The 122,303-nt window shown below is 48.0% G+C and overlaps 6 protein-coding genes and 1 pseudogene across 7 annotated transcripts; 1 reads left to right on the top strand and 6 right to left on the bottom strand.

Annotated features, from left to right (window-relative positions):
• Window positions 1-9,070: 9,070 nt before the first annotated feature.
• Window positions 9,071-14,482, bottom strand: LOC129149791 (keratin, type II cytoskeletal 6A-like). Its single transcript, XM_054719056.1, has 9 exons — window positions 13,856-14,482; window positions 12,761-12,975; window positions 12,383-12,443; window positions 12,130-12,225; window positions 11,841-12,005; window positions 11,230-11,355; window positions 10,210-10,430; window positions 9,957-9,991; window positions 9,071-9,844 (listed from the first exon to the last, which is right to left on the bottom strand). Exons 1-9 carry the CDS (start codon window positions 14,393-14,395, stop codon window positions 9,609-9,611), a joined length of 1,695 nt encoding a protein of 564 aa, XP_054575031.1. The 5' UTR covers window positions 14,396-14,482; the 3' UTR covers window positions 9,071-9,608.
• Window positions 14,483-25,647: 11,165 nt separating this feature from the next.
• On the bottom strand, window positions 25,648-30,964 carry LOC103285318 (keratin, type II cytoskeletal 6A). The gene is made up of 9 exons (XM_054719055.1): window positions 30,340-30,964; window positions 29,207-29,421; window positions 28,813-28,873; window positions 28,560-28,655; window positions 28,271-28,435; window positions 27,660-27,785; window positions 26,640-26,860; window positions 26,388-26,422; window positions 25,648-26,275 (listed from the first exon to the last, which is right to left on the bottom strand). The coding sequence occupies exons 1-9, from the start codon at window positions 30,877-30,879 to the stop codon at window positions 26,040-26,042; spliced, it is 1,695 nt and encodes a 564-aa protein (XP_054575030.1). The 5' UTR covers window positions 30,880-30,964; the 3' UTR covers window positions 25,648-26,039.
• A 10,566-nt stretch (window positions 30,965-41,530) lies between these two features.
• Window positions 41,531-47,819, bottom strand: KRT5 (keratin 5). The gene is made up of 9 exons (XM_008140712.3): window positions 47,132-47,819; window positions 46,342-46,556; window positions 45,527-45,587; window positions 45,321-45,416; window positions 44,580-44,744; window positions 44,080-44,205; window positions 43,556-43,776; window positions 42,703-42,737; window positions 41,531-42,228 (listed from the first exon to the last, which is right to left on the bottom strand). Exons 1-9 carry the CDS (start codon window positions 47,708-47,710, stop codon window positions 41,879-41,881), a joined length of 1,848 nt encoding a protein of 615 aa, XP_008138934.2. The 5' UTR covers window positions 47,711-47,819; the 3' UTR covers window positions 41,531-41,878.
• A 22,196-nt stretch (window positions 47,820-70,015) lies between these two features.
• Window positions 70,016-78,562, bottom strand: LOC129147030 (keratin, type II cytoskeletal 71). Its single transcript, XM_054718449.1, has 9 exons — window positions 78,116-78,562; window positions 75,583-75,797; window positions 74,814-74,874; window positions 73,990-74,085; window positions 73,467-73,631; window positions 73,153-73,278; window positions 71,691-71,911; window positions 71,004-71,038; window positions 70,016-70,227 (listed from the first exon to the last, which is right to left on the bottom strand). Exons 1-9 carry the CDS (start codon window positions 78,560-78,562, stop codon window positions 70,016-70,018), a joined length of 1,578 nt encoding a protein of 525 aa, XP_054574424.1.
• Window positions 78,563-89,465: 10,903 nt separating this feature from the next.
• Window positions 89,466-98,076, bottom strand: LOC103285321 (keratin, type II cytoskeletal 74). Its single transcript, XM_008140716.3, has 9 exons — window positions 97,606-98,076; window positions 96,776-96,990; window positions 95,883-95,943; window positions 95,289-95,384; window positions 94,611-94,775; window positions 92,272-92,397; window positions 90,553-90,773; window positions 90,132-90,166; window positions 89,466-89,662 (listed from the first exon to the last, which is right to left on the bottom strand). The coding sequence occupies exons 1-9, from the start codon at window positions 98,074-98,076 to the stop codon at window positions 89,466-89,468; spliced, it is 1,587 nt and encodes a 528-aa protein (XP_008138938.2).
• LOC103285396 (40S ribosomal protein S3a-like) lies at window positions 92,990-94,096 on the top strand (annotated as a pseudogene).
• A 10,887-nt stretch (window positions 98,077-108,963) lies between the features above and the next one.
• Window positions 108,964-120,389, bottom strand: LOC103285322 (keratin, type II cytoskeletal 72). 2 transcript variants are annotated; one of them, XM_008140717.3, is made up of 9 exons: window positions 119,931-120,389; window positions 118,117-118,331; window positions 114,164-114,224; window positions 113,701-113,796; window positions 112,979-113,143; window positions 112,045-112,170; window positions 110,433-110,653; window positions 109,785-109,819; window positions 108,964-109,154 (listed from the first exon to the last, which is right to left on the bottom strand). In XM_008140717.3, exons 1-9 carry the CDS (start codon window positions 120,387-120,389, stop codon window positions 108,964-108,966), a joined length of 1,569 nt encoding a protein of 522 aa, XP_008138939.2. The 2 variants fall into 2 exon arrangements, with proteins under 2 accessions (XP_008138939.2, XP_054574423.1); XM_054718448.1 differs by lacking the exon at window positions 112,045-112,170.
• Between the last annotated feature and the right edge of the window lie 1,914 nt (window positions 120,390-122,303).

Here is a 122,303-nt window from a genome sequence, read left to right as displayed (position 1 = left end):
ACTGAGTTTTGATTGCCCTTTATTTTATTCTTAAGCTTCCATCTCTATTGTTCAGGTCACAGGATATTCTGGAGCACCTGAAGTGGGAAAGCGCACCTGGAGTGGGAAAGAAGAATGTGCACGTGCATGTATGTCCTGTCTATTCCAATGCAACGTGACTAAAGACCAGGCCCTCTGTGCCGTGGAGAGAAGCCATGAGAGTAGACAGACAGGGTTGAATCCCACGCCTGCCCTGTACTCGTTGTGAGACCTTTGGCCATTCACAAATGTCTCTGAGCCTCAGTCTGGGTGTCTATAAAGATGGTTTTCTGATGAGTATTCATGTGTGAAAACAACTTTTGCAATGCCTTGACCATGTGAGTAAATGTTCAGTCTTCTCTCCTTCTGACACTATCAAGCCAGTATGAATGAAGTGCCAGTCTATTCTGTGGCGAGTTTGAAAGAAACACAATACACATTATTTTTCTTTTATAGGAAACTCGTGGTCCTGTTGGGAAGATGACTGTGAAGCCCACTAGGTAATTTATGAAAAGGTGGTAGACAGCAAAGCACTCCCTCCCTGCTGGTTGAGGCTGCTTAATTCCAGAAGTCTCCCAGACTGGCCACTCCTCCTACTGAAGGCCAGGGTCCTCACCCTTCAATCCTTCATCAAAGAGCTCCAGTGGTTGCACCAAGTAGAGGATTTTTCCTTTTTCCCTGGTAGTCTTATTGACTGTGCCCGCTTTCCTCTATCTGGCTAAAACTGAAGAATCTACAAGGCTCCTTGTTCCCCTTTTATCTGCCTCTCATCCCCCTGTCTCTACCCTGCGGGAGTCAGGCAGAGACATTGTTAGATCCCTTTCATCTTGCCGACTTCTTGCTCCTTGCAGTGGTTTTGGAGAGTGGCAGAGTGAGAGAGGACCTGAAATGCATTTAGTCTCCTTTTTGTGGATGAGGAAGCTGCATCCCTGAATGGAAAAATTAAACAGAAGGACATTGCCTAGCTAGAAGTAGAGCAAGATCCCATGGTCTTGCCACACAGGTGCCCTTCCAGAAGCACACCGTAACTGATGGGCTGGCAGACGCTTGGCACCTGGAATGGCAGCTTGGCACTTAGAGGTGCGGATCTCTGTTGTCTGAGCTATTTCCTCCTTGGAGCCGAGGCCAGGGGGTGGGCCTCTCCTCCATCAAGAGATTGTTTGAGAGTCTCAGTTTCCACAGGGAACCTATGAATCATAGCTTTTGTTGATATAGGCCAAGAGGAGCACAGGAGTTCTCACCTGGTGGCCAGTGCTTCCAGGTCCTAGCTGGGGTGGTGCATGCGTCTGGGGTGGAAAGAATAATTGTCTTTGTTTTCTGTACTCCTTGCACGATAATCTTTCTCCCAGAAGAAGGATGCTTGTTTTCTGAGCCGTGCTGACTAAACCCTTCAGAGCTTCCTGTGAAACAAAGGGTCAAGGCCTGGGGAGTGCCTTAGTGTGCATGCCTATGGGAGTGGGAACTGCCACAGCTTTCTCCCATCAAGCCTCCCGAGCGGAAGCTGGCTCCCTCTTCCTTTCCTCCTGGGTCATTCATTTATTTCCCGAACCCCTCCCCCCCCCGACCTGCCCCCAGGTGCACCCAGCCTGCCTCTCATCCTTTTCCATTCTTGTTTCTCTTAGCCATCACTTTTTGTCTGGAGTGGCCCAATTCCTTCCTTCTTTGCCTCCTCTTTCTAATTTTTTCACCTGGATTGGTGTTTCCAAAGCTGGATTGTCTTACTCCCTGACTTCTGTAAGATAGATGGAAATAGATAAGTCTTTTACTTCCCTTTCTTCCTCACTCCCTCTCCTGTGACCTTTGACCTTCATTGTCATCTTTACCCTGGTGAACAATGTCTACCTAAACACCTAGACCTTGTAGCCAGTGTCACTACCCCCTTTAAAACCTCGAAACTTAGAGACTAGGAACACTTTCTTTTATTTTATTTTAACCTCCAGTTTTATTCTACTTTGAACTCACCCCCAGAAGCCTTCTCAGATAAACTGTGCACAGGCACTAACCTCTTTACATTGCTCCCTGAGAACACCCATGTGTGGCTTTCACATCAGTGTATTTTTCCACCTGCACTGGTTTTCTGGTGGTCTGGATGTGAGTTTACCTCTGAGGTTAAGGGTGTTTCACAGAGAGAATTGTGGCAGAAGTTCAGTTGACACAGGTTGTCTAACTAAAGAACAGCTATGCATTCCTGTCTGTTCTCCAGATCTCCTGAGTCTCCAACTTTGTATTATTGGGTCTTTCTTGGAGGAGTTTCCTTGAGGTTTTGGGGAGTGGTGGATTCAAGAGTGATGGTATTGGCTCTGGTGCCCAAGGCTGGGAGTGCCAAACTCTGATGTCCTTGCTCCCTGCCTGTTCTTCTCAGGGTGGTCTCTCCCATCCTCAGAGGGACCCTGAGGCCATTGATTGTGGTGGATTTCAAGGAGACTGGGCCACTAGGGCTGTGGAGGTCAGTGGAGGTATGCCTGCCCAGGCGAGGGAGTGGAGGGTGCACCAAGGAAGTTTGGCTTCCAACCAGGTCAGGGCCAGAGGAGGGCAGGCTGGATGGGGACAGCAGGTATTAGGTAAACTCCTAGAGCAGGCTGACCTGCTGCACAGAGCCAGGGTCCCTAGGCACAATGTTTAAGGATTCAGGCCCCTGCCATCCAATCCCTCAAAAGCTAGATCCCTCCCAGACGGCGCTCTCCTACTATCTTGGAGAGCCCTGTCTGCAGTTAATAAATGTTTATTAGCAATTACTTAGTGCCAGGTGTTCGATGTTCTAAGCACAGGCAACAGAGCCGTGAAAAGACAGACAAAGCCCTTCCTCCTGGAGCTCACAATGAAAGGGAAAGGGCAGCAGAGGCCATTTGGAGGTGCAGTCATAACCTGGGTCTCCCAATTCACAGCTCCTAGAGTGTAGAGAAGATAGTTCCATGTGGTGACACCTGAGACTCCCAATCAGAAACACTTTTCACGTTAACTATTCATGTCAGGGCAGCAGACTTCCTCAATATTTGGTATCTCTAAGGTGCACCCAGCCTCTCTATGGGGGTCAGACCCTCCACCTCATGGACCCCTTTGTTCCCGCATTCAGTGGCAATATTGTTCCCCAAAGGGACTAAATGTGCCAATTGACCTCAAGAAACCACCAAGATTCAGGACTTGGGACATGTACTTGCACATGGCCAGACCTCACCTGATCTGCTCCCTTTACCACCCACATAACCAGGCATTTCACTTGGGCCCACATTTGATGGGCAGGTGGGTGCAGAGCTTTGTGCAGGTGAGCAGGCAACCCTCAAGTTCCCTTCAGTCAATTTTAGCAGCAAAATTGGGTGCTTTTTTCCATTCAAACATGTGTTTAGGAGAAACAAGATGGAGCAGCCCCTTCCCTCCATGGTCAAATCCTTTAGACACATCCAACAGGTGTGCACATGCAAAGCATGGACACACATGTCTTAGGAACATCCACAAAACAATAATCCACACACGAACATGTTGCTGACTGGGTGCATAGGACAAAGAAGTAAAGCAAAGGTACAGAGTCAGTCTTTTAAAATCTGAAGGAGACCTTAGAGATGAGGACACCAAGGACAAGAACATACAGCCATTTGGTAGCCGAGGCAGAGCTCCTGATTCCTCCTGATGCCCACACCCCAAGCTTCCCTCACATCATAGAGCTCAGGGAGAAAAGCTCCCCATTGCCTGGGAAGCACAGTTGGAGCCCTTCCTATAGTGAGAAGGTCAGTGCAATGCTAGCATCTTAAGGGCCTCACACTATACCCTCACAGAAAGCACCTGAAGGGATTTAGACAAGATTATTCCAGGTGCATCTTGGCCATTCCCCTCTGACCACTCTAATGGCCTAATTTTTCCCAGGACAGGAGCATTTCACCAAGTCTCTCTGGTTGGTGCTCAGGGGCTGCCATATAGGGACATTGCTGGAGAGGAAAGTGGGGGTGAAATGGGGTGCCCCTGCAGCTTTTCCTGGAAGGGAGTGGCATGACCAATCATAGGATGGAAGTTGAGGGCTTCAGATGACCCTTGCTCTCCCTGTTGGCTCCGAGGGTCACATTTCGGGCACACACAAGAGGACGTAGCCTCCTGAGCATGGGAGGAGAGGCTGGGGAGCTGGCTTGGTTTAACATTTCTCATGGATAAATCACAGAGTGAAGCCATCCAAGAATACTTAACATGGGATTGTGTTTATCTGCTGAACGTACACTTACCTTGTCTGTAAAGCTGTGTTTCGGTCTGAGGCGTCTTGGTGATGCATCATTCACCTGGGTGTTTCCATAGGCAGAAGCTTCTGGGTGTGGGGTCGTGTTTTCCACCATCTCCCAGAGGGTTGGGCCCATGGGACAACCAGCCTTGGCCTAGGAACCCTTGCTCATTCTGGGCAGTCTGATGCCCACCTGACCTGTGGGCACCAAGTGAGCACACTGATAATAAGGATGGTGACAGTGACAATGGTGCGGAGACCACAAATCGTTAAGCTGGGGGAGATTGACTCAAGGTAGCTGGAGAAGGGTACCTCTCAATTGCCCGATTTAAGAGGGGTAAACAATCAAAAGTCCAGACACAGCGGGATGAAAAATTACAGCCCATGACTCACTATTACAAAAGAATTTGTTTCTTTGAAGGACTCAACAGAGGACTCAATGAGCCGGCTCTGTTTGTTTGCACTCTACGTGCAATTGATGTGCAGCTTTGCAGAAGGCTCCTCGGGTGGGAAATCAGACAAATTTCTGGAATCTGATGGGATGAAATAGTTTCCACTGAACAGACCAGCACCATGTCTGTGATGCAGGTTACATCTGAGTGACCAGGACACTGCTCTCACTCCCTCTCTGGAAAGAGGATACAATGCTATATGACCCCACCGGCAGAGATGGCCTAGCACCCTCTGTGTGACTCCCTCCCAGGGGAAATTCTGGATGTGCTCCCATCAGGCCAATGAGAGACACCAATCCTTTTAAAGGAATACTTCAAAGTGCTTTTCATTTGCCCCAAGCACTGGCTTATTAAGCAAGAGTTGGCCAACCTGGAGTGAGCCCAGAGACTAATGAAAATGACAAGTGAATTGGGAAATAGGAAGTGTGAGGAAAGGGGAAAGGCATTGTGGTAGGAGACCAACCTGTTTGTTGTTGTTGTAGTGACCAGGGAAAACACTTGAACTTTGGCACGAAAAATTCAATTTAGTATCAAAGGGCTTCTGTGGTCTAATTGTAAACAGGGATACCCTTTCTCCAGAGCAGTTGTGACATTTCTTTCTTTCTGTAATGATGTAGAGGGTGTGATTCTGCAATGAATGGAATTCTTTTTTATTTGTTTGTTTTCTTTTCTTGGAGCATTTAATGTCTCTCTGAGATAAGCAACCTGTACTCTCTATTTTGATAAGGTTGTTTAGGCATCATGATATTTTGTGGATTTAGTTTTAAAATATGATTTTCCTATTTCTTTAAAAATTTCCCCTTGAAAGAACTGACATCCACTTAACCTCTCTGAAGTTGGACCTGCCATTGATCACATGCTTTTATTCTTTGCACACGTTGCCCTTGCCTTATGTGGTGTGTGTGTGTGTGTGTGTGTGTGTGTGTGTGTGTGTGTGTATAGTTTTGGCTCTGCCAGGAGAGAGAGATTTTTTTCTAGGGTAGTCACATAATTCAGTTGAATCTAACATGTACCTAATATGTACCTATCTTCCTGTAAATTATCTGTAGGGTCCAGAACCCAGCTATGCCACAGGTAATCTTACACTGTATTGCTGAATGACTTTGCTGGATTGCTGAGTGACATTGAGTATGCATGAGCAAATAATGAGGTTTGGAAGACAGTTTTTGAGACAAGGATAACACAGGCTAGAGACAATCACATTCTACTCACCACTCCCTCATTACCAAAGATAAATAACAAGTCAGAGTAGGGAAAATAAGGCTTCAGAGACCAGTAAGGCCTCTCAGAAAGAGAAAAGACAAAATAAAGCTTGGATCGAGTCCAGAGCTGGAGGAGGAGAGAGCAGTAAGCTGTGCCAGCTGGGGCAAAAGCATCATCCCTCTTCCGCCCAGTGAGGGCTGGGATTCTCAAGCTCAAGGGCAACATGGCTTGGTGTTTGCCCTCAGTGTGTTAATATGGCACCAACTGATGTCATCATCCAGCAGATGCCCCGTTTAGTGAGCACCCTACTCCTTTGCCTGCTCTTTTCTTTCCAGGGGAATGGCATCTCCACCAGAGGGCATGCAAAGCAAGAAAAGGCTAAAGTGCTAGGGGAAGGCCAGGTCAGTCCCTCCTTGTTCTTACCTGCACCTCTCCCCAGGGCCAGAAGGTGAACTGATGGAGCCAGAGTCTGGATGAGACCACACCTCCCTCCCACGGGGGAAGAGCACAGGTTCTGAAAGGAGTCAGGTTGATTCTTGGATCTTGGCTCTGATTCGTCTTTTATCATTCTAACCGGGATAAAGTTCAGCAAGGTGAGTGGATACAGAAATCAATAATTCTCATGCACTACCTTTTAGTGACTATAAAATATGATAGGAAAAAAAGGGTTCTAATTCACAATGCAAAACCTCTTAAGATACCTAGGGATACCTAATAGTAGCGATAACAACAACAAAAAAAATGCACAAAAATAGCCAGGAAATACTGAAAAACAAACCAACAATGAGTAGGAATTGCTGTATAAGAAATCAACATGGAATAGAAAGCTCTAGTAATTACAATGGTGTAATCACACAGAAATCAATGGGACAGAAGAGAAAATCAGCATGTAACAAGAGTGATATATCAATGGGAAAAATGAAAATGTTTACCTTTATGTAGAGAAAAGTACAAAAAAGAAAAAAAAACCAATTACCCAAGTTCCCACTCCTTAGAATTAGTCACTATTAATATTTTGACTTATTTGCTTTCACCCTTATTTCCATGTTAACAACTTTTAATAGGTCACATACATAATAAATAAACACAATGTCCTTTAAAAAAAAGTCCATGGCTCAAATTCCAGCTAAGATGGCCAACCAGCTGGTCATGCTGTCTCCCTCCCCCAGAGTCAATCCTGAGAAACTGTAGAACACATGGAAGACATGAATAGGCCTGGTGTAGAAGAGAGGGGATGGTTAGAGGAAAGGGTCTTAAGTTTGGTCCTTGCCTATTGTCTGCCCCTTTAAAGTAGAGATCACAAGCAGCTGTGCCCTGTCTGTAGTGCAGTCCAAGAGCAGATCTACTTCATAGGTAGAGTTGCCAGCGTTAGCAAATAAAAATACAAGATGCACAGTTCAATTCGAATTTTAGGTAAAAAACAAATAATTGCTTAGTGTAAGTATGTTCCATGCAATATTTGGGACATACTTATGTGAATTTATTTTAATTGTTTATGTGAAATTCAAATTTAAGCAGGCATTCTCTATTTTGTGTGGGTGGCCCTATTTATAGGTGATTGAGATAGGTGTCTGCTCTGAGTATCAAGCTTGCTGGCAGGTAGTTGGGCTCTGCAGAACTGAGTACTCAGCTGGTCTTCACTCTAGGGTGGTGAGGGAGGCCCTAGAGTAACCTACTCTCATGGAGCTTCTCATGTGGAGAGAGATAACCAGAGTCTGAGACTGTATCATCGGGAAGTTTCCCTATTAGCTTCTAGGATTTATATAGCACGGCAGTTCCTAAGCTCTGCTTCCACCATGCCCTTGATCTCGATCTCAAACCCTGTGTCTATATAATAGAAGGGTAGGGAGGTCACTAATTATCAAAAGTCTCTTTGTGCCCCAAATTTCTGCTTAGTGACCAACTCAAGCAGCAAGACTCTTGCCAACCTGCAGGCAACCATGGAACAAGGCTAGACCGTAACTTGACTCATGACCTGGGGCACAGGATTTTGCCATGGTTTCAGATTATCAAAATATTATTTTAACTGAGTTGATTATTGTTGTTATTAGAAGTTTTCCTTGCCTATTTATTTATTTATTTATTTATTTATTTATCTTTGCCTATAGATAAGATTGGGTATAAAATACCTGATTAGCCAAATTCTAGAATAAGCTTGTACAAACATGGCCTGAAAGATAGAGTCCATTTCTGTCTAAAAGTCAAAATATAACCCTGACACTGATATCTGGGAAGATTTTAATGAACCTCCAAAATCTATTTTTGCTTATCAAAATTTGCATGCATCTTTACACTGAAAATGGTTTTTGGATATCTGATCACAAAAGGAGATTGTTTTCAGCCAGAACCACCTCCTGCCTGTCCACATGGACCATCGTTCAATCTTATCTTTTTGCCAATAGCTTTTCAGAACAAAGCTCTGAAAAGAGCTTTTATTAATATATTTTATTGACTTATTTTATTTCAAAGTTATGGAGATGTAATTAACAGACCATCAAATTTACAGGTCTATAAATTTTAACCAGCATTTGTCAAGAGAACTTCTTCAGTGAATCCAACTATCTTTGGATGCAAAGGAAATCTTTCCCAACTCATTTAGCACTATGTGGCTTTATTAATCCATCTACCATGATCTGGGGATATTTCTCTTCTGTACCAACTGGTTTGATACATCTCAAGATGGTATATACTAGTAAGGGCAACAGCTTTGTGGCAAAAGTCTTCATTATCATAGAGAGGAATCAAGCATTTTGCCTTCCTACCAACTGGCCTCTGTTTTGCTGGGTCAATACCGTGTTTGCTTGTTTCTGTGTGGGAGTAGTGAGGAGTATCTCTGAGCGTCTCAGAGATCTGGTTGGGGACCAAGCCATCAAATGATGGAGCTTGAAAAAAAACAACCCTCACTTATGAGGTTATGCTGATTTAGGTTCCAGGACCCTGGCTTCCTTTTCTCTAACACACTTCATTCTGAGAAAGAGACTTGAGTAGCAGAGGACTGAATAGTTGTTGGTAGTCATCGACTCACAGGATAGCTGAATATCACACAATGCTGACTGATGGGAGTTGGGCATGAAGCAAGGTAAATTGTCAGTGGGGCTGAGAAATTGTTCTCTGAACATGAGGATCATTGTGTGGTATGAGAAAGTTTCAGAACCAATACACAATCAGAGATACAGTCTAACACAGAATCTTTGTATTAGAAATATGCTTTATTGAACACAACAAAAGAAAGCAAAGAGCAGAGAAAAATATTACAGGGATATAACTCTGTACATGAGAGTGTTGTGTCAATACCATCTAGGGACACTGATGGGAAGATAAATTATTTGTCCTAAGGACAACTCCTGTGTGGAGTTATAATGAGCAGGGCAGTCAGACATCAAAGGGAAGATTTCCCATTCTGTAGATGATGTAGATCAAGTTTCAATTTTCATGGGGCATAGGTCATTTTCTTACCAGAATTATGGCAGACTGATATAACTGATAATAATATGGTACCATCAAAAAGATGTCTACATGTCTGCATGACACTGATAGTTGACCTTCTTAGGGTGAGTAATGAAAGCTCAGATCTAACAGGAATAGATTAAGGAAATGAGGATTAGGCAACTTCAGCTTAACCCAGAGGCCAAGAGAAATCTGAGACAGGAGAAAAGAAGCAACCTGAAGAAAGGGCCATGCAGCTGCATAGGAGGACTTGAGACAATGTGGGGCCAAGAGCCAACGGGAGGCCTTCAGTGCTTGTAGCCCTTCCTGCTGGAGGATGTTGTGGTGCTGTATTTGATGGTGGAACTGCTGCCCCCAGCAGAGCTGAGGCCACCCCCAAAGCCTCTGCCACTGCCAGAACTGAAGCCACCTCCAAGGCTGTGACCACTGCCATAGGAGTAACCGCTGCCTCCGCCCAGGCCAAAGCCACTGCCGACACCACCGGCACTGCCATAACCACTGGAGACGGTGGACTGCACCACAGCTGTGGAGGGGAGGGGGACAAGGACACACAGACACGGTGAGCTCATTCTGCCAGGCTGAGTCAAGTCAGAAGAACTCAAGGGTCAGGGAGGGAGGCAAGCAAAGATACTTACAGATGTTGACTGGTCCAACACCTTCCCCACTCAGCCTAGGAAGGAGAAAACACAGAGACCATGAGACCTCAGACAACCACCACCGGACCAGTGTGTGAAGCCTGCATGTGAGGACCATCCAGGGAAAACTGCCTTTTCCATGGTTCTCTGAGAGTAGTAACTATGGCCATCACTAGGTGCTTTAAGTTTGTGCTCACTGGCTGCACATCATGGAGAAGCACCCAGATGGTAGAGGAGGTTGTGAGTTGCCCACCTGCACTCCTCGCCTTCCAGCAGCTTCCTGTACGTGGCAATCTCCACATCCAGGGCCAGCTTGACATTCATCAGCTCCTGGTACTCCTTCAGGAGCCGGGCCATGTCCTGCTTGGCTTTCTGCAGGGCGTCTTCCAGCTCAACCAGCTTATTCTTGGCATCCTTGAGGGCCAGCTCCCCACGCTGCTCAGCATCAGCAATGGCAGCCTGCAGGTTGGCGCACTAGAGGGGGAGATGAGCAAAATGAACTTGCCATCTAGTCCTCCAGAGGAGACTAGCTGTGCTTCCTATTTCCTAGTGAGGAAGAGAGCCAGAGCCCAGATGGCATGGAAATGCAGCTCAGACCCTTTCTATCCAGTCTTTGTCCATTCTGCAAACCTTATCTAACTTATGACTCATCTGAAAAAACCTGTGCCCCTTTGTATTAACCACCCTGCATGAGGATGTGGGGGCTGACTGGTGGAAGGTACTACAGCAGATATAGATCAGGGACAAAGGAAGAAATGTACCCATCAGCTTGTTTTGAATATTGACAGCTTTTGTTAATCTCATATAGTAGCCACACTAACTTGTAGACAATCACAAACATTCTCATGGAGGTGATGCGTTTCTTCCACCTCACAATTTTAGATGACACTGGTCTTTGTCAGGTGTCTTTGCTTGACTATCATTTTTTTTTACCTTGAATCTTGAGCAGATTTGCACCAATCTTCCTCACTTCCTGGCCTGCCTTTTCTTTCCCAGTTTCCTCCATTCCCAAACCAACTGTTCTCATGTCATCTCTGTTCAATGCTTCTAGACTATATTTTACAGCTCTGACAGGGGAAACTGGTTTTGTCCACCTGTTTATATCATGCTCTTGGGTTCCCACCTACCTGTGGGAACTCACTCAGGGTAGACACTGCATGGTGTCCTCTCCCTATTGTCTCCCAAATTCCCAGGAATCACAAATGATGGTTGATGACCACATGATGGTCTAGCAAGGAAAGGATGCTTTTATTTTCCTTAGTCCCCACCATACCTGTTTCTTGACGTGGTCTATCTCAGATCTCAGCCTCTGGATCATGCGGTTGATCTCAGCAATCTCCTGCTTGGTGTTGCGCAGGTCATCCCCGTGTCTGCCAGCTGTGACCTGAAGCTCCTCATACTGTAGCAAAGAGGGAGAGAAGCTGATGTATATGGGTGTTCACATGTTAAAACAGTGACTGTCACACTGTGTCAGGCTTTTAATAAATTAAACCTAATGGCTTCTCCAGAAGTGATTTTGGGAAATGCTGATGTTACTAGGTCATTGGATACTCTGCACTAATCTCAGACCAACCTTGTCATGAAACCACTGCCTTTCTAGTTCTCTTCAGAACCAGCAATGTCCTGCACTGGTTTTCTGAGAGCCAGCCTCAGTGTGAAGCTAAAGCAACGATCACTAGGTTCTTATCTACATTAGCTTTCCTCTTGCTTGGGTTTCTTTGACTCACCAGAATTGCACATAAATAATGTAAGCATATACTCTATCAGTGCAAGGTACACATTCAGTGTCCTAGAAGTGCATTTTCCCTGTGAAGGCTGGTAGCCTTGTTGGTGTTTAGGGAGTGAGCACAGGAACTCCTCAGCAGCTGTCCACTCACTGCTCACCTTGGTCTGGTACCAGGACTCAGCCTCAGTCCGACTCCTCTGAGCAATCTCCTCATATTGGGCCTTGACTTCAGCAATGATGCTGTCCAGGTCCAGGTCACGGTTGTTGTCCATGGAAAGGACCACAGAAGTGTCTGAGATGTGGGTCTGCATCTGAGCCAGTTCCTGCAGAACATAAGATGGTGAGATCATTTTCTCCTGTAAAGTTTACAGGCTTCCCAACCCCAAGATCTTCTACCCTTTTGCAGAGCCCCATTAGAGTAACTCAAATGAAGTTGGAGATGCTTACGGCTTCATAGAAGGCTCTGGTGAAGTTGATCTCATCCATGAGAGCATCTACCTTGGCTTGTAGTTCAACCTTATTCATGTAGGCAGCATCCACATCCTGGGGAATAAGCCAACACCATGGAGTCAGCTGAGCCCTCCTTCCCCATCTGCCCATCCTTTAGCCTCCCCACCTCTTGTCTTCTCAGAAGTGGGTAAGAATCCAGATTTTCCTCCTTCTGCAAAGAGACATGAACCCCTGGTTGTAATCAGCTCACCTTCTTCAGAGTCACAAATTCATTCTCTGCGACGGTGCGCTTGTTGATTTCATCTTCATATCTAGAATGAGAAAGGCCTACGTCAGTGGTGAGAAAGACAGCCTGGGGTCAGAACTTTCCATAATGGATATATCCAAGGGCAGCTTTCTTGACAGTACGCCTCAAAGATTATTTCTGTGGTCCCTAAATTCTTTCCTTTTTTATTCTCCCTATGCACTTATACGGCCTTTTGCTTCATTTCTTTCAGGTTTGTTTTTAAGCAACATTTGTGATTTTCATTTTTATGGACATGTTTTGCTACAAAATCATGACCACACGTCAACCTTGTCTTGAAGTGTGCAGTTCTGAAAATTGACTCCATATCTCTCCTTAACTCACTTGCTCTTGAAGTCCTCCACCATGTCCTGCATGCCTCTGAGCTCTGAGTCCAGGCGGCCTCTCTCCCCAACGATACTGTCCAGCTGTCTCCTGAGGTTGTTGATGTACTGCTCGAACAAAGGCTCCAGGTTCTGCCTCACGGTCTTGGTGCCCTGCTCCTGCAGCAGGGTCCACTTGGTGTCCAGGACCTTGTTCTGCTGCTCCAGGAAGCGCACCTGGAGGAACAAGTGGTTATTTGCCAGACAAAGGAAGGAAGAAAGTCATGTGAGTTGTCAGGTCCCCAAGCAGGCCTGTGTGGTCACAGCATTAGACTGCTAGACATTGTACAGAGGCTCAAGCTGACAGTTCTGCTCCCTCAAACTGTTTCCATTCACACCCCACTGATCTCCGTGAAGTTCCCCCATGGACACAGAGGTGCTCTCATCCTCTAAGTAACGGAGCCTACCAAAGATTTTCAACGTTTCTCCTGTCAAGTGCAATCACACATCTAGTTTAAAGTAGCGTTTCCCTGATATAAAGCACAACATTTTTATTTAGTTGTGACATAGCTAAATGTTCAGAATCTAATCATTAAAATTTAAATCTAATAAATGGATTCCATTCTAACTGCCCATTCAGTGCATGAGTGTCCTATAAAACATCCTCGTTGAATGGTCATTCTCTGTTTCTAAAACCAATTAGTGTTTCTATGAGACATGTAAATGTTTCTGTCTTTTTTTCTAATCCAGCTAGAATATCCTTTTCTTTTCTTTTTTCTCCACTATCCAAGATCTAAAGCAGTTTTCACTGGAATTTTATTTTTAATGTCTTAGATTTTCCTCTGAAGGTAAAGTTAATTCATTCCATTTTCTCATTGCTTTATCTTTGCTATAGGGTTATCAAAAGTTGAGAATTCTTTCTAGCCTGGAATGAGGGACATTTAAGATATTCAACAGCTCTAAATGATTTCCACCAGCTTCTGTCTATTGGATCCCAGGAGGGAGCCAGTCTGAGTCCCTTTTTCCCTCTACCCTATTCTCCCCCTGAGAGGACATGTGTTGGTCCTCTACTTTGGGGACTCTGAGTCCCCACTGGAGGACAGGTCCTCTGGCTTACCTTGTCAATGAAGGAGGCGAACTTGTTGTTGAGGGTCTTGATCTGCTCCCGCTCCTCAGTCCTCACCCGCTGGATGGTGGGGTCGATTTGCAGGTTCAGAGGAGTGAGGAGATTCTGGTTGATTGTGACCTCTTGGATGCCTCCAGGGGGGCACACAGGGAAGCCAGCGCCCCCATAACCACCAGCAAAGCCAGCTCCACCACCGAGCCCAATGCCACCACCATATCCACCGCCATAACCAAATCCACTCCCGGCTCCACCTCCAAAGCCAAAGCCACCTCCAACTCTGCCACCATATCCTCCACTGATGGCACAGCTGCCACCTCCGATGGAAATCCTCTTGGAGCCCCCCAGGCCATAGAGGCTCCTGCTGCCAAAGCCAGCTCCTCCACACACTCCACCGAGGCCTCCACTGCCCCTGGAGCGGGACACAGAGACACTGCTGAAGCCAGAGCGGCTGACCCCAGGGACTCTGGCTGAGCTGGCACTGAAGCCACGGTGGCTGCTGCTTTGGGTCCTGATGGTGGATTTGCTCGACATGGTTCCTGAAGATGAGAAGGCTGGAGGAGGCGTGAGAGGCTGGAGGGTAGAGCTGAGAGCAGCAGGTGTGTGATGCGTTTGCAGGCAGCAGTTTATATATAGTGGAAATGGGCTGGGCTCAGTCCTGGAAGGTGAGCTTGCAGATTGGGGAGGGTTGGGCTTTACAAGCAGTGAGATCACAGCTGGATTATTAGAAAAGTTATGAAATACGAAGATTGCACATTGGCTTCCTATAGTCAGGGGAAATTTTCTTGCCTTCTAGCTTTGACTTGATCTGAGTACAATAAGACTATTCTCAATTCACTGAGCTAGGTGTTAGTCACTGAATCAAACAAGGCTCTGCATTTTATGCTTGTGTATCAGAATGTACTGAGTGCTCTCCTCTGCAAAGTGCTATTTCAGTCAGCAGAGATACTGCAGCTCAATACAGGCTGCTGGATATGCCTAATAGGAAGATTCCTGTTCTTTTTTGTTGATTACAAAGTTGAAAGGTAAAATTTCACACAGGTAGGTAAGTAGAATAACACCACGATGGGCCCTTGTGTACTTATCACCCGCTTTATAAAATGTATCATATCATGGCCAGACTTATTTCTTCTACACTCCCACATACATTCTCTTTTCCAATTGTGTTGTACTTATTTTATCTCCCACCTCTTGATTCTCTTTTAATACTTAATATTGTTTTTTCATATCTGCTGGCTTTTCTCCACCTTCACCTGTTTGTCTCTTATTGTGCATTCAGCAATGTCTTTTTTTCTTTGTGCTGCTTTCAGTTTGGCCTTCATTTCTATTGTGGCTTTTTAAAAAACAACAACTCTTTTTTTATTCATTTCATAGAGGAAGGGAAAGGGAGAGAGGAGAGAGAAAGAAGAGAGAGAGAGAGAGAGAGAGAGAGAGAGAGAGAGAGAGAGAGAGAGAAACATCAATGTTGAGAATCATTCATTGATCGGCTGCCTCCTGCACACCCACACTGGGAATCAAGCCCACAACCTGGGCCTGTGCCCTGACTAGGAATTGAACCATGACCTCCTGGTTCATAGGTTGATGGTCAACCACTGAGCCATGCCAGCCAGGTGACTATAGTTTTTTTTCCCCCCCCCCCTCTGCTTCTTTTCTGAGCTCTACAGGCTAATGTTTTAATCTTTTCTTATCTCACTAGGGGCCCAGTGCATGAATTAGTGCACCTTGAAAGGAACTGTGGGCCACGAGGCTGCGGTGGGCACAGGGGTGGGTCTCAGCCCATCCTCCATGCCCCTGCCCGGCCCCTTCCACCAAGGCCCCTGGTCCCCTGTCTGCTGGCAGCCCCGCTCCCACTCCCGCTGCAGCCACCCAGCTCTCACACACTGGTGGTGCTACCCCGCTCGTACCCTCTGATGGTGCAGAGCGATTGGGGCCAGTGCCAGCAGCGGGTGAGAGCAGGGCCGGTGCTGTCAGTGGGTGTGAGTGGCAGCTGCTGCCCAGATTGCCCCTCAGGAGCAGGGGGAGGTGGAGAAGCCCTCAGGGGCAATTGGGGCCAGCAGCTGCTGCTCACACCTGCTGACAGTGGGGAGTGATGGGACTGGTGCTGGGCGCTGGCAGTAGGTGCGAGTGGTGGCTCTAGTGCCAGCAGCGGGTGCGAGTGGCGACTTCTGGCCCTGATCACCCCTCAGGAGCTGGGGGATGTGGAGAAGTCCTGAGGGGCGATCGGGCCGACAGCAGCCACTCCCACCCATTGATGGTGCCGAGCGACTGGGGCTAGCAGTGGGAGCTAGTGGCAGCTCTGGCACCGGCAGCAGGTGCGAGTGGGGCCAGCGCCAGCCACAGTTGCAAGCGCCGGGCAGGACCACAGTGCACGGGAGCAAAGAATTTTCAGTAACCACCAGAGGCTCGCTCTGATGACAGCTACGGGTGCCCTGCCTTGGTCTGGCACCCCTGCTCACCTGCTCCACCATCCCACCACAGCCGATGCCCACCATGTTCCACACTCTGCCACCTGCTGCCACCGCCTGCCTTGTACTGCGTATGTCCCCTGGTGGTCAGCGCATGTCATAGCGACCGGTTGTTTGTTCTGCCATTTGGTCTATTTGCATATTAGGGTTTTTTATATATAGATCATGTTGCCCCTTTGTTTTTTTATTTTATCATGGTGTTTATTTCATTGAATTTCAAAGTCAATATAATGTTACTTTATTGCAACTTTTCCTGTTGAGTGTTTTTTGTTTTTTCTAGTCCCTGAATTTTTTAAAAAGTAAAGTATCTTCTGGTGGTCCTGGAATGGTTTCTTTCTGACTAGTGCTCATCTCTGAATGAGGTGAGCTACTTTTGGACCTGAATTTGCAGAAAGGATTCTGGGAGAAGGGACCAAGGCCATGTCCAGGTTAACAGGAATTCCCATTATGACACAAGGCTGGGGTAAATAATTATTTTAATATTTATTTCAGCAAACCAACAAAGATCGCTACAGAGTGGCTCACAATTCACAGTCTTTCTTTGCTTCACCAACACAATGTTGCCAGCAGGCCTTGACTGATTCCTTGTTCAACGCTGCCTTCAGAGTTTCTTGAAACTTCATAATATATGGGGACCTGCCTCCAGCCCACACACCCAGTTCTGACGGCTGCAACATGAGCTTCTTGGACTTGCACCTGAGGAAGTGTCCTTTTCATCGGCTTAGTAGGAGTTTCATGAGTCAATAGTGCCTGGCAAGTAGGAAAACCTCAGCATTTGCTTTGTCTGGCGTTCCTTTGTGGTTTTCCTGTTGCTTGGTTTGGATTTGTTTGTTTGTGAGAGTGTTTCCACTGGCTTTTTCTCAGATCTTCAGCTCTGGGCAGCTACTCTCTCTGTTTTCCTAACAATTGTGTGTCGATTCTTTATCTTTGTGGTATATATATATATATATATTTTTTTTTAATTTAGGGATTTTAAGATGTTTTGTGTGATTGAGGGTGGAAATAACCTTTATGTTTCTTGTTCTTCTTATTGTTTTTAGGTAATTCCTGAGAAGCGGGAAATGCCTCCCTTTCCTCTGCTCGGTTATATTCAGAAGTCTCCCATCCACATATTTACATTTAACATACTAACTAAAATGTTAATTTAATCATTTTAAGTTAGAAATACTAACTTTCCTCTTTCATAATTCATGGAAATAATTTTATTCAATGTAGATATCACTGACCTCAGGGCTTCTCTCTTTTCTAGAACCATGTTGTGGATCATCTGAAATGTTCCTACAGGACATCGTATTTCCCATCACTAGAAATTTAATTCCAAACATATCTGTGCTCTTCTCAGTATAACAGACTACTTTATGACTTAAATAAAATTTGTATTATTGAAAATTTCAAACAGATACAATTAAAGAGAATAGCATTCAACCAACATACACCAATTACCCAGATTAAATGATTATCCATATTTTATCATTATTGTTTAATCTAATTCCCCTACTTTTTATATCTGTATTTTCTATTTATTTTGTTGAAGCATCTTATAGGAAATCCAGATATCAGGTCATTTCACTTACAAATATGTCCATGCATGTCTAAGTAATAATTATCTTTTCATCTAAATCTGAATGTAAATAGGTATTAGATTTCATTAAGGAAGGACTAGATTATGATATAATAACTGTTATGCAGTTAGATTAAAAAATGTAGTCAGTGACAAGAATGCTCTGAGTTCAATCAGTCTGTAGTCTGACAGTGAGGTGTATTGACTCTTTATGATTAGGGGGACCACAAATAGAGGAAGACAGAGTAAATGCCATTCCCACCTCATCAGATCAAGGGCACACACTGTCAGCGTGACATCACTGTTGATATTAACCTTGATCACTTGGTTGAGGAAATGTTCATTAGATTTCTCTACTGTAAAGTTACTCTTTTACCCCTTATTCCTTTGGAAGGAAGTCAGTGTGCACAGCCCACACTTAGAGGGAAAGAGTTATTCTCTTCCTTTCTGAGGTGGGAACACCTATATAAATGATTTGGAGTTCCTCTGCATGAGAGTATCTATCATCCCTTATTAATTATTATCCAGTCATTTATTCATATCAGCATGAGCCATGAATATTTATTTTATACTTTGGATTATAACCAAATACTGTATTTTCTGTTTTTAATTAATTAACTTCTGGCTCAGATAGTTCCAATTTGACTTTTAGGAGCTCTTTCAGTGGGCTTTTTGATTACTTCCTTACTTTATGGCACTGAAAGATGCTCCTGTGTAATCATATATTTCCCACCCCATTCCTAGAAACAATAGTTTCTCCTTCATTCCTAATAAAGGAGCCTTTATTTCCAATGGTATTAGCCAGGTTTCTCCAGAGAAACACACCAATAGAAGATATATATCTTATAATATATACTAGAGGCCTGGTGTGCAAAATTCATGCAATGGTAGGGTCCCTAGGTCTGGCCTGCAATCAGGGCCGATCTTCCCCGGCTGCCGGCAGCTGACACCCCCCCCCCCCGCTATCCCCCCCCGCCCCCCCCGCCGCTGCCGCTCATCCTCTGTGTGTGGGGCAACCGGCGGGGTGATCCTGGCCCTGTTCACTCACACCTGCCTTGGCTTGGCGCCACATGCATCTGCTGCCACCACCCTCGTTTCCCTGTTCCCCATCAGGCGATTGGGGCCTGTGGGCTGAGGGCAGCTCCTGCTTTGAGTATCTGCCCTCTGGTGGTCAGTGAAGATCATAGCAACTGGTCATTCTGACGTCCAGTTGATTTGCATATATATATAAACATGTATACACACATATTATAAGAAATTGATTCATGTGGTTTCGGGAGGTTGGCAAGTCTAATATCTGCAGAACTGATGTCCCAGTCCAAGTCCTGAGGCAGACAGGTTGTTGCCGAACTAGAAAGCACCAGTGCCCTAGTAGGAAAATAATTTGGCAAGAAAATTCTCCCTTATTTAGTGGAGGGTCAGCCTTTTGTTTTATTTCAACCTTCAACTGATTGGGTGAGGCCCACTTATGTTATGGTGGGCAAGCTACTTTATTCAGTCTATTAATCTAGATGTTAATTTTATCTAAATACACACTCACATGATAGAAGAAATCATAGGCACCAAAATCTCGGACATCTCTTGTAGCAATATGTTTACTGATACATCTCTTAGGATAATGGAAACTAAGGAGAAAATAAACAAATGGGACTACATCAAAATAAAAAGCTTCTGCACTGCAAAGGAAACCATCAACAAAACCACAAGAAAGCCCACTGCATGGGAGAATATATTTGCCAGTGATACATCTGATAAGGGGTTAATCTCCAAAATATGTAGGGAACTCATACAACTTAACAAAAGGAAGACAAACAATCCAATTAAAAAATGGGCAAAGAACCTAAATAGACACTTCTCCAAAGTGGACATACAGAAAGCCAAGAGACATGAAAAAATGCTCAAAGTCACTAATCATCTGAGTTTGGAGTTCCTTTGCATGAGAGATGCAAATCAAAATGACAATGAGGTATCACCTCACACATGTCAGAATGGCTATCATCAACAAGTCAACAAACGACAAGCACTGGCGAGGATGTGGAGAAAAGGGAACCCTCGTGCCCTGCTGGTGGGAATGCAGACTGGTACAGCCACTGTGGAACACAGTATGGAGTGTCCTCAAAAAATTAAAAATGAAACTCCCATTTGACCCAGTGATTCACTTCTAGAAATATATCCTAAGAAACCTGAAACAATCATCAGAAAAAATATAAGCACCCCTATGTTCATAGCAGCGCAATTTACAATAGCTAAGATTTGGAAACAACCTACCCATCAGCAGATGGGTGAATAAAAAAATTATGGTACATTTACACAATGGAATACTACATGGCAAAAAAAAGGAAAGAACGCTTACCATTTGCAACAGCATGAATGGACCTGGAAAATATTATGCTGAACAAACTATGCCAGTCAGAGAAAGATAACTATCACATGATCTCACTCATACATGGAATCTGATGAACCAAATAAACTGAAGATCAAAAATAGACCCAGAGACATAGAAGCATGAACAGACTGTTGATCCTCAGAGGAAAGGCATGGGAGGGTGGGAAAAGATCAACCAATGAACTTGTATGCATATATGCATAACCTGTGGACACAGACAATGGAATGGTGAGGGCCTGGCTTTGGGGGAGGAGGGTGCGAGTGGGCTGGAAGAGGTTAATGCGGGGGGCGGGGGAGGAGGACCCATGTAATACTTCAACAATAAAGATTTAAAAAATAATAAAATAAATACATCCTCACAGAAACCCCCAGAATAATTTTTGACCAAATACCTGGACACCTTGTAGCCCAGCCAAGAAGACATAAAATTAACCATCACATTAATACTGGGTAATAGTTTTAGAAGCCAAGATCTGGGAGCTAGATGTGCTCATTGCTATTGGGGTGTCATTGTTTCTAGGCACCATTAGGTGATAGAAAAATATGTGTATATAGTCTAGCCCCTGTATGTGTACATTTCTATAAATATTACTATATCTAACCACCTGTCTATATTAAACTAAACATAACTTCATGCTGATGTCACCAACTCTAGTTCATTACTATATGGATCATTTTAGCCTTCTTTTTTGTTTATCTGTAACCTCAAACACAGTGATAAACCTTGCTCCAACCTTCTGCCATTTACTTACTTAATTTTTTAATCCAGTATATATGAATAGCGGTTTCAGAATTATTAAGCCATATCCCCAGTGGAAAAAACCTTATTAACTAGAGCTCAGTTTATGTACAGCCTTTAGTCTTGCAGATTTCACTTATTCCCAAAATTACTTAGGTCAGCCTTTTTAGTCCCCACACCTTTCAATGAGGTTGTTTTACACATTTGTAATACAGAGAGATTCATTTCAATCATGCATTCCATCCTAGGATTTCTTAACCTCATAGGTTATTCTTTGTAAAAATTTCTAACATTCAGGTTCACGATGTGCTGCAAAATTCTGTAAGTTTTTACAAATGCATAGCGTTGTGAATTCGCCATTACAGTATCATACAAAAGAGAACCATCCCCTAACCCCCCTTCCCTGTGCTTCATCAATTTCACCTTGCCTTTCCATATAGACTTTAGAATCAACTTGAATCTTTAGAATCTACAAAAGAGATTGCTGGAATTTCAATTGAGATTGTGTTGAATCTGTATACCAAATTGGGAAGAATTGATATTTTAATGATATTGAGTCTTTTAATCCATGAAGGAATATCTCTTCATATGTTTATACCTGTGATTTTCTTCATCAGTATTTTATAATTTTCCACATATAGATTGTCTACATAGTTTGTTATATTTATACCTAAGTATTTAATCTTTTATAAAAAATTTATAATTTCATTGTCAGTTCTTCATTACTGACATAATACAAAAATGACTTTTATATACAGTAGTTCTCCCTTATCCATCCATGGTTTCAGTTATCCACGGTGAACCATGGTCCTAACTATTAAATGAAAATTTCCAAAAATAAACAATTCATAAGTTTCAAATTGCATTCTGTTCTGAGTAGGCTGATAAAATATCGTGCTGTTCCACTCTGTCCCACCTGGCATGTGAATCATCCCTTTGTTCAGTGTATCTACACTGAACATACTACTGGCCCATTAGTAGTCACTTGGTATCTATCTCAATTATTAGATCAACTGTCACAATATCACAGTGTTTGTGCTCAAGTAACTCTTATTTATAATGGCCTCAAAACCCCAAAACAGTGATGCTGGCAATTCAGATATGCCAAAGAGAAGTCATAAAGTACTTCTTTTAAGTGAAGAGGCATATACTGGTATGCATAGGAATAATATATATATATACACACACACACACACACACACACACACACACACACACACACACACACATATACATACATAGTTTGGTACTATCTATGGTTTCAAACATCCACTGAAGGTCTTAGAATTTATCCCTGTGGATAAGGGGGACTACAGTACTGGCTTATTAGTTCCAGGCAGTTTTTGATAATGTTTTCTAGATTTTCTCCACAGGCTATCATATCATTTGATAATAAAGACACGTTTATTTCTTCATTTTTAATCTGTATGATATTTATTTATTTCTCTCATATTATTGTACTAGTTAGAACATCCAGTACAATCTATATATATAAAAGGCTAATATGCAAAGTGTCCCCTCACGAGTTTGACTGGGAGACCGGGAGTTCGATTGCTCACTATGATGTGTGCTGACCACCAGCGGGGTGGCACGGAATGAAGGAAGGCCCCAGCCAGCACCCGGAAGGCCCCTATCGGCCCTGATTGCTGGCCAGGCCTGGACCCTACCTGTGCCCAAATTTCATGCACTGGGCCTCTAGTGTTGAATAAAAGTGGATAGAGAACATATACCTGCCTTGTTCTCAATCTCAGAAGGAAAGGAGGAAGTCCTCACTAGAAAGTGTGTGTTCTTTATTAAGATGAGAAAGTTGCCCTCTATTTCATGTTTGCTGAGATTTTTAAAAATCATTAACGATGTTGGATTTTGTCATATACCTTTCCTGAATTTATTAATACAATCGGATGATTTTTCTTCTTTAGCCTTTTGCTATGGTGGATTATACTGGTTGATTTGAATGTTGAACCAGCCTTGCATATCTGAAATAAACCTCACTTGGTTGTGGTGTATACTTCTTTTTATGCATTGTAGGATTTAATTGATAATACATATTTTGTTGGGCATTTTCATGTCTACTGGTATGTCCATAGAGGTATTGGGCTATAGTTTTCCTTTCTTTAAATCTTTTTATCTGGCCGAAACCGGTGTGGATCAGTGGATAGAGCGTCGGCCTGCGGACTGAAAGGTCCCAGGTTCGATTCCGGTCAAGGGCATGTACCTTGGTTGCGGGCACATCCCCAGTAGGGGGTGTGTAAGAGGCAGCTAATCGATGTTTCTCTCTCATCGATGTTTCTAACTCTCTATCCCTCTCTCTTCCTCTCTGTAAAAAATCAATAAAATATATTTTTTTTTAAAAAGAAAGAAATCTCTTTATCTGGTTTTGGTATTAAAGTAATGCTGGCCTCATAGAATGAGTTAGAAAGTGTTCCTTCTGCTTCTCTTTCCCAGAAGAGATTGTCAAATATTGGGACCACTTCTTTTTTAAATGTTTGGTATAATTAACCAATGAAAATATCTGGGCTTGTTGCTTTCTTTTATGGAAGGTTATATATTATTTATTCAATTTCTCTAATAGATATAGGACTATTCTTATAATCGATTTCTCCTTGTGTAAGTTTTGTATCTTTCAAAAATATGGCCTATTTTATATAAATTATCGATTTGTCATATAGTTGTTTATAATTTTCCTTTATTATAGTTTTAATATCCATACACCATAAGATATATATACTGTATTTTCTGGCGTATAAGACGACTGGGCGTATAAGATTTTCCTGGGTTAAAAAGTCGTTTTATACGCCAGAAAATATGGTAGTCCAATATATCTAATCCATTATATCTAATCCCATCAATATAGTCCAATATACCGTATTTTCCAGCGTATAAAACGACTTTTTAACCCAGGAAAATCTTATACGCCCAGTCGTCTTATGCGCCGGAAAATACAGTATATATATCTTATGGTGTATATATATATTTACACACACACACACACACACACACACACACACACACTCTGTTTTTAAGCCTCTTCTTTGTGTATTTCTATATGCTAGATAATTTGCCTTATTATTTATTTCCATTACTAGAGGCCCGGTGCACAAAATTCGTGCATGGGGGGGGGTGTCCCCCTCAGCCCAGCCTGCACCCTCTCCAATCCAGGACTCCTCCAGGGATGTCTGACTGCCGGTTTAGACCCAGCAGTCGGACATCCCTCTCTCACTCTGGGACCACTGGCTCCTAACTGCTCACCTGCCTGCCTGCCTGATCACCCCTAACTGCCCCCCGATGGCCTGGTCGCCCCCAACTGCCCCCCTTTGCTGGCCTGGTCACCCCATGCAGCCTGCTGTTCGGTTGTTTGGTTGCCCCTCACTGCCCCCCCTGCTGGCCTGGTCGCCCCATGCAGCCTGTTGGGTCATCCATTTGGTTGTTTCGGTTGCCACGGTCGCTTAGGCTTTTATATATATAGTTTCTTTGTGGATATGCAATAAAAAGTGTGGTGAGTGGGCTTAGACTTTGGAAGCCAGTCATCACACATCTGCTGTTGGGGAAATTCTGGGCAGAAACTGAAGAGGTATCAAAATGAGAGGCTCTCCATGTTGCTGGAGGAATGGTTAGAGGTGAACACAGCAAGGTTCTGACAGAGCAGGATCCAGAAACACCCTCTACAAATTAGCTAAGTCAAGAAAATTTCTTTTGTGGTGTGAGAACCTGGGGATTAGGGATGGATCAAACAAACAAACAAACACCACAACGAACTGGAAACAGTGACTGCCCTCAGGAAGCAAAAGCTGACAGACCACTGTTGAGCTGTGTCTGAGTTTTCCCTATTTATTCACAGAAGTCAAAGCAGGTCAGGGAATACCTGAGAGAATGTGGGACCCTCTTTGGAGCAACAAAGACATCTACTTCCTTAAGTCTCTGTGACAGATTTACAGTATAAGCAGGTGAGAATTATCATTCTTGTTTTGCCTTTATACTTCAAGAAATCAGCATCTGAGTTGCGAGTCTGAATCATGGGAACCTTAATTAGATCAGCTCTAGTGTTTACACTTTTTTCTGTTATGAAGATTATTGGGATTCACATCTATGGTGTACAGCTTCCTGAATTTGCACTACTTTCTCAGGATACATCTCCAGACATGTAATACCAGTCAGGAGTGGGCAACCTACTTTACTCAAGCTTAATTTTTCTTGATTATTAGTATATCTTATAAGATACATTGATTGGTCATAAAGGCAATTGTAAGTATAAATTAAATATCTTATTCTATTGTCAATGTTCTTTTGCTCTAATTGGACAGTAATATGTTTCTCTGGGCATATGAGCAAATACTGGGGCAGAAATAGGTGGAGGCTTAGACACCAAGTCAGAGAAGTGAAGCTGCTAGTATCTGAAAGGTGCAGTAAAAATAGACTTAACAATGATGATCCCTAAAACTCCACCTGCCAAACATTACATGGAATCTAATTTGGGAGGAATTTTGAACATGAGGGTGCCAAAGTGCTATTTATTGAAGTTCTCTAAAGAAGGGGAGTGAGGCACATGGGGATTGGGAGTCTCCTCATTCATGAAAAGGAATTTGTCAGATGAAACAGCTCAAAATCCATTGGTGACAAATAAAGACAGCATAAAACATGCATTATAATACACATCTGCTTTATTTAGCAATACAAGTGAGCAATACCAGAGGAAACGTAGCAGGGATACAGACTGTACATTATAGAACTAGTAACGTGTGCTTTCATGGCCACTGTGTGAAATATGGGGAATTCCTGGGCCAGTAGAAAGCAAGAAGTTGCTCTGTTCTAGAGTCCGACCCAACCAGTGACCTTCTGATGGTGAGCAAATGAAGTTCAGATGGAACAGGTATGAGAAGAGAGGAGAAATGAGGGAACTTAGCAACTTCAGTTCTAACTCAAGGACTAAGAGAATTAAGTAGCAGGAAAAAAGAAGCAAACTGAAGAGGAGGCCATGCAGCTGGAGAGGGGGGCTAAGACAATGTGGGACCAAGAGCCAACGGGAGGCCTTCAGTGCTTGTAGCCCTTCCTGCTGGAGGATGTGGTGGTGCTGTATTTGATGGTGGAACTGCTGCCCCCAGCAGAGCTGAGGCCACCCCCAAAGCCTCTGCCACTGCCAGAACTGAAGCCACCTCCAAGGCTGTGACCACTGCCATAGGAGTAGCCGCTGCCTCCGCCCAGGCCAAAGCCACTGCCGACACCACCGGCACTGCCATAACCACTGGAGACGGTGGACTGCACCACAGCTGTGGAGGGGAGGGGGACAAGGACACACAGACATGGTGAGCTCATTCTGCCAGGCTGAGTCAAGTCAGAAGAACTCAAGGGTCAGGGAGGGAGGCAAGCAAAGATACTTACAGATGTTGACTGGTCCAACACCTTCCCCACTCAGCCTAGGAAGGAGGAAACACAGAGACCATGAGACCTCAGACAACCACCACCGGACCAGTGTGTGAAGCCTGCATGTGAGGACCATCCAGGGAAAACTGCCTTTTCCATGGTTCTCTGAGAGTATAATTATGGCCATCACTAGGTGCTTTAAGTTTGTGCTCACTGGCTGCACATCATGGAGAAGCACCCAGATGGTAGAGGAGGTTGTGAGTTGCCCACCTGCACTCCTCGCCTTCCAGCAGCTTCCTGTACGTGGCAATCTCCACATCCAGGGCCAGCTTGACATTCATCAGCTCCTGGTACTCCTTCAGGAGCCGGGCCATGTCCTGCTTGGCTTTCTGCAGGGCGTCTTCCAGCTCAACCAGCTTATTCTTGGCATCCTTGAGGGCCAGCTCCCCACGCTGCTCAGCATCAGCAATGGCAGCCTGCAGGTTGGCGCACTAGAGGGGGAGATGAGCAGAATGAACTTGCCATCTAGTCCTCCAGAGGAGACTAGCTGTGCTTCCTATTTCCCAGTGAGGAAGAGAGCCAGAGCCCAGATGGCATGGAAATGCAGCTCAGACCCTTTCTATCCAGTCTTTGTCCATTCTGCAAACCTTATCTAACTTATGACTCATCTGAAAGAACTTGTGCCCCTTTTTATTAACCACCCTGCATGAGGATGTGGGGGCTGACTGGTGGAAGGTACTACAGCAGATATAGATCAGGGACAAAGGAAGAAATGTACCCATCAGCTTGTTTTGAATATTGACAGCTTTTGTTAATCTCATATAGCAGCCACACTAACTTGTAGACAATCACAAACATTCTCATGGAGGTGATGCGTTTCTTCCACTTCACAATTTTAGATGACACTGGTCTTTGTCAGGTGTCTTTGCTTGACTATCATTTTTTTTTACCTTGAATCTTGAGCAGATTTGCACCAATCTTCCTCACTTCCTGGCCTGCCTTTTCTTTCCCAGTTTCCTCCATTCCCAAACCAACTGTTCTCATGTCATCTCTGTTCAATGCTTCTAGACTATATTTTACAGCTCTGACAGGGGAAACTGGTTTTGTCCACCTGTTTATATCATGCTCTTGGGTTCCCACCTACCTGTGGGAACTCACTCAGGGTAGACACTGCATGGTGTCCTCTCCCTATTGTCTCCCAAATTCCCAGGAATCACAAATGATGGTTGATGACCACGTGGTGGTCTAGCAAGGAAAGGATGCTTTTATTTTCCTTAGTCCCCACCATACCTGTTTCTTGACGTGGTCTATCTCAGATCTCAGCCTCTGGATCATGCGGTTGATCTCAGCAATCTCCTGCTTGGTGTTGCGCAGGTCATCCCCGTGTCTGCCAGCTGTGACCTGAAGCTCCTCATACTGTAGCAAAGAGGGAGAGAAGCTGATGTATATGGGTGTTCACATGTTAAAACAGTGACTGTCACACTGTGTCAGGCTTTTAATAAATTAAACCTAATGGCTTCTGCAAAAGTGATTTTGGGAAATGCTGATGTTACTAGGTCATTGGATACTGTACACTAATCTCAGACCAACCTTGTCATGAAACCACTGCCTTTCTAGTTCTCTTCAGAACCGGCAATGTCCTGCACTGGTTTTCTGAGAGCCAGCATCAGTGTGAAGCTAAAGCAACGATCACTAGGTTCTTATCTACATTAGCTTTCCTCTTGCTTGGGTTTCTTTGACTCACCAGAATTGCACATAAGTAATGTAAGCATATACTCTATCAGTGCAAGGTACACATTCAGTGTCCTAGAAGTGCATTTTCCCTGTGAAGGCTGGTAGCCTTGTTGGTGTTTAGGGAGTGAGCACAGGAACTCCTCAGCAGCTGCCCACTCACTGCTCACCTTGGTCTGGTACCAGGACTCAGCCTCAGTCCGACTCCTCTGAGCAATCTCCTCATATTGGGCCTTGACTTCAGCAATGATGCTGTCCAGGTCCAGGTCACGGTTGTTGTCCATGGAAAGGACCACAGAAGTGTCTGAGATGTGGGTCTGCATCTGAGCCAGTTCCTGCAGAACATAAGATGGTGAGATCATTTTCTCCTGTAAAGTTTACAGGCTTCCCAACTCCAAGATCTTCCACCCTTTTGCAGAGCCCCATTAGAGTAACTCAAATGAAGTTGGAGATGCTTACGGCTTCATAGAAGGCTCTGGTGAAGTTGATCTCATCCATGAGAGCATCTACCTTGGCTTGTAGTTCAACCTTATTCATGTAGGCAGCATCCACATCCTGGGGAATAAGCCAACACCATGGAGTCAGCTGAGCCCTCCTTCCCCATCTGCCCATCTTTTAGCCTCCCCACCTCTTGTCTTCTCAGAAGTGGGTAGGAATCCAGATTTTCCTCCTTCTGCAAAGAAACATGAACCCCTGGTTGTAATCAGCTCACCTTCTTCAGAGTCACAAATTCATTCTCTGCGGCGGTGCGCTTGTTGATTTCATCTTCATATCTAGAATGAGAAAGGCCTACGTCAGTGGTGACATTTATACAGAAAAGGCAGCCTGGGGTCAGAACTTTCTATAATGGATATGTCAAAGTTCAGATTTCTTAACAATAATCCTCAAAGATGTTTTTTGTGGTCCCTAAATTATTTCCTTTTTTACCTTCCCTATCCACCCCTATAGCCCTTTTTTTCTTTCAGGTTTGTTTTTAAGCAACAATTATGATTTTCATTTTCGTGGACATGTTTTGCGATAGATCATGACCACATCTGGACCTGGACACCCAATGGTCTTAAAGTGTGTGCTTTAGACAACTGAACCCATATGTCTCCTTAACTCACTTGCTCTTGAAGTCCTCCACCATGTCCTGCATGCCCCTGAGCTCGGAGTCCAGGCGACCTCTCTCCCCAACGATACTGTCCAGCTGTCTCCTGAGGTTGTTGATGTACTGCTCGAACAAAGGCTCCAGGTTCTGCCTCACGGTCTTGGTGCCCTGCTCCTGCAGCAGGGTCCACTTGGTGTCCAGGACCTTGTTCTGCTGCTCCAGGAAGCGCACCTGGAGGAACACAAGTTGTTTATTTGCCTTATGAATGATGGAAGAAAGAGATTTGTGCTTGGGTCCCCAAGTATACCCGTGTGCTGAGCTAGTACAGAGTGCCTACAGGTGTATGTGACAGTCCTGCTTTTCTCTCTCCCCCTCTTTCCCCACCCATCAATCTCACCATTGAAAATTTCCCATGGGCACTGAGGTGCTCTCACACCCTAATTTATGGAAACTTATCAGTGACTTCCAACATTACTTCTCTTTCTCTTGACAAGTACAATCACTCATCTAGTTTAAAATGATATATTGCACAAAGCTTTTTAAAAAGATAATACCTCAGTTAAAAGGAATGTTAAGTTTTAGAATCTGATTACTAAATTTTAATCTTATTGTGATTATATTACAATCTAAGTTTCATTTAGTACACAAGTCTTTTCTTAAACAAGCTTCCTCAATGGTCACTACTTAGTCCTACAAGTTTAATATTTCAATGGATATGTAAGTGTTTCTGTGTCTTTTTTTCTAAATCATGCAGAAATATATTTATTTTTATTTTCCTGTCACACTTTTTCCTCTTGCCCAGAGCCCTGGAGCAGTTTTCCACTGGAATTTTATTTTTAATGTCTTAGATTCTTCAGAAGGTAAAGCTAACTCTTTCCATTTTCTCATTGTTTTCCCTTTGTTCCATGGGTATCAAAAGTTGAGAATTCTTCCTGGACAGGAATGAGAGACATTTAAGAAATTCAGCAGTTCTAAATGGTTTCCATTTCCTTTTGCCTGTGGTCAACAAGGAACTAATCTGGCATCCCAGGAGGGAGCCAGTCTGAGTCCCTTTTTCCCTCTATCCTATTCTCCCCCTGAGAGGACATGTGTTGGTCCTCTACTTTGGGGACTCTGAGTCCCCACTGGAGGACAGGTCCTCTGGCTTACCTTGTCAATGAAGGAGGCGAACTTGTTGTTGAGGGTCTTGATCTGCTCCCGCTCCTCAGTCCTCACCCGCTGGATGGTGGGGTCGATTTGCAGGTTCAGAGGAGTGAGGAGATTCTGGTTGATTGTGACCTCTTGGATGCCTCCAGGGGGGCACACAGGGAAGCCAGCGCCCCCATAACCACCAGCAAAGCCAGCTCCACCACCGAGCCCAATGCCACCACCATATCCACCGCCATAACCAAATCCACTCCCGGCTCCACCTCCAAAGCCAAAGCCACCTCCAACTCTGCCACCATATCCTCCACTGATGGCACAGCTGCCACCTCCGATGGAAATCCTCTTGGAGCCCCCCAGGCCATAGAGGCTCCTGCTGCCAAAGCCAGCTCCTCCACACACTCCACCGAGGCCTCCACTGCCCCTGGAGCGGGACACAGAGACACTGCTGAAGCCAGAGCGGCTGACCCCAGGGACTCTGGCTGAGCTGGCACTGAAGCCACGGTGGCTGCTGCTTTGGGTCCTGATGGTGGATTTGCTCGACATGGTTCCTGAAGATGAGAAGGCTGGAGGAGGCACGAGAGGCTGGAGGGTAGAGCTGAGAGCAGCAGGTGTGTGATGCGTTTGCAGGCAGCAGTTTATATATAGTGGAAATGGGCTGGGCTCAGTCCTGGAAGGTGAGCTTGCAGATTGGGGAGGGTTGGGCTTTACAAATAGTGAGGTCACCCCCAGCACCTAGAAAGGTATGAAATATGAAGATTTTATATTTGGCTTCCTTGATTCATGGAGAAATTCTCCTGCCCTCCAGCCTTGTCTTGATCCCCACACAATAAGGCTGGATATAAATTCACTGAAGTCATGAGTTAGTCATGATCTCAAACAAAGGAGACAAGGCACTGATTTGTGTAATTGTCTCTTCCTTCTGCTTACTCAGCCACTCCTCTGTGTGTCCCCTTCCCACACAGGTTTTCTGCTCTACCAGCACCACCCTTCTCATCAGGGTGGGACTGTCTCTGAGGGCTCACAGGTATTTACTCAATGCCCTGAGCAAGAAGTGGCCTGCAGTGTTTTTTTTCCATCTCGTTTGAACCTGCCCTTCTTTTGGGAGCTGCTGCATGTTGTTCCTAGTGACCTTGTCATGGGATGGGGAATCCTTTGGGGTTAAAACTTTTCTTTGCAAGGCAAGAAGGACAAAAGGGTTGAGCTCTTACATTATAATTGCTCTCTGTCCTATTCCATAAGCTTCCAATTGCTACTTTGCTGAGAGGGTAAGAACCTTCACCCAAGGCCACTGTGCCCAGAGACAGAGACATTTCTGCACAGGGTTTCTCTCCATGCCTGTACCTCCTTCCCAAAGTGTGCTTTTCCATTGAAATGATGATCATGTCAACTTGTTTTTCCAACTGGAATTCATGGGACACCATTTCTCTGCTGTTTGGGAATGTTCACTTAGAGCTTAACTTAAAGAATCTAAAATGAGTAGGACAAAAATCATTTAGAAATTCACTAAATTTTTATTCCCAGTGATTTTGATATTTTTTAGGGCTCAAGGATCAGACATCTTAAAGGGTGTGGAGAGAAAGTTGAGGGGAATATAGAAGCAGTGAATCATAAAAATGTGCCCTTACATGTGTGATGCTGTCACAAGTAAATTTCAAGTGTATATTTCTAATCTCAGCTCTTAAAATCTTAAATCTCTACACATCTTCTTAGAGGAGAGAAGGCTGTCAAATGAGTGTTGTGTTTTGTTTAGAGGAGGATGATGTTCATTTTTTTTTTCAGTCCAGACATTAAAAACTGAGTGCAATGAGCATTGAGAGCAATTGTAGGCATGTTGTTCTATGAAAACATATAGTTAAATGGGAAGCCAGGGGAAGAAAGACAAACTCCCACATTGGGTTGACCTGGGGACAGGACCTGGTACTATTTTATAAGCAGTCCCATCTTTCCAATGTTTTCAGGGACACAGCATCCAGGAGGACAGGGCATTTCCTACTCAAAGGAGGTGCTAACTCAGCGTCTGGCTGGAAAGAAATACCTTCTCAAGAAACGGAAGAAGCTCCCCTCCCTCCACCCTGGTTGCACAATGGTTGACCAAGAAATGTGTTGTCACCAAGTTCTGGGAAAGAAGCGTTCCTTCCCATGGCACTGAGCTCTGATACATGCTACTTTTCTTGGGCCTGAGGCTTTAGGTTTGGCACAGATGATATCAGGTGGGGTAGAAAGCGTTGGCAAGTCAGGTGGGAGCAGCATGCATTTGCTCAGTGTTTTATGTCCATGTCAATGCCCATGGCTACTTTCACACTATGATGGCAAAGTTGGGTAGTTGTAACAGAGAATGTATGACTCGCAAAGCCTAAAGTGCAAAGCCTAAAGTATTTACTATTTGGCCCTTTCAAGAAAAAGTTTGCCTCCCAGTCAGTGTGGTTCAGTGTTTGAGTGTTGACCTCTAGACCAGGAGATCATAGTTTGATTCTGGTCAGGGCACATGCCCCAGGGGGTTGCAGGTTCGATCCTCAGTAGGGGATATGCAGGAGGTAGCCAATCAATGATTCTCTCTCATCATTGATGTTTCTATCTCTCCCTCTCCCTACCTCGCTGAAATCAATAAAAATATATTTTTAAAAAAGAAAAAGTTTGCCAAACCCTGGTTAAGAGCATGGGCTCTGGAGACCTAGTCTTCAGACTCTCATGTGTCTGTATGCAAATTACTCATTTTTACAGATGTCAACTGGGGGTGAGAATTGTACCTATCTCTCATTGTTGTGAGGATTACAGGAAATAATTAATGTAAAGGCCTTAACAGTGCCTGCACATAAGTTCTCAATAAAGATGAGCTAATATCATTATTATAATGGAAGAATGGAAAGGACGTGGTGTATCCAGGCACCCACCAGAAGCTTCAAGAACTAGCACACAGGTGCAGCTTGTGTGTGTGATATGAGGGGGTGGGGTGAAAGAAAATGAAAGCAGCGTTAGTAAGCACCTAGAAGTCACACATAGGCAGATGCCTAGGCAACACCTTGCCCAAGTTGCTGGAAAGTAGCAGTAGTAGGAAGTCAGAGGGAGGATCAGAATCATTAGCGGGAACCCAGCAGGCTGCTCCTTCCCTCCTCTGGAGTCAGCTTCCTTATCTGTCCTCTGGGCTGTGCACACAGGAGCAGGCTGCCATCAACCAGCACAGGTGACCAGATCAGTTCCACCTTTAGTACTGACTTTATCTATTTCCAGGATGGGGTGGACTCATCTCTGAATGAAGTATATAATTTAATTGCAAGCAGGAACCTCACATTCAACCATTTAGCATATCAGAGGATGGTTTAACTTCAACATATTACTCAATCCCAAGTTTGACATGCACACCAGACAGCACCAGCAATATAAAGTATCATTCAATTTCCCGATACAAGTATTTCACCTATTGGTAGATTTATAAGACATTCTCTAATATACATATTATGTAGTATATTATATATAACGAAATACTTTTTTTCCCCCCAAAATTCCCATTACCACCTGCCAGAGAATGATGCCCTGGGGTCCAATTCCAGTGACCCTGAGCATGAGTAAGTTCAGTTGAGAGGGCTCATGGGAGATGGCGAGGGCTCCTGAGACAGTAAAGGAGGAGGTGGAGAGAAGCGACCCTGTGGCAGACCCATTTCTGATTCCACTCTTTTCTAGTCCCATCACCGTTAAGGTCAACTTTGTACTTGGTTCATTTGCCCTTGATTTTCTATATCTTTCTTTGGATCTGGGGAGATGCTCTGTGTTTCCTAATTCACTTTTAGACAGGCCTCCCCCCATTAAGCTAAGCAGTGCTTCTTTCCTCCTCTGGAGTCCAGCCCTCTGCTTTGGCATCCAGGAGTGAGTTGTGTTCATAGGTGGTGGGGGCATACTGCATGGCTAGAGAATTGACTTTTTAGATAAAATCTCACCACTGATCCTGAATCATGTTCCATAGTAGAGCCCAGAGGAGTTATATCTTCCCAGAGTAACAGGGTGTGGAAGGCCAGATCTTCCTAACAAGATTAGAGCAAAGAGTGATAGTTCAGACAACTATGTGAGAGAAACTGAAGCAAGCAGTGTGAGTAAGTCCAATGACAGCTGGCCTCCTCCCCAGCAGCTTGCTGAGCCCAGCCTCTACTCTCTTCCAGGAGAGCCTCTTTGCAGTCCGGTGCTGTCTCTTATTGCCAGGGAATGAGGAAGGCCTGTGGTCTAAGGCCAGGGGTTAATCTGTACTGCATTTGCCCCAGCATAGCTGAAAGCAGGAGGGAACCCCTGATGCCTGAGCTCATGGAAAATCTACCTCAGAAGGATTTGTCTTGTCTTTCTGCCTCCCTGGGTGGAGCTGACAGATGAGAATGAGGGATATAGGCTTTTGTCATCACCTATCAAAAGCTTAAGACTAAGTGCCTACTCCTGCAGGATGATGCTGTTCAGAGGAAATCCCACAGACCCAGTCCTGTCTCTAGGGAGCACCCGTTGAAAGAGAAACATGCAGCCACACGTTTATAAAGAAATAGACAGTAGCACCAACGTTGGAGTAGAAAAGGCAGCCTTCTGTGATATATAGAGTGGTTCAGAAAGTATAGAAACTTCCATTACTTAGTAACTAGGCTGTTTATGAACATGCATTATGCACTAAACTGCAGCATTTTCCTATATTTCTCGCATGGCCCACCCACTTTTTGCATAGAACACAGTGATGGGGGTCACATCTCTGGACATGATACCTGAGTGGGCTTTGTCCACAGCTGTTGGAGGTTTCTGACAGCTCCATTTTCAAGCAGGATGGGGCTCTACTTTAGGTCAATCGTGGGGTCCAGGGGCCATTGAAAGAACACCTTCCACAGTGCTCGATGAATGATCCGTTCAAAGCACTGACTTGCCTCTGGAACTGCAGTCCCAAATTTCCAAATGTCATTCCATGTGGCTTCTAGTGGGGATAAGTCAAGAACCTCATATTTGACCTGGCAGGCATGGCTCAGTGGTTGACCAGGAGGTCATAGTTTGGTTCATGGTCAGGGCACATACCCAGGTGTGGGCTCGACCCCCAGTAGGGGGCCTGCAGGAGGCAGTTCCTATATCTCTCTTCCTTTCCCTTCATCTCTCTGAAATCAATAAAAACATTAAAAAAAAAAGAACCTCATATTTGCCCCACCTGGTCCTCATGGACTGGAGGAGATGTGGGAAGCATTGTGGCTGCCATTTCAACAACAACAACCACATGCAACACAGGGTCTGGGATGAACTGAGGTACAATTATTAGCCTACAGGATTAAAGTGTGTCATGTGCCTTGAGTATTTATACAATTATGGAAAAAACTATGAATTCAACTAATTTTGGTAGATATTCCTAGAAAACCTAGTTCCTGAGTAATACCTTTCTAAAAGTGTTCATTTCCTTTTGACTTGCCATGTACATACTGATACTGGGTAGGGGGTACACTTGAATGCTTAAGTAACTGGTAAGTGCATAATTGGACTGGGGACTGAAGGACATATTCAGACAAAGGGGGCCACCCTTGGCTTTCCTAACTAATGAGGGGGAACTAGTTGGAGGAGGAAGAGCAATGTGTAAATATAAGAGAGGCATTTAGATGCTCAGAGGCAAGTGCTGTTAGCAGTGAAGAGAAGTGCTTTAGAGCAGATGCGAGGGTGGAAAGAGAGTGAGCTGAAAAGCAGGGCTAGTGTAGATCATGCCTGGGATGAGCAGGGCAAAAAGGCATGGATGAGGGAACGAGGAGCCAGAGTCTCCTTCTGTCTGTATTTGAGGTCTTTGACAAGAACAGGGGTTTCATGCCATGCCAGAGCTCCAGGGGGGCCAATAAAAATTCTGAGAAGAATAACAGGTGGAATGGTATCTTTTTCTCTCCACTGCATCCCTCATGTTCCCTGCTTCCCTTCTTACTCCTGCCTTCATTCTGACCTTCTGGTTTCTACCTCCTCACCACCGAAGGTCCGCCTCACTGTACTATGTCATTTTAGAAAGTGTAGTTGTGTAAAACATATTCCAAAAATTCTCTAGTGAGATACACAAGTACTTGACTTAAATAATGTAAATGATTGAATGGGGTGCAGCCTTATGGAACAATGCCTCACTACATTTGCCTTCTGGTGAAACTCTCTTTATTTCAGGAAAGGGATACATCTGGTTAATTGTGAATGTACTGCACGATTCCCTCAAATCCAGGATGACTTGGAGTAAGTTATCTCAACATCATCTTATTCTTAGAGCATGAATATCCTAGAGAGCAAATGTGCCTCAGACAGTTTTCTCTGAGATTCCTTCACATCGAGTGGCTACTTCCATCTGTTAATCCTTTATAATCTCACTTTTAGCCTAGGGTTGGAATTAGTAACAGGTCATTGATAACCTGGCACGAGTCTGTGAAATTAAAGTTGCAAAGGAGGCCTCAGGGGGATCTAATAAAGTTAACTTCCTTCCGATTTCCCTCCGGCCCTCCCTCAGCTGCTTCTGGGGAATAGTCTGGGCTTTTTGAAGAGACAGAAGAATACCCGATATGGCTAGGGAAGTTTGTACTCTGTGGTACAATCTAGATTCCATTCCCAATTCACTTCTTTCTTCCCCGTTTCTGCTATAGAAACTTGAAAAGTGAAATATTCTTTCTTTTAGAAAAATTTGGTTTCTAGATCTATAATGTACACACAGTGAAATGCACAGATCTACAGATCTTAAGCGCAGAGTTTAATCCATTTTGACAAATTTATGCACTTCTATAACTCACACAATATCAGGATATAGAACACTTCCATTACTCTAGGGAATTCTTTTGTGTCCTTTCCCTTTAATCTCATTGCCCCAAGTAATCATTGTTTTGATTTTTTTCCCTCTTGGATTAATTTACTTTAGAACTTTATGTAAGTGGAATCATATAGCATATACTTTAATTGTGTGTGTGTGTGTGTGTGTGTGTGTGTCAGCAAAATGTTTTTGAGATTCATACAGATTGTTGTGATACTTGACAGTTCATTTTTTTTTTTATTGCTGAGTGATGTGCCATTGTATGACTATACCACAGTTTCTTTACCCATTCAGACTGGTGGATTCCTAAGATATTTTCAGTTTGGGGTTACCTTATATGAAGCAGTTCTGAATATACTTGTGAATCTTTGTGTGAATGCATGTTTTCATTTTGTGCAAGTAAATACCTAGGAATAGAATTGTTGCATCAAGAGTAAATGTATGGTCAGCCCAGCCACAGGCACATACCACACACACACACACACACACACACACACACACACACACACGTAAATGTTTATTAGTGTTTCAAATGGTTGTACTATTTTTAATAATAGAGTTTAATTTTTAGAGCTGTGTAGGTTCACAGCAAAATTGAGCAGAAAGTATAGAGAACAGAGAGTTCCCATATACCCACTCCCCACTCACACACTAGCCTCCCCCACTATCTGCATCCCATAGCAGTGTACATTTGTAACAATTGATGAATCCATCCTATATAATAAAAGCCTAATATGCTAAGTGTCTGGTCATCCAGTCAGTGTTCAACCAATCAAAGCATAATATGCTAATGATATGCTAAGGCCACTCAACCACTCGCTATGATGTGTACTGACCACCAGGGGGCAGACACTCCAACCAGTAGGTTACCTTGCTGCTGGGGTCTGACTGATCAGGACTGAGTGAGACAAGCCGGACACACCCTGGGGCCCACCTGCGGTCCCTCCCTGGCTAGCCAACCTCCCGCATCCCTCCCTGGCCCCAATCGTGCACCATTGGGGTCCCTTAGCCTGGCCTGCACCCTCTCGCAATTCAGGACCCCTCGGGGAATGTCAGAGAGCCAGTTTTGGCCTGATCCCACAGGCCAGGCCAAGGAACCCTACTGGTGCATGAATTTGTGCACCGGGCCTCTAGTGCTGCTATAAACATCATGTGTAGTTTTTTGTGTATATACTAGAGGCCTGGTGCACAAAATTAATGCACTGGGGGGGGGGTCCCTCAGACCAGGACCTCTGGTCTGGCAGCCTAGGACCCCTCTGGCAGTCCAGGACCCCTCGGGGGATATCCACCTGCCAGCTTAGGCCCGCTCTTCGGGGGATCAGGCCTAAGCTGGCAGTCAGACACCCCTCTGGCAGCCCGGGAGCCCTTGGGGGATGTCCGAATAATGGCTAGCGCTGCCACCACTGCTGCTGCACTGGCCAGCCATGAGCTGGCTTCTGGCTGAGCGGTGCTCCCCCTATGGAAGCACACTGACCACCAGGGGGCAGCTCCTGCGTTGAGCATCTGCCCCCTGGTCAGTGCACATCATAGCGACCGGTTGTTCCCGGTCACTTCACGGTTAGGGTCAATTTGCATATTACCCTTTTATTATATAAGATAAGTTTTCTGCTCATTTGGGTAAATATTAAGAAGCATAATTGTTGGATTGTATGGTCAGAGTATGTTTAGGTTTGTAAGAAACAGCCAAATTGTCTTCAGCGTGGCTGTACCATTTTGCATTCCCACCAGCAATGAATGAGAGCTCTTGCTTGACATCCTTGTCAGCATTTACTGTTGTCAGTTTGGGGTCTTCAGCTTTCTAATAGGTATGTAGTGCTCTCTTGCTGTTTTAACCTGCATGTCCCTGATGACTTACGATGTGGATCATCTTTTCATGTGCTTACTTGTCATCTGTGTATCTTCTTTGGACAAGTGTCTATAGTGTTCGGCCTATTTTCTAATTGGGTTGCTAAGTTTTCTTATTGTTGAGTTTTAAATATTCTTTATATTTCATGTAACAGCCTTTTTATTGCATCTGTCATTTGCAATTATTTTCTCCCAGTCTGTAGCCTGACTTCTTATTCTTTGGACAGTGTCTTTTGCAGGGAAGATTCCATATATTGTTTCATTGGCCCATTTTTCAGTCATTTCCTCAATACCACACTTTCTTAATTATTATATCTTTATAAGAAGTCTCAGTATCTGGAACTAAAAGAACTTTGTTCTTCTTTTTCAAGATGTCTGTTTTAGATATTTTTATTTCCATGTAAATTTTAAAATAGGCATATCAATTTTTATAAAATACTGGCTGAAATTTGATTGAAATTGCTTTGAGTCCATAGTTCAATTGGGGGAAACTGACATGTTTACAAATTAAGTTTTCCAATTCATACAGGTGGCATATACCTCTGTTTTTGTGTATGTGTTTTTAAGTTTTCTTTAGTCATTTCCAATAAGCTTTTGTGGTTTTCTATATATGTCTTTGGCTATACATTTATTTCTAGGTATACGATTTTTAAAAATATTTTTTTATTGATTTTAAAGAGGAAGGGAGAAGGGGAGAGAGAGAGAGGGAGAGAGAGAGAGAGAGAGAGAGAGAGAGAGAGAGAGAGAGAGAGAGAGAGGGAATTTAAAACTCAACAATAAGAAAACTTAACAACCCAATTAGAAAATAGGCCGAACACTACAGACACTTGTCCAAAGAAGATACACAGAAGAAACATTAATGTGAGAAAGAAACATTGATCAGTTGTCTTCTGGACATGCCCTAATGGGGAATTGAACCAGTGACCTTTCAGTGCTCAACCAACTGAGCCACTCATGTGGGACAGATATTAGATATTTTTGATGCTACTGGAAATGGTACCTTAAATTTTATTTCCTAATTGTTTCTTGCTAGTATGCAGAAATACAATAGTTTTTGTATTGGTTTCCTAGTGACCTTGATGAATTCACTTACTAATTCTAATAGTTTGGAGAACTTTTTATTTTCTATGTACATACTTATGTCATTAGTGAATAACTATAATTTGCTTTATTTCTTTCTAATTCTTAAGATGTTTATTTCTTTGTCTTATCTTATTTCACTGGCTATAATATCCAGTATAATGCTGAATAATTGTGATGATTATAGTTATCTTTGCTTCCTTTCTGATGTCAATGAGAAACTTGATCATTCACTATCAGTGATAATGCATGTTGTCTGGTTTGGGAAAGAGATGACAATTTGATTTCTTTTATTCTGTTAAAGTTGTGCATTACATTATTTTTTTAAAATGTCAAACTAGCCTACTGCATTAATGTTAGAAATTTGAGGGCTTCTAAGCTCCGCTCCTCCCTCTCCCTCTTCTACTGACATCTGAGAAAATGAATAAGAAAGCCTGAGTAATCCCTTCTTTGTGATTGGTGGGAACTTCAAACCTGGCCCCAACCCAACCACCATAAAAATTCCACTGTAGTCTCCTTTCCTGGTCTTTTCCAGCATATTTGGACCAGCTTACTCTTTTCAGAAAGCTTTACTAGTATTGTTGGAGAGTGGGAATTTTTGAGCATTCCAGAGAGGCCGTGGACTATGCCCCAGATAGAGATGTCAGTGCTGACACCAGGCCAGACCTTGAGATAGGGACTCATGGTCCCTTCCCAGCACGTAGCCTTCTTTCACAGAACACTGTCAGCTTTCTGGAGAACAGGATGACCCTGTGAATAACATGGTCGTCATTGGCATGATCCTGACGTTGCTTGGGAAAAACTGTTTTGTCTTGGGTTACTTGTTCTGTAAAAACCGGATGTGGTTAATGTGCTTAAAAGCGGTCCTACACAAAGGGTCGCTGCTGCTCTCTGGTCTCCCTGCATGGAGAATGGCAGAGCAGTCGCCAGGTCGCCCGGCCAACCGGCTAATAAAGGCCCCCAACCTGTGCTCAAACCCTGCTTCGGGACCCACAACCTCTGCTCTGTGTTCAGAGTATATTGTGGGACCGGACATGCCTGTACCAATAAACCCTTTGCTTTTTGCATAAGAGGCGACTCTTGGTGCTTTGTAAGTGCGGCCAGAGTTCCGGGCGTTACAGTATTACGAGAGTAATATACATTCAAGTAACAGTATAAATTGGCATAAGTAAAATTTATATAAGGAATATGTTTTCTTTAGAACCCAAAAAAGCCTAAAAGATGTTGGTCCTGCTCTAATATTGTGGGTGCTGAAAAGATCAATAGCTGTTTCTTAACAACTCTACAGTCTGTCCAAATTGCAATACAATGGACACTCCCATTCATCCCCTCCAGAGAGTCCTTCATTCCTGAAGCGTTAGCAATCTCCTCTCATGCCTCCTGGAGCCTCTGGACCACACAGGATGGCCACACCCCATTCTCCCTGTGAGTCATCAAAGGAACCAATCATACCTGGACAGAGTGACCCTCAGGATTGTAGACTGAAAAAATAATTCGGCACAGCAATTTATATTATAAAAGCATTTTATTGAACACACTCTGAAGGCAGTCAGAACCAGAACAAAATTTTGGATTTGGGTGGGGTCTCTGTTTTGATGATTTAGATACTGGAAAACGTTGGATTTTTCTCTCATCAAGGACCATGAAAGGCTGATTTGAAGAACACAGGATCTAGGCGATTAGAGACTAGGGATTGGGCCATTTAGGGAGCCAAAGACTGTGGTTCTGCCATAGGCTTGTTCTGAACTACACGTCAGCAAAAGAGAAATCTTGGCTTGGTAACCACCTAGAAGAGGCAGTCGCCAGGGGCCGGTTGCTGCCCTGGGGTGGCAGTGACTTGCAGTAAGCAGGCTCTTAACTCTTGAAGCTCTTCCGGGAGGAGGAGGTGGTGGAGACAAATTTAACGCTGGAGCTGCTGCCTCCTCCACCAATGCTGCTGCTGCCAAGGCCCACCCCCAGGTTTCGGCCACTGCTCGAACTGAAGCCAGAGCTCCCCATACTGAGCCCACTGCCGAGGCCACTACCAAGACCTCCTCCAAAACCTCCACCGCTACCACCAAGACCTCCACCGAAGCCGCCACCAAGACCTCCACCGAGGCCGCCGCCAAGACCTCCACCCAGGCCGCCGCCCAGGCCACTGCCACCTCCATAGCCACCACCATAGCCACCTCCGTAGCCAGAGGAGACATTGCTGGTGACGACAGCTGCGGAGAAAGGAAGGAGAACTTGGTGAGACCGGTCTGCCAGATTGATCCTTCAAGTCCAAATTATTTGATCCTGCTAGTATAAGCACTGTACCTGGCCCCTTTACAGCATAGCAAATGAGCCCTAGGAGAACTAAGTCATTTGCTTAAGGTCCCTAACAGGAAGTTGGTGAACATAGTAGACAAGGGATGGTGCTAAGTTCAGGGGGAGAGGGTAGGAGGGCTGGTGAAGGGGGGGACCCTGGCAGGGGGGCAGGGTACAAGATGTGTAAGATACAGTCCTACCCTTTAAGAGATAAGACACAAGCCACATTGCTTCAAGTCTCAAAATGTATTCTGTCCCCTCCACTAAGTGTGTGAAATAACTAATTATTGGGATGGGGAATATCTGGAATCCAGAAATAGCAAGATTCTGAGTTGGCACCAAACAATGCATATTATTATCACTGTTAATATTTGTTTAAAATTACTTACAGATGTTGACTGGTCCAACTCCTTCTCCACTCAGTCTGAAAGGAAACAATTGAAATAAGAGTTAAAATCTCCTCCAAAGACAATACCTATAGTCATGTTTAAAGCTTGATCTATAAGCTGCCAGCCATATGTGCAAAAAAACCAAACAAACAAAAACAAACAAACACCAAAAACATACCCACAAAAAAAAAAAAAAAAAAAAACCACCCACACCCTGCTTAAATTTAGAGAAAAATATAGCTCTCTGAAGGGACTTCCCAAAGAAAAGGACCTGGCCTAGAACCAGGTTATCAAAGGGAAAATTATAAGTCACATTCTCCTCCACCCATTATATGAAAAGTATGACTGAGAGATTGTAAGAAATATGAAAATGTAGGAAGCAGATTTGCTTTGCAGAAGCTTGCATTCTGTGAGAGGACTTGGCATGGACAGAAATACTTCTACAAGGAAGTAGGCAGAGGGCAGTGCTAGAAGATTGAAGAAAACAGAGTAGCTTGAGAATCCAAAGGAAGGTGAATTTAACTTAGCTGGAGGGATCATGAAAGGCTTCCTGAAGGAAGAGGTACTTGAAAAATGGGGAAGACATTGATTGAGTTGCTTAATTGTTTGAAGGAGGGGCAGCATCTGAAAATACTGGTGGTGGGAATCGGGTTAGAAAAGTGAATTGGGACCCTTTTGTGTAGGTCAGCTGTATGCCCAGGTGTCAGATTGAATCCAGATTAATGATGGATAGTTATCATGCACAAGATAGTGCTCACTGTGTGTGTGTTTTACACGCGATCCTGGAGAAGAAACTCCACTTATCAAATGTGAGGCCATCCCGGGCTTGTAATGTTAGCCCTACGTTGCCCACCTGCACTCCTCGCCCTCCAGCAGCTTCCTGTAGGTGGCAATCTCCACATCCAGGGCCAGCTTGGTGTTCATAAGCTCCTGGTAGTCACGCAGCAGCCGGGCCATGTCCTGCTTGGCTTTCTGCAGGGCGTCCTCCAGTTCAGCCAGCTTGTTCCTGGCGTCCTTGAGGGCCATCTCCCCACGCTGCTCAGCTTCAGCGATGGCATTCTGCAGGTTGGCACACTACACAGGGAAAGGAAGAAAAGTGGACACTTTAGTAGTGAGCTGGGCCTGTGGTGTCTCTTTCTGAGTTTCCAGAGAGAAGTCAGTACATTTATCCTGGTCATTGTAGATGGGAAAACATTGAAACGTGGTTCTTGTTCCAGCTCTGTGTGTGTGCGTGCATGCGTGCCTGTGTGTGTGTGCGTGCATGCGTGCCTGTGTGTGTGTGTGTGTGTGTGTGTGTGTGTGTGTTTAAAACAAGGAAAATGGGTCTCCCTTTCAGAGCTCAGGCCTCCTCATTGCCTTCTTTTGACCTCTCCATACCTGCTTCTTGACGTTATCAATCTCCGCTCTCAGCCTCTGGATCATGCGGTTCATCTCGGAGATCTCATGCTTGGTGCTGCGGAGATCATCGCCGTGCCGACCAGCTGTCTGCTGCAGCTCCTCGTACTGGTGCCACCAGAAAAGAGAAAAAAGTTCCATTTATATGAGGATGGAAACACTTTCCCAATGTTCACGGGCAGGAGCTACCAAGAGGTGGCAAGTGGTGGCGTTATCTGAGGCCTGGGGCTAGTTTCGACTTTATTGAGGTGGACCTGGTCTTAGATAATTTCCTCTTTAGTGCTTTTGCCCTCCTGGAGACACTGGTGTGAGATTCTCCTTAAGGTTCTTGAATTTTTGTGGCAAAGGCACACATGACTATTCTTATAACTCAACCCAAGAGTTTTCAGCAGGTCTCAGGAGACCTTAGCATATTGTTGTGGCCTGGAATCCCAGACACGAGTCCATCCCCTCACTCAGGATACAGTCACCACAGCACTCACCTTGGTCTGGTACCAGGACTCAGCTTCTGTCCGGCTTCGGTTAGCAATGTCCTCATATTGGGCCTTGACCTCGGCAATGATGCTGTCCAGGTCCAGGGAGCGGTTGTTGTCCATGGACAGCACCACAGATGTGTCTGAGATGTGCGTGTGCATCTGGGACAGCTCCTGCAAGGAGACTTGAAGTCAGTCATCTGAATCTGTGTTATTTTATGTCAGGTCCATTCAAATATTCCACTCATTGTGGTACATTAAATTGAGAAAAAATAATAACCACCTACATCAAACATTTAGTTATGTTAATAATCCAAACCATCATTAAATCTATTTTGAAAAACTAACCGCTCTGAACCTCCAAGAAATTCCTACTGTGTAACCTCTCAGATGTGAGTTATGACCCATCTTCTTGGGTCAGAACTTATTTTAAAAGAATCTAGTTGACTTGTCTGCCACACTGGGACAAACTAGAGAGGGGAGGTTTGGGAAAGGAATACTGTGCCTATAACTCACTCTAGGCCTCACTCGGCAAAATGATGGCTGAAGAATTTGCTTTAAATTTGGCTTTTTTTTTTTTTTAAAGGATTGGCTTTATAAATAATAGTGTGAATAGTGCTAAAGGGATAGGAAGGACAAGGGTGTGTCCACAGCTTCAGAGCCACTGAAAGTCACTTAATCTGGATACCCTAATCCCTGGTGGTGATCCAGTGACATCTTTCTGGGGCCCGAGTAGGGGGCATTTCTTACCGCCTCAAAGAACATCTTCAAGAAGTTGATCTCATCCATCAGTGCATCGACCTTGGCCTCCAGCTCCACCTTGCTCATGTAGGCGGCGTCCACATCCTAGAAATACAGGGATGGTTGGCACTACACCCGATTTCCACCCTGACTTAAATTAATGCCACCCTAAGAGAGCATAGCCGCAGGCAACAGGTTCTCTTCTACCCACGCACCTTTTTCAGCATCACAAACTCATTCTCAGCAGTGGTGCGCTTGTTGATTTCATCTTCATACCTGGGGGTAAAGGAAATGGAAGGCTTATTAGAAGATGAGGGGCAGGTGAAGCCTAGGGTCTTTATTGCAGAAAGTCAACTGTGAGCCTACTTTCCCACTGGAAAGGGGCCTCTCTCCTCACATCATGGAAGCAGGGAGGGAGGGGGCACTGGTAGTGTGACCCCCTGGGAAAGGTTCTTACTCATTAGGATCCCATTTCCTTCTTAACTGCCCACCAGAGAGTTATTCTATTATTGCTGTAATTCAGTTGCTTGAAGAATATGCTTATAGAAACCTGTGCTATTTCTTCCCAACTCTACATCTAGTCAATTTCACTAACGCTTTTTTCAGTTTTCACAGTCTTAAGACAACAACAACAAGCAACTAGCAGCATGGGGACTGAAAAAATTACTGGAGCCATCAAGGTGAGTTGTGTCATCAGTTCTTGCAATCCATTGGAGGCAATCCATCACACAGCCCACGGTGTGTACTCTGAGTATATTGGGGAGGAAAGCCCCAAAGAGCAGGAATTACACTGCTTGTTATTTCCCCAGGGGCATTAAGCTTGTTGCTCTGGCCAGTGGCTAAGCGCCTTGCATAGGGACTGAGTTTGGGGCTGGAACTTTCTAGACATGGACCTGGATTTTATTTCAGTACTTCAGGTGTCCATGGAAGGCATACATGCCTAGCCCGTGGGGAAGGCATAAGTGGTAATCTGGTTATCAAGTACATCTGGTGCCAAGAAGACATTAGTCTCCACTCCACCCCATCTCACTTGTTCTTGAAGTCCTCCACCAGGTCCTGCATGTTCCTCAGCTCTGAGTCCAGGCGGCCCCTCTCCCCCAGGACACCATCCAGCTGTCTCCTGAGGTTGTTGATGTACTGCTCAAACAAAGGCTCCAGGTTCTGCCTCACGGTCTTAGTGCCCTGCTCCTGCAGCAGGGTCCACTTGGTGTCCAGGACCTTGTTCTGCTGCTCCAGGAAGCGCACCTGGAAGGCACAGAGTCTGAAGATGGAGAAACCTGGATTTCATGTCTCAGTGATCATCACCAGCTTCTCTCCCTTCTCATGCTCTCCTCCTAAACCTCTCCCATGTGCAGTCCCTGGCGCTGGGCCCTAGGAGGGGAGGCAGAGTAAAGCACCTAACCTCACTCTCATGGGGAGACAGGGCACTTATCCAGGGCACAGATCGCACTGGGCATGGCTGGGCAGAATGGGGTCCAGTGTAGTGGTGGCTGTGAAGGCACTCGGGCTACTGCTCGATGAATTCATCCACCTTTCTATGCAAGCAGCCCCATTCCATTAAGCACAGAATTCCTTTCTTTGCCCAACAGTAATCAAGGAGCCCGCATGGGGTAATTAAACAGGAAGAACTAAGACCCTGTCTTCAAAGCTATCAGTCTAGTTAGGAAAGTGAGCCACAACTCCGGGACAGAAACAAGTAGAAACACATTAACTGCCAACGAGGAGGGTATTTGCACAAAGTCAGAAGTTGTTCCTCTTTCTACGTTCTTTGGTATTTTCTCTATACTCATAGTGGTTTTTCACAAAGGATCAGGTCCTACCTTGTCGATGAAGGAGGCAAACTTGTTGTTGAGGGTCTTGATCTGCTCCCGCTCCTCAGTCCGCACTCGCTGGATGGTGGGGTCGATTTGTAGGTTAAGGGGAGTCAGGAGACTCTGGTTGATAGTGACCTCTTGGATGCCTCCAGGGGGACAGACGGGGAAGCCAGCACCCCCATAGCCACCTCCAAGGCCAGCGCCTCCCATGAACCCATAGCCACCGCCTCCACCGAGCCCAAAGCCACCACCAGATCCACCGCCTAAACCAAATCCGCTCCCAGCTCCACCTCCAAAGCCATAGCCACCTCCAACACCGGCACCAAATCGGTTTCTAAAGCCACCGCCACTACTGCTCATGGAGATCCTCTTGGAGCCCCCCAGGTTGTAGAGGCTCCGGCTGCCATAGCCTCCTGCTCCACCAGCACCCCGAATGCTGACCCTGCCAAAGCCACCACCACCACCACCCCCGGATCGGGACACAGAGGTGAAACTGGTGCGAGAGACAGACGGGGTGATGGCAGAGGCGGCGCTGAAGCTGCGGCTGCCCCCACTCCGGAAGGACACACTTGACTGGCGAGACATGATGGCTTGTTCCTGGAGGAGCAAGACGATAGGGCACTAGAGGCTGGAATGTGCTGGAGAGAATAGAGCTCAGCAGGAAGCAGAAGGTGGCTCTGCTACCTGGACCTGCACTCCCCCTTTTATACTAGAACAGGGCTGGGCGGGACAGTTGTTGAGCTGTGAAATGATTAAGTGGGCTGGGCACGCCTGGGGGGCAGCTGTGAGCTCACCGTCACACCTGCACATGGTGCGGGGTGCAAACGCAGTCTTCCTGGCAGGCTCCGCTCAGTTAGGAATAACCCTGCCTTGCAGCACTGATGCCTTGGCAGCAAGTTGCACTTCCCCTTGGGGGCCCAGGGCTGGGAGCAGCCCAAGACAGATGCCAGGAAGCAAGGGGGCACTTGGCCAATGTCCCGAGGGATCCTTACAGGACCAGGGGCGTTGTCAGCCATCCCAGGACTCTATGCACGGTCCGTGAGTGGCGGACAAAGTGAGTCCCCTCTTGCAGTAATCTGCCCTTCTCACTCTCCCAGACAGGAGGTTGCTGCAAGGATTTTCAGCACTTGGCAGGTACCTTATGCATAGCCTGATATCTCAGCTATAAGCCGGAGGAAAATAGAGCTATTCTTTGCTGCAGAACATCCATTCTTGGGGGAGGCACAGTCATCCCTGAGCCCAGGGGAAGATTCTCCTGCAAGGTTCGGGCCAGAAAGGCTCTCTGAGCCCCATGCTCAGTCCCTGGTTTGTACTACTCTGCTCTCTACAGGGGCAGCCCTCCCTCCACAGCTCCTCCTAATTCATCATTTTCTGTGGCATTTGACCTTGTCCTTGGCACTTGGGCCTGGGCAGGACCCTGCAGGGTGAGCAAACCCAGGGGTCTCTGCGATCTCTCACAGAAGTCCTGAGACTCAGCCTGGCAGTCACGTCCCTCTTCAGGGGGAGCTGCTCTGCCTGCTCCCAGCCCCCCAGGTGTGTTCCAGCAAGCCCTGGGTTATGCCACTAGCAAGGAGTGAGTCATCGAGTATCTGTTGATACAGGCTGAGGGCCGCCACAAACACATACCTGCAGGAGCTTCTAATCTCATCAGGAACATGTTGAGAATCCGCCGGCCTGTTATAACGGAGAACCGCCCGCTCGAACAGCGGGAACTGCTGCGCTTTCTCTGGGCTCCGGTCCCAAGTCTCCTTCAGGGCCAGGGCAATGGAAAACCGAATTCTAAGTCTTCGGATTGTCCTGCCAGCGAGACTAGACAGAGCAGGTTAGGGGTACAGGGAGCTGGCATAACCACCTGCCCCAGTTGTTTGAGGGATGCCCCTTATGAGATCCTCTGCAAAGCTTGTTTGGGTGGGCTGTGGCACCAGGTGGAGGAGAGGGGTCTGTTAGGCTTTGGCAAATGTCTGTCCTAAACCACACCTCCTCTTTTTGGCTATAGACATGAATGGAGGCCCCTCTTTGCCTTCCCCAATCAGAAGCAGGACTCTCAGGCAGTGCTTGGGTCATTAAGAGCTATGGGGGGGGGGGCACCTCTGGGCTGGGGCTGGAGATAGGGGTGGGGTGGGAATGGCTTGGAAGCCTCGGAGCTGAGAGGCTATGTTCTTAAGAGTAAAGGAGTGGGGACCCAGCCTGAGCTCTGGAATCTCTAGTCAGGGCCTGTCCTTGGCCTCAAGGAAGGCACAGCTGTGGGAAAATGACTTGGAGCTGCTGGGGCTGTGATTGCTCACCAGGGGCTGTGATGGGAAAGCAGTGGACAGGTAAATCCAGACAGACAGATCAATGGCCTGAGCTACCTTACAGGTTCTGGGCAATGAGGTTAGGTTGCCTCCTTGTCTGGAAAATTCTTGAGACTCTCAGAGATGAATTTTAACGAGTTCACCAATTTTACACTTTGTGGCCTCTCAGGGAACATATGTGAGTGTCTTAGGGGCCCTGAGACATACAGGGAGCCCTTCAGCCCTTGATAGAATCGATGTGAGCTTGAAGCAGGTGTCTGGGGACTAGCATGAGTTCTCTCTCTCCACTGGAAAATCACCTTCAGGGTATGTCCCACACATAGGTCCTGGGAGTTGTCTCTACTGCCCTTGAGGAAGCTCCACCCTCTTGAGATGCTGGGACATTTTCTTCTCTCCATTCGTCCTCCTCCCAGCTGTGCTGTGCAAGGGGAAGGACTTGGTGGAACAGGAATGCCTTCTGGCCAGCCTGAGAATCACTAGATTGTGTCAAGCTCTCATTCAGATGATGGGGACCAATGGTATGTGGGTGGCAAGGAATTGTGGCAGGGAGTTTTTGGGTGCCTGACTGGGGAGCAGCAGGGCAGCAACACTATTCTGTCCAGCTTTGTAGGAGCCCTCTCCCCCAGCAGGCAGGGCAGCCCCTCCCACAATGCCAGAGCGGACAGCTATAAACAATGGAGAGGCTCCCTTCAGGGACTGCACACTGCAGTGTGGGAGAGTCCCGCCCCAGCCTGGAATTTCACTGTGGCAGGAACAGAGGGATTACACGGAGCTCACCCAGTACCCACAGAGGCAGTTACCAAGACTTGGCAGGACACATTACTTAACTGCACCAGGCATCATTTTTCTCATCTACAAAAGACGAGTGCAAGGCTAAGTGAGCTGTCGTGGCTGACCCTGCAGGCGTCCCTGCAGGAGGGGACCAGGAGGACTGCCCTGGCCTTCCTCACAGAGGTGCGCAGGGATGGAGAAGAGGGGCAGGTTTCTAAACAGAGACGCACCTCCCAGACCAGGCGGGGAGCGGACTGGTCCAAGCATCCATGGGGCAAGGATTAGGCAAATCCTGCAATACCAGCCCAAGGCTCCCTCCTAGGATTTGCCACAGCAACCTGCATGCCTTTCATAGAGGAGGTATGGAGGTAATACAGACACTTACTAGAAGGTGGTTTTGCACATGTCCTCCAGGTCTCACAGGACAATACACTTCCCAAGGTTAAGGGACACATCTGGCTCCCCCTCACATGGCCGCCCCTGCACACTGGAGGTGCTCCACAAACACTTTTTAAATGAAACTGACAGACATAGGTCATCTCCCTCTACTCCTTCCCTAGATCTTTGTGTGAGGCCCTGCCCAGCCCATGCCGAGTCCCCAAGTGTTGTCCCCCCTGCTTCTTTCCCTGGATTCATGTCCAGAGGGCAGGTCTCTTGTCCCCTTCCACCTGGGCACCCTCTGAGGACAGAGTTCATGACTCTTCATTCTTTGGGCTTCCCTTCATCCCTTTCCTCCATCCCTGCCCTGAAGCCACTCTCCACCTGAGCTCACTAGGATCCCCCAGCCACCATGTCCCCCTCAGTCCCGGCCACCACGTCCCCCTCCAGGAGAGAAAGAAAGCTGCAGTGTCCTCATCTTTGCAGATCCAAAGTGGGAGCAATAGCTGAGGCATGAGTCACCTATTCCCAGGGCGATGGTTGGCAGCCCCATGGCCAGTGTTGAGCCAGAATCGGCAGGATGGGGAAGGGCAGGTGGAGCAGCACGAGCCCCAGCAACTCTTCACAAAACCCTTGCCTCGGGGGGGAGTTGAGGGAAGAATTCTTCTGCCTCCAACAAACCCAGCAGGAATTCTGCCCACACCCAGCTCTGGGTCTCAGCTTTGATCTTGGCAGGATTCTCAGGGTGGCTGTGACATAGAGGAGACTGGCCCTCTGTGGACTGGGGAGCTGGATACCCTAGCCCTCTCTCATGTGCCATGGGTGGCCAAGACTGCCCTGTGATGCTGGGAACACCAGCAACTTCTCTAGGACTTTCAGGCCCCACCCCTGCCAAGGCTCAGGCGGGCTTTGGAGGTGGCACCCTTCTGCTTGTTCTGTGGGTCCTGGTAACAAGTGGGTCCTTGAGTTGCATTTTCCTGTGCAAGGCCTTCACACAAATTGTGGGTCACAGCATAGGTTCAAGAGCCAGCCGGCCCACTCTGGGCCTGTCTTGTTCTTTGAATTGTGGGGACCCTGGACACATGGCCCAGCCTTTCACTGCAGTTTTCCACCCTGGTGCTGGGAGATAAGCAATCTGCAGGCGAAGAAGGGAAGGGGCCTGGGCTCATCGGAGGAGGCCATGCGGGCTGGAATTTTCATTTGGAGCTGGCTGAGGTTGGGCAGGAAGGGTGGGGTACACATGCAAGGGGATATGAGGAGCAGCCTTGGCCCCCACCCCTTAGATATAGCAGGCGATTAGCACTTGTGGGGCGAGACTGCAGAGCAGAGCACCCAGCCTCCCTCCAGCAGGTCCCTGCATGTCTGGGGAATGTTCTTCCCTCAGTTGAAGGTGTTTTGCCAATGGCATACCAAAGTCCTAAAAAAATCCCCCTCGGTGGATTGAAACTGTGGGCTGGAAATCAACAAATACTTTAATTAGTCAGAGGAACTAAAAAAAGTATATGCAGAAAAAGCCTCTGCCCTTGGCTTTCTCAGGGAGGGTGGTTTTATCTTTTTTAGTAAACGCTGGTATAGGACTTACCACAGGCCAGGCTACAAACTGTGCATCTATAAACCTAACATGGTGAATAAGAAAAGTTTTTACCATTTTCTTGGCATTTGCTTTGGTCCTTCCATGTGATGCCTGGCGCTCTGGAAATGTGCAGCCTTTCCCTACAATGGAGAGGCAGAGATGTGATTCATTTACACCGGCTTCGATAACTGTGGAGTCGGAGGCGTGCAAGGGAGCGTGTATACATTCTTAGCCAGCTCGTGTTCCTCTCCTCCCTGCCCATTGCTGCTCCCGCCACCGGAGCCACAACAGGGATGGGAAGGTGGAGGTAGAGACTGGAGCTGCCCTCTCAGAGCCTCTGCTTGGCACACCGTGTTCTCGTCCCGAGTAGCTTTAGGGCAAGGTGCAGGGGACAGAGTCTGGTTCCCATCTGACTTTCTTTTCAGCTTTGGGTGAGCTCCAATCGCACGGGGTGAGTCAGTGCAGGCAGTGACTGGGTTAAGGACTGGAAGAAAAGAGAGGACTGCCCTGAAGAGGGAAATGTTGCTGCTCCCAGGGTCAACCTCAGAACACCTGGAGACAAAGAGACACCTTCCTGGCCCAGCTGCACATTCCTTTCCACGTCGCATAGGCACATAGACTGCTGGCCTTGCTCACTGTCCACTGGGACCAACAGGCACTGTCGAGGGCTTGGGAAATAGGTTAGCTTTGCCTTGGCTGGTGTGGCTCAGTTGGTTGGGTGTCGTCCTGTGCACCGAAGAGTTGCCAATTCCCAGTCGGGGCATGTGCCTGGGTTATAGGCTTGATCCCCACTCGGGGCCATTGATGTTTCTCTCTAAAAAAAAAAAAATCAATTTAAAAAAATAAAGAAAATAGGTTAGCTTTTCCAAGAGAGATATGGCATCAAGGGCAACAGACATAAGAGAGAGAAGTGTGTTTTTAGCAATTGTGAGGTGCCATGTACTGGGTTGCCACGGTGGGGGTACAGTAGTGAATGGGACAGGCCTGTGGGGGGTAACGAAGGGTCTGAGGACAGAGCTGGGTCTCCTCCTAGATCTCCTTTCCAGGCCCAGGACAGTAACCCACACCACTCACCTGGTGACAGGGTGGACATGGAAAGACTGGGTTAGGGAATCCTTTCTGACTTGGTTTCAGGAGAAACTCAGTGCTCATAAGCCATCCAAGGCAAGCCATGACCCCTTTCCTATGGGCCTGACTGATTCCTCCCCATCCCCTCCCAGCCATGTCCAGGTGTCCCTCAGTGATTCATTGATATAGGAAGAGGCAGAGTTCAGAGAGGCAAAGCCCCAATCCCAAATCCCTCAGCGAGGCAGGCTCAGGGCCAGGACTAGGTCTGGTCCTGTCCTGCACGCCATCCGTTGTGCTGCACTGCCTTGCCTGGGCTTTTTAGCAAGAGCCACTCAAGTCCCACTCCAATGCTGCATGTCTCCGTCACCTTCAGAGAATGACTTCCTGAGGCCCGTGTGGAAGGAGGCCTGTGTGTATCAGACGGTTGACCAGCAACTGTCATGGGGGATGTGGTTTTACTGCTTTCCATCTCTCCCTGCCCAGAGCCCTGAGAATTTCTGGCATTGATCTGGGCCTTTCCAGGGTGGAGACTAGCCTCTTAGCCAAAGTCAGCACCAGGGCCCATTCTCTTAAGGCGCTTGCCTGTGGGTGCTGACACAGGTGGGAAGAGGAATGGGTGGTGGAAACCCCTTTCTGTCTTTCACCACTCCAACCAACTGATAAAAGGAGTGATAATTCACACATGACTCGGTGTTCGGAAGCCCACCGTCAAATCCATTTCCTCTGAACCAGTTTTCAAGGGCTTTCATCGCCCTCATATCACTACCAGTCTCTGGGTTTCCATGGTGATCAGCCTCAACCCTGCACCTCTAGCAAGATGGGTCCATTCACCCCCTCACCCCAGGGCCTACCCACTCCCTGCTTTTATGCTAGGAGTGCTGGCTCTGTCTCTATTCTGTCTCTGTTTCTCACCATCTTGGCTTCCTTACCACAAAACATGAGGCAGAGACCCAGATGCATTCTCAGGCAGTCTTTTCCAAATGGGTGAGGAGACGCATCTGACAATTGCTGAACAGGGCACCTTCCTAAAACTCTGGACTTTCCATAATCCCAACGCAGCTCAAAATATGGCATGTGCCAGAGGCCAGGGTGTGCTCTGAGATGTGATAGGAGATGACACAGCAGCCACACTTACATTGTTTTGAGTGTATTCAGCACGATTCTGGATGTATTAACTCATTTAATCTTTATAGCCTCATGAGGCAGATCTATCATTATCCCTATTTTCCAGATGAGGAAACTGAGGCCCAAAGAGGTTAAGTAGGTGGTAAGTGACAGAGCCTAGATATTGACCCAGGCAAGAGTGACTCCAAAAGCCCTTGTCTTCACCATAGTTCAGTTATCCACCAAGACCCTGACTTGACCCTGAAGAGAAGGACTGCAACAGTGGCTCTGGTCTCCTGTGAGACCAGAGGGCTTTAGATGCCACTCGGCAGTCAGTGGGTCTCAGCATCTTCCTGCAACCCTGGGGACAGGAAGCTCTACCTTGAGTGGAAGTGGTGGGTGGATCCTTGGGGAGACCTTTCCCCTCTCTGGACTGTCAGAACCTATCGACTCTGGAGAAAACTCCAGTGGATTGGGGTCACCTATACAATGTTTCTGGCCATGAATATTGGAGATCACCTACTGTCACTCCTCTCTCTGCTTCCCTGGCCCCAGACACAGGGCAAAGGCCTAGGTGCCTCTGTGGCCATCTCTTCCTAATGGCCAAGAAGTGTCTGATGATCACTCCCCCACCACCTGATGTGTGGTCCAGAGTCTTGGTTCAGCCTTCAGTTTTTCTTTCTAGTTCTCATTTCTCCTGACCCAAAACTCCCTATGGCCAAGACACCCAGACAGGGCCCCACAGAACTTTACTCTGAATGAGTAGAGGCCATGAACAGGAGAAGATGAACAGGGATGGCCCAGCCTGGGGGTTATTTGGCATTTTTGATCCTTTGGGATGGGCCAAGCTACCCAGTGGCCTCATAGGAATTAGACCATCTCCTTGCATGAGGCTGCTTCCCACTCTGGAAAGAAATTAACCCCATTTCATTCAGACATGCAGCCTCATTTCTTTTAGCAACATTGGGCCTGATTTCCTCCAGTCCCTCTTTGAAATAAATGGCGATTGGAGTACTTACTATGTGCCTGAGATTGTGCTAAGCTTTAACATGCATTGTCTTACAGTATCCAATGGTATTAATGCACTATTATTGCCCCTGTTTTCTGAAGCTCAGAAAGGAAATGTGTTTTATCTAAGGTCACTCAGCTAATAAGTGTTGAACCTGATATTTGCTTACAAGTCTGGTTGTTCCTAGAGCCTATGTTCTCAACCAGAATATAAGTGGTGATGCCCAGGCACTTCAGGGCGCCCACCACCCCAATAATCTCCACGAGCAGCCCACACATCAAAGCATCCTCAACTAAAGAGACCACCTAAATGAAAACCATGTGCTCCTCTGCAAACCAGCTTTGAGACAGGTCTGCCACTCTGTAGCCTCTTTCTAACTAGATCCTAGCCTCTAAACCTCATGCCCACCCATGAAAAAATTCTGGAGGTACCACTAGGGTCATTGTTGCCACAGTGTCCCTGCAAGATGGAACTTCATACCTCTCTGGATCTCTGAGGCCCTAGTGTTCTCCACTTAGCCATCAGCCTTCCCAGGCAGGTTACGTGCCAAGGAGCGAACAAAGCTCCATTTACAATGACCCTCCTCCCACCCCCACCATACCCTGCTTCCCTCCTCAGCAATCCAGGACTCCCAACCGGTTTCTGAGTTTGTCCCAAGGGCTTGTCTGATCCATCAGCCTCCTCACCCTCCAGGCCTTCCCCAGAAGGGGCAGCCTCACTGTCCAGGGCAAGGAAAACACTTGGTGCCTCACAGCCAAAACATCATGACTTACCCAGCCTTTTGGGCAGTCTCCAGCAGCCAGCTGACCTGGTCATCCTGGAGGGCTGGGCCCCCTCAGTCTGGCACCAGTCGTGGCCTCCTGCAGGTTGGCACACTGCCCTAAGCAGAGAACAATAACACGTTATGGTCTGCAAGACCTCAGACATAACATGGCTTCATTGTTTGGAGTCTGGAAAAAAAAAAATGATCTCACACTAACCCTGAGAATTGAGGTTATCTCTAGTCCCTGAGTGAAGTGTAGCCCTTCTTTGCTCAAGAACACACAGTAGCTACCTATTAGCCTTATTCTCATCTCCTCATTCCTCTGGGTCCCTGTTTCTCGCCATCCCTTCTACCACATGTGATAGTAGAATAATGGCCCCCAAAGATATCCAAACCTTAATCCCCATAACCTGTGGATACATTTTACTACATGGCAAAGGGAAATTAAGGCTGCAGAAGAAATTAAAGTTGCTAATCAGCTGACCTTAAAATAGGGGAATTATCCTAGACTACCTAAGTGAGTCCAATGTAATCCCACAGTCCTTAAATGTGCAGAAGGGAGGCAGAGAGGAGGTCAGAGTGATGCCATATGAAAAGAACTTCATCGTTGTTGCCAACTTTGAAGAAGGGAGGAACCATGAGCCAAGGAATGTGGGCAGCCTTAGAAGCTGGGAAAGGCAGGGACTCTCCCCTGGAGCTTCCAGAAGAAATGCAGCCTTGTCAACACCTTGATTTTAGCCCGCTGATATTTATTTCAAATTCTGATCTCCAGATCTCTGAGATAATAAATTTGTTTTTGGTTACTTGTTATAGCGGCAACAGGCAATAAGTACATCATCTCTATCCAGAGTCTGCTTTGGCCAAGGGAATCTACTCTGCATCCTCCACACCTAGGTTACCCTCTCCCAACTTCTCTTCCCAGCCTCCTCTACCCAGCCCTGCTAACCCTTCCCGCTTCCTGAATTCTGTTCCTCAAAGATCCCCTCCAAAAGCTGCCCATTACAGAGGCTCACTTTTCATCTCATTATGTGCCCATTCCACATGTTGTACCACCAGTCCCTGGACTAGGTCCATGGAACAACAGTGAACAGGCTACATTCACCATCTACTGGGGAGCCTCTGCTGGATGCATGTTTTCCTGTCCCAGGGTCTGTATGCATTCTGGCTTTCTGTCCACAGGTGTTCACTCTGGATTAGGCCCCTGAGTCCACCTTCCTCAGTACTGACTTTTCCCTCCTGAAATCTCTGAATTTCCTTGCTCCAAGGCTTAACAGGAGCAGTGTTCATCGTGAACTGACAGGCACAGGTGCTCCCTCATTGGCTGAGGGAGGGGAGGATGCAGGCTGGAGTAGACCCATCCATTGGTTACTACTTGATGAGAGTGATCCAGTAAGTCCATGCCTGCTCCATCCTGGGGCCTGGCCTCTTAGGGTGGACCCAGACTGCTTGATGAAGAGCACCCCACTTTGCCAGGCTTCATTATGCTTTTTGGAGGGGATTAGTCTCTTGGTGGCCTCATTTACTGGCCAGTTGATTTCGCCATTGCTACCTTTGTCTGCCTTGGGTTCTCCCCCTATCTCCTGCTGTCAGTTATAGGTCTTCATGTTAATGAGGTCAAGAAAGGCAAGATGGGCCCTAGCTGGTTTGGCTCAGTAGATAGAGCTTGGGCCTTCGGACTGAAGGGTCCCGGTTTCGATTCCAGTCAAGAGCACATGCCTGGGTTGCAGGCTTAGTCCCCAGTAGGAGGAGTGCAGGAGGCAGCCAATCAGTGCTCATCATTGATGTTTCTATCTCTCTCCTTCTCCTTTCCTCTCTGAAATCAATAAAAATACTTTTAAAAAAGAAGAAGAAAGAAAGAAAGACATGGTGGTAGTTTGTAAGGGTGAGTTTCTGTGGGATGATGAGGAATGTGTCCTGGAATGTGACATCATGGTTGGTATCTCCCTGAGGACCTTGTACTGGTGAACAAATGCTGACATTTCCTAGTGGTCTAGCTCCTTGTGTGGGAGGCAGTGGAAACCAGCCTCACCTTTCTCTAAACTGTCCCCTGAGGGCTCACCCCAAACAGAATAGGCTCTGTCTATCTTCCCAAAGGCCCATAGTCTTCTTGGTTGATAAGAGCAGAGAGCACTCTTTGTGTTAGAATTTTGACAGAGGTCGATTACTGAAGGAGAACAGGGTCATGCCTAATGAGTTCATCCCATAATGACCTCAGCTGGGAGTATAAACTAAAGACAGTCTTTCACCTGAAAATAGCTCTGTGCTGCTCAGGAATTCTGCCCTCTGATTCACCCTACACCCTCATGAGGATTCCCACAGCCCCTGACCTCTCCATATCCCTCCAGGCAAATGAGCATGGGTTATGGCTCTCCCACTGGTGGTGGGCAGCCCCAGATAGAAGTGGAAAGAGCAGAGCAAGTGATATTTTGGGTTCACTCCCTGAGGAAACCAATTCAGCATGGATGTTCTAACTCCCTAACAAGGAGTTCAGATTAACCAATTGGGTGCCACCTTGTGAGTCAGTTGGATAGGATCTTCCAAGGCCTCTAGCGTCATCAATTACCTGCTTCGGTCCTGGTTCCAGGATTCCAGTTGAGTCTTGGGCTGGCAGCAGGTTGGCCACATTCTTCACTCTGATATGCTCAGATCCAGGCCGTGGTGGTTTTCCACAGACAAGAATCCTGACATGTCTGAGGCAGGGTCTGTGTCCACTGGTCCCCCGAGGGCTGAGGGAAGGAGCACCTTCTCTCAGCTTTCATAGAGCCTAAGTCTCCCTGCTCTCGTTCACCCCACTCCCAGCACCTGGAATAGGCCTTCAACTGGACTGTTAAGCATCTTCCCTGGGGCAGGTGGCTGGGCCCTGGGAGCACTGGCCCCCAGTCCCCTGGTGGCAGCCTGTCTTAGAACAATAGTTGTTTCCCTTCTACCTTCCCTCATTGGAAGGCCACACTGCACTTGCTGGGAGGAACCAGAGAGGGCATCCTCCCCCAGCCCCACTACAGGTCAGTGAGAGGAGCTCTCCTCTCCTCAGACCCACCAGCCCATTTTCAGACAGTTCTCATTAGAATCAAGTTCTTCCTCATCGTGAGTTGAAATCGACCTCCTTCCAACATTAGCTTCTCAGTCGTGGTTCTATTCTATGGATTTCTGAAAAACAGGATAAATTCCTCTTACCCTTTGGAAAAATTTTCTCTGTTTGGGGTCATTTCTTAGTCACAACTCTTCTCTAACTCAGAGGACACTGACCCTCAGGGAGAATAATGTGGGTATACCCGCAGCGAGCCACGCTGCAGCAGATTGTCCCACTGCCCTTCTCGCAGCCCTCTGGAGCTGGCTGCAGGCCTCAAATCCTGCCTAACCCCATGCTGGGATCTGGCCTCTCCAGCCAGTGTCTCTTTGCTCCTCTCTAATATGGTTACAAATCCTTAAATATTTCCCAAACGACAGTCATTCAAGTGCCACCCTCGGGATTTTGTCCAAATCCACAAACCACCTGTACTGTTACTTTCTTTAATATTTTTCATTTAAATCGGCTTGTGAGCTTATCCAATATATTCATTATTATAAGACAACTTTGTTAACTACTGGATGCCGTCTTTTCTGATACACGTCCGTAAAATGCCAGGACTGTAAAGCAGCTGAGCTAGAGCCTGGGATGAGGCTGTGTGCTGGTCGGCTCTGTTTGGGAAACACAGCTTTAACACGTCTGAGGGAGTGAGCTGTGTTCCAGGGCCCCTCCCTGCTCACCTGTCCCCATCCTCAAGCCCTGGCCCAGACTCCTCCCTCACAGACCTCTTCTAGGGCCCTGGGGAATGGGAATAGAGATTCTGGTTCCTGGCTCTTTGCATCTGTTCTCCAGCTGTAAGACCAGACCTTGCTCTCTGCTCTTAGATCTCATTTCCCATGAAACAGAGCCCCCTCTGTGGCACTTAGGAGGGGCAAGGGGCAGGGCAAGGGGCAATACCTGGGCTGCTTTCATCCTCAGAATGTACAGCTGCGCATTGACCAACAAGTACACCTGACCCAGAGTCAGGGAGGTGGCGAGTCCATTTCTGTAATTATATCATCGAGTGTCTGCAAACCACAAATGAGCACTTAGAAAGCCAAATTACAGCCCTAGAGGGTGAGTGTAGCAAGCGGCGGCTTCTGACCAGGCAGACAAAACAACTGGGGCTGTAGGGTGGTTCGGCCCAGGTGTGTGTCAGGGAAGAGTCACCCAACCCTCCCTCCCCTGTGATAGGTAGCACCTACTTAGAGATGTTGAAAACCACTCTCACTGACCAAATGAAGGACCTAGGAGAAATTTCTGAAAAGTTTCTCACCTTGAGGAGTTGCCCTGTCACCACTGCACCAGGCTCATGGCCACACTGGCCACCCCCTAATGATGGCCTTGACCACATGGGCATTCGGACCCTTAGGTGGCCTTGACCTTGTCAGAAAGTCCTGCCCAGTCTACCCTTTGTCCTCCCAGACCCATATCATGGGTTCCACACAATCTCCAACTTCTCTGTTGTCGTTATTCTCTGGGACACCTCTGCTAACACCAGTGCCTCACAGCTGGCTCCTGAAGACAGAGCTGAGCCCTGGAGCAGACACAAGAGGGCACAGTGATGTTCCCTCTCCCCCTTCTCCAGCACACTGTCAGGGTAGGAGAGTGTGGGACTGCTGACCCCACCAGACTTCTGGCTGGTGACACTAAGCACGTTTCATAGTCTCTCTGGCCCTAAGTTTCCTTACTTATATAGAATGGGGGTGCTAGTGGAGTTGTCGATGAGGATTTAATAAGAAATATTAACTTGAAAAATTAACCTAGCCCATGTTCTGGCATACAGGACACTCTCAATAAACAATAGTTATTATCATTATTCCTATCTTCCAAGCGTCTCTCTGTACTTATTTCCCGTCTCCTTGATGGGCTCAGCACTCCCCCTCTGGCTGCTCCATCCTCCTGACCTTTGACCCATAGCTTGGCCTCAGTGCCTAGTTATGCTCTAGCCCGTGTCCCAAATGTGGGTCCTGTATCCAAGAATATCCTTATACTTAGTCACAAGGGCCACTGCTCTGGCCCCACTTTAGCAGGCCCTGCTCTAGCCCCTTCCAGCTGCTCTCTCCCCACAGAGAAAGAATCTTCAGGGCCACAGGGGCAAGCACATCTGGATCCACACTCCCCTTCAGACCAGCTAAGACCCCAGAATTCCCTACTCAGTCTTCACTCATCCCCAGCCTACGTGTCTAAGCTCTCGTGGTTATTTACATCTATTGAGTCTCTATGGTGGAAATGCTATGTGATCATGTCCCGTTGCACATCTCTTTGCAAATCTAATCAATGACATCTTGTTGGTAGCTTGAAATAATTATTGTGGGAGCATTTACACCAAAGGAATTGCCAAACACTGCCAATCAGATCTTCATTTATTGTTTTGTGGATTGTCCAGAGCCAAACTTTCAATCACAGTTGCCTCCAGCCCCGTGTGGCTACTGGGCACTTGAAATGTGGGCAGTTCAAATTTAGATATGTTGTAAATGTAAAATACACACTGGATTTCAAAGACTTAGCATGAAAAATATATCATTAATAGTTTCATACTGATAACATGTTGAAGTCATAACATTTTTTACATATAGGGTGAAGTATACTATAGTATTAGAACCAATTTCAGCTGTTTTTTAAATATGGCTACCAGAAAACTTAAAATTCTATGTATGGCATGCATTATGCTTCTGTTGGACAGCCCTGGTCTAGATTTAATTAAGTGATGGAGAAAATGTTATGAGGATTAAACTTAAAAGTATGTGTGTCTGTAGCCATTATATTGTGAACAGGTAAAAAAAAAACTGACAAAATACTCCTCCAGTATTTAAAAACTGCGATTTGATTTAGCAAAAAGGTGGCCACTCACATCACTGTGGAATAAGGGAAGTTCCAACGCCCATCTTCACTTCCAGCTTAATTGTTGGGACGAAAATGTGGACCAGGGTGCGAGGTGGAGCTGGACTTGTATGTCAGGTGTAACCATGAGCTAGTTATGGGTATATGAGCTTAGCAAAAATCAGCTGAGAACATTTTATGAGACTCAGTGGTGTCACAGGGTTTACAATAAAGAGTGATGAATATTTTATTATACTTTGTAAATTGTGAGCTATGTATGTATCAGTACAACTAATAATAAACTTATGTACATACATATAAATATGTAATATGTGTGTATACATATTTACATCTATGCATATGTATATGTGTGTATTTATAATGTATACACACTTTTTTTTTCCAGAGAGCTGCTTGCTAAGCATTTACCAGCACACACTGTCTCCATCCTTCCTGCTACCCCAGGGCACTCCCCAGGCCCTGGCCTTGGGGACACTGGCAGACTGTCCCTCTCCTTCCTTCACTTTCCAAAGCTGCAAAGCTCTGAGATGTGGAAAGAGGCCCCTCCAGCTCCTCTCCCCCCTGCCCTTGTGCTCCATTTCATTCAGGAAGACTCTTCAGTCCATTTCCCCTCTCACCCATCCTGGCTCAAACCCCAGTTTCCAGACGGCAGCCCTGAAAAGTCAATCACGGAGCCATGGAAATTCTACTCCCGGGCGTGGCACTGAGCCAGAGCCCTGCCTGCCTGCTCTTGCCCTGAGACCCTTGCAGCTAAAAGACAGCTTTGGCGGTGACTACTGGCACACCTGGCCCTCAGGGCTGTCAGGTGATCCTTCCCAGCCCCATGGAGGATAGGTCTGCAGTGAGACAGGGTGGCGAGTGAGCACAGAGAGGGGTGTGGTGCAGGTGAGCGGTGTTCAGAGTGCTGGGGACACAGCTCTGCAGGTTTCTTGTACCCACCCTCATCGAAAACCCCTCGGCAGCCTGGGGGCAGTTCTGTCCTGAACACTGCCCAAGAAAACAAGGCGATCAAACTAGCACTCCTGTTTAAAGTGAACCACAAACTTAGCAACACATTCATGTCAGGGGCAAGGCATGGCTTTCGGAGATTCCAAGGGTTTTGTTCAGGAAAAAGTACAGGGCACAAGCTCCATTACGGTTGGGAGAGACTGAGAAGGAAGCTGTGGTGGGCTCTGAAGATCTGGGGGAGCTCCCTGGAGGAGGCAAAGTTTTCAAAACATGAGCTCAAATACTTCAGTCTGGGATAGAAGATGAAGAAATGAGGTGACAAGCACTCTTGCTGCTGGGAAATCAAATTAGGATCAGAGTCTCCAGTGAATCCCTAAAAATTACTCGTGGTTTCCTAGGTGGTTCTCATTGTCTCTAATAACAGTAATAACAATGATTACAATATAATAATAGCTAACATTTATTATGGTCCTGGCATGTTATGTCTCAACCACAGCAATGCCAGGAGGTAGTTATTATTATTGTTATTATTCCCATTTTAGCAGAAGAGGAAACAGACACGGACAGGGTAATTAACTTGCTGTAAGGCACAGCCCTGCAGGATGGAGTCTGGGATCAGAGTCCTCTGCAGGATCCCCATCATGCCTTCGTTCCGTAGTTTATGCCATTTTTCTACAGGTTTCCCCTTCACTATCCCTTTTGATGATTTTCTAAATGGTGAGCAATTGCCTCAGTGGTTTTATTCTCATTGTCTAGATGAGGACACTGAGATACAAAGAGGTTGCACAGTAAATGCTGAGACAGGAGCTGTACACTAATCTGGAGCGAATGGAGGAAAATAAGTGTGGCTAAGTATTTTAATCTAAAGGACTGAACTTATTCTGAGAGAGTGTCCTTCCTTTGTGCCCTTCCTTTATAAAATGATGAAGGCAGTAGCTGGAAATTGTTGCTTTTTTAATGTCCTTTAAAAAAAATAATAAAAGACTGACAACTGATTTGAAATCCTCTCCACGTCCCACCCTATGGGCCCTGAGTCCTGGGGCTTCCTCAGTGCTCACCGCACACCTCTCCCAGCCGGGGCATTTATCCTGGGGCGCCTGTGCTGCTGAGGAAATATAAAGGATAATCAAAAGGTGGTGCCAACCGCCTCCCGCCAAGTTGGGAAGAAGCCCTCCATTCCTCCTGACCGTGGACGAAGGGGTCTCAGAGAGCGCAGGGCCTGGGCTGACTTGCCAGCTGAGGATGTCAGAAGGAATACCCCCATCTTTCTGGCTTAAGAGGGTGTGGTGTCCTCACCAACCCTCTATTTCAAACCTGCCTCAGCTTTTATGTAACCCCTTTCCCTGACACTCTGTCTTCTGGACTGGGGGAGAAAGTCAACAAGAATCTTCCCACAATCCACACTTGTCCCATCCATTCCTCAGGCAGTCAAAGCCATGATTCATCCACCTTTTATTTGTTTTGAGGATTTGCCATGGCAACCTCTCGATTTGGCTGTTTTCCAGGACCATCAAAATTCTATTCAAACGAGAAAACACTAGTTCCTAGAAGACACGTGTTTTCTACTTGTACTGAATCCCTGGGTCATCTAGGCTTCTGAATGATGTTGTGTGGCCTCGCCTTTGCTTTTGGATGGCTTTTTCTCCCTCTTCCAACAGCACTGGCCATGGGCAGTGCTTACATTCCAATCTAGAATGGGAGGAATAAGAAATTGCTAAGGCAGAGAAAGGAAGAGACTTGGACTTGAAAAACATCTCTCATGAAGCTGGTGTTGTGACAAGGGAGCCGTTGACTGAGGGCGCTTAGAGAACTGGGGTCAGGCTACATGACTGAGAACCTCTAACCCCGAGAAGGCTGATGGGTGAGTGAGGCAAGTAAGAAACAGTTTTTATCACTGGGCAAGGTAACACATACTTGACAGGGATTCCAGGTTCCGTGTAGCTGTAGGGGTGACAGTCAGACAGAAAACAGAACTTTTCTAAGACCAGGTTGTGAAACACGAGGGCTCTGGAGTCTCCTCGGGAGGTCCGCATGAGAAGCGGAGACTCCTCTGTCGGGGTGGCTACAGAGGTGGTTGGACTGGTCACCACACCAATGTCAAGAGAAAGGACCATGCTGTCCATTAGGTGCTGCCCTGATGCCCCCACCACTGAGAGTAGAGGCTTCTATAACTGAACGGTAACAACGGGGCCACAGCCTCTGCAGGTAGCCTCTAGTAGGGAAACCTGAGACGGGTTACATGGCAACCACAGGGAAAGGGAACCCAGCCCAGCGCCCAGGAATCAGAGACTTCAGGCTTCAGATGATGGAATATGATGGATGGAAGTTTCAACAGACAATGGGCAGAGAGCCCACAGGATGTCAGGGCAGGGAGGAAAGGCACAGCAGCTGGGTGGGCAGAGACAGGTGGTTCCCAGACCCAGAAGCAGGGTGGCAATATGGAAAGAGTGTGGGCTTTGGAGAAAAGACCTCACGGAATCCTGGCTCCATGCACTGGCTCTTTGGTCCTGGGTTTAGTATGTTTCTGTCTTAGGAATAACAACATCCTCCTCGGAGAGGTGGCTCAGGGGAGGTGGCATGGGTGACGTGCCCAACGCAGGGAGACTCTGGTCCACAGAAGGTGCCCCATAAACACCAGTTTCCATTCCTTCCCTTCAGGCCCTGCATGGTACCTGGGCCTGGAGCTGGGAGAGGGTAATGGAGATGAGGCTTCACAGATGGAAAAAAAGGAGTTGAGCCTTAGTCAAGGCCAAGAGGCCTAGCCCCCTTGAGTGGACCCTGGGATGCCAATGTGGACCTACTGAAGCATAAGGTACATTATAATGAGATCCCCAGAAGCGGGATATGCAAATTATAATTTGAGAAGCGTTGGTCTAATCAAACCATCCTTGCAACTCTTGAGTCCCCTGTAAATCCCATCAAAAGCTGTTGAGTCTGAACACCTCCAGCAACGATGAGCACCCTATCGCTTAAAGCAGCCCATTCCATCCTGAGCTTAGTTTACACCAACCAGTCCTTCAGTGCAAGGTGCCCCACTTCACCTTCATCCTCAGCTTTCTCGCTTCTCATCTCTTACTTTCACCCAACCATGGCTACAGGGACTCGGTACCTACAGTTAGCATCCCAGGAATACACCCCAATCCCAAATCCATAGAAACCCACTCAGGCCAAGGGAGATCTCATTTTGGTGAATTTTCCTGCCTAGATTTTATTGATTTTATTAATCTTCCCGCTGCCTGGTATCTTTTCAGCCTGGATTTCAGGAGGCAGAGGAAGCCCAGCAGAGACTCTAGTCTTCTAGGACCTGGCCTGGGCCTCCTGCCTCTGGGCCATGTTCTCATGCGTGTGCCCCTCACGATGATGCAGCCAGTCCAGGAGCAGCTTGTTACCATGGACAGGAGCATGGATGTGTCTTGGGCCTCAGTCTGCAGTCTATCCCCTCCTACACGACCATGGGAAGCTCAGCCCCAGGCCAATAGGCCACTTTCCTGGCACAGCAGCATGGGGAGCTCCCTGATTATGGCAGCACTTCATGCTTCGGATACTTGCGAGCAGGCTTTGCCCTTTTGGTCCTCATGGTAGCTGGGTGTGGGGATCCAGCAGGCATTGTTATGGCAAGCAGTGACATGCAGGAGCCATTGGGTTTGGAGTCAGAGCCCTGGGCTGGGCTCTATCCGGGACCCTTTCTGAGGCTTGGCTTCAGCATAGGTGTGTGGGAACTGGCCATGAGGCACAGCCTCTGCATGTGGTCCTAGGGGAAGAAGGAAGCAGCTGAGCAGCAGAGGAGACTAGGTTGTGCACAACTCAAGGGCCCCAAAGACCTGCACTGTCTGGGAGAGACCAGGACTGGCCCAGCTGTAACTCTCCCCAGGGCAGCCCTGGTGATGCTCCTGAGAAGCTGGTCCCCTACACAGCTCTTCCTCTGGGCCTCCAATCTACCCTCCTGCTGCAGGCCTCCACACCCTGAGGGGAAGAAAGGCCATGGGCATCATCCCCACTGTAGTGTGAACTTAAACTCCCTTTCCTCTGCCTTGCATGCCTCCAGACAGCCTGCTCCTCCTGGGCTTCATGGAGCAAGGATTGAGTGGGAATGAGCCAACTAGCTGTGCATCATTCACCCTCTGGCTTCCCAGACAGCTGCCCTGCCTCCCCTCCACCACTGCCTCAGGCCCCACCTGCACTCCCCTCCCACCCCACTGAGTGCCATTGATCAAGATAAAATTGTGTTCAGCATCCCCTCTGCTCCTGAGACTACCCAACCTGCTCACCTCAGGGATATGACCTCCTCGCCCATGCTGGAGAGCAGTGCCACAGAGCTTTGGGGACTGAGCCTGGTTCTGCCCCTGACAATCCAGGTGACCTTAGAAGAGACCCCTGGCCCTGCCTGGGTCTCAGCTCCTCCAGTGGTGAAATAGATAGAGCAGATCCTGCTGTGCAGCACAGAGAGTCCCACATCAGGGTATCAGTGCTGAGTGAGGAGTCACAGCAGCCCTGGGCCCCCTTCCACGTTTACCCTGCAGTCGAGTTCCTCCTGGAGCCCACCCAGCGGGAGATGCAGGCAGGGTGGCACCGCCAAGGACAGACTCCTGTCTTGACTCACAAGCTGGAGCCAGACCTGGCACCCACTCTCCATCCAGCCCCCTAAAGGACAGGCAATGAACAGGGTGCCTTTGGGATCTTCTCCATCCCAGGGTGGTTGTAGGGAGGCAGGGGATCTGAGTCTCAGTGTTTTATCTGTGAAATGGCAATAGCCAGAATCCCCTCGCTAACTTTCAAGACACCAGGGAATGCTTGGATCCCGCCCCAGTGGCCTGCCTTAATTGGTTTAGGGTAGGGGCTCAGACATGAGAAAATTGTTCCCAGCTTACTTTTCAGCCTGTGTATAGAGCCACTGCTCTTGGTAATAACAATCAAGTGACCACGTAGCTGCATCTAACGTAGTGGCCACCCTTCCTGCTAGTCATTGTCATTCACCCCTTTCCCTAGGGCCCTCTGTTTTCCCAAAATCATCCACCAAGCCCTGCCTGGTCTGTCACCCACACCCAGCCTAGCCCTGTCATTCTGGGACCTGTCAAACTGATAGCAGGCAGTCCTACTGTCTCCAATACCTCCATCTGCTGCTTGAGTACAGACTTGGGACAGGAAAACCCTACCCACCTAGGAGACCTCAGTAAGCCCCAGGGACAAAGAGATACGGGAGAGTTCTCCACTCCCTCCCTGGATCTGGAGATGAACCAGCAGCCTCCAGAGCAGCAGCCTTCATCCCCACACCTGTGAATCCAGCATTTCTTCTAAGCCTCTGACTGCAAAGTTCTTTCTGCTATCCCACCTCAGTCCTTACTGCTGCAAAGGGAGCGAGGGAACAGAGGCAACAGGTGTGTGTGGATCCTTTGCTGAGGATATGGCAGTGTCTCCACCGGTTCTGAAAACACACACACACGCACACACACACACACACACACACACACACACAAACACGCACACATGCGCGCAAGCACCAGGCCTCTCCTTGTCCCCAGGAAAGCAAACTTGTTACTGGGTCTTGATCCACCCTCTTTCTTCCATCCACACCTGCAGAATAGTGATGTTTACTTCCAGGTTGAGGGCAGCCAGGAGACTCTGACTGAAGGTCACCTTCTGGGTGGTGGAGGGTTGGAGCCCGGCTCAGTGACCTTGCCGTAAGCCCCAGCCACCACTGTGAAGTGCTATCCGCCAACCCAGCCCACCCAGCCCTTCCTCCAATCTCTCCACCTCCATCTTCAGAAGCCTCTAGGGCCCCAAGGATCTCCCGGCTGAAGTCTGTGGGCTCGTGCTGGCCACTGGGGAATCTGCCCACCAGTCCTCCTCACCTTCCTCCTCACCACAGGGCAGGACTGGCCACCACCACAGTGATTTCAGGGTGAACAGGTGTTTGGGGAGGCGCCAACTACAGTCACTGAAATTCACAGCCTGCCGGACCCCCAACTACTCCACCTCAGTTGAACCTCAGGTTCTAAAATCTTGTTTCCTGTCTTAACTTTCCAGCAGAGTGTGGGCCCCCAACCCCACTCTACCCACCAGGAGGCCAGGCCTCTGAGCAGAGAGGAAAGGGTTGAACAGATGCAGATTCCTGTCTGCCAACCCCCCGTCCTCCCTCTAGGGAAGACTCAGTTCTCAGAAAGAGGCCAGGTCCCTATTGGGAGCAGGACCAATTCTGCCATTGGGCACAAACCAGGTGGCACACACCCTTCCCATGTGACTTCTTCTTCTCCAACAAACCCTCCTCCTCCTTCCAAACTCTGTGCCGCGCTCCTCTCCCGGCAGCCCAGTGGTGCTCGCAGCCCTCCTGCCATGTCTGTTCTGGGAGGTGCTTCTGTCTCTGCTCTACAGGGAAATTAACCTAGTGGGATATGTGTTCTGTGTGTCCCTCTGTGTCTGTGGAGTGTGTGGGGCCTGCTCGTGTGAGCATCCTAAGGGAGTCCATGTACACAGCGATCCTCAGAGAGACCACCATCAGATTGTGCTGTTTATTGAGGATGCGGTGGGAGGGCCTGTGAGAAGAAAGAAGTGAACGGGCCTCCTCTTCTCTGCTGCCGGGCGCAGAGCGTGAAGAGAGACGCTGCACTGTGCTTGGTTTCATTCAGAATGAGTTGCGAGTCTGAGCGGGTTAGGTGGGGACTAGGCCTCTCTGTTGTTTGTCCTTTAGTCCTCCTTTTCTTGGACAGAGAGCCAGCTCCTAGCGTAGTCAGGGTCCGGGATAAAGGCCCCAGAGTAAGAGGGACCTTGATCTGAGACCCAGGGCCCAGGCAGAGTAGTTGGAGGCTGAGCCAGAGCCTGGAGCCAGGGGCTGAGCTGACAGCATGGCTGGGGGACCACAGCCAAGGATGCTGGGCGTGTGCAGGGAGGAATTTCACAGGGTTAGTCGTCCACACCTGTCCAGGCTCCGGAAGACACAGGTTGGGAGAAGTGAGGTGGCCAAGGCCAGAGCCTGGGGTACAAGAGCAGGGCCAGCAGGGTGGGGGCGGGGCTGACAGTGGGCTGGGCAGAGCACATGTGGGAGCCAGAGCCCCTGCTGGGGACACAGGGGTGGCAGGAGGGCATCGGCAGCCCTCTCTACCGACCGGCTTTCTTGGAGGGGGCACTCAGGCTGGAGCCCTTTCCCAGGGTATCCTTGTAGTCACTGGCACTGCCCCGGCTCCGGGCATCCCCGCCACGGACGCTGCACACTCCAGAAATACAGCTGCCGCTGCTGGCCACGTAGCCGCCACTGACGGAGCTGGGCCGGAAGCCGTAGCCACTGCTGCCACTGGTGCTGCTGATGATGGCTGCAGGGGAAAAGCCAGTCAGTACCCCTCAGCCAGAGCTGGGGGCTCCTCTTGGAGCAGTGGGTTGGGTGGGGGCTCTGATCACAGCTGACCCTGCCCTGGGGGCGGGATATCCCCAAGACAGCTTCGCCCACATCCTGCCCTTGGCTTGCCCAGCTTATACCCACTCTGGCTGCTTCTTAACTCTCAGAAGTCCATATTTTTGGTCCAGGCACCAATGTGACCACGTGTCACTGTGAACACTACCCTCTGCCCTTTCTATTAACCTTTTTTGCTAAATTTCCCATCCTCCAACCTCTCCTCTCTGCTAACTGTCCCACAGATGCAATCTTTCAGAAGCTCTGGTTTAACAATCTCAGCCCCACTGAGAAACCCAGAGATCTAGCACTGCCAGCTGGACCTCCAAGGTCCCCGTTCACTAATTCCAGCCCCTCTAAGTCCCTAGCCCAGATCTGATCACAACTTGCAGACGTGGCTCCCCAAGCCTCACCTACACCCATATTCATTTTCTTGCAACATGTCCTTTGTTGGCATGTCTCCCTGTTCCTAGCTGCCAGCCCTTGGGGACAGTAGATGGAGTGAAAAGGAGGAAGGAGCCTTGGGCTGGGAGTCAGGAGGCCTAGTTTCTGGCCATGCCTCTGCTATCTGGCTCTGTGATCTCAGGCAAAGGTTTTCCCTCTCTGGGTCTTAGATTGCTCATCAACACACAGGTGTGACTAAGCCCCTTTCCGGTCTGCAGATTCTGCAATTTTAGGTCCAAACATACAAGTACTTACAGATGCTGACAGGGGAGGGATATTCTCCTGACATCCTGTTAGGGAGAGAAATAAAATGAGAGCACGCAACCATACAACCCACGATCTATTAACCTCAGAGCTGGTGCCTCCACTGGCCTGATGTGGGTTTCTAAGCCCTATGGGCACCTATGGAAATTCCAGGTCTTCTTTGGCATAAGCAGAGTCCTAGAAGTTGGGGAGCTGCCCCTGAATATTTGTGGTAACCAGGCAGCAACCCAAGTCAAAAAGTAGTTCATGTGAGGTGCACATGTGGGGGTGGTATGCACACTTCTCAAGGGCCAGGCCTAGGCACTGAGCCTTTCCATCTCCCAAGAACACCGGGGAAGCCAGAATGGAACATCTTCCACAAGCTCATCTTGTACCTGGACAGGTAAGGAGCATGAAACAAGAAGACCTAACATAGTAGTGAGTTTTTTTGTTAGGGAGCAGGCGGGGTATACCAGGGAGGTTGTGAGGGTTGGATGAGTTCATCCACATAGCACAGTGCCTGGTATGAAGTAAGTACTCACGCCCATGTAGGGATTTTTAACAACTATTACTATTATAACTACTCCGTCATCACCGCCCCTTCTCTCCCCAAGAACTGATCTTTTCTGGGTTATGATGTGTTAGGCTTTCTCCTGAGGTCCTCCCCAAACCCTTTCCTGCCAAGCACTCCCCCCTCACCGGCACTCCTCGCTCTCCAGCAGCTTGCGGTAGGTGGCGATCTCCATGTCCAGGGCCAGCTTCAGGCTCATGAGCTCCTGGTACTCGCGCAGCATCCGGGCCAGCTCCTCCTTGCCCTGGTGCAGGGCAGCCTCCAGCTCATCCAGCTTGGCCCGGGCGTCCTTCAGGGCATTGTCCCCCCGCTGCTCGGCATCGGCGATGGCCGTCTCCAGGTTGGAAGCCTAAATAGGGAATTGGAGATGTTAGAAAACTGAAAGGGGTCATTGGAAGCACTTACATCCAAATACCACTCATTCTTTGAGATTCTGAGCAGAGATGCCCACCTCCAGCCTTCACACCTCCTGCTCCTCTTCTAGGCTGGGCACCTCCTGGCATCAGCCAGTCCTTCCTTAGCTCTATCTCCACTCCCCTGTGTTTAGACGTTGGTGGTGATAACAAATAGAGTGTCTCCTGCCCTCCTGAGATGATGGCTACTTCACCACCACTTCAGTGAATGCAAAGACCTTGGCCAAGGACATAAAATGAGTGAGAGTCACATTGGCTTTCTGCTCTTGAGTTGTTTTAAGTCTGGAAGAGCGATCCCTGGAACATGGTGTTACAGCTATAATGACAGTGCCTGACCAGGTGCGTGGGATCACAGTGAGGGGACAGGGAAGGACCAACTCCTATTTCCCAAGTGCTTACCATCTGCCTGGCACAACACTCAGCCCTTTATCCGCCTTTTATAACCTAAGTTTATCTAGTCCTTATAACACCCTATACAGTGAGGACAAGTGACTTGTCCAATGTCACAGAGCTACCAAATGTTAAAGCTTGTCGGAGAGTGGGAAGAGCCCTGGACTAGGAGTCAGGAGACCTTGGTTCAGATCACAGCTCTGCCGATTACCAGCTATGTAACCCGCTTAACCTCTCTGAGCCTCAGTTTCCTCATCCAAGTCTTTGTGAGGATTTAATATGATGTGATTATAGAAACTATTGTTATTATTATATACCTGCATCTTGTCTTGCCACCTACTAAAGCAGAGGCTGTGGCCTATATGCCAGGCACTGTACTAGATGCTGGAAAAACAATAGGGAACAAAGCAGCCAGCTCCCTGCCTCCTTCAGTCCAGTGGAAGAAGAGATGGACAGGTGCAATTATAGAAGTGTGACAAGTTCAGGAAAAGCACTGGTGCCAAGACAGCACATTGATTAGGACAGGGGGACAGGGTGCTTGGCACCACACTCAGCCTGGGGGATGAGAGAATGCTTCCTGGGGGAGGGGGTTCCAAAACAGAGGTCCTTGGCTGAGTAGGTACTGAGATACCCCAGGGATGTTTGCTCTAAATGTTTGAGGCAGCGACCTCATCTGGCCCCTTTCCTCTCATGGGTGGAGATTTTAGGAGGTTGCCATCCTCAGACAACCCATCTCCCCTCCAATTGTGCCCACCCACCCCAAGTCACAGGCAACCTGACCCCTTACCTGTTTCTTCACATTCTCAATCTCTGAGCGGATTCTCTGGATGAGCCGGGTGAGGTCCGAGATTTCATTCTTGGTGTTTTTCAGGTCGTCCCCATGCCGGCCGGCTGCCAGCTGCAGTTCCTGGAACTGGGGACCCCAGAGCACAGAGCCAAGGATGAGCATGGTAAACATGGTGTGGGAGCAACTGATGTCTCGGGTTGGTGATGTCACGGGGCAGGGCACACTGAACACTTGACTGGACACTGCCTCTGTTCTGGGAACGATCAGACCCAGCCCTCATGCTTGCTGGGGTTGCCCTCTCAGGCCCAGCTCACCTTGGTCTGGTACAGGGCCTCGGCCTCAGCCTTGCTCTTGTGGGCAATCTCCTCGTACTGGGCCCGAACCTCGTCTATGATGCTGTCCAGGTTCAGGTCCCGGTTGTTGTCCATGGACAGGATGACAGACATGTCACTGATGTGCGACTGGATCTGAGCGATCTCCTGCAGGGAAACAAGGATAGTCTCAGGACTTGACTGTCAAAGGCCAAAACCTTCCCCAAGGAAGGTGAGCAAATCCTGGTGATGTCAAACATTTGGTTCCCAACCAAGGCTGTTGCTCCCTGGGCTTGGTGAGTTCCCTCTGGGCCCCAGATTCCTGCCACCATGGAGCCAGGGCTGGGTCCATTTCCTTCCCACCCAGAAGGTGGAGATTGAGGAGCCTCTCAGGGCTGAAGTGGGAGATGAATGACTGCCTCTCCCTCACCTTCAGAGCGAGGGCCTCCATGCCTCTCCCAGCCCCCAGAATAGAGTTTTACCCACTGCCTGCCCTCAGAGGGGTAGAGTGGAGAGACAGACTCACGGCTTCAAAGAGACACTTGAAGAACTTGATCTCCTGGTCCATGGAGTCCACCTTGGCCTGCAGCTCCACCTTATTGGCATAAGCTGCGTCCACGTCCTGAAAGATGCCCCAGCCATCCCCTGGTCACTGCCAGTGCACCCGAGGAGGCAACAACTGCCCCAGCCTTGGTGCCCTGCACAGGTGAGTGGCCCCTTCTTCTCCTTGAGGGGCCCATGGAAAAGGAGAGGAAGGAACATCCTGAAACTCTGCCCCATCAGCAAGGATGGGCACCCCTAAAGGAAGGAGGCCCCAGCCAGGCTGTTGTCTGTCATCTCTGTGATGTATGAGCAGACCCTGAGGCTGCAGGGGAACCTGTGTGTCACCTTTGGCTGCTCTTCACTATGGACAGACCCACCCATGGGAAACATCAGGAAGGCCATCATCCTCTCCTGCCTTTGTATTCTCTTTTCTGAGTAGTTTTTCATCGCGGTTCCCTGCCTTCACCTCACTGTTTCTGAATCAGCTCACTTTCTCTGAGAGCAGAGCACACTGCAGGCTCAGCGTCTCTGGGTTCCAGGCAGCCTGGACTCAGGGCCTGCCTCCCCCTCACCTTCTTTTTTTTTTTAATATATCTTATTGATTTTTTTACAGAGAGGAAGAGAGAGGGATAGAGAGTTAGAAACATCGATGAGAGAGAAACATCGATCAGCTGCCTCTTGCACACCCCCCACTGGGGATGTGCCCACAACCAAGGTACATGCCCTTGACCAGAATCGAACCTGGGACCCTTGAGTCCGCAGGCCGACGCTCTATCCACTGAGCCAAACCGGTTTCGGCCCCCTCACCTTCTTGAGCAGCACAAACTCGTTCTCTGCAGCTGTCCGCCTGTTGATTTCTTCCTCATACCTGCGGAAATGCCAGGGCTTGGTTGGTTAATACGTCTCACTAAGGAACCTCATTTTCCCAGGGAAGACCCTGAATGAGGGGTAGTGTGTCTGTCAGAGGGCACAGGTGCTGAGGGGCTGTGGAGTACTGGGCCAGTGGGGCCAGCCAGGCAAGGAAGGCTTCCTGAGGGAGGGGACCTGGTAACCAAGTTTGGAAGAAGGAAATTGTTAAAGATTCAGCTTCAAAAATTAAGAAAGAGCACGTAGAGTGAGTGTCCTGTGGGAAATCTCAGAGAAAGCAAGAAGCAATCTTCTCCCTCGACATTTGAATAAAGCCTTACAAATGAATGGGAGTGTTTCTGGAGTTAGTCCTCATAGCAGTTCTTGGAGGTCGATGGGCTTAAGCCCCTTTTAACAATGAGGACACAGAAGCTTGGGGAAACATAGTGGTTACCCAAGGTTTCCCTCACCCTAGAGCCAGAGTTAATCCTCTGACCAATGTCCAACTAACTAAGCTGGACATTTGTCCCAAGTGTCAGGCCAGAGGCTGGAGGGGCAGAGAGCAAGTTCCGGAGTTTTGTTCTGGAGGGTGATTCTGCTTCATGTGCCAATGACACTGCCCCCCACCTCCAAAAACTTTAAGCTGGGGTAGCTGCCAGGGCCCCAAGGGCAGGATGCGTTCAGAGGGACAGGGCAGCTGTCGAGCTGCAGGGGGCGCCCTCTCGCTCACCTCTTCTTGTAGTCCTCCACCACGTCCCGCACGTTCCTCAGCTCCGAGTCCAGCCTCACCCTGTCCCCCGACAGCGTCTCCAGCTGCTTCCGCAGGTTACTGATGTAGCCTTCCAGGATGGGCTCCAGGTTGTTCTTGCAGTTGTTCAGGTCCAGCTGCTGCAGCAGCTCCCACTTGGTCTCCAGCACCTGGTTCTGCTGCTCCAGGAACCGCACCTGGAACCCAAAGCCCAGAAACTGTTGAGCCCCCACAGAAACAGTCACACCTGTCGCTCACAGGGCACTGGGCAAAGCTCTCTAGCCCTCACATCAGCTGCATGAGATGGTCGAGTCCTTAACCGTATTTAATGGAGAGGAAACTGAGGCATAGAGAAGTTTACTAGTAGCCTCTTTCCAAGATCTGACGGTTAATAAGTGGTGGAGCCCAGGACTAAACCCAGACATGGGTCCTGTAACTCATGCATCTAGTCACTCAGAAGCCACCGTGGCCAAATCAGCACAGGGCAGGGATGTGCCTGAAGGTGCCAGGACAGAGTCAGGCTGGGTCCATCTTCGGGAAGGATGACCTCTCTGAAGATTGGTCTGCTGTTCATTTTATAACGCATCAAGCTCAGCAAGGCTCAGTGGCCCAAGAGCTTCCGTTATTCTAAACTCCTGAGAGGCCCCAGCTCTACTGGGCTCACGGCTGCTTCCTCCTCCCCTTGTCCTGCTCCTCAGAACCATTTTCCCAATGGACAGAGGGGGCTCCTGCTGCCACCATGGCCACACTGGGCCAGGACCCTAACCAGAGGGGGTGGACCTGCATATGCCTCTCTTATTTGGTTTGGGGATGGTGGGGAGGAGCACTACTCTTTAAATGAGGTTGAATCCCTAAAGTCAGAAACACAGGACCTTGAGAAACTATCTGGGACTCAGTGTTGGGACGGTTAGCCACCAAACAGCTTGCCTCCAGCAGGTCAGCCAGCATTTGGTTTGGTCTAACCAGTCCTGACTTTTTCATGTATATCCATAAGGCCGAGCATTAACCACAGAGTAAGCCCTACACCTAGGACACTACAATACATATCTGGACCACACATTGGTCACCCCTGGATCTCTGATAGGATGTACTACTTTCTCTGATTGTATTCTTCTGGAGACTAAAATGGTTTGGGAACTGCCCAGGCCTTTGAGCCTGTTTTCTTCTCACCCCAGTCAGACCACCTTTGTTCAAAGAAGTGACTGTCTTTGTGTTTGTCTTTCTTTTCATTTCTTCAGACTTCGTCCTTTAATGGTGTTTGACCAGCCCAGCCAACGTTCAGTTCACTCCTATCCCCCAACCCCATACCTCAGAACACCTTGATCTTCCAAATGACTTAGAGAAGTAAGAAGCCACAGAAGCGGTGTTGGCCCCTTAGGTGAGCAGGGGCAGCAGGGAATCCTCACTTGAGCAGGAGATGAGAGTTGCAAGGAGTTGGAGGTGTGAGGGTGCAGCTAGGCTCTGGTGGCTGGTGACCATCTCAACCATTGGCTTTGTCCTGGGCTGACCTGTCCTTGGTGTGTCACTGTGATGTAGCTAACATAGCCCTCCAGTCACAAGTACTTGGTTTGGAAGCAGGAGGCTGAGTGTCCAAACTCACCTTCTCTCCCTCAGATGACCTTGGGCATGGCCTTCATCTCCATGCTTTTGCTGACTCATAAAATGGGAGCAATAATTTCTTATCTACTGAAAGTCAGGGGCCTGTCTGGACTGGATGATCCCTTGAGGTCTCTTCCAGCCCTTTGATGCTCTCCTTCCCCTAACTCTCTGGAGATTAAAATGATAGTAACAATAGCAACCACTGGGAGTATTTAGTATGTGTCAGGCATTGTGCCAAGATCTTCCCATGCATTTTCTTTTATAAACCTGACAATGACCCCAAAAGGTAAGTATTATCTCCATTGTAGAGACGAGAAAACAGAGGCACCGACAGGATAAACAACTTTTCCCAAGCACACAGCTGGTAAGTGATGGGCCAGGGTGGAAGCCAGGTCTGACTTCCCCAGTGCACTATTCTGTCTTGAGAAAGGCCTCAGCCGACTGAAACATATGTCCTGAGCAGAGCCACCGGGAATGACCAGCCCTGATGCTCCTGAGCCATCAGTCAAACGACTAGTGCACAAGATCAGCTGGCTATGGATGGGAGGCCAGCTTCCCTGGTTACTCTGGGCAGATTCCTTCTCCGTGGGTCATTTTCTGCACACAATCTGCGTAGACCCAGGCTTAGCAATGGTACCAATCTAGCCCTTGAGAGTAAGAAGCAGGATTATTCCCTTAGGCTCTCCTGCCACTAGCCCTGATAAGACCCTGCCAGTAGAGATTGACCTGCCTCTGTCTTTTCTAGGGAAAGACTACAGAAGGAACCTTACACAAGTCACACTGATGTTAGAAATTACCTGTCTTGTCCACAGTAAGTGCCTCTCCATCCTTAACCTCAATTTCTCATGCTGTAACAAAAGCTCGCATTCCAAGAAGAGACACTGCCTACAGGTTCCCCAGGTCCTAGCAGACCCACCTTGTCGATGAAGGAGGCGAACTTGTTGTTCAGCGCCTTGATCTGCTCCCGCTCCTGGGCGCGCACTTTCTGGATCTCCGGGTCCAGCTCCACATTGAGGGGGGCCAGGAGGCTCTCATTGACAGTGACCTGGTGGATGCCTCCAGGCGGGCACACAGTTGGGCACACAGGTCCCAAGGCCACACTGCCAAACATGCTGCCAGCAAAACCACTGGCCCGGCCCCGGCCAAATCCATAACCTCCACTCTTCCCGCTGCCACTGGCCACGTTGTAGGAGATGCCCCGGGAGCCCCCCAGGCTGTAGAGGCTCCGGCTCCCAAAGGCCCCGCTGAGCCCTTTGCCCCCTGCCCGGAAGGAGGGCGAGCTGCCCCCTGAGAGCACAGCAGAGCAGCCGCTGAAGCCCCCCTTGGCGGCAGCTCCCGACTTGCAGGTGAACTGGCGGCTCATGCTGCTGGTGGAGGCGGAACACAGACTCAGGAGGGAGGAAGGCAAAATCCCACACGGGTTCCACAGGTTGCTGCGAGGACCGACAGGTGCCCTTCCTTATATGTGCTTGGCACTGGGGCTTGTGGATGGGCAGTCAAGAGCTTAATTCGTGGGTTTGGCGTGCCTGGGAGCAAGAAGTCATTTTCTCTATGCTGAGCTAGAGACCAAGCCCTCCCCACCTCTGAGACAACATGAAACCTTCAAAGTGCTGGGCTTGCAAGCCTTGCTCATGTAATTTGGGTCTTATCTAATTAACCTGTTGTCATAGGGCAATTTGCCGCAGGCCCAGCCTCTCCAGGGGATGTCGCTGGTCCTTCATCCCTATCCTGATTCATCTCTGGGTTGTGGGCTTCCTCTCGGGGGCTCAGGAGGATGGGAGGAGATGGGTTGCTCTGGACAGAGCAGGCCACAGGGTAGATAGAGTATGTGGGGACTCCAGCCATAGCAGTGTCCTCCTCTTTCCCAGAAAGGGGCAGGGGCAGGTCATTCAGGCATGCACCGCTCCCCCACACCTCCTGGAGGCACAACCCACCCATGGCCTCTTCTCCTAACCCACAGAGACAGCAGCTCTCTCTGCTGGGCTATTGGGGTGGAGTGACCCTCTCCCCTGCATGGGACATGAGCAGCCCAGGCCAGAGTCAGCCATGGACACAGGGGGGCCATGTGCTTCTGCAAGTTCTCCAGAGAAAGGGAGTCCACACTTTACTTCTCTCAAACTCCCGCAATAGGCAAGAGACAATTGATGTCTAGTCCTTCAAGCACTAGATAGAAAGAGGAAGAGGAAAGGAGGATGGAGTTGGGGAAGGTGGCCGAGAAATTTAGGAAGTCAACTAGGAGGAGAAATGGGAGGACAAAGAAAGGCTTGCTCAGAGCCTGGAGGTTTCAAGGGAAGACTCCTGGAGGAGGGGTGCAGGTCCCATTTGATCATTTGTCTTCCCTTCGATGTGTAGGACAGGAGCCTGTGTTTAGAGTTCAAATAGAAGAAACTACTGTCAAAGTGAGACTGAACTGCTGCATCTCCCAGACCCATGGGAGCCAGGAATGCAGGCTGGCGGGGGTTGGGCCCCCCAGTGCGGGCCTCCCAAAGAAGGTGACCCAGAGAGCATGGTGCCATCCTGCTCCAAATGGTCCTGTGGTCCCTGTGATCCCTGTCCTAGATTCTGCCTGCTGCCCCTCTATCCTGTGTCCCCAGCTCTGGGGTGGGTCCTGGATCTCCCACGTGACTGCATTGCTGCTGCGGTCCCTTTTCTTCCCCTGGAGATTGCCCTTGCCCAGAGATTCCTGCTGGGCCCTGTGACTCTTGGCTGGCAGTGGCCACATGAGGGAGGATAATTTGGAGCAAGGCTGAAGTGGGGTTCTCTCCCACTTTGCTTAGGGGTTGACCTGGAATCCCTTTCCCCTACCATTTTGTCTTCATAGCTCTTAGTGAAACCATCAGAATTTCTATTTCCTGACTTCTCTCTCCATCCCTCCTCATCGCTCCTCTTCATCTTCTATTCATCCTCCCCCCTCTCTTTTGCCACATCTCGTTCTATTGCTCCCCCACCTGCCCTCTTCCCAGGGGTCTTCCTGGGTCAGCATAGCCCAGGTCTTCACTCTCCTCCTCTCCCTCAGCCCTCAGCATGGTCTTGATATGTGCTGGAAAGACAATGACTCTGTCGCAGCTGCCATGAAGTTGCTCTGAAGGCTGTGTCACATGTCATTTCAGTTTTTCTTTGTAAAGAAAGTAGAGGTTCTCCAGATCAGAGACCATCTAGTATATACCTCCCTCCCTCCTTCCCTCCCTCCCTCCTTCCCTTCCTCCCTCCCTCCCTCCCTCCCTTCTTCCATCTCTTATGTTCTCCCTTTGGTAAACCTCTGTTGAGCCAAGTCTCTTGGCTTGATCCACTTGTCAAATATTTACTAGCACTTACCAAGTGCTGAGGGGGGCAATGCAAAGTACCCTGCCCTCAAAGCACTTGGTTTCTGCATCCCTCCAAATACTGTGTTCCTGGGAAAAGCATCTCATCAAGCTATTAACAAGTCATTAACACCTTATCATGAATTAATCAGATCCTGGCTATTAGGTGTGAAACACCCAATGTTGTTGATGAGGATGATGATAGAACAGGAAGGAGGAGAGTTCTAGGCCACCCACAGGAAGGGTGGGCCCAGGTGGGGCTCCTGGGCTGCTTGTGTTTTTTGCTGGAGGGAAAGGGGAGGGACAGAAGGAAACCCGGGGCAGGGCCACAGTTCACTGAGGTTTCCAAGGCCCTTCCCAGGCCTTAACTGAGATTTGGGGAGCCTCAGGGGCAGAAGGAGACAGAGCCCCTTGCTTTGGGAGACCTCTTGGGCTGGTGGACAATGGTATCTACTGTATTTTAGTTTCATTTCCCTTCATGCTTTTCCGGGGAGCTCCCAAATGCTAGGTGGGAATGAAATTCTGAGCGATGCTTGGCCAGGCATGGAAATCGCTGAGCTGCAGTTTAACTCATCTGTGAAACAGTGGATGGGAGTGTGTCTGAGCTACCAGGAACACCTAGTTCGAACATTCAAGGGAAAATTTAAAAATTGCGTATTAAATAAATTATGTTTTGTATGTCTTTTGGTTTCATAGGCAAAATGTTTTATTTGGTTCGCACAATTTGTAACTTTGTAATTTTATTTCTACCTCTATGGTGATGATCACTTTGCCACATTTGTTGTAATCCCTTGGCCCCAGTAGGGACCCACTTGCACCCCCTCAGTCTTCAGGGGTCTGAGAAGCCTCCAGAGAAGGTCTTGAAAAGTGCTGGGCATGAACATTTAGTCATTTAGTCCAATCCAAGACGGTAATTGCTGAGTGAGAAAAAAAGGGAATGCACAGAAGAGAGGCAAGACCTGAGGACACTAAGTCCACAAGGACTGCCCAAAGGAAAGGGTTTGAATTCGAGTCCTTTACAGGGAGAAGGCATGGGTGGACAGGAGGAGAGGAAATGTGAAAACGGCCCAGGCTGGCAGGAGGAAGGGTATTGAGGAAAAGGACCCTCTGGGCTAAAGCCATCATAAGATTGAAGGGTGACACGGGGAGAGGGACCCTAGGTCACAAGCAGTACATGGGATGCGGCAAGTGGTAGGGGGCCACTGAGGGCTTGTGAGCCAGGCAGAGTCTGAGCCACCCGTGTTCGAGGAAGCAGAATCTAACTGCTGTGTGGGTAGGAGCAGGGTGGGTGGGGAGAGGCTGGAGGTGTCGAGAGAGAGGCAGGTAGTAAGGAAATAATTGTCTCAAAAATTAGAGAGAATGAGCTGGGCAATTTGGATGACATCAGCTCAGGCCCTGCCAGCCCTCCTCAGCACACAGACCCAGGAAAGGAGCATGCTGTATGTGAACACCCTCAAGCCCCCTCCTCGTGCCCCTGCATCCTCCTGGAGTTGCAGGCAGGCAGGGTGCTCAGCCCCAAAATAGCTGGAGAGAGCACAGTCCCTGGGGGACGTGGCCACAATCAGAGCCACTCATCTAGGGGCAGGACAGCTGTTCAGCAGGTTGGCAGCCGGCAAGGACAAATGTGAGCTCACCCCAGAGGAGCTGGGATATAAAGGACAGAGGAGCGCCGTCCTGCCAGGCACTCAGCTCTGCTCCCATCCTGCAGTGTGGCTGCCAGAGGTGATCCTCCAAGGCAGCCGGCCCCTCACTCATCTCTGAGGCTGGAAGCACCTCCTTTGAGCTTTGCTGGCCATCTCCTTCCTCCATCCTCACTCCAAACCTCCGGCGAAGTGTATACCCTTAGGGCTCTGAACACCTAAGTACTGGGCCTGCCGTGTGACCGAGGGAAGGTCTCGCAACTTCCTAAACCTCTGTTTCCACATCTCTAAAAAGGGGGATACTAATACCTATTCCACCTACTCCCCAAGGAGGATGGCAGGCAGCTTGTAAATAATAATAATAATGATGATGATGATAATAGTAGTAGTAACTAACACACAGTGTGAGCTCCGCCAGGCACTGCTCTGAGCACTTCACCTATATTAGCGCATTTAATTCTCACAACAGCCCTATGAGGCAGGTACTGTTATTATCCCCATTTTACAGATTGAAGATACTGAGGCACAGGAAGTTAGGTAACTTACCCAAGGTCGCACAGTTAGTGAGTAGCTGAGCTAGGGTTCAACCCAGGCAGCCTGCCTGCAATGTGTACTCTTCGTCTCTACACCATCCTGGCTTCCTCACGTACAAATGCCCAGTGCAGGTGCCTGTCCTATTCCAGGTGCACATGCCCAACTCTAGCCTCCCACAAGCTCCAGTTCCAGTTTCCCGCTGTCCTTCCTACACCTGCACCACAGTGTGGAAAACTGAGTTCACACTGCCTATCCCACATGGGCCTGCCATGAGATGCGTGCTCATGGCCATCCTCCCAGGTGCTCCCCGCCCTCGGGAAGTCACCTGACCTCTTTTGCCCCAGCTCCTCTGTATCACTACTGCCATGGTCCAGGCTGCGCCCGATCCTCTCTCCCTCTGGAATTCAGGCAGTAGCCTCTTGGGCAGTCCTCCCCTGTTTGCCCATCTGACCCTCCTCCTGCAGGTCCACTCTGACTTCTCCCAGCTGACAGATATGCCCCAACATGTTGGAGGACGTGTGTGGGTACACATCTATATTGGGTAGACCTGAACATGGACATGAGCAGAATATCAATTGTTAAATATTTTCGATATCTTCCTTAGACATGAACCGGTGAGCCAATGAGCACATATCTATTCATGTGTACACGGGTTTCTGATGACCATCGGACCTGACAATGGGCCCCATCTTGAATTAGCTATTGCTTGCAGACCTCCATGTTTCCATTCTTCTCCACTAGTGGCACACAAGCAAGAGCCGATTGTCTCATTTTCACTATATTCATTTTCAATAATAGCCGGGAAGGGATGTGGTGAAACACAGCTGGTGACCAAGTAAGGGAATCAAATTCATCCATTCATTTAACATGTCTGAGTTCATAAGAGCAGGAAAGGTTCTGACTAGTTGGGTCTGTAAGAACATCCTTCCAAAGGGCCGAAGGATGGACAAACTGACTTCTCAAGGTCACAGAGGATCCATATCCATGAAACTTTCTCTACCAATGCACATGGATGAATACGTTAAAGCCTTGAGCTACACCAAGTTTGGACCCTGGGGAGAACATTTGTAAAGATCAGAAAATGAGAGGGTCAGAGGCAGAGGGAAAGGCACAGGGAGGAGGAGCAAGAAAGCGGGGCTGAGGTTCCAGGAGACAGGGCACACATTTCATGACTGCCATCTTCTTTTGCAATTGGTATTTTATTCATCAATTACTGAGCAACTTCTCTGTGCTCTCATACTGGGGATAAAGGAAGTGAGAGGTCCTCAAATTCCCCAGGCTTCCCTTTGATCAATCAAATGGAGGGTAAGATCATCCTCCTACTGGCCCCAACTGTCCTCCCTATATTTACTCCAGGTTGCTATTTGGTAGGAAAAGCTGGGAGCAAAGTTTCTCTGGCCTTTTCTCTGCTACCTGCCCTCTCCCCAATATTATTTTTATTTAGGTGAGATTCATATAAAAGTAACATTTTATTTCATTTTTTAAAATATATTTTTATTGATTTCAGAGAGGAAGGGAGAGGGAGAGAGAGAGATAGAAATATCAATAATGAGAGAGAATAACTGATCGGCTGCCTCCTGCATGTCCCCCACTGGGGATGGAGCCTGCAACCCGCAAGCATGGGCCCTGACCAAGAATCAAATCATGACCTCCTGGTTCATAGGTTGATGCTCAACCACTGAGCCATGCTGGCCAGGCTAAAAGTAATCATTTTAAAGCAAACACTTCAGTAGCATTAATATATTCACAATGTAGTGCAATCACAACCTCTACCTAGTTCCAAATATTTTCTTTTTTTTAATATATTTTATTGATTTTTTACAGAGAGGAAGAGAGAGGGATAGAGAGTTAGAAACATCGATGAGAGAGAAACATCGATCAGCTGCCTCCTGCACACCCCCCACTGGGGATGCGCCTGCAACCAAGGTACATGCCCCCGACCGGAATCGAACCTGGGACCCTTGAGTCCGCAGGCCGACGCTCTATCCACTGAGCCAAACCGGTTTCGGCAGGTTCCAAATATTTTCATTCTAGAAGGAAATCCAGTATGCATTTGCAGTCAGTTCCCATTCCTCCTATCCAGATCCCTGCCACCACCAAATCTCTCTGGATTTATTTATGCTGGACATTTCAGATGAATGGACTCATACAATATGTGACCTTTTGTGTCTGACTTCATTCACTTAACATAATGTTTTCAAGGTTTATCCACACTCATGCATCAGTGTGTTAGTCCTTTTTATGACTAAACTAGAGGCCCATTGCATGAAATTCATGCATGGGTGGGGTCCCTAGGCCTGGCCAGCGATCAGGGCCAATCAGGTTCCCCGCCTCCCCGCCTCCTCCTTCTCTCGCCACCCACTTCTGCTGCCACCCACCCCCATTTTCCCATCCCAGCCCAGGGGCCCGGCCCCAATTGGGAGATCAGGGCCTGCTGGCTGCGGGGAGGGACCAGGAGGTTGGCTGGCAGGCCCCATTGGCAATCGGGCCCTGCGGGCTGGGGGCAGCTCCTGCATTGAGCATCTGCCTCCTGGTGGTCAGTGCGCATCATAGCGACCAGTTGTTCTGGTCGTTCTGTAGTAATGGTCACTTAGGCTTTTATATATAGAGATAATATTCCATTGTATGAATATGCCACAATTTTTTTATCCATTCATTTGTTGATGGACATTGGAGCTGTGTCATATTCCTTTCAGGCTCCTATAACACATATAATAGACTGGTGGCTTATAAACAACAGAAATTTATTTCCCACAGTTCTGTAAGTTGGGAAGTCCAAGGTCAAGGTGCCAACACAGTTGCACTCTGGAGCAGGCCCTCTTCCTAGTTCATAGCTGGTGGTGTCTTGCTATGTCCTCACATGGTGGCAAGGGCTAGGGAGCTCTGCAGGGTCCTTTTTATCAGAACACTAATCCCATTCATGAGGACTATTCTCATAACCTATGTACCTCCCAAAGGCCCACCTCCTAATACCAACATCTTTGGGGGTTAGGATTTCAACATGTGACTTTTGGTGAGACATAAACACTCAGACTATAGCAGGCTGCTTCCACCTTTAGCTATTGTGAGCAGTGCTTCTATGAGCATGCATGCACATGTATTTGTTTAAGCACTTGTTTTCAATTCTTTTGGATATGTATACTTAGGAGTGGAATTGTCTAATTTTTTGAGGAACTTCCCAAGTGTTTTCCACAGTGGCTGAACCATTGTACATTCCCAGCAGCAATGTATAAATGTTCCAATTTCTCCATGTCCTCACCAACACTTTTTATTTTCCATTATTTTTTATTACGGCCATTGTACTGGGTATGAAATGGTACCGCATTGTGGTTTGGATTTACATTTCCTTGATGACTAATCATATTGAGCATTTCTTCATGTGCTTGTTGACCATTTGTATGTTTTCTTTGAAGAAAGGTTCATTAAAGACCCTTGCTCATTTTTTAATTGGGTTGTTTGTCTTTTTGTTGTCGAGTGGTAAGTTCTTTATGTATTTTGGATGCTACACCCTTTGAAGAGACATGCTTTGCAAATATTTTCTCATTCTGCAGGTTGTTTTTTCCCTTTTGTAATAATGTCCTTTAATGTGCAGAAGTTTTTAATTTTGATGAAGTCCAATTTATCTATTTTTCTCTTTTGTTGCTTGTGCTTTTGATGTTATATCTAAGAATCCTTTACCAAATTCAAGGTCATGAAATTTATCTCTATGGTTTTTTTTTCTAAGTGTATTATGGTTTTTGCTCTTATATTTAAGTGGTTGGTCCTATTTGAGTTAATTTTTGTATATTGTCAGAAGTAGGAGTCCCACTTCATTCCTTTGCATAAGAGTATCCAGTTGTCTCAGCACCATTTGTTGAAGAGACTGTTCTTTCCTCCACTTAATGGTCTTGGCACCCTTGTCAAAATGGTCATAGATGCATGGGTTTTACCTCACAAAATATTTTTAAACACATTGTGCTGGATAGAAAGACCCTAAGAATACTATCTTCTGGGTGTCTCTGTTGGGTGAAGCTCCCTTGAGTGTCTTCTAATTGCTAAGTCCAGCAATGAATAAGGCCAATCCTTGTCCTTACAGACCCCAGGTCTGATGGTGATGGAATCAATCACACAGACAGATCATCTCAATCACATGTGGAGATATCATAGTGGAGATGAACATCGGGCACTGCAAGGTCCTAGCCAACAGACACTCAGCTCAGCCTGGGGGTCCAGGAAGGCTTCCAGGAGGAGGAGGGGGTACCTGAGCAGAATCTCAAAGGAGTAGAAAATGTCCAGGCAATAAAAGATGCAAATTACAATCCATGTACAGGGACTGTGTGAGCATGAACATCACTCAGCCAGATGACCCCTAAGTCAAGAACATGGTCACCACTGTACACTTCTCAGGATCTTAAGCCCCAGATGATAAAGAATCTCCCCATTTCTGATGGAGATAAGCTGCAACCAGGAGAGCTGCCCCGCTGCCATCCTCCATATCCCAGCACAGGACACTTTATCTCTGTCCCCCAAGACCACATCCACGTAACCTCTGGGTCCTTCACTGTGCATCCAGGGCTGGGCACAGCACTCAGGCCTCACAGTTCAGGGGTCAGAAGCGTGTTTGCATTAGGGCCCTGGAAGAGGCAATTCCATGGATGGCTCATGGATTCCACTAAAGCCTATTTCAAGAAGTGGATCCCATCTACTCTACTACACCCAGCCCTTCTTACTGAGTCACTGGGAATTTGGCCTTTTGTAAAAGGCAGAGCATCAGTGCTAGGAAGGACTTTAGTGATATCTGGTTCTGGAGTTCATGACCCAGGGAGTCCATTAATGGGCTTTGGATTGGGGGCAGGGGCGGGGGCTGTGAACCTCTGAACATGCAGACATAATTCTGTATACTTTCTAAGGGAAAAGGTCCATAGCTTCCATCAAATCTCAAAGGGGCCATGACCCATCAGGTTAAGAACCACTGATTTGGTCTGAGCATAGCAGGTGACTGGCTAGTGGCCAAGCTGCAATAGAACCCCCATAACTCCCAGCACACTCACTGTTCTAAAAACCCACAGAGATGACCCAGAAACATCAAAGAGAGGCATTTGAGCAGAAAGCCCACCAGACTCCTGGGATCTTGTCCTTCCCAAGGTTTATTGCATCCTGGCACACACAGAAGAGGACCTCCTTAATACATGGAAAGCACAATGAGGTCAATGGAGGCAGCAGCTTGGGACCAGAGGCCCTGTCCTCACTAGGCCCCATCCCTGTTGCCCTGAGGGCTGTTGGGGGAACAATTGGGTGCATACTCGTAACACTAGACAAATAAAAAAGCTGACTAATGGGTTGAATTCTCCCAGCCAAATCTGAGGGACTTGGAAACTCAATCAACCCCACTACTGACATCAAGAAATCTGAGCCCTCCCACCCCTCACCAAAACAAGCTCACAAAACCTGCACTCAAACCTACTGCAATGGTGTAATGTAAATTCTCTCTCCAGGAATCTATGTGTCTATCTTTCTGATTATTTGATTAAACTCTCCTCCTCCTCCAGGAAGTCTTCCTTGCTTAGCTCCTCCATTCTGATCACTTCTCAGCATTGCTGCACTGGGCTGCCATTCCCTGATTTGTACAAATGTGCGGCTTTGCATGTGTGTCCATATCTCCTATCAGCCTGACCTCACCTCCAGAGAAGGCTATTCTGGTCTCCCTCTAGCCTCCCAGAAGGTTTGTGCATGTATGCTAGGTGGGGTACATTATCATTATGGGGTGGGCAGTTTGGAGAGATTGACACACTGGCAGGAGTGCAGCTCTGACATTAATCGAGGGCAATTTATTGAATATACAGCAGACATTCAGAGTCCTGACTCATACAAAGGAGGAACTGGGTGTTGCCATTCTTAGAAATATTTACATCAAAGGCCATGGCTTCTGGGCTGGGAGGTACCACCAGAAACAGATCAAGATTCCCTTGCCAAACACAACTCATAGCAAGAAGAACTGAGTCAGAAACTACTGCAGGACACAGCCCAGAGAGAAGACCAAACACAAATCACAGTCCTTGACAAAAAGAATCATGAATTTTGACATTCCCTTTGTTAAACAGGCAGTGTCGTACCATGGAAAGAACACAGACCCTGGGGTCAGCCTGATCTGGCTCATCTCCAGACCCTGGCAGTCCTCAGTGAGTGATGGGGACAAGTTCTGCAGCCTCTCAGAGAATGAGTCTTCTCATCTGTCCCAAGGATGCTTATTGCATCTTGCAGGAGGGATGAGAATGAAAGGCAAAGCATGTAGGGAGCTTGTAATAGGTTCTTGACATGTGGAAGTAGCTATTACTGATAATAAATGTAGAGGGTAGGTGGTGGGTGGCAGAAGATCCCCAATTCTCCTTCACTTGGCCCTGTGACTATGGGCACAGCTGCTGTCTGAGACTATATACATTTTCTCCTAAATAATGGAGTGGTTCTGCAAAGACCTTTCCGCCTCCCTCCCGACTCTCCTCCGTCCTCTGCCTCTCCCTCCTCTCCTCTCTCTGTAGGGATGATCATAGCTAAGACCAAGAAGATAATTATAGCCAAGACCCCCGCCAGCTGAAGGCAGCAAAGAAAACGAGAAGTCACAAAGTGTACACAGGACCTGAGGAAACAGGGAGGTGACGGTTCCAATCAGAATTTGACAGTGAGACAAGCCATGGTATGATGGCCCAGGGTTCTAGGCCTCGGGGTAGAGGGCTGGGGTGTCGCAGGTGTCTTCAGGCAGGGCATGGGCAAGGGCTTTTCTTCTCCGAGGTGCTGAAGCAAGAGGCCGTGTGGCTCATCGAGTGTCTTTCCTGGCTGGGGCACTGACTGGGACGCTCTTGCCTTGAGAGTCCTTGGGGTCTGCCCCTGGTGCCTCTCTGGTCCTGGTCTGCTCGCTCCAGGTGCTGCCAGAGCTTCCCGCCACACTGTTGGCACCAAGGGTGGTACTGGCGGAGGAGCCGAGGTGGTAGCTGCTTCCACTGCTGATGATGGCTGAGGAGGCAGAGACAAGAGCAGGAAAGGAAGGCAGCGGAGTCCGTCAGCAAGTGAGCCATCCCCCTTAGTCCCACAGCAACCCTCAGCATCAAGAAACAACACAAAGATGAAGTGAGACCCTCTGGTGAGCCCAGCATGGTGTGAGATGAGGGCCACTCAGGACAGACCCTCCTGGAGAGTCTAGGACCACTGGCTCCCAAGGCCATATTCTCAACCCTTTCTCTCAATGACAATGCCCAGGGGAGAGCTAGAAAGGACATGGGGTGGGCATTACTTCATTCACTGTTTCCATGGGACAAAAGGGGACTAGGTTTCCTTTGAAGCCAGAGAAGCTTCACAAGACATTTCCAGAAACTCCCAGCTAGGAGGAGACAGTGAGTGGAGAAGAGGCATCACCTTATCCTGGGGTCCCCGCCTTCCCATCCAACCAGAATCCCCACCTAACCCATCTCCCAGGGATACTCACAGATGCTCACAGAGGATGGATTCTCACCGGACATTCTGAAGGACAGAAAGTTAGAGGAGAAAACCTCAGGGGTGTGTCTAGATTCAGCTAAGCCTTAGCGGGCTCCTGCTTTTATGTGTATATTGTTTTAATTCATCCTTATAACAACCCATAAGATGCAGCTCATAATCCTCATTTTATAGATGAGAAAATAGAGACCCGGGGACAGTAAATGATTTACCAGAACCAAACAGCTGTAAGTGGCAAAGCTAGGCATTAAACCCAGGTCTCTCTGACCCCACTAGCTCTTTTCACAGCACCACCAGCCACCTGTGCTTCATGGCTCACACTTGACCTTCCCTACAGGAAGCTTCCAAACGGCCCTCATCCTAGCGGAGAGCCACCCACAGCCCCTTCTCCCTTGGCACCTTTGCCCCCTCACCGGCACTCCTCGCCCTCCAGCAGCTTGCGGTAGGTGGCGATCTCCATGTCCAGGGCCAGCTTCAGACTCATGAGCTCCTGGTACTCACGCAGCATCCGGGTCAGCTCCTCCTTGCCCTGGTGCAGGGCAGCCTCCAGCTCATCCAGCTTGGCCCGGGCGTCCTTCAGGGCACTGTCCCCCTTCTGCTCAGCATTGGCAATGGCCATCTCTAGATTGGCACACTGAAAGGCAAAGAACAGGAGATCATCAGAACACAAAATAATATTTAGATCTTAAAGGCTAGGTAGCAAAACCCCCTCACTTTACAGATGAGGCCCAAGTGACAAAAGGGAATAGCTGCAGAGCCAACACCAGAAGCTGGGTCTCCCCTATTTTCTGTTGCAGATGGATATTTAAAGTTGTTGTGAAAAGCTGTCAGAGCAGTTGCCTTTCAGGAATGCAAGCATAGACTTCGATGTTTGAAAAGTTGTCTAACGTCCGGGGTTGGAGCCACCAATGGCTGTAGGTTCCAAGTATGCCAGGTCCGGAGAATCGAGCTGAGACCCTGCCAGGATGCCTCTAAGGATCAGATAGCCAAGCGCCATTGTGATAGGATTTCTGCCTGTAGGACAGCTCTTATCGGAAACCCTTTCTACCATCTAGCAACAAGAGTGAGCACTCTGTGAGGATGGTCTGTCTCGATGGTCCCCAAGTCTGGCCTGAAATTAGGCCGTGGCCCCAGAAGCTGGGCTCTGACGAACATCTGGCAGCCCTGTGATGACAGGTGCTAACAAAGGAGGAACAGCCCGTGGAGCCTGCGCCTGGTGTGGAAGGCTGTGAGGTGTGGGGAGGAGAGCGGGCTCTGCTCTTTCAGTTTGGCAAGTCTGTCACTGTCAGAGTTGACCTGGCTCTCTGTGGAGAACACGGGAAGGATTTGCCACCCCTTAAAATTGTCTTCCCACTGACACAGTGCTTAAGGTTTGCTGCTTCCAGGTAAGACAGGATCCCTCCGGTGAAATAGAAATGGCTTTGGCGTAGGGTAGGGGACCCGGAGGGCTTCATCTGCTGTCAATCTCACTCAGCCACCATGACCCCGTCCTACCCTGAGGGGCCCTGGATGCACACCCACATATCCCACATGTATTGAGTGTCTAGTGGGAGGAAGAGGCATGGGGGCTGCCCTCAGAGGGTCACACTTGGAGGGGACATGGGCCAGGTTCATTGCACACAGAAAAAATCTGAGAAAGAGGGAAAAAGAAAGAGAAAACATGGATTTTAATCCTGGCTCTATTAATAACCAGCTGGGCCCTGGCTGGGTAGCACAGTTGGCTAGAGTTGTCATCCTGATATGACAAAGTTGTAGATTTGATCCCTGGTCAGGGCACATACAAGAATCAACCAATGAATGCATAAATAAATAGAACAGCAAATCATTGTTTGTTTCTCTCTCTCTCTCTCTCAAAGCAATCAATAAAATAAAAATAAAAAATAACGAGTTGAGGATCCAGGATAAGTCACTTCTCTCTCCAGCCCAAGAGTCAGATGAAATAAGCTCAAGGCCCCTCCCAATTCTGAGCAGGTGCCTGCTCTGACAGTGGGTGGGAAGGAGGGACTGTGGATGGCTGAGGGGCTCCTCAGCCCAGGTGGGGGAGATTTGATTTTTATTGAAGGGTGGGCTCCAATTTCTCCACCGCAGAGGGTGAGATTGACCCTGGTGTTCTCTGTGGGGTTGCTGCCCACCTGCTTCCTCACATTGACAACCTCACAGCGGATCCTCTGCACGAGCCGGTTCAGCTCTGACATCTCGTTCTTGGTCTTCTTAAGGTCATCACCATGCCGTCCGGCTGCCAGCTGCAGCTCCTGGATCTGGTTTCCCAGAGATAGGAAGTTGGTGATAAGACAGGACTTCTCAACCCATTCAGGGTAGGAAAAGGGTCCTGAGAAAACATTTCCACCCCTGAAACGAGCCAGGGGAGGTGGCTTCAGAAGGTGATGGAGACAGGACCTGAGCATCCTTCTAGCTGTTTGGTGATGGTTCTGACCAAGAAGTCCACCTGCTTCTCTAAGCAGAACCTGTTTGCTGGGCCTAACCTCCCTTCTCATCACCCTGCATACAGTCTTGGGTTGGATAAAAGAAAGAGGCAGTTCATATTATTTATTAAGCACTTCCAAAATATAAGAAGAGCTCTGACTCTTTCCACTCATTTAGTACTTCTATGTAGGGGCATCTTTTAAAGGCTAGGTTCTGTTCAGGTACTGGGGATACAGCTGTGAACAGGATAGGAGAGAGGTCTCTGCCCCCATGAACCGTACATTGTCCTGCAGCCCTTTTGTGTAGACAGGAAGCCAAGGACAGCACATATCCTTGGGGTGATGTGATTTGGGGCTCAGGACTTGTAGTTCAAATCTTTCCCTCTCCCCTTGGCCAGTTCTTCAGAGAAGAGGGGCTGACGTGGCCATGGATGGAGACAAGTAAACCTGTATCCTTGCTGTTCTTGGGCTTTAATGACTGTGGAAAGGAGTGCGAGACCTGACAGGAGTGAGTGCTGAGAGCCCTGGGAAGTCTCTTCTCAGTGACAGCCCCAAAGCGTTTTACCCCAAAGCAGAGCTCCTCTTACCTAGAAGGCACCTAGCACTCTCCTCTCTCCTCTTGGAAGCCCTCCCTCACTGAACAGAAAGAGCTCCCGGCCTTTTTGCTCTCTGAACACCACCACCACGGTGGTTGACAAGAACAAGCGCCTTATGAAAGGCGGCACAAAGGGAGCCAAGAAGAAAGTGGTTGCTCTATTTTCTAAGAAAAATTGGTACGATGTAAAAGCACCAGCTATATTCAATATAAGAATATTGGAAAAACACTAGTCACAAGAACTCAAGGAACCAAAATCGCATCTGATGGTGTCAAGGGTCATGTTTTTGAAGTGACACTAGCTGATCTGCAGAATTGTGAAATTGCATTTAGAAAATTGAAGCTAATTACTGAGGATGTTCAGGACAAAAACTGCCTGACCAATTTCCACAGAATGGCTCTTACCCGTGACAAAATGTGCTCCCTGGTCAATAAATGGCAGGCCATGATTGAAGCTCATGTTGATGTCAAGACTACCAGTGAGTATTCGCTTCATCTGTTCTGTGTTGGTTTTACTAAAAACAACAATCAGATTAGGAAGACCTATTATGCTCAGGATCAAAAGGTCCACCAAATCTGGAAGAAGATGATGGAATTCATGACCCAAGAGGTGCAAAAGACTTAAAAGAAGTGGTCAGTTAATTTGAGATAGCATTGGAAAAGACAGAAAAGACTTGACAATCTATTTATCCGCTCCATGATGTCTTTGTTAGAAAGTCAAATTCTAAAGAAGCCCAAGTTTGGATGGTAAAAACTCATGGAGCTTCATGGTGAAAGACAGGACTTCTCAACCCATTCAGGGTAGGAGAAGGGTCCTGAGTAAACATTTCCACCCCTGAAACGAGCCAGGGGAGTTCTGGAAAAGCTATTGGGGATGAGCCAGGTGCTAAAGTTGATCGAGCTGATAGATATAAGTTCCCCCTCCAAGAATCTATTTAAAATTCAGACTTTTAATGTAACAAATAAAAAATCCTATTCATTATTTTTTTAAAAAATAAAATAATTTATTTTATTTTTAAATAAAATAAATTATTTTATTTTATTTCAAAGAAAGAAAAGAGCTCTACGCTTCCTCTTCTTCATTTCTGCCCACCCCAGCTCACCCATATACACTGTGCTTTATATCTGTTACTCTCCTTCTGCTCCATGACAACATGTTCTACCTCCTGGAAATACCTTTGTTTTATAACAAGAACACCTCGCTTTTTTTCCTCCACCAGAGGACTGCCTATCTTCTGTTGGATATGCCCATCCATGCCATTTTTAAAAATTATCTTTGACAATGGTCTCTGCCAATGATTCTTTCTGGATAGAATGTCGCTAAGCCATTGGTAATAACCCCTTTTTCATTCAGCACATCTCCAAAGATATCTCTCCCATTCACTGGTGGAGTTGTACCTTCCCAAGAAAGAAGGGGCTGGTGGAGAAGGGAGATTCCCACCCCAGTGCCCACCTTGCTCTGGTACAAGGCCTCAGCCTCGGCTTTGCTCTTCAGGGCAATCTTTTCATACTGGGCGCGGACCTCAGCAATGATGCTGTCCAAGTTCAGGTCCCGGTTGTTGTCCATGGACAGGATGATGGAGGTCTCGCTGGCGTGAGTCTGGATCTGGGCTATCTCCTAAGTTGGGAAGTGAGGACAGAGTCAGGGTCCCCCAACTTCTCTCCTGTGCTCATCAGTCTCTGGGCCTGCAGCCCTGGCAGAAAGGGCTAAGGTGGAGGGAGGAAGTGCCTGCTGGAGATCTGTCTGTGGAGTCGAGGGAGAAGGCTCACAGGAGCAGGACACCCCCTGCTCCCCGCCTCCCACACACAGGCAGCAGGTAGTGGGAGGCATTTCCTATGATTTACAGACACAAGAAATTGTGCTTTAGCAGGACTTCATGGGGTCATTTTTTTCTGCCTGTGAGCAAGGTCACTTTCAAGACTCAGATGAGATTGTCTCCTGTGTCTATGGGCTCTAGGGATCAGGATTCTACACTGTCATAGTCTCCCAGTGCAGGGTTTTGCACTTTTCCATCAAAACAGCCTTCATACTGTTTATCCTAAATCCCTCCTATTGGCATCTCCCTGGAAGAGCCAGGTGATATTCTCAGCTGGAGAGAGGTGGGATGGGGAAGGAGAGGAGTGTCCTTACCTCATCATACAGACACTTGAGGAACTTGATGTCTTTTTCCAGAGAGTCCACTTTGGCCTGGAGCTCCACCTTGACCATGTAGGCTGCATCTGCATCCTGCCAAGAGGCACCAAAGCCATTGGTCAATACAACCCCCTTCCCATCAGCTGTCTTGTCCCTGACCCAAAGCTATCTGATTTCCTGTGTTTTTCTCACAAAGGAAAGCACATTGATGAATACAATCACTGAATATTCCTTTTCTCTCAGACTCACTGAGTCTTTGGGAATAGAGAAAGGAGAATGAGACCTACTCATTCTCTGCTATACCTGGAGAAAACAAAGCCCAGAGAAGTGGAGTGAGTTTCTTCAAGTCACACAGGAAGGCTGAACTGAACCAAAGTTTCCCAGTTCCCAGACCAGAATTCTCTCCTGTTTGACTCTGTCCATTTCCTGGATGTATGCCCTGTTTCTTCAATTTGCTGGAGACCAGAACTATGACTCCATCCCCATTCAGGCACCAGCCTCTCCCAGGAGGCCTAGGTTGAAGTCCTGAGCAGAGTTGGTTAGGATGGTGTATAAGAGAGACCAGAGTCTTTAGACTCTTCTCTCTCTTACCTTCTTGAGCACCACAAACTCATTCTCAGCTGCTGTGCGCCGATTAATCACCACCTCATACCTGTGGGCCAGGAAAGAAGATAGCAGAAACCTCAGTCCAAATAGCCAAGTAGCCTTGTTTTCCCTCTGATCGAGCAAGTGCTCAGGATATAGAGTCCCCACAAGATCTAAAGGTGAGCAGTGCAGAAGCTGGTGGTGGCAGTGCTATGTCCCTGAGTTACCTCATCTACATTCCGCTTGCTGGAAAACATTCAGGTGTGTCGGAAACCGACCATTGTCCCCACTAGCAGAAAGGTGTGGACAAGGAACCTGGAAGGCTGTTTAACCTTGGAAGCTCTGAAAGATCAAAGCCAACCACTCACTGTCTAGTTGAACCAATGGTAGCTGAAGCAACTTCCACCTATCAGTCTTATGTAAATCCTTGCTGATTGGCTATTACTGGAATTGCCTGCCTCTATGGGTGGATCCCAAACCTTAATAAAAGGGGTGGCAAGGCCAGAGGGGGAGTAGTCCTCCCATTAGAGTTGGGCTCCCGCCTGGCCCCCAATATCGCCAAATTAATATTTTTCTAGTCGCTTTCATTTGTGTGCAGCCTCCTCCAGAACCTGAACCCTGAACCTGAACCCTGAACCACGCGGGACGTGAAAGGGGTTCTCGCACAGGTGTCTATTAGGCTCCCCAAACTGGCCACTGAATCAGTCAGGGAATCAATGAGCATAGGAACTTTTTCTATCAACCAGATAGGAAGTTATCAAACAGGGTCTTTTCCCCACAACCAGAGAAGGGGTGTGAGCCCTGACTCTGGTGCTTGCTCCCTTCCCTCCTAAAGTGGCTCAAAAATTGGCTGAGCCCAGGAGCTTCTGAGAACATGATCTTTGGTGGTACCTGCTCACCTCTTCTTGTAGTCCTCCACCAGGACCCGCATGCTCTTCAGCTCTGAGTCCAGCCTCACCCTGTCCCCCAACAGCGTCTCCAGATGTTTCCTCAGGGTGCTGATGTAACCCTCCAGGATGGGCTCCAGGTTCTTCTGACAGTTGCTCAGGTCCAGCCTCTGCAACAACTCCCACTTGGTCTCCAGCACCTGGTTTTGCTGTTCCAGGAACCGCACCTGCAACCATAATAAATGCTATCATGTCCCATGGACATACACCATTGACTCCCCAGGTTATATAGATTTTTCTTAAAGTCATTTGACTCAAGTCCTGACTCTACTCATGGAATTCCACATAAACTAGACCCTTTGTGTGCTCATTCCACAGCCTTCTGGACAAAATCAGTCACTGAAAAAAGGTGAGTCCATAGCTTTCTTCTGTCACCTGAGCCAGCATCCAGGAGATGCTCTTCCTTGTGTCTGTACATGTTTTTTCTGTACCATGAGCCCTTCCCCTGAATAATTCTGAGTCTGTTAACCCCTTTTCTTCTTTAAAGAGCTGGAGGTTCATTCACCATCCTCTAGAAAACCATCACTTCTTTCTCAAGGTTTCTAAATGGCTACCCTTTACCCAATTTCCCACCCTTCTCTGTAAAATCCCCAAAGAGAGCAATACATTCATTTATTTCTTTGTGCTACCCAGCTTCCAGGCCTATTCTCTCTGTTATGATCAGGGAGTCCTTCTTGAGGTGCAGCTGCAACCTTTCCATTTGCAATGCCCTGTCCACTCCCAGGCAGCAGGAACGACTCATACCTTACTCCACTGTCTTATCCTCCTCCTATGAGACCTACCTTGTCGATGAAGGAGGCAAACTTGTTGTTCAGCGCCTTGATCTGTTCCCGCTCTTGGGCGCGTACTTTCTGGATCTTGGGGTCCAGCTCCACATTGAGGGGTGCCAGGAGGCTCTTGTTGACAGTGACCTGGTGGATGCCACCAGGTAGGCACATGGAAGGGCACACAGGCCCCAGGGCAACACTACCAAACATGCTGCCAGCAAAGCCAGGGGCCCGGCCTCCTCCATACCCAGAGCCAGGGCAGAAGCTGTAACCTCCGGTCCGAACATCACCACCAGCCATGTGGAGGGAACTACACCGATCCCCTCTGAGACTGTAGAGGCTCCGACTGCCGAAGCCGGCCCCAGCTCCTTTGCCAGCTCTGCGGTGAGAAGCCACACTGCCCATAGCCTTCCTCAGCACCACTGCCGAGTACCCACTGAAGCCACCCTGGTCACCACCAGACCTGATGCTCAGTTGCCGACTCATGGTGGGAGAGAGGGAGTTGAAAGAGCTGGAGAACAGCAGTCACCAACAGATAGAGAACACGAAGGGATACCCACAGCGCTGGCTCCTTTTATCCTGTCAAGCCCTGGACACCGGAAAAGGGCGTCTCTCCACCATATCCTTTTCTCCTGCTAAAGGGCCAGGGGCCATGGGCAATTTGTGGAACAGAGATCGCCAAGCCCTTTGCTGCAACAAAGCACTTCTGATAGCGAGCGGAATATGCTGCCCTTGCAGACTGGAGGGGTCTAATCAGACGTTTATCTGTACTCCTAATTAGGGACCTAGAGAGTTATCCCCTTCACAGATCTCCTACCTTCACTTTTCCAGTGCTGCCTCCCTCTACCTTATCTATTACCCAGCAGCAGGGGAAATGCCTGGCTTTGTCCAAGAGGGCTCATCCCAAACCCCCAGGTCCCTCCCCAGAGGCCTCATCTCCCTATAAGCTGGTCTTACTGAGGACCTGGGGTGTCCATGCTGGGGATGAAGAGACTGGAAAAGAATATGGTGGGTCTTCAAAGATCTGGACCCAAGAAAGAAATCCCAGGGGCCACTCTCTGGGTCACTCTAAGGACCACAGCTGTCCAGCAATGAACAGACACCAAGAAAATAGTGGAAATGACTGTATGGCCCCCAGCAGCGGTGCTGTCTGGGGCTTTCTGTCCTGGGCAGGGCCTGGGTAGTGGTGACTTGGATGTTGCCTTTTCAACAGTGAGAACCTTTCCAGGGAACTGGTGGTTCCTGCAGTTGAATTTTTTTTTCTTCTGGACAGGGTGAGCTTTTCCATCCTAGGAGGTCGGGCCATAGAGCAGCCTCAGGAACCGGGACATTCGCTCTTCTCTCTCTGGGGATAACATCTGCCCTCGCACTCCCTAGGGAAACACTCCATGCCCAGTGCCCAAGGTACAGAAGACCCTGAGGCTCACTCCTGCGTTCAGGGTGGGCTGTTCTGCCAGTTTCCTGATCACTTTAGGAAGCCACTCAATCTTGGAACAGAAAAGCCAGTTCTTTATAATAAAGTTCAGGTAGTCCTGGGAAAGGGCGGTGGTAAGTTAAAAACGCTAAAAATTATTTCAAAAACAGGCACCTGGTAGCTGCCCTAATGCAGGACTCTGACCACTTCTATAACTAAATTGGGGAGCCTGGACCCGTTTGGATCAGCCAGAGGGTAGTAGACAACTGCTCTGGCTGCTGGAAGGGAAAGGGGGAGACAGTAAGCTGGGTACCAGGATGCCTATAGGCCTGGCTGCCTCAGAGGGTTTTCCATTTATCGTGTTCTCCTCTCAGCCCAGAGGCAGAAGTGGAAGCTCCTTCTCCAGGGACCCTGCCTCTCAACCTTCCTGGCAGGGCCCAGGATGAGAGAGCATGAGAGGGCATAACTGAAGTGGGGTTTTGTGCTTTTCTAAACCAGATTGTGTGTGAGCCTGATGTTCTGAATATCAACAAACTAGAGTCCCTTGACTGGGAATGACTAATACATGGCTCCAGTCCCCAAGGAACCTGAAGACTCATGAACAGAATTCACAAAAAGAACTTAAATCTGGGGCCAAAGCTCCAGAATAACAGGAAAGCATTGTGAACAAGGATTAGAGGTGCGCAGGGGAGGAGGGGCTAATTCTGATTGGCATTTTAGGGGTCTCCAGAAGGCCAGTTTTATACTCCCAACAGCAACCGTCACAGAAGCTGGCTCAGAGTAGCCACTCCCAGGCCGGGGGGATTGAAGTATGACCTGAAATAGGAGGAGCAATGGTGGCAGCAATGCAATCAGTTGTGGTCATAGTGACAGTAACAACAGAAGTCAATGTTTACGTTCACTTTGCACGTGTCAGATGTGCCAAGCACTACAAGGGTTTCTAATTTAATTCTCATTTTACTAACTTCACTTTACAGTTGAAGAAACTGAGGCTTAGAGATATTCAGGAACTTGCCCAAGGTCACTCAGCTAGTAAACCAGAGCTGGGGATGGAATTCAAGAGTGTCCGCTTTCATAGTCCCTGCTCCTAACCATCATCATCACATAATGTCATAGAGATTAATCAGAGATGCAAAGACTTTCTGAAATGAGGTAGACGAGTCAACCATGGGCTTCTGAGTTCCTTGGGCCGTGTTTCTCTAGTTCAGAGAGAGTCAGTCCAAATGGAGATGGGCAGGGGAAGGAAAAGGGTCACTTTTCAGCAGGGCTATTTTATTCTAGACCCCTTCTCCAGTCGCCACCCCTGAGGGGCTCTCTAGGGAAATACACGTGGTTCTGGTGGGCTGAGTCTCCTGAGCCAAGTCTGCACCTCCACTGTGGGGCTGAGTGTGAGCTCTGTCTGCTAGAAGAGCTGGACCTCTCACCAAAGACCTTCTCAGAAGAACATTTACAAAGTAGGAAAAGTTCAAAGCTAGATCTTCAAGTCTAGAGAAGATGTAGGATCGTTAAAAAACAGAGTTTCAGGTGCCTGGGAAAATGCTGGAGAATGAACTAAGCTCATCCATGTTCCAAAGTGATGGGCTGGGGAGAGCCAGGACTAGGGCTGGGGTCCTGGCACCTTTCAGTGTGTATTCCACACACACTGCCTCTCTGTGCCAGCTCTTGTACTAGGGGCTGGCAAGTAAGGGCTCAGTGATAGTGGTGGTGGTGATGATGACAGTAGTGATGGTAGTTGTGACGCAGAAGAAAGAAGAGGAGGCAGAGGAGGGTTTCCAGACAACAGTGTTGTGACTGTGGTTACACACAGGTTCCCCCCCTCTCCCCCCCCCCCCACCCCAGCTGGTTCCTAGGGAATGCAATTGCAGGCAATTTTCTTTGGCCTACACCAGTGGTTCTCAACCTTTCTAATGCCTCGACCCTTTAATACAGTTCCTCATGTTGTGGTGACCCCCAAGCATAAAATTATTTTCGTTGCTACTTCATAACTGTAATTTTGCTACTGTTAATGAATCGTAATGTAAATATCTGTGTTTTCCGATGGTCTTAGGCTCTACAGCAGCGGTCTCAACCGGTGGGTCGCGACCCACCAGTTGAGAACCGCTAGCAGGGTTGCCTAAGACCATTGGAAAACACAGATATTTACATTATGATTCATAACAGTAGCAAAATTACAGTTATGAAGTAGCAATGAAAGTAATTTTATGGTTGGGGGTCACCACAACATGAGGAACTGTATTAAAGGGTCAAGGCATTAGAAAGGTTGAGAACCACTGCCCTACACAAGTCAGATCTCTGACAGCCCCAATTTTCACCTTGTTGGCTACCCTTTAATTAGTCATCACACTCCACACCCTAGTCTTTGAGTTCATTGGACTAATGAATGTCCCAAAGCCTGAAGAGATTGGCATATTCAATGAGTGTAAAATTGAGTGCCTCCTGTGTGGACGGCTCAATGCTGGACACTGAGGGAGGGAGACTTCTAAGACTTTCTCCTTCCCCGCTAAGAAATGGAAATTGAACTGGAGGAGAAAAAATATAAGCCGATGAGAGTTGTTTTGCTGTTGTTTTGCTGTAGTTTAATTCCACATGCCTGTATTCAATAATGTGCTTAACTGAATGACTTAGATAAGCTGTTATTAAAATCCTGATTTTTAAAAAAATCAAAATAAAATACATTGGGCTCTGGGAGGTAGGGTTTGAGACCTGGAAGGTGATCCAGACAGGACAGGTGCACTGCATCCGAGAGGCCATGAGCAGCCCAGGTGTACTGAAGGGGAAGGTTTGATTTGGGGAGGGGTGGTCAATGGGAGAAAGATGGTGGCTAAGACAGTTCCCTTCTCCCTGCAGACAGTGTGGAATTGTAGGAGGGTCATGAGGGGAAGAAACATCACTGAGCCAGGGCTTTAGGTTAAAGAACAGATTCCATGTTACACAAGGAGAACTGTGAGAAAGACAGGACCCGAAAAAACCCTGAAGGAGCCAAGTCCATTTGCTCCATGATCTCCTGCCATGAGTTAAGGGAATTCCTGGAGGGTAAAAGTCCCTTTCAGCCGAGCACACTACCCTGGAGGTAAATAGAAAGTAGTGCCACGAATAATCCCAAATGAACACATCCAAAGTCATGTCTTCTTGGCTGGAGAATGGATCCTGACGGGCATTTTTCCCTAGCTCACTGGGGTTTTTTTTGACGACTCTTAGGCATAGTCTAGGGAACCAGCGTTCTGTAGATCAAGGTCATTAATGGAAAGAGTAAAAAGCTTGAAGAGTTTTTGGGCTAACTTTCGGGTAACAAGATTTGGGGATAAACCACAGCACCTTGGAATCTGAAAGGACTTGAAACTGAGTTATCTGATCATTTGAAAATGAGCTCAGTGCAGAAATCTAAAGCTCTATGCCTGTCTGAACCAGTTTGAAAGGAGCCTGTTTTTCCATCCTCATCCAAAGTTAGCTTAAACAATAGATTCATCAGCTTTTCTTCCATTCCTTTACCTCCACTCCCAACACCTTCCTGGCATGAAATTCTCTGAGTCCTGGCTTATCGAGTCCCACATCAAATAGGATATGCACCAAGCAGTAGGGCAGAGCCATTGCTGCAGTCCGTGGCTCTAGACTGACCACCTGGCCCAACTTCCCAGGATTGGCCACTTGTCCAGTGCTACGACCTGGGTGGCTGATCACCCTGTCACCCTTTATATTGCGGAGTACAGAGTCCCAGATTCCCCAGTAGTTTGTAGTGGTCATTGAAGTTACATCTCTCTTCATCCCTCTAGTCCCTCTTCCCCATGCCCACCCTTAACATGAATCCTCCAGATTATTAAGAAAACAGGTAGCTGGATCTCATCCATTTAAATTCAATTTCACTCTCACTCATCAAACACAGGCGCTGTGCTGAGTGAAATCCCAGAGGGCAGTCGGGGCTCTGAATCCCCACTGGCGCCACATTAGTGTCAAGACGTTGCACAGTGAGCCTCTGCTTGTTCAAACTTATCGGAGGATTCCTAGTGCTCTGACACCTAGTGGTGGTTCCCTCAGCGCAGCTGGTCCTAGAACTTTTTAGCAGCACTCCTGGGCGTCTCTCCACAAGCACCTCTCTCTGAGTCTAGGGCCTTCCCATCAACTCCTCAGCATTAGCATCCTGGATCTTGCTTCTGCCTGCTGCAGCCTAGCTCAGGAGGGGCATGTCTCAGCCTTCCTGCCTCAAGAGAGATGTGTCACAGCAGTTTCACCAAGTGGCTGCAGGGCCCTCGGGCACCTTCGTGCTGGTTAGAAAGATGCAGCCCTTAGTCTGAGTGCACAGCTGAATTTCAGGCCCCACTCGCCCCTCATGCGCACAGCCCCCAGCACCTTGGGGCAGCCTGGTTGGCTTGCCTGAACCTCAAGGATAGGCTCAAGACATACAGGCAAGTAGGAGCCTTGTGGCCAGAATTCTATGCTCTCAAGGGAAGGGCCATCAGAGTCTCCTGGCTCCCCCCACCCCCTAGTTGTCCCTCCTCCTCCAGGGCTGGCTGAGCTCTGTCTTCCAGTCCCCTGGGTCTTTTCCTTCTCTGAGCCCTGGCGGAAGTGGTGGCCTCCCTGCTCCCCCTGTGTCCACTCTGGGCTCCGTCAACTGTTAACTGCCCTACTCTGCTTCCCTCTGGCTCAGGGACCTGCAGACTCCTTTTCATTTTTCCCAGCCTGAGTGTCCTTTTGCCTGCAGCACATCCTGGCCCGTGTCTCACTGAGCTCCTCCATGCTCCTTTCTCTCCCTCCCCCACCCTGCCTTCTTGGGCTCTATGACTACACAGGCCCCTAGTCCTTTAGTGTCAATCAAGCAGTCTTTAGTTCTCTTTCTTTCCTCTTTTTTAAAAGACAAACTCTCTGGGATCTTTTGCAATCCCCACCCCCCACCCCCCCATCTGCCTCGTCATCACAGGGAGCTCTCCTCTCAGCTACATGCACAGAGGTATGTCGGACAAGTGCGGTCTTGCTCTAGGAAGGACACGTTTTCTTCCATTTGCTTGTTTCAAAATGCCACCAGGCCCCCATTTCTGTATTATTTCATCCAACTCCTTACCTCAGTCCCTTCCACCACCAACCACTTCTGGAAGAAGTTTGTAAGTTATTTTCTGGTCCCCTTTATTGCATGATTCTTTTTTTTTTTTTTTTTTTTTTTTTTGAAAGAGAATAGAGCAGCTGGGGGAAATGCCTTAATCTTTTGATCGTGACTATGAAGTTTGAAGCTTTATCCGCCTCTTCCTTTACCCATTTCCAAAGCAAACATGCGGGCTGCGCACCAGGTGGTAATTAAGCCAGTCATCACTAATAACATGCTCTCTATCTCCCATCAGAGCACCGCGCACAGCCCTATCCAAACAGCAGGGAGAAGGTCATCCCTGCCCCCACCCCATCCCTTGGAGAAGCTGCTGGAGAGGTGGGCAGGGCCTGGGGTGGAGGAGCACCTGCCTCAGGTGTGGGGGAACGGCCAGCACTCTCTCCTGGGCCCACCTTATAACTAACTGAGCCTGCTAGACCCTGGGGACAGGGTTGGGAGGGGGACTTAAACACCCAGGCAGGGCAGAAGCACTAAGGGCCTGGGGGGCCATAGCAAGGTAAAAACTGGGAGGAAAATATGTGAAGTAGGACGTCAAGAAAGAAATATAAAAAATAACTGGATATGTTAGGAAAAGGGAACTAGGAAAGACTGGGTCAGTGAGGAGGGATGAGTCTGTCCTGAGGGGAGGGGCTAAAGACGCAGAGAGGGTAGAGGGTGAGCCCAGAGGCTGGAGGCAGGGGCTGAACTGACCCCAGCCCCACCCCAACCTGCAAGGAAGGGATGAGATACCTACTGACTGCCAGGAACCTCCTCACTGCTGTGCCAGGGGGCCCTAAGCACCGCCCTCCAGGATGCAAGCCTGCCTTGGATGAAGCGGCTCAGGCCGGTGGGGCTTAGGTGATGCTCAATGCTGGCACCTGAGGCTGCAGTCAGAGTGTAAGCTTCTTCGTCTGGAGCTGAAACCACAGCCCGGCCCCTTTGAAAAGTTCTGTCCACCTCCCCTGTGGAGAAGGAGGCCCACAGAGCAAGTCTCCATCTCCACAGTGCCAGGGGCCCCCACTGGGGCAGGTGGGACTTTGTGGCCTGGCTACAAGGTGTGACATGCAGCTACCAGTTCAGGAGACTGGTTGTGAAATGAACCTGCAGATCAGGGAGTGGGGGAGAGTGACGCACACCAGGACGCAGGCGGTCTGTAGGTGTGAGCCAGTGGACACGGGCACACTGGTGAACATGGGGAAGGAAAAGGAACAGCGGGGCAGCCTGGAGCACGGACAGGCGCTACATGTCACAGCAGAGGGCCAAAGGAGTGGGCTAAGAGGGACCAGTGGACATGGAGGAGAACCTTCTGAAAATGAATGTGGGCTGCAAGGGCCAAGAAGAATGAGATGGGGGAAGAGGTGCTAGCCTAGGATTGGAATCGAGCAGGAAGCTAGCAGGGCAGGGGAGCCTCAGATGTAGAAATGGAGTGATCATTTTTTGAGAGCTTGCTTGGTACATTTTAACTTGTTTCATCCTCACACCAATCCAGTGAGGAAAATACTCTTATTTTTCCCACTTTACAAATGAGAAAACCCAGGAGCAGGGAGACTGAGTTGCCCAAGTCATGGTTATAAGTGGCAAAAGAAACGAACCAATAATGGGATTCAGACTCTTGACTAGCCCAGTGCAAAGCATGTTCTCTTACACAGTGTGATTTTGTGTCCCTCTCACCCCCTCCAGGAAGCCTTCCCAGATTGTCAGTGTTCAGCTCTGATCCCTTCCTTCCTCTGTAACCCCTTGGCTATACCTTGCCAGTGTCTCCATGTCTGGATTATCTGCTGAGAAAGAGAGAAAGGGAGAGTATGTTTGTGTGTGTGTTGGTGGGGGGGAGTGAGAGAGAGTTCAGAGCCCTCCCACCCCAATACAACCAGGGCAGGGTTTGCACACAGAGCAGGCGGGGGAAGGGGAGGGGGTGGCGGGATATTAATGAGGTAAGGGGGTTCTCATTCCCAGGACCTCTGGATCAGCACCAAGATCAACATTCTCAGGCGCCCATTGAGGAAGAGCTGTCTAAAGGTACCGAGTTCTCTAACTAGAGGTGAACAGGTTCAGATGGCAGCAGCACCAGCACCCCCACTCCCCCGCCACCTCCTGGGAGAGGAGGGGTCACAGAGGAGAGGAAGGGGGGCCAGGAGCCAGGTCCTGGGCAGCATGGAGGCTGGGACTAGCCTGGGCAGGCTAGGGAGCGAAACAGCTTCTCTTCCCGCTGGCAGCTCATCCAACACCTTCTCTACTGTGGGGAAGTGTCCTCCTGGGCCGCACAGATAGAAGGTGCAGTACTTGGATCTGATGGCAGAGGGCAGTGTATGCACAAAATACAGACACCAAGGAGTTACAGGGTGATCCAAAAAATGTATGCACACTTTGAATAATTATTAATTCCAATGGGTTAAATCTGTAAAGAAAGAAACATCAATTGAGCTATCAGCTGTAAAAGTGTGTATACATTTTTGGGACACCCTGTATTTTATCTGCTTGGAAATAAGCAGTTGGTGACTGGATGGGGATGTGTGACAATGAACAGACCCAGAGCCCTCTGCCCTGCACTTAGCCCATCTCAGCCAGGGCTCTGGGCACAGTCCTGCTGTGGATCAACTGGTCGTGAACCAGTGCACGGCCGGCAAACACGGAAGGCTTCACAAACACGCATCGATGACAAGTATTATTATAACAGCTAACATGCATTGGCTGCAGACGGTGTTCCAGGCGCTATATTTTTTTTCTTTTCCCTTTTCACATTCTCAACTCTCCTCTAAGGTGAGAACTTTGATAGGTAATGAGGTGTAGCAGCTGGAAATGTGGACTATGGAATTGGACTGAGGTTCAAGTCCCAACTCTGCTATTTGCTAACCATGTAACATTGGGTGGGTTCGATAAGCTCTCTGAGCCTCAGTATCCTCGGTAGTGAGATGGAATTATTACAATAGCAATAATGCCTATCAGGTTATTGGAAGAGTTAATTAAGTTTCCAGACATAGCGTGCTTAGGAGAATTGGTTCTGAGACAGTATCTGGCAATAAGAAGCAACTTGCATCAATCCTTTCACAAGAACAGAATTCTGCACTAGGCCACATGCAGCCATTGGAAGAGGCAGGATCTGAAGCCAGGTACATGACTGCTCAGCCACTTGTCTGAAATGGTACTGGCTTATGCCTGTTGTTTGAGAATCAAGGTCAGCATGTGTCCAGAACAAAAGTTTGGTTGATAAATTACATAAACTGTACACATGTGTATGCATAGGAAACAAACTTTTTTAACCCAAATCTGTTTTATCATTTGCATGCCAAATTATTGGGATGTGCGTGTACTTTGAACTCTCTCCCCAGTGAAGGTATACTGAGTACTGACTGTGCACCAGACTTGAGGACCCCGGAACAAGGGGTTGAGAAAGGGGGAGGGGTGAAGAGACAGACATGAGTGTGGCTAACATGACACTAGGAAAATAAAGCACCGACTGTAACACAGTTGAGAACGGTGCTGTGGGCACGAAGAGCTGTGAACTTGGGGAAAGCACTTAGCCATCGGGCCTCTGTTTGCCTCCCATAAAATGAAGGGACAGGGGAGAGCTGTTGAGCCAGCAGCTCTATTGTTCCCTTACATTTAAGCTTGATGACTTAATAGAGCCCACCTGGAGGGACCAGAAAATGCAGGAACACGGGAGGTGACATTTCAGCTGGGCCACAATAGATGAGCAGGCTTTCAATAAATGGGACATGATTTCTGTGATTGGAAAATCATATTTGCAAAGGCCCATGGGCATGAAAAGTCCTGGCCTGCTTGGAGAAAGACTGGAATAAAAGGACAGGAATGATGTGGGAGAAGAAGGGGTCATGGGCACCTTGAATGCCACTCCCATCCTTGGAAGGTGGTCTCACCCTTAAGGATTCTGCTCCTTAGCACCTTGCTCAAGTCAACTGTGCTGATTCTGAGAAAATAAACACGGTTGCAGAAACATACACACATACCTAAAAGAGCACCCTTCTTACCCCACTTAATTTTTCTGCACAGTAGTTATCACTGCTGACACATGTTATTTATTCCCGTGTTAGTTGCTTATTTTTACTCTGCATGCCAGACTGTGAGCTCTCTGAGGACAGGGTCTGCGTCCGTGTGTTCACTGTAGTTAGTATTCCCAGTGCCTGAGCAATGCCTGCCTCAGTAAGGATTTGGACAGTGAGCCACCACTACGTGTACATAATAGATACAGACGCATCCATACGATTATATGTACATGCAGCCCTCAAACTTTAGGGTGGAAAGACTTGGCAGGAAGAAGGGCCATTGTGGGGGAGCATTGGCAGGTAGGTTGGCCGGAGAGCGAGGGGGTGAAGGAAAAGAAGGACTGATCACTCTAGCAATGAGAGGCAGTTGTGTGGAACGCTGGGTGCTTTTGAGAACCCGATGGAGAAGCCAGGCTTCAGTGTCAGGGACTCAGGAAAGCAAGAGTTAGACCAAGAGAAGTTAGAAGGGGCCGTGCAGATGTTGGCATCCTGGACAACAGATTGACACTGAGAATTCAAATGGCATTGAGCGTTTATTGCAGGGGAGGCAGAGAACTGGACACGACCCCAACCAGAGGGCAAAGAGGCCCTGGGCAATGAAGGCTCAAGAAAAGCACATGGGGACAGAGGGGCTGGCACCTGGCCGCAAGGAAGCGTGCTGAGTCTGCGTCTTGTCTCTGCATTTGGGGCAGTGACCCAGTGAGAGGTGGTCCAGGAGGAGGTTGCCGAGCGCCCCTATGACTGGACTTCCTGCATAGGCGTGTCACCCGGCCCAGGACCACAGAGAGAGGGGAGGGGACTGGGATTGTGGTTACAGGGGCAGCGCTTCCTGACTTGGAAAGGGGCGGAGGGAGAAGAGATGGATGGGCTCCGCAGCTTTCTGCCCTTCATCTGGAGGCCTTCTTTTTGGTGGCACAGCTGCTGCTGGAGGCTTTGGTGAGGGGATCCTTGAACTCACTGCCACAGCTGCCTTTGGTTTTGAGTTCGGCCCCGGGTTTGTAGCTGTAACTGCTAGAGGCGCCGAAGCCCATGCTGAAGCCAGCCCCTCCAGCTCCGGCTCCCGTGTTGCTGATGACAGCTGCAGTGGGAGAGAGGAGACCCCAGCCCCGTCATCCTCATCCTGTTCTTTTTGATGCAGTTGGCCTTTTCCTGTTAGGCTGTGTCACTCAGTCACTATCCAACTTTAAGCTTCTGCAGGTTCTACCAGTGAATTTGCCCACAGGAAGGGCCATAGGAAGAAAGGCCTTCATGGAGGCCTGGGGCTGCCAGAGTTCCTGCCTGTCAAAGATAGCACATCCCCTCACTTTCTCTAGTTTTTAAATCTGGAGGAGATTTTTAGTTTTCTTTTTCATCATTTCCCTTTCAGGTTTCCCTCAATAACCTCTTGCTGTCATTCAGGGCTTTTATTTGGGTCTGGCATCAGTAGAAATATAATGTAGCCATTAAGCATTATTCTTTCAATAGGCTCTTGGATTATACACCGTTGAGTATTATTTAATTTTCTAAGGTTATACTTGTATTTCATGATATTATTCTATTTCTCCATCCATTGCTTCTCCTTGGTGACTAAAGCCAGCTCCCTTTTTGTGCCCCTAAGTCGGTCCTGCTCCCACTCCAGTATTCTGACTTCTCTTTGGTGTCATGGAATTAAAGGAACTTAGACTTGTGGTAGGTGACCAACGGCAGGACTGGGCCTGTAGGTACTTACAGATGCTCACAGAGTTTGGATATTCACCAGACATCCTGAAGAGGAAGAAGAAAAACAGATAAACCCTCAGTAAACCATCACCCCAAAGTTCCAGGGAGTCTCCTGTGAATGAGCCTCTCCTCTCAGAACATCCCACCTTCCACCCCATCCCAGACTCTTTTCTTTCCATACACCCCAGCGGGGCCTCTTCAGAAATGGAGAACCAAGATGAAAAATCTGCCACCAGGAGTCAGCACTCCATCAAAGTGGCTTTGAGATTACCTGATGTGTAAGATAATTGTGCCTCCACTGCCTTCTAGTTATTAGAAGGTCTTAGACAAATAAGAGGAATGAGCACACATCCTCACTGGGCCCCAACTTTGCTAGAGTGACTCTTGGAGGTCATCCTGCACCATGAAGGGCCAAGTGACGCCCTGTTTCTCAAACGTTGCTGAATCAGTACTTCCTCTGCTACCACTTCTTTGGGATTTTTTGTAACTTAGTTCTTCTTGCTGTCTAACTTTGGTCTTTCCTACTGCACCACGTTAAAGCCCATTTTCTATAAGGTTTTACCTCAGTACGACCTGAACAAAAGCAGACTGTTTGCTTTCAACCTTCCTACTAATGCAAAGCAATAACTGGTCCAGACAAAAGATATCTGGCCCTCACCGGCACTCCTCGCCCTCCAGCAGCTTGCGGTAGGTGGCGATCTCCACATCCAGGGCCAACTTTGTGCTCATCAGCTCCTGGTACTCGCGCAGCATCCGGCCCAGCTCCTCCTTGGCCTGGTTCAGGGCAGCTTCCAGCTCATCCAGCTTGGCCCGGGCGTCCTTCAGGGCACAGTCACCCCGCTGCTCGGCATCGGCGATGGCCGTCTCCAGGTTGGAGCACTGAGGGGCAGATGAATTCATCTGAGATCCTGCTCAGACAACCTCCCCTCACTGGGTCCTGACTGACAGTAAACGCTTTGAGGTTGTCCTGGTTCCTCCACCTTTGGACATCACTAGAGGAGAATCTGTCCTTCCCCGACTTCAGGTACGGTGCACCCTAACTCATGCTGTGGCATGTGAAAGTGGAGCGTCTCTACCACAGGATGGAGGAGGGAAAGGGCATGAGAAGGTGGGCACCTGGCACGCGGCCCCTGCCCTCTCCCTCCTGGTCTGTAACATGGGCTATATGATTCTAATGCCAACCCGGAATATTCTCTTGGTAGCTGACCTCAATGTTGCCTCACTGTGTACAGGTTGTCTTGGGAGATCCTGTAAATCATGAAAAAAATTGAGGACTACTAGAGTTCCTATTAATAAAATGTCTGTCCAATAAACACTGAGAGTCTGGCCTCCAAAATTTTGCAGACAATCATGCTACACAGCAACGCCTTAAACAATAACTGGCAGGTTTTACAAGCTGACAGACACCTGCGGTTGGGTAGAAATGTAACTTGCAGGAGGAAGCTGAAGGTGGGGCTCAGTGGCTTCCATGTGAAAGCTGGGGAGGTGGGGGTGGCATGGGACAGGAGCTTCCGGAGCCTTTAGTCTTGAGTGTGTGTTCTGGTCACTTGGCTAAGGTTTTGGTAAGGATCTAAGTGTCTGGCCTCTCTTCCTGGTGTGTCCCTTTCTCTGGAGTCACATGTGTTTCACCCCAAGGACAGCAGCTGATCCTAAGGACATGTGGAATTCTGCACTGTTGTCCATCTGGTGTCACTCTCCTCTATCAGGTAGGCCCCCAGCCAGGCAAACACCCATTACTTTTTGAGTGAGTGGCTAACAGCCTCAGCGGAGACACTGAGGCTGCCCGACCAGAAAAAAAAAATGTCCCATCTCAGAAGTGGGGCAGGCAAACACAGATCAGAGCCCTAAGCCAAGGCGAGGGTGGGAGGCTTTTAATCCCTACTCTTTTCTAACATCCACTGCCCGATTCTCCTCCCTCCAGCAGATTCATCACATGAAACCTCCCAATGCCTTCCTTCTACCTGCTGCACTGGGTCTAAACCCCACTGCTTGGCTTTGAAGGCATCTCTTCCCCTCTCCTTTCTGCCTCCCATCCCAGTGTAATCCCACCTCCTGCAGGCAGCTCCAGCCCCTCAGGACTCCTACAGGATTAGTGGGTGTGCAACACACTGGGTGGATGCTTCCTCCTTCCATATTGGCTCAGACTGTTCTCTCCTGATGAATTACAAATGCCTAAAGAAAGGACCTTTTCCATATTTGGTCCTATACAGATATTGATGTTAACCCAGATATCAGTTAACCCTGTAGCTGACTCATTGTATAGAACCCACCTGCTTCTTCACACTCCCTATCTCTGAGCGGATCCTCTGGATCAGGCGGTTGAGCTCTGAGATTTCAGCCTTGGTGAGGTTGAGGTCATCCCCATGCTGACCCGCTGTGACCTGCAGCTCCTGGATCTGAGGTTGGAGGCAAGAGAAGAGGAGCACAGGACAGTTGAACATCCACCTCTCAAGGGTGTTCAGCATGGAGAGGGAGGGCCACATGCCATTCTCATTATCCAAGCATCATAGACACAATCGAATCAAAAGAGGGAGGAGGGAAGAGAGATGGCAGAAGGGAAGGCGAGGAGGGGGAGAAAGACAGCTCTTTCCTTCTGGATAGAAAAGTCCTGCACCAGTTCAGCAGGATCCTTGGGCTCACAAATGTGAGAGCCTTGGTGGAGTTCTAATTTCCTGTCCTTATTTTTACAAAGTTAATGACAGAAAGAAAAGCCAAGGCATCTGGATTATCCACAGAAATGGTGTCAGTCATATCAGAGCTGTGGCTGGTATGGCCTCTGCTGTCAGCAAGGGTCATGGCAGGGGAAGGGCTACGCTCCATATATGTCCCCAACTCATGCCAAGGCTGCAGTTGGGCTCTAGCTGGTTTGGCGCAGTGGCTAGAGCATCTGCCTGCAGACTGGAGGATCCTGGGTTTGATTCTGGTCAAGGGCACATGCCCAGGTTGCAGGCTCGATCCCTAGTACGGGGCATGCCGATCAATGATTCTTTCTCATCATTGATGTTTCTCTCTCTCCCTCTCCCTTCCTCTCTGAAATCAATATATTTTTTTAACTGCAGTTGACCTCCCTGATCCACAGGGAGGCATTTCCACAGTCCCAACTGCACGACAAAGGACGTCTCCACCCAGCCTAAATACACATGCATGCACATACATGCAAATAATGAGGGGGTGGCACCTGTGGTCACTGGGCACACAGCTCACCTTGGTCTGGTACAGGGCCTCCGCCTCCGCCTTGCTCTTCAGGGCGATCTCCTCATACTGGACACGGACTTCGTCGATGATGCTGTCCAGGTTCAGGTCCCGGTTGTTGTCCATGGACAGGATGACAGATGTGTCACTGATGTGCGACTGGATCTGAGCGATCTCCTGGGAACAATTAGGGGACTGGAGCCAATTAGAGGCTCCCCATGAGGGGAGCATGTCTCCTGATCCTCCCCGGTAAAACCGTCGCTGTCCCTTTCTACCCTTCCTTAGCAGAGCCCAGCAGAGCCAGTGTCTGCTGGGTGTGAGATGCACACATTGGGCTTTCAGCCCGTGTGGGACCATCCTCTCCACCATGCACTCAGGATTGCTCCCACCCCTATTTCACACTCTGCAGCAACATCCACCCTCCACCATGCAATCAAGTCTAAACTCAGAGTGCTCTAGGGAGTTGCCAATGACCTTCCCTTCTCTAGACCCCTCATGCTTTAGCACAGCTCAGATCTCTGAGACTGTGAATTCCTGGAAGACAAGAATCTTTTTTTTTTTCTCCATCATGGTTTCCTCAAAACCCATATCATGGCTCAGCACATAGTAGGGCCTCAGCTCTACTGAGCTTAAAGGCTTCTCTACCAGCCTTTGGTCCACACAACAATCCGGGCCAAGGGCCAAAAGCCACTTGTAAGAGAAGCAGACCACGCGAAGGTCAGTGAGGTCCTTACCCCTTCATAGAGGCACTTGAAGAATTTTATCTCATCTGTCAAGGAGTCCACCTTGGCCTGGAGGTCAACCTTGTTCATGTAGGCAGCATCCACGTCCTGGGGAACACAGAGAGCAACCAGCTGCCTCACTTCCCTCTCGTCTTCCCTCCCTTTCTTCCTCCCTTCCTGACATAAGAAGCCTCAGGTTCCCAACTCTCTCCACTCCCCTACCCCATGCTTCTCAGGGAGGCCCCATCCCTGAGAGCAAGCCAACCAATATGCAGTGCAATGGTGCACCAGAAGTGTGACAAATGCTGGGGTTTCAAACTGACGGATTCTGGGTGCAGCATATAAGAGACTTGGCGAAAAGAGCAGGAAAATTAGAATCCCAGTCATCCCTGCCCAAGGGACTAAGGTTCCTTTTTCTCAGCCAAGTCCTCAGAGAGCCCTCTAGGCTTCCTCGATTCCTTCCTGCTCCCCTTACCTTCTTGAGCATCACAAACTCATTCTCAGCAGCTGTGCGTCTGTTAATCTCCATCTCGTACCTGCGTGGAGCAAGAGAAAGGAGAGAGCATAGCCATTGGACAATTCAGTTCTGCAAATGCTCACTAAGCAGTTAGTGATCATCTCTGTGCTGAGAGCTGCAGGGCAGTGGTCTTCAAACTGAAGTCATGTACCCCTGGGGCATGCATAGCCTTCCTCATGGAAATGTGACAAGGACAGGCTAAAGAAATAGTTTTCCAGCTCCTTAGTTCATATGCAGTCTGCCCTAAGATAGATCTGCCTGGGAGATCTATGAGGGAGATGTCATGCAGGTACCACTGTCCCACTTCCCTTTCACACTACCCCTCCCTGAGACAGCAGAAAGGTGGATCCTCCTCCATCTGGCACCTTACGAATGTGCACTAGCCCAGCATGCAAAACCTCACAGACACCTAACAAAACCTTATCCCACCTGTTTCTTATACATATCCTGTTCCAGGTGCAGCAAGGTCTTGGAAACAGGTGTTTGTATGGGGTGAGATGTTCTGAATACAGATATATTGTGGATTGGGGAGGTAAGAGTATTGATCGTTCCACTTAAAGTTCTCACTATCTCATCCCTTGCTATTGTCAAAGACTGTATGATAGGACAGTTGTGAGAGCAAACAACATAGAACATTGGAAAGAAATAATTAAAACTAGAATAGGGCTTTTTTCATACACTTTAACATGAGCACATCTTTTCAGCTTTTATTACTTGCTAAGGCAAATCACTGACTGCCAAGAAGAAAAGTCTTGTTGGACGGCTGAACTAGTACATGTTAGTGAATGGGAATGTGATATTTTCTAAAACTGCCAGATTTTTTCTAATTATACTGGATAAAGCACAGAAAACAAATTATATGATCTATCTCAGATTTCATGTGTGTTATTCAAAAGATAATTGAAAACTTCTTTTTAACAACTTATGTTATGAAATAGTTGTATCTACTACAATCAATCTTTATCCCATATTATCTTAGAAAATAGTCAGTTTTATTTTCCTCCTATTAACAGAAATAAAAGCATATGCTAGTTGCAGGCCAGTTCGTTTGTAGCAGTTTACATCCTCCTATTTCATAAAATACAAGGAAAAAGTTGGATAATCATGGCTATCAAAATTAAATATCCCTGCCTTCATGAAACAGCTGGAGAGAAACAACAACAAGTAAGTAAATTACACATTATGTGTAATCAGAAAACGATAAGTGCTATGAGAGAAAAAAAGCAGAAAAACTGGAAAGGCATACACTGCTCTTGCAAAACTCCTTCCATTACAATCTATTTGAATGAACAAAGTCACTTAGATAAGAATGAAAAAAATATAGGACTAGAATATCTCTACTTCTAAGGGAGAGAAATCTTTCCCATTTAACTCATTAAGAAATTATTTCCAAAATTATTTTTTACACTTTTATATTTAATGTTTATTTAACAAAATTAGTAATATTTCTTGCTTTTGTATAACACAACCCATAACAAATGTTTAGACATTAAAAAATACATATGATCACAAGAAAATTGCTAAATTTTCAAGTAACAGATTTTGTGGCAGCAAGGGTGATTAACAAAAGACTTCAAGGCATAAGACACATTACACTGGAACAGTCATGTGGGGAAAATGGCATGAGAATTGGAGTTCAAATGAGGAAAGGATCAAGGTAAAATTTATGATTTTTAAAGCAGAGCTTACTGACATTAATTTTTTGTATGTTTACTAGATTTGTATTTTTTCTAATCTTGAGATTAAAAAAAGGTTTTCTGTGAAATATTCTGTGATTATTTATCTGCCTCACTGGTTATCAAATATGATATAAGTAGTCAAATAATCTGAATGAAGAATCAGAGACAGTGACATCATAGAAAAGGAATTTCTGTGGCTTTCTGCTAACTTTTTGGTTGAATGATGGTGGGTATTAAACTGCCCAATTGGATACATTTAAAGGAGTTCATATAGCCCTTATAATTTCCAATGACAATATACATAATATGCTTGAAATTATGTCCTTTGAAATGACTTAAATTTGTGGTAAAAATTTTTGTCAACTTTTTTAAATTGTGAGGAGATTTTTTAAAATTGTGAATACCTAAAAGTTATTTTAGAGTGTCTATGAGAAAAATCTTGAATAGACAATGGTGCTTAAGACACACACTGCCTGTCCTCTAGAACTTCATAGTTTTTTTCTTTTTTATCAATTTGAGAGAGAGAGAGAGAGAGAGAGAGAGAGAGAAACACTGATTTGTTGTTCCACTTATTTAAGCATTCATTGGTTGATTCTTGTATGTGCCCTCACAGGGGATCGAACTTGCAACCTTGGTGTATTGGGACAATGCTCTAACCAACTGAGCTACTGGGCTTAGAATTTCAGTTTCACAGGAAGGTAAATGCTCTGAAAATTCTAACACAAAGATGACTTATTAAAATCTTTTATGATATATCGTAAAAGAGGTACCAAAACCAGTGGCTGAGAACCCGCAGGTGACAGAGATAATTAATTTAAAAATAATAATAATAATAATAATAATAGTAAATTCAGCTGATATTTTTTTATCCCTTACTACAGGCTAAACATTGCGCTAAAATCTTCACATACATTATTTCATTTAATTGTCACAACAACCCTATAAAGTGGGTTCTATTATTATCTCTCCACTTTATAAATGAGGCAAAGACTTGCCCAAGGTCATAATGCTAGTTAATAGTGAAGCTAGGATCCAAATCCAAGACTTTTGACATCAAGGAAAAATGCCTTACATTAGTCTAGCCCTTTGGGTGTTTTGAGAGCTGTTAATACATGACTATCTGGCTGTTAACTCTAAACTGTTCTTGTAGGTGACAAGGCAGGTATCAGTGTATAATTTTTATAGACATTAACACGATACTTCACAGAGGATCAAGGGGCTCACCCATGGCCACTCGAGAGTGCATGGTAAACCTGGAACACCTGGCCTTCACACTCCAAAAGGCTCAGAGAGAGCACAGCCCCTTGATGCCTCTGAACCGGACACCAGGCAGCCCTCTCTTCTTCCCAGAATCCTGTTCAAATCTCCATGGGACTCCAATATTCCCAACTTACTTTCACTCAATTTCAATTCATACTATTCATTTCCACTGACTGGAAGCTATCTGAACATTCTTTAAGCCTGTCCTCACAATCTGTGTGCTTCCAGAGGTCGGGGACCATGTCACCTCCTCCATCAGGACCTCCAGGCAGGGCTCAGGCCAGAGTTCTGCCTTGGGGAGACTTTAGGGTAGGGATGAACAGGTAGATCAAACATGGAATAAGAGAAATTATTCAGTTCGGACCATCTCCACCTTTTGAATTGTGGCTGAGTCATCTATCCCAGAAATCCTGGCACGTGGAAGCAAACTGCCCAGATATCAGATCACACTGAGTCCAGATGTGTCACTCTGTCAATGGCTCAACTTGGAGGGCAGGAGGAGCAATCTCTGGTTCCAAGTACATACCCAACTATTCTCTTTAATGGTGGCATTCAGCAGCACAGATATGCCTCATCATGAAAAAAAGCTTTAAAGACTCATTTTTGATTAGTTTTAAGATTTGTTTCAAGATCAGTGGGAACTCTCTCATGTTCTGGGAACTCCCATGGGAAACCTCACTCAAGAGGAGCTATGAAGCCATTTGGGTTGTCCATCTGGTTTTGAGACAATTCTCCATTTCCAATGGTAAATATTGAGCATACCATTTCCTAGGCAATTTGGAGCACCCTTTTGGGTATCTCTTTTCTCTTCCTAAGCCTCATCCTGTCTGAATTTCTTTCTCCCTCCCCTACGGGAAAGAAAATTGCAATAGGATCAGCAAAAGATCTAGAAGGCAAATATGCTGGCTCCAAATTAAAACCTCATCTGTAATCAAGACCCTCCAGGGCCATAACCTCTGCCTTTCCACTCACCTGTTCTTGTAGTCCTCCACCAAATCCTGCATGTTCCTCAGCTCCGAGTCCAGCCTCACCCTGTCCCCTGATAGCGTCTCCAGTTGCTTCCGCAGGCTGCTGATGTAGCCCTCGTACACGGGCTCCAGGTTCTTCCTGCAGCTGCTCACATCCAGCTGCTGTAGCAGGCTCCACTTGGTCTCCAACACCTGGTTCTGCTGCTCCAGAAACCGCACCTGGAACCCAAAGATGGTCATGATCAGAATCCCCATGCTGTTGACTCTCAAAAATGGGGAGAGGGCTCCAGAAATCAGGTGCAGTCATCCTGGGATGGGGGTGGGGCTGGAAAGAGCAAGTCTCATTAGAGAGTAGATTCAGCCCCGGGGAGGGGGGGGGGGGGGGCGGAGGGGGAGGAATCATGCCTATCTGGGTCTCTAGGACAAGAAATAAGATCCAGTATAAGAGAAATCAGGAAGTGGTCTTAAGCAATGCTGTAACTGCCACCATGGTTATCATGTGATTGAGGGAGCTTCTTTTGCTATAAATGCTGGTGTTTTCAGAGTGGAAGGAAATGAGAAGCAGGGGAGAAACAATGACGGGGGTGGGGGGGGGCATGGCATTGGAAAGTCACTCCCATGGTTAGTATGTTCTGTCTCTTATATAGCCTAAACGGCTCTTGATTGGCTTGTTTCTTTGGTTTTCAAAGTAGGTTATCACATCTTTACAAGCTTCTTTCCTACTCCACCAAAGGTTTCACATTTTTTGGGCTAAATAAGCTCAGACACTCCGCTACTCACCAGCATTCCTCTTCTCACCTATCTCTTTAGCTTGGGGGAGAGAAGGAAATATGCTAGGGAAGAACACACTTGGAGGAAGAAAATGGGATGGTAGCTCTGTTTTTTCTACTCCTGCCTTCTCTCCTCTAACCACGTCTTTCCTCTTCCTGAGCATAGTGGTGAGGGACAGGCTCTATGGTTGCCTGTTCTAGCAACTGGGGCACTTTCTTAGTCTCCCTCTGTCTTAGTTTCCTCACCTGCGTGGCAGAAGGGTAACAGAATCATGGGTTGCACGTTGATAAACGAGAACCACTTGGGACAGCACCGGGCCCTGAGGAGTGTCAGCGATTGTTAGTATTATGTCCCCATCACTCATGCCCTAGACCTTCTGCTCCAGGTGGAGAGAAGAGAAGCCCATTCCCCATCTCCTCCCCATTCATTGGGGTCACTAACTCAGAATCTCCAGAGATATATTTCCTATCACCCCGATTTCTGAGTACCCTCCACACACATACAGAACACACACATGTAACTTGACATGCCCTCTTTCTAAATATTCTCCCTCAGGCTCACACTTCAAATTTCTGGACCTTTTCAAACACCTCCTCTAAAAACCATCCTAGCTTACGACTGTATCCCACTTCTTACCTTCCAAGACCTTCCCCACTCACCAAGCATCATGTCCTGTGACACCAACTGGCCTGTGTCCCACTAGTGCCCCTGTCCTGGATGTGTGTCCCCACCTTCCTGTCTGACATTGAGAGTCCTCAGAGGGCCATTCCACACACCTCCTGCCCCAGACACCAACCCCCTTCCCAGAACGAATGAAGCTTTGGTTTATGGGCAGTGAATGCCTGCCACTGTTCGAAGCACCTTATGCACAACCAATCAAGGCACAACCTACTGGGTAAGAGCCACTCCTGTGCCTACTTCACAGATAAGGAAAGGGAGGCTCAGAGGACTAGCTAACTCGCCCACTTTCCCACGCAGCTGTCAGTGGCAGAGCGAGCGTCCCTGTGTACAGCGGTTGCCAACGCAGGGACATGTCCCAGGACCCACCTTGTCAATGAAAGAGGCGAACTTGTTGTTCAACGCCTTGATCTGCTCCCGCTCCTGGACACGCACTTTCTGAATCTTGGGGTCCAGCTCCACGTTGAGGGGGGCCAGGAGGCTCTTGTTGACGGTGACCTGGGGGATGCCACCTGGCGGGCACACGGAGGGACACGCAGGGCCCAGCCCGGCGCTGCCAAAGACGGTGCCCACAAAGCCCCCCAGGCGGCCGCCCGTGCCCGCACAGTGGCCCAGCGCGAAGGCGCCGCTCCGCCCCGCCGAGGCGCTCAGAGCCAGGCGCCTGCCGCCCCCCAGGCTGAAGAGGCTCCTGCTGCCGAAGGCGGCGGTGCCCTTGACGCCAGCCCTGAAGGAGGCAGAGCTGCTGCTCACCCTGCCCGAGATGACTGCTGAGCAGCCGCTGAAGCCCAGGCGCTCGCTGCCCGGGAAAGAGTGCAGCTGCCGGCTCATGGTTGCAGGATGCGCTGTGGGGCGCGGGGCGGGGCGGGAGGCAGGAGAGGGAGCAGAGGGCGCTGGGCCTTCGGTCCTGGCTCACCCCTTAAATAGCGCGGGGCTGCTGGATGGAGTCAGCCTAATTTGTAGGTCTGAAACATCATGTAGGCCATTTGGGGGCCTCTTGGGTTCTTCATTTAGGAAATTACCATCCCCTGTCGGAGATTTTTGTCTCTTCCTCCCTGAACCCCCCATAAACCCCCCATAAAATGTCCCAGAACCCTGCATTTGCTTTGCTCACCTCCTGCATTATAATAATTTGGCTACCTTATCTCCACTTGCTGCCGTCCAATTACCGGGGTTATCACTGCCAACATCTCCCGTGGAAGCTTCCAGTGGGTCTGGCGGTCTGGGTGTGTGGGGGGAAGAGAGAGGATCAGGGAAGCAGACGTCTAGGCCGGTTCTCCTTCAGGACATGACCTGGGTCAAGAACATTCCAGAGAATCATCCTTAGCCGGTCCCCTGCTGCTTCCTTCGGGGGGGTCTGGAGGAGGATGGCTCCGAGTATGGGAAGGAAGCCGGGAGAGTTGGGACTTCTGGCCCATCTGCAAGGAACTCTCAGTCTGCTGGGGGAGGCAGGACACAGTGAGAGACTTAGGTCACTGACAGCCCTGGTCACAAGTGCTGGGGGTGACTTGGGGCCGGAGCTAAAATGTTTCTCCAGAAGCACTTCTGGAATAAGAGTGGGGAGATACGGTACTAACTGGGGGTGGGAAGAAGATGGCTTGGGAGATGACCTGGGAAAGCTTAGGAAGATGGTGTTTCCCGAGGTTGTTGGTTTTTGGGGGGCCGGGGGAGGGGGGTGTTCTGAGTTCTTTAATAAGAGAAGAGGGATATTTATCCAATCCAAGGAACCTCGAACCAGGACATTTCCCGCCCTCGTGTCTCTGATTCTGGATCAATATGTGACCACCTATTAGAAACAATGCCAAGAAGGGCTGAGGAAGACTCTTCTGATCTGAAATTAAGAACCAGATCTAGAACTTCATTCCATATAAGCATAGGAGTATCCTTCTTTGATTCTAGTCCAATTTCCTTTTCTCCAACCTAAGTTGCCTTCAATTCTTCTCTCAGAAACAGCCCCAGGTGGGGTTCTATTTCTTCATTCTATTCTCAGTCTGGTTCTTGGTATGTGTCCCAGTTCCTTCATAAGATTGACAGGTTAAGATTGACAGGTCCCTAGATTAATCCTCCCCTCCCCTGCTCCCCCCATGCTCAACCCAGGCCTTGGCACCAGGGACACTCAGGATGAGTATGAAACAGACTGGTGCTTAGAACGAGGCTCATTGCTGTGCCCTCTGTTATACCCTGGAGCCTGGGCTCTCTGTGGGGCCCTCATGGAGTAGCCAGAAGATACCTGGGGGTAATTGGATGACACAGCCTCCACTAAACCAATCACAGAGCATAATAACCACCAAGGTGTTTACCTCCAGGGGAACTAGGCTGTAGGGGCATCGGTGAATAATGGAGATGGCACCAGCCATAGATGAGCAGATAGAGGAGTCTGGGGTGTCCTGCATTGGGAAGAGGGTGAGCTTTCTGTGCTAAGAAAAGATACTATAGCTCTTTCCCTCTGAGGAGCAGAGGAACAATGGCAGGAAGCCTGGGTGACCAGCAGGCCCTTCAAGAAGCTCAAGGTTGCCGAAACTGGTTTGGCTCAGTGGATAGAGCGTCGGCCTGCGGACTCAAGGGTCCCAGGTTCGATTCCGGTCAAGGGCATGTACCTTGGTTGCGGGCACATCCCCAGTAGGGAGTGTGCAAGAGGCAGCTGATCGATGTTTCTCTCTCATCGATGTTTCTAACTCTCTATCCCTCTCTCTTCCTCTATGTAAAAAATCAATAAAATATATATTTTTTTTTTAAAAAAAAAGA

The sequence above is a fragment of the Eptesicus fuscus genome, chromosome 7 (assembly GCF_027574615.1).
Source record: "Eptesicus fuscus isolate TK198812 chromosome 7, DD_ASM_mEF_20220401, whole genome shotgun sequence".
NCBI classification, from domain to species: domain Eukaryota; kingdom Metazoa; phylum Chordata; class Mammalia; order Chiroptera; family Vespertilionidae; genus Eptesicus; species Eptesicus fuscus.
Note: the sequence above shows the minus strand (reverse complement) of the source record. Positions and strands in the feature narration are given on the sequence as shown.

What these genes read in the sequence shown, in the direction of transcription:
- KRT5 (XM_008140712.3), bottom strand. Translation starts at nt 47,710, where the DNA reads ATGTCTCGCCAGTCAAGTGTGTCCTTCCGGAGTGGGGGCAGCCGCAGC. An exon ending in AGTCCTGGTACCAGACCAAG is followed by an intron (nt 44,206 to 44,579) that starts GTGAGTGCTGTG and finishes TGGTGGCACCAG; the next exon opens with TACGAGGAGCTGCAGCAGAC. An exon ending in TTGATAACGTCAAGAAGCAG is followed by an intron (nt 43,777 to 44,079) that starts GTATGGAGAGGT and finishes TTCCCTGTGTAG; the next exon opens with TGTGCCAACCTGCAGAATGC.
- LOC129147030 (XM_054718449.1), bottom strand. Translation starts at nt 78,562, where the DNA reads ATGAGCCGCCAGTTCACCTGCAAGTCGGGAGCTGCCGCCAAGGGGGGC. An exon ending in TCGCCTCCTTCATCGACAAG is followed by an intron (nt 75,798 to 78,115) that starts GTGGGTCTGCTA and finishes TTTGGGTTCCAG; the next exon opens with GTGCGGTTCCTGGAGCAGCA. An exon ending in AGTTTGTGCTGCTCAAGAAG is followed by an intron (nt 74,086 to 74,813) that starts GTGAGGGGGCCG and finishes GGCATCTTTCAG; the next exon opens with GACGTGGACGCAGCTTATGC.
- LOC103285321 (XM_008140716.3), bottom strand. Translation starts at nt 98,076, where the DNA reads ATGAGTCGGCAACTGAGCATCAGGTCTGGTGGTGACCAGGGTGGCTTC. An exon ending in GTGGAGGACTACAAGAAGAG is followed by an intron (nt 95,944 to 96,775) that starts GTGAGCAGGTAC and finishes CCTGGCCCACAG; the next exon opens with GTATGAGGTGGTGATTAATC. An exon ending in AGGCCTTGTACCAGAGCAAG is followed by an intron (nt 92,398 to 94,610) that starts GTGGGCACTGGG and finishes CTGGGAAACCAG; the next exon opens with ATCCAGGAGCTGCAGCTGGC.
- LOC103285322 (XM_008140717.3), bottom strand. Translation starts at nt 120,389, where the DNA reads ATGAGCCGGCAGCTGCACTCTTTCCCGGGCAGCGAGCGCCTGGGCTTC. An exon ending in AGTTTGTGATGCTCAAGAAG is followed by an intron (nt 113,797 to 114,163) that starts GTAAGGGGAGCA and finishes TGTGTTCCCCAG; the next exon opens with GACGTGGATGCTGCCTACAT. An exon ending in CTGGAGGGCGAGGAGTGCCG is followed by an intron (nt 109,820 to 110,432) that starts GTGAGGGCCAGA and finishes CTTCCTCTTCAG; the next exon opens with GATGTCTGGTGAATATCCAA.
- LOC129149791 (XM_054719056.1), bottom strand. Translation starts at nt 14,395, where the DNA reads ATGTCGAGCAAATCCACCATCAGGACCCAAAGCAGCAGCCACCGTGGC. An exon ending in CCAGAGCCTTCTATGAAGCC is followed by an intron (nt 12,006 to 12,129) that starts GTAAGCATCTCC and finishes TATGTTCTGCAG; the next exon opens with GAACTGGCTCAGATGCAGAC. An exon ending in TGTTGGACCAGTCAACATCT is followed by an intron (nt 9,845 to 9,956) that starts GTAAGTATCTTT and finishes TCCCCTCCACAG; the next exon opens with CTGTGGTGCAGTCCACCGTC.
- LOC103285318 (XM_054719055.1), bottom strand. Translation starts at nt 30,879, where the DNA reads ATGTCGAGCAAATCCACCATCAGGACCCAAAGCAGCAGCCACCGTGGC. An exon ending in TCGCCTCCTTCATTGACAAG is followed by an intron (nt 29,422 to 30,339) that starts GTAAGCCAGAGG and finishes GTGTTCCTCCAG; the next exon opens with GTGCGCTTCCTGGAGCAGCA. An exon ending in TAGACCACGTCAAGAAACAG is followed by an intron (nt 26,861 to 27,659) that starts GTATGGTGGGGA and finishes CTCCCCCTCTAG; the next exon opens with TGCGCCAACCTGCAGGCTGC.